The 121,896-nt window shown below is 40.7% G+C and overlaps 1 protein-coding gene across 1 annotated transcript; it reads left to right on the top strand.

Annotated features, from left to right (window-relative positions):
* The first annotated feature begins 14,802 nt into the window (after positions 1-14,802).
* ppp1r9ala (protein phosphatase 1 regulatory subunit 9A-like A) lies at positions 14,803-105,857 on the top strand. The gene is made up of 17 exons (XM_059966656.1): positions 14,803-16,986; positions 55,119-55,251; positions 56,327-56,447; positions 57,875-57,979; positions 61,817-61,955; positions 63,477-63,596; positions 66,260-66,489; positions 67,337-67,433; positions 67,523-67,670; positions 81,372-81,419; positions 81,617-81,768; positions 87,169-87,517; positions 91,347-91,428; positions 92,756-92,827; positions 93,032-93,230; positions 102,645-102,818; positions 103,775-105,857. Exons 1-17 carry the CDS (start codon positions 15,421-15,423, stop codon positions 103,943-103,945), a joined length of 3,906 nt encoding a protein of 1,301 aa, XP_059822639.1. The 5' UTR covers positions 14,803-15,420; the 3' UTR covers positions 103,946-105,857.
* The last annotated feature ends 16,039 nt before the right edge of the window (positions 105,858-121,896 follow it).

Here is a 121,896-nt window from a genome sequence, read left to right as displayed (position 1 = left end):
AACATTTAAGATACTTCTGGATGGGTACTTGAATGAGAAAAAGATAAAGGGATATGGAATTAATGCAAGGAAGTGGGAATAGTGTAATAGACCTGAAGGTCAGTGCGGGCATGGTAGGCAAAAAGGCCCACTTCTATGCTGTTCAGCTCTATGTCGCTGTAGCTCAATGAAAATATCCTTTAGAAAACAAAATCAATCAAAAAGATGATCAGAAACCAGAATCTACAAAAAAAGTCATCTTTTTGAAAATGTTCTTCCACCATTAAAAGTTATCAATGAGTCAACAACAACCATCAGAAAAAAAATCAATAAATACCCCCAAGAAGACTCTGAGCAGTCATAGCAAATCCCTGTGCAACTCACTGTTTGCAACTAAATAATTTTTTTAACTAAACATCAAACATAAGCATAATAATTCTAAATTCCAATAATTCCATTGTCATGCAGCCCTGACAGTGGCTCCTATGATAAAGCTAATTTCTGCTGGTCATATAGTACAAAGAGAATGATGGTTCAAAGTGCCTGGAATTACGTCAGATGACTAGGTAACTTCAGCTAAGAGACTGTTGAACAGCATGTCTTCACATATCTGTTTAAAAATGTATTTGCCTGTAAGCCTTTAATACAAATCTGCTGTTTCATCCATCTGTCCAAAGGAATGATTTGTTGCTACCTTGATATGTGAGCGCATATCATGAAAAATTGAACAGCAAAGAAATAAGTATCAAAAATTTATAGAAGTTGCTGTAAGTTATGCACCAGCAAAATAATTACCAATGCATAAATGGCAACCATTACAAAGCAATAAAAATCCATGTTAAAAGTTCTGGCATCGTGTTCTGTTTCTGTAAGTGAAACAGTTTCTTCCTGCAATAATTTTCATATCGTTCTAGAGCTATCATGTTAACTCTATTACAGATATAGTTTTCTCTGTTCTGACCAAGTCCGCCCTGCTTAATCTCTGTAGACTATAGGCCCAGATTTTATTTGGGTCTGATGGAGGTTTGATGTTGAACTATCAGCATTTACCCATATAAATCAAGAACTTCCTGGCTGGGCTGAATGGTGTTCTTCAGGTTTCATTTTGCTGTTGAGAGCGACATGGAGTCCAATGATGAAAGAGGAATGAGTTTCACAGCATTTACAATGAGGAATCTGTTCTTGGATCTTGTTGTAGATGTGAGGTCAATGGAGATTTGACAGCAACAAGGGAAAAGGTAAACACGAGAAATTCTGCAGATGCTGGAAATTTTGAGCAATACATACAAAATGCTAGAGGAACTCAGTATGTCAGTCAGCATCTATGGAGGTGAATAAACAGTCGACCTTTTGAGTTGAGACACGTCATCACGACTACAATAAGGCAAACATTCTTTTGATTATCTGTGTCTGTTATGTTTTCTTAAATTACAGTATTTGTTTTTACTTCAAAAAATATTGAACTATTTAATTTGAAGAAAAAACTTCTGAAGGTAGAAAGGATTTCAATCATGGTTTCATCTCTTTGTTCCATTTAATTTTTATATTCTGCTCGACATAACAAAATAAAGTTATGCAATTTCACTTTCACAGACATATAGTAACCAGAAATTCCATGAAGGTTTAAGTAACCTGTGCCATTTCTGTTTCATGCAAAATAAACATTTGTTACTCCTCGCAGTGAGTAAAAATAGGGAAACTACCCACACTGCAAAATAGTTTAGCTCTTTGAAAGCACTTGGTATCTGCAGGTGTGCTTATGAATAGTGTGCCTGTGAACTCTATTTTATTACAAGAGTCTATTGAGTGTAAACTAGATTTGTGTGACAAAGGAAGATTTAAAAATTTTAAATTGTTTCACAGTTACAAAGTTTTGATGCAACAACTTGAGTTTAAACTTTTAAAATATTACAAATTTGGTCACTGTTGTTATCTTTATGGGGTCATCAACAATAGGCATCTCACACCTGTTCTGTCAATCTCACTTATTAAGGGCAGCTCACAATGCTCAAAACCTGCTGGAAAATAAGAATTAAAAGCCTGGAGTGTTACCATAATATCTTGTCCAGAACAGGACTGAATATCTTCTCCAAACAAGCAGATGGTTAGACAAGCTTGACATATACTCTTAAGCTGCTTCATTTCATGGTAAGTGAACATAGCCGGCAACAGTCAATTACTTCAAAAGACTGCAGTATTATTTTCTGTAATAACACAAAGCAAGGTAGTTACCAGAATCAGTGGATGTCTGCCCAAACTAAAAAAAATAATTCCCAGCAAACCTCTGCAGTGATCTTTATCACAGTATCCTCTAAGCCTCAGTGCTTTGGAGCTTTGACTTTAACAAATTGGCTGGCTGCACAGCTTCTTATTTTAAAATCTAAGCCTCTATGTCCCTGTGATTCTGTCCCATTTCTGTCATGCTTCATAAATATAAAAAATGGCCAAAGGATTTTTAAGTTCAGTGATTGGGAGGTGCAATTCAATTACTGTGAGAAAATACAGTATCACTTACTATCATTTCAGTATTCTTTTTTAAAAAAAGAAAGTATTTGAAGCAGACTGTATGTAGATTGTGACAATGCTGTAGCCAGCCAGCTGATTCTCCTATCCATTAAGCTTCGTGCCCACAATGCTATGACCCTGCTTGATTTTATGCACATTATACACAAATGTAACTATCCTTCACCACAGTGCACTTTTCATGAGAAATAACCTGGAGACATAGTCATAAAGTTATTACAGCACAGGAAACAGGCCCTTTGGCCCAACTTGTCCATGCCAACCATTCCCTTACTGAGCTAGTCCCATTTGCCTATGCTTGGCCCATGACCCTCTGAACCTTTTCTGTCCATGCATCTGACCAAAGGTCTTTTATATGTTGCAGTTGTGCCACCTCTGCCACTTCCTCTGGAAGCTTGTTCCATATACCCACCATGCTCTGCGTAAAAATATTGTCTTTCAGGTCCCTTATAAATCTTTGCCCTCTTACTTTCGGTTCCCTTAACCTGGGGAAAAGACTCTGGCTGTTCACCTTGTCTATACCCCTCATAAATATCTGTATGGTCATCCCTGAGCTTCCTGTGCTCCAGGAAAAAGTGTTCATACTTATCCAACCTCTCCCTAAAATTCAAACCTTCCTGTCCAGGTAACATCCTCATGAATCCTTTTTGTACCCTTTCCAGTTTAATGACATCATTTCTGTTGCAAAATTACCAGAACTGTACATGGTATTCCAAACAGAACCTTACCAATGGCTTGTGCAACTGTAACATGACATCCCAACTTGTGTACCAATGTCCTGGCCAATAAAGGCAAATGTGCCAGACAGCTTCTTCACCATCCTACCTGTGTCGCCGCTTTCAAAGGACTATGTAACCCTAGGTCCTTCTGTTCTAAAACATTTCTCACGGTCCTATCAATTAGTGTGCAAGTCCTGCCCTGGCGTCTCTTACCAAAAATACAACACCTCCCTTTTATCTGAATTAAACTCTATCCGCCATTCTCTGTCCCACTGATTCAGTTGATCAAAATCTCAACAAACAGCACTAATCCATATGGTACACCATTGGTACGGGCCACCAATATGAAAAAAACCGCTACCATTACCTCTTGTTTCCTTCCATTAAGCCAATTTTGTATCCAATTGGCTAACTTGCCCTCTATCCCAAGTGATCTCACCTTCTGGAGCAGTTTACTACAGGGTACTTCGTCTTTGCCTTGCTAACGTCAATGCCGACGATGTCCACTGCATTCCCCTCATCTATCCTCTTGGTTACAACTTCAAAAAGCCCAGTTTAATTCATGACATATGGTTTCACATATGCAAAGTCATGCTGATTATCTCTAATCAGTCCTTGCTTTTGCAAGTGTCTCAGCATCCCCTCCAGTAACATGCCCACTAACTTGAGACTCACTAGTGTGTAGTTCCCAGATTTTCCCTTGAAGCCTTTCTTAAATAGAGGGAAAAAACTGGCCACTTTACAGCTTTCTGGCACCTTACCCATGGCTACTGATATGAATATCTCTGCTGGGGGTCCACAATTTCTTGCCTTGCTTTCCATAATGTCCTTGCTCTTGTGGAATGAAGTAACTGCAACTTACGTTGTCTTGACTCTTTTTAGTAAAATGTCTACTGAGTAAAGTGATTTAGTTTGTTATATTTTACACTATTTGACATAAGTTGTATGTCTGTTCCACCTCTGACCAGTATTATGAAAAAATGTTGCTTAAGGGTAACTTTTGTCAAGAATAATTATTAAACAATCCTGAAATATGGCAGTGAACCTTACCAGCACAACTAAATAACACGCTAATATTCATGAATTCTATCTCACTGGTTTAGATATAGTTATCGCCTGTTACTCCGCTGGCATTTAGGGCAGCAATGAAAGGTCCTCCATCTCTGTCTGTCCTTGGCCATCTTCTCTATTGTACCCCAGGTGTGGTTCAGTGTCCTCATTTCTGCCTCTACAGCATGGCACCAAGTTGTCTTTGGTCTCTTGCGTTGCCTCCTCCTATTCGGGGTATTCTGGCAGTGTTCATGGTTTCCTTCATTGTGCCAGTAGATTCCTCTTGGTTTTCACTTCTGTCAGTCATGCTTCTCCCGGGTGGAGACTCAGGAATATTGTCCCGCACAGATACAGGATTCTTCATTGCTGCTTCCATATCCGTAACAATTTTTTTTTGACCCACTCTGGGTTGTTAGTCCTGAGCTGATCCCCCGAGCTCTAAGCCCGAGGGACTGGTGGAGCAGTCTTAGTCTGGCCTGTTTGACATGGTGTGGTGAACTACATTTACCTATCTGGACACGGTCCCACCCCCCCCCCCCCCAGCTGACTGCTCCTGTGGCTCCTCCCACTGACCGTGGCTCCTCCCACGGACCCCGGTATAAAGGCGATTGGAGCCTGAGCCCCGGCCTCAGTCTCCAGGATGTAGTATGGTGGTCAATTGCTGCTGGTTCTTTCTTCCAGTCAATAAAAGCCGATATCTCACCTCACGTCTCGGAGAGTTATCGATGGTGCATCACATGGTTACCCTACCAAGAGTCAAACCACAAAGCCCTGACTCCAGCCAACACAGCTGTCTGGGTCATTGAGGCGTACAAGCCTCCAAACCCTACGACAAGGTTGTGGTCCGCTTGGAGGTGGTTTAGATATAATCAATGCTAAAATACATACAGAGCATCTTTATGTCCAAAATTCTTCAGAGGAATGAAAACTGTTACGAAGTCCCTATCTTTAAATACTAAATAAGTTATATGCATAATTTGGCACATTCAACATTGTTCAAATGAAATAAGCTAACATGATTATGAAGCTGCTACGTGACCAACAATTATACTTTGGAAATGTTTTCCCCATCAAAATTATGTGTCTAGAATCCCATGTGATGAATTTCATGGAATAAAATCAGAAGCATTCACTTAACAGAGTGATTCAGAGTGACTCTTTTGTAAATCTTCCAAACAATCACGATCTTCAGTCCATCGTACAGAAATACTACCAACACTTATATCATCAAAAGAATAAAATAATCCTCTCAAATATTGCATTAAATGAAGGAGCATATTTATAATACAACACAGTATTCCAGAAAGAGTTAGCAAATAATTGTAAATGAATAACATAAATTCTATTTGCTATATTAATTATTGATTGTTTTTTCAGATAATGTAAACTGAAACAAAAAGAATTACCCAATATATTTTACTGCCAACAAAATACTTTCAGAACATTGTCAGTTCTGTAATGCAGGAAGGATGGCAGCCACTTTGCACACAGCAATTTCCAACAAATCACAATGTTATATTAAGCAGATAATCTGTTTGAGACTTACTAATTGAGCCATAAACTGATCAGCCAGATTAACGAGAATAACCCCCTTGGTCTTTTTCAAAATAGAGCTACTTTATCATTAATATCCATATAAGAACTGACAGGGGGACCTGGCCATCCAAAAAATCATCACTCCCTCAGTACCACACTTTGTATTAGCCCAGACTTCCTGGGACATCTCTCAAGTGGAATCTGCTACTTCTAAGACAGAGGCAACAGTCCTCCACTAAACAATGACCACCAGTAACTACAAATTGCCTGGATTTTGCCAGTAATTCCACACAGTACTGAGAGGATTCTGCTAGTAATTCCAGTAACTCCACTAATCTGTAATCTGATGGTTCAGAAATCTCAATAGCTCAGTGTATGGCATGTCCATTAATACAGAGTGTTTTCACAAGCTGAACCTCACTGGTTTTACTTCCTGCTCCATTTAAACTTACTGAGACTCAGTTTCCTGCTCCTTTGAAGAAGCAGTGAAAAAATGATTGTAATATTGATGTTAACAAAAGTGAATTAAAATTTTTGTGTATTAATTGGATTAAAGCCCAATAGTCCATGATATCTGCTACTCCAGCACTACCAAAGTTCAGCAGGTATAGTACTGGATTATTTGAAGTATGGCAAATTTGGGTCAGTAGAAAGAATACTTCAGTCTCAAACTTACCGGCCAAACTCCGCCAATGGTTTCCATGTGGGACTTCACATGCTATTCAATGAACAAACAGCAGCCTGCTGCAATTCTTTGATACTGATACTGGGATCTTTTCTCAAATCCTGTATTTCATCTAAATTTCAATTACTTTGCTGCAAAAAAAGATACATTAAGTTAACTAAATTAATTATTTGTGCTTATTCTAATGTTTGTAGGTAAGAGTTGTGAAGTATCATTGAAAATAAAGAATTTTTAAAATCTTCAGTTATTCTTTAATATTACTGAATATCACAAGAAAATTTGTTAAAAAATGTTAGATTTGCTTTGTCATCTACCATAGATTATCATGAGTTTTTTGGGTGGGGCTAAATCTGCTATGACTGATATCACTTCACTTGCTTTAGACATTTTCAGCCAATAAGACCAGCCATTTGTATCCAGTCCTGGCAAATTCATACTATGAAGAACATGAGTAGTATGTTTATGCAATGGGTCCTACCTCACATAATGCAGTGCAACTAAGTTCTTATCATTAGCCATACATAGTTTTGCATAAAATGTGCATGTTCCAATTTCTTCTGTTTCATAAGAGAACAAGGAGTATTGTTTTAAAGATAAAAATACCAAAATCTTTCATAATGGTGCATAAAATCTTCCATAAAGAACTGAAGAGCTTTCTATAATCCCCTGGGCTTTCTAGTTCAACTTCTTTTCATTTCTTTTGAACTCACTGGAGATGTCAGTGTTATATTTAGGAGCAAACTTATAGGTAATTTCATTCTAAAAAAGAAACCATAACTTTTACTTTGAAAGCAAGTCTTAGAAAGTAGGTCAGCAAGATGTCATTTGACATTATCATTTTAAGCAGGAATCTGCACGTTGGGTGGTTCCAATGACTGAAACAAATACTACAGTATTGCCTTGCTGTGTTCTTCATTCTCAAACCATACTGAGCAGGAAAAAAATCATATCTCCTTGCGGTCATTCCAAAGAACTGTATCAGATATAGTTAATAAAAGATGAAAAAGGTCAGTGAAATTAAAACAGATAATATCATTAGTTATTGTCTAGGTTATTTATAAGCTGTAGTTTCATAGCAGCATTCTCATTTGTGAGTTAGAAATTTGTGATTCAAGATTACAGGAAGGTAATTCAGGTTCATTGCATTGAAATACTGGAGAAGTGACTGGATTAAATAAGAAAAGGTAAGTTTTCACTGTATCTTACTTAGCTAGGACCGAACCATCCTCACTTAAGTAGTTTATATGGATGTTATCATATTACCGTTTGTAAGTTTTGTTATATAGTTTTATTTACTTATTGAGCTATCATGCGGAACAAACCTTTCCAGCCCCTTGAGCCACGTGCCCAACAATCCCCAATTTAATCCTAGCCTAATCATGGGACAACTTACAGTGGCCAATTAACCTACTCACTGGTACGTCTTTGGACTGAGGGAAGAAACTGGAGCACCTGGAGGAAACCCACACAGTCATGGGAAGAACGTGCAAACTCCTTACAAGCAGTGGCGGAAATTGAACCTGGGTTTCCTGTATTGTGAAGCATTGTGCTGGCCACTATGCTACCGAGTAATCAGCAAGTGTTTCCATTTTGCTTCAGCAACTAAGCTTCTAAAACACACCATTGACTCCAAACAACTTTGGAACATTCAGATGTGATGAAGGGTTTTATGCATGTTCTTTAATACCTTCACGACAAAAGAGGAGGGACAAATGTCAAGTTTGTTTAATGTATTTTATATTCCTCATTAGTGGCATTATTAGTGACAGCCAGATAGGTGCCAAATACATTATCAAGCAAATTCACAGAACAGTACAACTGTCCAGCGGTGGCTTCAAAACTTCCACTCAACACTTGCAGGCTATAGTGTACAGGTTAATCAACCTCCACATTTCCAATTCATAACTGAATAAATTCGAAGAAAGGCAATCATTTTCATAAAGTCTTTTCCCCTAACTTGTATCATGTTCATTACATTTGAAATTGTGCAATACAGCATTTTTTGTATTTCATTAATATAATTTATTTCATTTACTGGATAATCTGAATCTTTTGAGTAAAGAAATCATTTTAATCAATGTAAAAAGATTCTAGATTGCAATTCAAAGTTGCTTAATGGAAACTGTATACAGTTGTGAAGAGAAAAGTACTTTTGAAAAACAAATCTGACTTAGTACTTACAACTGAAATGGAGAAGTGGAGGTTATAAAAATGAATATCAAAAAAATGCAAGTGTTGGAAATCTAAAATAAAAATAAAAAGCTGGAAACACTTAGCATGTCAGAAAATTATGGGAGAGTTCAGCAAGTCAGGCAGCATCTATGGAAATGAATAAATAGTCAACATTTCAAGCCAAGATCCTTCTTCAGGAGTTTAATATTTCAGACCAATGATCCCTCATCATAACTGTGAAGCAGAGATTTTGAAAAATTGCAGAGAAGTTAGAAATAGAATGAATTGGATAAAAGATGTATCTGTTACACACACTCACTCTCTCTCTCTCTCTCAACAAACAGTGGCAAGATGAAGCTGAAGCAATCTGTACCATCTGGGATCCTTGGGGACTAATATTTACCTCCATATGTCTCATAAACCATGTGTACTGTAATTAGTAGATCATTTTAGATATAATGCATGCATTATTCATTGTAGAAGCATAGATCAATAAAGAAAGTATTGCAATTTTTCTGAAAATTGTACCATTAGCTGTATCGCATGTGTTGTATGATGCATTACCAATATTTTATCATTGATAATTATTTGCCCTTTTAAACTTTTTCTTCTCTTTCTTCCCACATCTCAATTGCTTGATTTCCATTCTTCACCCATTTTCATTAGCTATGTACAATTGGCAAAATCAAAAAGTCCAGGCCTATAAAATATAAATTCACACATCAGGCTTTTTTCCAGGGCTGAAATAGCTAACATGAGGGGCATAGTTTTAAGGTGCTAGGAAGCAGGTACAGAGGGCTTGTCAAGTTTTTTTACACAGAGAGTGGTGGGTGTGTGGAATGCACAATGGTAGAGGCAGATACAATAGGGTCTTTTAAGAGACTCATAGATAGGTACATGGAGCTTAGAAAATTAGAGGGCTATGTGGTAGGGTAATTCTAGGCAGTTTCTAGAGTAGGTTACATGGCCGAAGGGCCTGCAGTTATCAAGTAATGGCTGGAAACACTGGATAGAGCAAAGGCTCTGGAACACACAATATTTTAGCTGCGGTACCGGACATGTGTTCCAGAACTAGGTTCACCTCATGCCCAGCTGTCCTGGCTCAATTGACATCTAATAATCATGCAGAAAATTGTCCAGGTGTGTCTTAATCAATCATGCTAATCTCCCAGTCTAATCTCAATCAAAGTAATAGGGACTGGTAGCGCCAGAGAGAGTGCAGAAGAAATTCATCAGGGTATTGCCCAGAATGGAGGACTTCACTAATAAGCAGACATTCGGTAGGCTGTGTTTATTCTTTCAGCAAATAGGAGACTGATCTTATTGTAAATTTATGAGAAGCATACATACGGTGAATAGTCAAGAGTCTTTTTGCTAGAGTGAGTGAGTTCAAAATTATGGAGCAAAGGTTCAAGGTGAGAGGGGAAAGAAATCGGAGGGTACATTTTTCACCCTGAGGGTGATGGTTATAGGGAATGAGCTGCCAGAGGAAGTGTAGAGGCAGATACAATTACAGCATGTAAAAGGCATTTGAACATATTCTTACATAGGAATGAATTAGAAGGATTTAGCCTAAAGGATTGGGATAGTCTTCACCATCAGCATGGTCAAGTTGGACCAAAGGACCTGCTCCTCTGTGCTGTACAACTCTATGACTCTCTGTCAATGGCACTTACTCACCAATAACCTATTCACTGATTCCCAGCTTGAGTTTCACCACGACATGATGTCATCATACCCCTGGTTCAAATATAGACCAAACAGCAGAAATCCAGAGGAGTCGAGACTAATTGCTATTCACATCAAGGCACCCTGGTAAAAGTGGAGAATGGACATCAAAAGGAAGACATTTGGAATCATACATTGCACGACAAAAGATGGAAATAGGTATCAGAGATCGATCACCGCAGCACCAATCAGTGCTGGAGTTTCTCAAGGCCGTAGCCGAAGCACATTCAACTGCTTTTATCCGTGACCTTCCTTCCACCATAAAGGCCAAAATGAGGATGTTCACTAAAGTGCTCGACAACATCCTGGCTGCAGGGTATGGCATCTACAAAATTACACAGAGACAGCAGGTGCCTGAGAACACTGTCACTTACAGGTTCCTCTCCAGTCCACACACAATTCTGGCTTAAAGAGATATCGCCAATGCTTTGTTATTATTGAATCTAAATACCGGAACACCTGTTCTTAAAGCACTTAGAAGTTGCTTTCACTAGAAGAACTGCACGTTCAAGAAGGCAGCTCACCACTACTTTCTCATGGGCAATTTTAAGACCATAAGACATAGGAACAGAATTAAGCCATTCTGCCTATTGAGTCTGCCCTGCCATTTGATCATGGTGATTTATTTTCCCTCTCAACCCCATTCTCCTGCTTCCTCCCCATAACCTTTGATGTTCTTAATAATTAAGTGCCTGTCAACCTGCACTTTAAATATTCTCAGTGACTTGGCCTCCACAGCCATCTGTGACAATGGATTCCACAGATTCACCACACTCTGACTAAAGAAGTTCTTCCTCGTCTCTTTATCATCCTAACCTCCTCCTTATATTCTGAGGCTGTACACTCTGATCCTAGACTATCCCAATTTGAAAACATCCTCTCCACATCTACTCTATCTAAGCCTTTTAATATTTGGTAGGTTTCAATCAGATCTAAACACTCACACTTCTAAAATCCCATGAGTGGTGGCCTAGCAAGTGAAAACCAGACCCTGGAATAAATTAAAGAATGGTAACTTAGGTGGTGAACATAACATGCAAAACGACATGTGGATTTACTCTGTATTTTGGATACAAATCATGCCTTTCGTCGTAAGTGTCAACCACCAATATATTTAATCTTATTGCTTCCACATCTAAGTTTGTGCTTATATTCACCTTGACAGTATTGTGTTTATTTCTGCCCCTAGACATGTACTGGCTATGATATAATCAATTGTCTGTCAGGGATCATACTCTTTCAGTGAGAACTCTGAACTGTATAAGTTTGAATATTCAGTATTACCAAAATGTTATAAATTGTTTGCTAATATTTGTGAAGTGCACAGATTGACAAAATATTGCCATTATAAAATCTTCTGTTAAGCCCAAGATAGATGAAAGGCATATCAACTTGAACTGTTAAGTTTGTTTTCCTCTCCATAGATGCTGCCTGGCTTGCAGAGTAGTTCCAGAATTTTCAGTTTTGTAATATTTGTTATGATTTAACAACAATGAATTGATGTAATCTCATATCTCTAAAACAGAGAAACAAAAGTGGCAATTTATTACTATCTGTTGATTTCATTTTAAGCATGTTCTTAACACATTTGCATTTCAATATAAAAGGACAATGAGAAATTATTATGTTTCTCCAATTTTGAGTACCAGGTTTTTTGTGTATTCAGTTTCATCAAATGCCTAACATTGAATTCTCATACACTTTCTTTCGGTGGTCTGACTGGCTCTACGGCTTGCGATGAGCTAGCGGCACTGAATTGAATACTCCTGGACTCTTCTTCTTCTGAGGTTTTATGGCAGTTGGCAAACAGCTTTAAGGTGCAACTACTGCTGGACACCCGGTTTGACGTTTGATATTCTATGTGTTGTTTGCTCGCTTTTCTCGCTTGTTCAGTGTTTTATGCTTTTTTTTGTTTGTGGCTGCCTGTGGGAGGACAAATTTCAGAATTGTATTCTGTATACATACTCTGATAATAAACGTACTTTGAATTTTTCTAATAGGCTGAATTAGATTCCTCTCTTTTAGACAACTGTGATGGTTTTAATCTTTGCTGATGTCCCAGATTGGATAGCACAGTCCCTGCCACTCTGTTAGGCTGGCATTGGTTCTTGGGAAAATGTTGGGAATCTACAAAAGATGTCCATCAAGATACTTGGAAAACAATAGTATGATTGAGCAGAGTCATCATGGGTTTATGAAAGTAAAATCTATTGTATTCCTTTGGGGATGTATCTAATAGATTTAATGAAAGGGGAGCAATGGTTGTAGCTGATGAAGGACCTTCAACCATAGAAAGTACCCATGTTTCTCTTTCCACAGATGCTGCCCAACATGTTTAACATTTCCAGGTTTTTCTGTATTTATTGCAAATACCCAACAGCTGCAGCTTTATTTTAACTTTTAGTGTTTGTGGCTGGGATCAATAATAGCAATTTCATGTTTGGTAAGCTCAGAAATGTGGAAATCTGAATAGTGATAAGAGTACAAAGCCTTCAAGGGGAGATGAACAAGCTAATTGTGTGACATCAGCACGGCAGCCAGAAGACAATGTGGAAAACTGCGAAGTTCCCACCTCACTGTAAATAAAACAGAAATGTTGAGTAATTTTTCAATGGAAAGAGTCTGGGAAATATTGATGTTCAAGAGAAGCCGCATGAGATAGAACTGGCAATTAGTAACATTGATAGCATGTTACCGTTATTGCAAGGAGAACGCACACAAGAGTAAGCGTGTCTTACTGCACTTGCAGAGCCTTCGTAAGACCATCTCTGGTGTGTTGTGTACAATTTTGGTGTCTTTCCTAAGGAAACATAATTACTAAAGAGGAGGTGCAATGATCTATCTTGATATTTGCAGGGGCCTGTCACACAACTCAGGAGGCTTGTACTCAGTTTTAAAGCATGAGAGATAACCAAATTGCAACAGAAAATTCTTGCAGGACTCAACAAGGTAGAGGCAGAAGAAATGCTCCCTCGGATAAGGAGACTAAAACTAGGTAGGTACCATTATAAAATAAAGGTCAGGTCATTGTGACTGAGGTAAGTAGGGTTTCTTCTCACTCAAAGGCTAGCGAACCTTTATAACCATATGTTCCAAATTCACTGATTACATTCAAAACAAAAATGGTAAATTTCTAGGTATTAAATTAATCAACAGATTTGGGAACAGAGCATTAAGGTAGATCAGCCAATATCACTAATAAATGACAGTGCAGGCTTGAGGATGAATGGCCTGTATCTGTTCTCTTATTCAAAATAAATTAGCAGTAGAATTGCAACTATTACTTGCAATTTCAAAATTATTTTGCATTTCTTGTTGATTTGGGGTACATTAAAGGCATATCTTGATTATTTCAATCAGGGACGACTATCTTCATTTTGAAGAACGGTTCACCCTACCATGCTCTCGACACAGAAGCTTTCTGACATCGTAAAAGCGTCCAGTATGTTCTGCCTTTAAAAATAACCTGCCCTTTATAATTAGGTCATTAATACCTAGGGGAGGTGGCACAAAAAATAAATTGCTCACTCATCCCTCAAGGAAATTTTAAAATATATACACAAGCTGCACTGATTAAATTTCACGTTATCAAGAATCATCCTGTTACAAGACAGACTTTAAACCAGTACTGTGGTTCGTCAGCATGTTAATTTAGCATGACCAGAGAGCTAACATTTTTTGTAAGTTCTCAAAATGATGGTGCTGTGACTCGTCATCCCTGTCTATTTAATTACATTTAACAGTAAGATTGGCAAAACAAAATGCATTGAATTTTCCTCAATTTTTGTTTTAATGACGTTGTCGTTAAATCTCTCAAGGCACCGTTTTCATTATACTAGTTTTTGTCACCACAGTTCCTACCCAAACTGTCGAATACCCACCCAGAAGAGCTCATTGCTCCCTTCCACATTGGCGGCAAACTTGGGTCTCTGGTTCCTTACATATTACACACATTCGATGAGGGAAAAAATGAGGGGGCACTTTACAAACAAATGTTTTTAAAAATTCCTCACTATTAACTGTATTAGCTCTTTTAAAAGAAGCATCGTGCCAAATTTATTGATTTGCCACAGTTAGTTTCGCCTAACTTCGGGGAAAAAAGTATTAGAATCGAAACTGTCCTAACAAAAGTAGCGGAAAGATCTTCAGAAGTACTGATCTGAAAGCACTTCCATTCATTCTGTTCCTCGGGTGAAGTCCTACCGAAATCTCGGCAAATTATCCAAGAAGACATGAGCGCGTCGAACCGGTCCGGCCACGTCTGCCTCGGCAAGTTCGTGTGAGTGTGTGTATGTTTTCTAACGCCGTTCGACACCTTTGTCGCCCGAGCGAAGTGCAATCGCGAAAGCCAGGCGGGTGAGCGCAGGGCTGGGCTCACGGCCGCGGGAGTGCGCGCTCCCGCCCCGCAAGTTGGGAGGAGGACGCGCTCATGGCGATGGCCCGCAGTTAGGGAGCAGCAAGGAGGGGAACGGCACGGGAAAGTGCAGACCGACTCCCTACCGGTACCGGAGGCTTTGGGGGTCGTGCTCACTCCTCACCTTCCCTTCCCTTCCCCCTCTCCCTGTGGGAAAGTGGGCGGGAGGAAGACGGAGCAGACGGGTTCCTTCCCTGAAGCGCCGACGGGAGTTTCGAGCGAAGTCGAAGCCCAAGCCCGGGGCGGACTCCCCGGAGCGGGTGGTCTCCCGGCCGCGGCCGAGCGCACCCATGTGGCTGGCGCGGGAGAGCCGGGCCAGGCCGGGCCGGGCCAACGGCCGCCGCTCAGTCTGCCGTCCAGGCCGCCGTGTCGCGCCAACACACTCCTAACAACGCCCTAAAAGTTGCCGCTCGATCATTGTGACTCCTCTCGGCTCATTTTCCTTTCTGCAGATGGAGAGTCTCGACCCGCCCAAGTAACCGCCGAGGGTTCAGCCCAGAAGTGGCCTTTCACGTTTTGTCCTGTGGCGAAGGAGCCGTCGGTCACCTCCCGGGGCGGCCACCCAGACTTGGCTAACAGTTGCCTTCGCCTCGGAGTGGTCGAACTGATCTAATATGATGAAAGCTGAAGGTAAAGGAGAAAGGACGTTCAGGAGCGCATCGCCCCACAGGAATGCGTACAAGGCGGACTTTCAGGCTCTGAGGTGTACTTTTGATGGAAGCCATCAGGATAATAATTCTAAAATGGGTGTCCAAAGATCAAATCGAGAAACTGAACATAGGGACGATTTGCGGGGAAGACATTTTGGTAATCGTGTGCACAAAATAAAAAATATGTTGCTACAAATGGGTAACCCCGCAGATGACGAGACTGAAATGAATGAAACCGGCAAGGCTGATTTGCGCCCACTTTCTCCGCTGAAACAACCAAGTGGAGCTGTCTGTAGTAGCGTCCAGAAGTCATGTCATAAAATGCCTACTAGTTCTGACAGAAAGCACAGTGAAGATGGAGATTTGGATAAAACGAGTATGGCTGAAAAATTCACCGAAACGAGAAAACTTTTCGAGCGACAAATTGGGGAAAAAGTGTTTGATAAAACCTCTCAAAAAAGCGAGCATAGAGGTTCAACGAGTAATTATTCTTCAGAAGGTAAAAGGAGCAGCTCATCGTCTTCAGAAAGCGGAGTCAGGAAAGTTAAGAGTGATTTAAATACCACAGCTCTGTCCAGCAGCAGTTCGAGAGAGAATCAGAAAACCGCTGGCGATATAAAACATAATCAGCCTCGTTCGTCACTAAACGCCGGGCCAATTTCGCGACGATTAGAAAGCTTTCTCGCGGATAGCGACAGCGATGAAGCAAACAAAGACAACAAAACAAACTGTGGTGCGAGAGAATATCGGATTACTGGAGGGCACCAAAAGTCACCCAGCACTTCATTTACTAGTAAAGGCGCACCCCCTGCAGGAGATGATGTGAAATGGTCGTCTTCGATTTCAGTGAATATATCCACGACAAAAAGCAAAGATCCGAAAGAGGCAATAATAGACGATTGTAAGACTAGTTTCAAGACGCAAAATGCAGACGGGTCTGGTGAAGATTCCGAGGCATATACATTTCATAAAAGTACTGTTGCAACCAGTACTTCATTCAACAATGAATTGGACAACGATGTTTCAAATCTACCTCCAAGCAAGATGGGAGTAGTTCGAGCTGAGTTGGTGGAAGTTCAGAATGAATCTTCAGAGAGTGAAATTGAATTCGATAGCGTTTTTGATGGGAGGGAGATGGGGCAACTTCAGAGTGTTAGCCAAGAGATGGGGCAGAAAAGTGAAGTTTCGAAAAGCAAGGAAGATGAAGAGCTGACGTTTGATGATATAACAAGTAAATCAAATGATAGTGTTGGAGAAGAGGAGGATGAGGATACAGAGAATACTGAAGAGGAAGACAGAATTAGTGGAAAGGTATTCTTGGGATCAGCGGTTTGTGGGATTGAGAATGCTGCATTTGTGGATGATAAAGATACTGAGGGGTCTTTCCAAGAAGAAAGCAAAAGCAAGTGTGATGATGAAGAAGAGGTTGACTATATCCTTGATGATGACTATGAGGAAATATCTGGACTTTCTGAAGAAGAAGAGCCAAAGTTACACAGAAAGGTTTATTTCTCCACAGCCCCAATCAAGGTAGGATTTTGGAATTTCTTAAGTCACTTAATATTGATACAGAGTTCCTAAAGCCCTTAAAAGATATATTCCTTTTTATAGTCCCAAACATTGGATATATCTTTCTTCTGAATGAGTCTTCTAATTCACAACAAAAAAGACAAGAAAGTAAGAAGTTAACATAGTATTTTCAGGTATCTTGAAAATTATTTAATTTGAAGATATTTCATTTTAAACATAAAAACAGATTACAGTAAACAGTCAGGAAGTCTGGCTACACATTTACATTGTGATTGATGACCTTGCAATAACTCATTTTGCTTTTGGATCTCTACACAATTCAGTTATTAATCACTGTTTATCACCACTCAGTTTCTTAAAATTTGCTGGAAAAAAGCTTCCTCAATAGAAGTATTACTTGAAGTAAGTGAAAATGCATGACTGTAAAACGTGGACTGAAATGTAGATATTTTACATTAATTTTCAATATTGTAACAGTGATTCTGCTTCACACTAAAACGATACTTTGTCATGACTTTCCATGTAGAATATCACATGAGGCAGACTAAACTTTAAAATTGTTTTCTACGTCAAGCATTCTCCACAGTAAAACTGTAAAGGATTGTTGCTACTGAGCATCTGGCTTAAAAAAAAGCTTCATTGATCAAGTTCTGCTCATTTAGCTTGTGATTTAGTATATTCAAAATCTTTCCAATCCACAACATTTGGCTTCTAAATCAAAATCCCTACAGTCTTTATTGATGGGAAGATGGTTAGTGCAGTCTGTAAATGTGATTTTTGAGATATTCAGCTGAATATTTCACTGAAATTTTTGTGACTTATCAGCAAAATCTTTTTATTAATATGGTAATAATGTATCTAAAATGACATTTGGCAGCATATATTTTGGTCAAAACTATTATTTTAATTTCTGTTTTTAAAATATAATTATTCTTCTAGTGTATAATAATGGTCTTGCAGCAAGGTTGAATAGTCCACAGCTAACGTGATGTACAAAATTTCTGTGCAGTCAAGTGTTTAATTTTGTTTTAATAATGGGCTACTGTTATATGTTAATAATATTATATAATTTTATGGTATTTAAATAGCAATATTACAAGGAGGTGCCACTTTTTAGAGCCCAGTGTCATATTGTTTGAAAAAAATTTTTTATTTAAACTTTTCTGTAACAAGATTCTCACATTTTTATGTAGCTAGCTGAAAATACCTTTCTATAATTGGCAAATGACAGAGTTTGTAAGCGAAACTGTCAATAATAAGCATTAATTTGACATCAGACATTTTCATAGGTGCAATTTGCTTAGCACTCTGAAGGGGGAGGGGAGGCAGCCATCATAAAAAATGTTGGTTATGCAAATGAGTAAGTTGGGATTTAACCCTTTGTAAGAAATATGACCCTTTTAAAAATTTGAATACCTCGTTGGGTATAGCATATAGCAGTCAAATGTCTGCAAGGGAGTTTTCTGCCATCATCCTGATAGCGGTGTACACATTGGGCCAGTGTTGGATGGGCACTGGAGGAGATGGGCATCGTGATCAACAGTTATGAAAGAGTGCATCCTGCTGCTTCCTCGTTTCTTGTGGGGGATTTCAACCAGGCCAGCTTGAAGAAGTCTCTAAACAAGTACCAGCAACATTTCATCTGTGGAGCCAGAAGAGCCAACACACTTGACCACTGTTAATACCACCATCAAGAATGTTTCCTGGGCCATCCTACACCTGCACTTTGCAAAGTACGATCACCTAGCTGTACTTCTACTCCCCAAGTATAGGCAGAGACTAAAGAGTGCAGTACCAGTGCCGAGAACCAAGATGTATGGACAGGGAGATGGAGGACGCTCACAGTGAGTTGGTGGACTAGACAGTATTCAGGGAATAAATCTGAATAAATACATCACTGTTGTCACTGGCTTCATCAGGACCTATGTGGATGAGAGTGTGCCTTTGAGAACATACCAGACTTACCCAAACCGTAGTGTGGGACCCTTGGCTGCAGTACCTCCTTCCCAGTTGTAGCAATGAGAAGTGTGCATGGCCTGGATGGTGCAGCCACTGATGATGGAGTGTGCTTTTTAATGGCAACACTCTTTGTAAATGTGCTGGATGGTGGACGGCTTTGATGGACTGGGCTGTACCTACCACTTCCTGTAGACTTTTCTGTTCTTGGGCATTGGTGTTTCCTTACCAGACTGATGCCATCAGTCAGGATACACTCTACTGTGCATCTTTAGATGTTTGTCACAGTTTTAGATGACATGCATAGTTCTCAGAAGAAATGCAGTAGGCAATGCAACAAAGAGTGCACAGCTTGCATAGAAGGGAGTGTGCATTTCTGCACCATAAACTACCCTCTCAGAGTTGTGCTACTTGTGGAAGAATTGAGTCAATGTAACATTTTCTTATATACTTATATAATTTGAGTAGAATGAGCATTTTGGATTATATAAGTGGTCTTCAGTGAGTTTTCCAGAGTTTTATTAAATGTCTTGGCACCAGTGGTGAACCTTAATGAAGGACATGGCATATTGTTGCTTGTTTTATCTATTTCAACATTATTTCTACATATTTTTCTGCCTCTTGGAGCTCAAAATGAATTGTGTTGAGACGTGCAATCTCAATCAGAAATCAGCATCAAATTTATTACCACTGATGTGTACTGACATTTTTGTTTTGAGGCAGCAATACAGCGCAGGGCATTAAAATCACTGTAAGTTACGAAATAGATAAAATGTTCAAAAGATGAATGGTGAGGTAGTGTTCATGGGCTTAGAAATTATATGACTGAGGGGAAGAAGCTATTCTTCAAAAGTGGAGTGTGGGTATTCAAGCTCCTGTTTCTCCTCCCTGATAGTAAAATGAACAGGGCATCTCCAGATGGTGAGTGTCTTTAATGAGGCCACCCTGAGGCACTCATTAAAGATGTCCTCGATGGTAGGAGGAATTGTGCCATTGATGGAACTGGCTGAGTTTCTGCAGCCGCTTTTGATACTGTGCAACAGAGATTCCATACTGACCTGTGATGCAGCCAGTCAGAATGCTCTCCTCTGTATATTGAAAGACATGCCTATATTTATAAAAGCTAGATAGTTTAGTAACTTTGGTCCAGTTCTTTGAAAACATAGTTGGACCTTGTATAACCAAATGCAAGATTTCTGGGGAGTTATAGAAATAGTTTAAAGTCACTTCCAGATTGTAGCCTGTGAAGTTGTGCTGCATTATTGAACTCAATATCTGAACTCAATTTCAGAGTGCAATACTTGTGAACAGCGAAGGGAGACAAGTTATCATAATTTCTTCAAAATCCAGACAATAACAATTGTGTAATTTTTATCCTAGTCACAAAGCAAATAGGATAGAAGCAATGCTCTCCTTGTTGCTAAATACATTATCATTTATTTATTTAGATTGTACTTCAGTTTTCTCCATACCATTTCCTGTGGTCCACCGAGATGAGCCATAGTATTGTATAAAGCCATGGAGTTATGCAGCCTAGAAATGGGCCCTTCGGGCCACCATGTGCTTGCCAACAAGTACATGTACTTCTCAGTTTCCAATAACTTCCCTGCTACTCAGTTTATAGCCTTTAAGCTCTGGTGATACAAGTACTTATCTAAAATTATGAGTGTACCTGCGTCAGACATCTACTTAGGCAGTATATTCCACATTCCAGCCACCCTCTGATGATAAAATTTTTCTCAGATTTCCTCTAAATTTCTCACTCTTTGCCTTAAATTTATGCATTTTTAATAGTAAATGTTCTTACTATCAACATTAATAATTCTTGCAAGAACATTGCATATCATAATTAAATTTCATCTGTTATCATTTGAATTTTGAGCAGATTTGTTGTGCCATAATAGACCTTGTAAATTTCTGCAGATGTATGGTGCAGAGCATTCCGACTGGTTGCATCACGGCTTGTTATGGCTCACAAGAGGCTGCAGGGTGTTGTGGACTTGGCCAGTTCCATCACAGGCACTGTTTATTATAGTAAATCTTTTGGTTTTGCACTGTAATACTGCTGCAAAACAACAACATTTCACAGCATTTGTCTGTAGTAATAAACTTGATTCTGATTCTATAGTCAGCAACTATCGTCCAACAACAATTCTTGTGCTAAGCTTCCAACCACACTGCCTTACCAAAAACTTGAAGCACATTGTACTGGCAAGATTTTCCAATAACAAAACTATGCCAGTTATGTTTGGTTGACCACGCCTTTCCAAATTAAGATTTATTCCATCCCTTAAAGTTTTGTTTCAATAATTTCCCTGCCACTGATGTCAGACTCACTAGCTTGTATTTGATTGGCTTGTCCCTGCTTCTTTGGTAGAATAAAGAAAGGCACAGAGATCAGCCATTTAGTAAATATTTGCTGCCATCCAGTCGGCTAGCACCACATCTGTAGCCAGTAAAAATGTGAAAAATTCTCAAGCCTCAGCAATCTTCTCCCTTGCTTCCTATGTCAGCCTGCGAGTCATCAAACCTTCATGAATTATCCAACTTTAAGTCTGCTAAATGATCCAAGATCTTTTTAGTCATATTATATTCCATAATTTCACCGGCCCCCTTCCTGAATTCTTCAGCTTTATTGTCCTTCTCCTTAGTAAATTGAAACGAGTTGTAGGTCCTTCATCTGACTGAGTTTACAGATTACCCTTCGCTCCATGCAGGGGTTGCCATATTTGTACCTAATTGGCCCTAAAATCCCTTGGAATTTTTCCTGAATTTTGTATGCAAATACTATTTTATCTCCCCTCTTTTCCCTCCTTTACACTACTACTTTGCTTTGCATTCTCCTGAAGAGCTTCCCCGATTCCAGTTGTGTGTACCAACCTTTTGGTTTCTTTTTAATCCAGCCCCCTTATGCCTTCGCATCATTGGATTTGCTGCTCAATGTTTCATCCTTATGAGAACACGTTGCCCAGAACTCTCATTACTTCCATTTTCCCACTCGCCAAATATAGACTAAACTGTAAATATTTGCTCCCAAGTCTACTTTTGCCAGGTCTTGTATCATGATGTGAAAACTGTATTTTTCACAACACTGCCATCCTTATCCCAATCCATAATTACCCTAGAGCTGACACAGCTATAGTCACTATCAACAAAATGTTCTCCTCTGACGTTTCAAATACTTCTGCTATCTTCCCAAAGATTATGTATACTGTTATTCCTTCAGTAGGGATACATACAGTAGCTAAGGGCTTAAGTTCTCTTGAACTCATCAGAATTCCATCCTCCCCTTTCTATGGCTTACACACTTAACAATTCTAGTTAATATAATGGAATTTGAAATCTCCAAATCCCCTTCTACTGCAATGCTATTATTCATGCATCTTACTATGATTTATCTGCACGTCCCTCCTCTGCCTCCTGATTATTAGGAGGCCAAGGTAGATCTCTGGCAAATTGATTGCTCTCTTTGGGTTCCCATTGTGGTCTCATTTGAAATGTCTGTTGGAAATCTTCAAGGAAATAAAAAGCAGGATAGACAGAAGGATCAGTGGATGTTGTTTACTTGGATTTTCGGAAAGCCTTTGACAAGGTGCTGAACATCAGGCTGCTAAACAAGATAAGAGCTGATGGTATTACGGGGGGATACTGGCATGGATAGAAGATTTGCTGACTGACAGGAGGCAAAGACTGGGAATAAAGAGGGCACTTTCTGGTTGAGCGCAGGAGACTAGGGGTGTTTTGCAGGGTATTGGGACAGCTTCTTTTAATGTTATATGTCAGTGATTTGGATGATGGAATTGAAGGCTTTATGACCAAGTTTGGAGTTTGATGTTCTTGTGATTGCATTTTTGATTGTTTTTTTGTGCTGGGAGAGGGGTATCTAGGGGCAGTTGTTCTTGTTGCATTTCGTGTAGGGGAGGGGTTTTGAGGGTTGATGATCATGTTGCCGTTCTTTCTTCTTGGTTTTGTGGCTATCCAGAGAAGAAGAATCTCAAAGTTGAACACTGCATGCATACTATGGTAATAAACGAATCTTTGGTACAACGCTGGGTGGAAGGACAAAGAAGTGACAGATGGAAAACAGTGTAGGGAAGTGTGTGGTAATGCACTTTGGAAAGAATGAAGGCATACACTATTTTCTAAACGGGGAACAAATTCAGAAATCAGAAGCGCAGGATTGGGAGTCCTGGTGCGGGATTCCATAAAGGTTAACTTGCAGGCTGAGTAGGTGTTAAGGAAGGCAAATGCAATATTAGTGTTCATTCCAGGAAGACTAGAATATGAAAGCAAGGAAGTTATGCTGAGATTTTATAAGGCACTGGTTAGACTGCACTTGGAATATCATGAGCGGTTTTGGGCCCTTATCTCAGAAAGAATGTGCTGGCATTGGAGAGGGTCTAGAGCAGGGGTCGGCAACCCGCGGCTCCGGAGCCGCATGAGGCTCTTTCATCTCTGTGCTGCGGCTCCCCGTGGCTTTGGAAAATAAATGATGAGTATTTAATTAAAATGTATTTTGTGTTAGTTTATTAGTTTTTGAAATGTAATTCGAAATTTGAAGATTATGGTGATCTTGTATAATCTAAATAAAATGTTGTGGCGACCCCATTTCCTGGCACATCCGAACCGGCTCACAATTAGCCACCGTTCCGGCTAAGGGAGATCGCCTACGGGGGGTTTGTGAGTATGTGTCTTTTGGAGCATCCGGGCCTCGGGGGGCGGGTTGAGGGAGGCTTTAAAGCAAGGCTGTTTAGTTCGAATAAAGTTATCTTTGACTGCAGTTTACCGACTCCGTGTCGTTATTTTAGCGCTGCGTGTAGCACACCGCTACAACATGTTTTTTTATTTCTGTTGATATACGTCACCACAGCCAATGCCTGACACCCACCAGTATGCAATTTCTTTTAATTTTTCGGTCCAAGGTAGGCTAACTATGGAGTAACCTTCAACCCAACGTCTTTTTTTCGGAGTTCAAAATGTTTTTGTTGCATGCAGAAATGTAATTTCATTTTCTCTGCAGGAGTTCATCAATTTCATAAATGCAACACATTATAGTTTGTTTATACATAGCATAAAAGCAAAAAAAAAACGTATGCAGTGTTATTTCATTTTAAATGTCAAACGGGTTTTGTGGCTCCCAGTGTTTTCTTTTCTGTGGGAAACGGGTCCATATGGCTCTTTCAGTGGTAAAGGTTGCCGACCCCTGGTCTAGAGGAAGTTCCCAGGAATTAAAGAGTTAATGTATGAAGGGTGATTGATGGCTCTGGGCCTGCACTTGCTGGAGTTTAGATGAATGAGGGGTGATCTCATTGAAACCAATCAAATATTGAAAGACCTAGATGGAGTGGGTGTGGAGAGTATAAAAACCATAGTAATTGTTCATGTGGTGTTTGGCAAAAAGAGGAATTAGTTCACTCTTTTAACGTGATAAAATGTATGAGAATTCAATGTTAGGTGTTTGAGGATCAGATGAAACTAAATACACAAAAAACCTGGTACTCAAGATTGGAGAAACTTGATAATTTCTCATTGTCCGTTTACTTTGAAATGCAAACATGTTTAAGAATATGCGTAAGAAGAAATCAACAGAGAGTTGGAACTGTCTGGAACTATTCAACAAGTCAGGCAGCATCTGTGGAAAGAACAACAGATTTAAGTTCTCAAGTTGATGCCTTTCACCAGAACTGTTCAGTCTATCTTGGACTTAACAGAAGATGATAAGGACAATATTTTGTCAAGCTGTGCACTCACAAATATTAGGTAATAAGATATAGGAACAGAAGTAGGCCATTTAGCCCATTGAGTCTGCTCCACTATTTCATCATGGCTAATCCTATTTTCCTCTCGGCCCCAATCTCCTGCCATCTTCCTGTATCCCTCCATACCCTGACTAATCAAGAATCTTATCAGCCTCTGCCTTAAATATACTGTACGTAAAGACTTGGTCTCCACAGCTGCCTGTGGCAAATAATTCCACAGATTCACCACTCTCTAGCTAAACAAAAAAAATTCCTCCTTATCACCATTCTAAAAGGATGCTCCTCTGTTCTGAGGCTGTGTCTTCTGGTCTTGGATATTTCCACCATAGGATACATCCTCTCCACACCCACTCTATCGAGGTCTTTCTCCATTCCAAGGATTTCAATGTGGTAACCCTTCGTTCTTTGAATTCCGGTTAATACAGGCCCAGAGCCATCAAATGCTCTTCATGTGACAAGCCATTCAATCTCAGAATCATTTTTGTTAACCCTCTCCAGTTTTTGCATATCCTTTCTAAGATAGGGTCCCTAAACTGCTCACAATATTCCGTGAGGCCTCACCACTGCTTTATAAAGTCTCAACGTTACACCCTTGCTTTTGTATTCTAGTCCTCTTGAAATGAATTCTAGCATCACATTTGCCTTCCTCACCACAGACTCAACCTGCAAATTAACCTTTAGCGACTCCCAGATCTTTTCGTGCCTCGGTTTTTTGTATTTTCTTTCCATTTAGAAAATCGTCGACCCTTTCATTTTTTTTTACCAAGGAAAATGGTCATACACTTCCTGGTGCTGTATTCCACCCATTAGCAAAAAGTTTTAAAATATTTTGGTAAAGTCCATGCTGCTATTAAGACCGAATGTTCACTTCTCACTGAAAGGTTGTGATCCCTAACAGACAATTGATTCTGTCATAGCCAATTTGTGTCTAGAAGCAGAAATTTTTCAAAAAACTATTACAAAGTGAATATAAGCCCAAACTTAAATATTAAAAACAATACAATAAAATGTAATAGAGGTTGACACTTACAAGGATAATTTCAATCCAAAATTCATTGTGAACCCGTCTGTGGTTTTATGCACCACTTTGTTCTGCCATGTTCACTTGGTTACACCTCCGAAGTTATCATTTTTTAGTAGACTTTTAGGGTCACTGTTTATCAGGCATTCATGAGGAACATTTGATAGCTCTAGGCCTGTACTCACTGGAGTTTAGCCGAATGAGGGGAGATCTCATTGAAACTGACCAATGAAAAGCCTAGATAGAGTGGTGTTTTTTTTATAAAGTGCAATCGTGAACAACAGCCAGATCAGAAATGCTGATCAAGTCAACTAGTTCCCAAAGAGAACTCTGAAAGGCCAATCAGATGGTTCACTGCTGCTCAGGCAATAGAACATAAAAAAAATCATACGTACAATTAAGAAACATTAAAAAATTGTAGAAATGCTGGAGTCATGTTGATCATGATGAAGTCTACTGGAGAGAGACATTTATACACATGCTGTCCTCCATAATTCAGAGAGATTGAATGGTGAAGAGGATGTTTTTATAGTAGAAAGATCTGGGACCAGAGGGCACAGCCTCAGAACACAATGACCTCCCTTTAGAACAAATATAAGGAGGAATTTGTTTAGCCAAGGTGGTGAACCTGTTAAATTCATTACCACGGACCATTGGGTATATTTAAAGAAGAGGTTGATAGGTTTTTGATATGTAAGGGAGTCAAGAGTTGTGTGGAGAAGGCAGAGCGATGGAATTGAGGAGGATAATAAATCAGCCGTGATGGAATGGCAAAGCAGTTTCGATGGGCTAGATGATCTTGTTTTATTTGTTTAGAGATACAGCACTGAATAGGCCCTTCGGCCCTTCAAGCAGTGCTGCCCAACAACCCATGATTTAACCCTAACCTAATCACGGGACAATTTAACCTACTAATCAGTTAATTTACTAACCGGTATGTCTTTGGACTGTAGGTAGAAACTCACGTGCATGCGGGACAAACATACAGATTTGCTTACAGAGGTCTCCAGAATTGAATGCCATACTCTGATGTCCTAAGCTGTTGTAACATCACACTAACCACTACACTACCATGGTTCCAAATTTCTTATGGTCCTCTAGAATATCCTCCTCCATTTTTCAGTAATGAGTCTTTAATGAAAATTAGCAATGTCTTTCAATCCTCAGTGTAGCTATCCTAACATGACACTGTCATTCCTTTTGGATCAGGACTCATTTTCTAAGGCCCCCTTCCAGATTCCTCTTTCCTGGGAAATGAACTGCAGAATGCACATTAAATATATGGACATTACACTTAAGGTTTATAGAACAAAATAAAGGTGCATTCTATTGAGTATGGGAAATGGTTGGATTGAGGACTGTAATCTTAAGTACACAATTTTTCTGTCCTCTCAGACAATTCTGTGCAGAGTAATATAGCAGGTTATACAGTAAAACTCTGACATGCTCTTGACTTTGGTTGTGAGTCATCAAAGTCTCACAACTAGCTGGTTTTATAGATCATTGGGTATTACTCCTTTTAAGAGGCAAACACATTTTAATTCCCTTTTTCTAGATGTTAAATAGTTCTACAGTAAGAACCCACTGTGTGAGAGTATCAGTGTCCTGGTGAGTTGAAAGGAAGAGCAACAAATGAGCCTGATGCCAAACCATCAGCATTTCCAAATAGTCGGACAAAAGATTATTGGAGTTCCACTGAAATTATAAAATTGGAACTAATTAGCTTCTGGTCATAAATGGGAGCTATTCTTCAGTTCTAAATGTAAATGGAAAGCACTAATCCAGTTGAAGTTAGAAGGGCAGTTTTGTAAACGGGTGTGTCATCTCTAGAAAGCATGGTGTTCAGTCAGTGCATTGGCTTATTGTTGCTTAATAGGCTTCAAGTTTCAAGTCCAAGGAAACTTGCAGACCAGATGGAGACATCACTTAGCATATTAATAAGTTGGAAGGTTTATGTACTCAAAAAATGAGCTTCACTGCATTAATTGTGAGTATCTGGGGAATGTCTCTCCAAGAATCTTTTAGATCATTTCATTTGTGTAAAAAGGGATTCTGAAAGAATATTATATATGTCTGAAGTTATTGGCAGAAAAAGGGTATAAATGTGGACAGCCAGTTAAGAATGGGGTAAGGAACATCAAAAGACATGGAATAAACACAGGGTGAACTAGAGTCCATTCTTCTAGCTTTGATTTCTGCAACAGATGGCTGGTTCATCTGCTTATTGGCATGTCTTTTTAGTTTACTGTACTTGTGTTTAGGAAATCCTTTGTGTTTTAGAAATGGTTTGTAATTCAGATATGATTTTTATTAAGGTAGAAAATCCTCAGTTTTAAATGTGTTTTAAGAATGCAGTTTGGATTTAAATGTGTGTGATTAAAAATAAATGAACTGTTTTAAACTATTTTGTTAGCTGGAAGTATCTTCTCCTTGGGAGGGAAAAGAGAACCCCTCGCCTTTGAAGGTTGGGTAGTTACAGTATAATCTCCCTTTAGTGAAGATACTCATTGCTATTTGTATCCAAAGGGTCTTAGTGGCTTTGCTTAAGTTTAGAACTTCACGGTCGGCAAACCCAATACCATCATAAAGCTCTTGCCCACATTGTGGGACACACTTCCAAAAATATTGGTAATTTTGAGCAAAGGATGTTGCAAAACAAAGAATATTTACTTCAATGTATGGCATTAATTTCTGGCAGTCACTAGACATGCTCATTTCATGGAAGTAGATGAAGGGAAGTGCTGAAACGCTTCATTAAAAACATTTAAATTGCATCATTAAATTATAGATACTGTTTAACCTTGGTAGCTATCATTTCTTTTCCCTCTGTTTACATTGCTTAGTACATTGTGGTTCTTTGCTCCATTCCAGTTTTGGTTTGTGGTGTCTGGTGCAGAAGCAGATGGATCTGGGATTGGGTGAACAGATGCCAAGTCCAAGCCCTGGCTGAGAGAGAGATCTGAGTTTTAGAACATAGAAATCTACAGCACGTTACAGGCCTGGTGACCTACAATGTTGTGCCAACCATGTAACCTACTCTCGAAAATGCCTATAATTACCCTAGTGCATGGCCCTCTATCTTTCTAAGCTCCATGTACCTATCCAGGAGTCTCTTAAATGACCCTATTGTATCTGCCTCTACCAATGTCACTGGCAATGCATTCCACCACTCTCTGTGTGAAAAACTTACCTCTGACATCCTCCCCCCCCCCCCCCCCATACCTACTTCCAAGCACCTTAAAACTATACCCCCTCATGTTAGCTATTTCAGCCCTGGGTAAAAGCTTCCGGCTATCCATACAATCAGTGCCTCTCGTCACCTTATACACCTCTATCAGGTGTATTGCTCCATTGCTCCAAGGAGAAAAGGCCAAGTTCACTCAACTTATTCTCATAAGGCATGCTCTCCAATCCAGGCAACATCCTTATAGAACTCCTCTGCACTCTCTCTATAGTATCCACATCCTTCCTGTAGTGAGGTGACCAGAACTGAACACATCACACATTACTCCAAGTGGAGTATAACTAAGGTCATATATAGCTGTAACGTTACTGCACGGCTCTTGAACACAATCCCACAGTTGATGAAGGCCAGCACACCATACACTCCCTTAACAGCACTGTCAACCTGAGCAGCAGCTTTAAGTGTCCTATGGATGTGGACCCCAAAATCTCTCTGATCCTCCACATTGCCAAGAGCCTTACTGTTAATATTATATTCTATCTTCAAATTTGACCTACTGAAATGAGTCACTTAACACCTATCAGTGTTGAACTCTATCTGCCACTTCTCATCCCAGTTCTGCATCCTATCGATGTCTCTGTAACTTCTAACCTCACGCTGTAACCCTCTAGACTATCCACAACACCCCCAACTTCTGTGTCATCAGCTAACTTACTAACCCACCCTCCTACTTCCTTATCCAGCTCATTTATAAAAATCACAAAGAGGAGTGGGTCCAGAACAGATCCCTGCGCAACACCAAAGGCCTTCATGAACACAGGCCTTCATGCAGAATACAAACCATCTACAACCACCCTTTGCCTTCTGTGGGCAAGCCAATTCTGGACCCACAAAGCAAGGTATCCTTGGATCCCATGCCTCCTTATTATCTGAATGAGCCTTGCATAGGGAACCTAATCTAATCTAATGCCTTTCTGAAATCCATATACACTACATCCACTGCTCTACCTTCATCAATGTGATTTGAATGGAATCGGGCTCATGACTTGCCCTTGACAAAGCCACGCTGACTATCCCTAATCAGATTTTGGCCCTCCAAATGCTCATAAATACAGCCTCTCAGGATCTTCTCCAACAACTTGCCCACTACTGAAGTAAGACTCATTGGTGTATTATTTCCTGGGTTATTTCTATTTCCTTGATTGAAGAAGGGAACAACATTTGCAACCCTCCAATCCTCTGGTTCTTTGTCCATCCCTATTGATGATGCAAAGATCATTACCAGAGGCTCAGCAATCTCCTCCCTCACTTCCCACAATATCCTAGTGTATATCTCGTCTGAACCCAGCGACTTGTCTAAATTAATGCTTTTCAAAAGCTCCAGCACATCTTCTTTGATGTCTATATGCACAAGCATTTCAGTCCACTGTAGTCATCCCACAATAGTCAATGTACTTTTCCCTGGTGAATATTGAAGTAAAATATTCATTAAGTACCTCCGCTACCTCCTCCGACTCCATGCACGCATTTCCATTATGGCTTCTGATTGGTCTTTTTCTCACATGGGTCATCATCTTGTAGAATGTCTTGGGGTTTTACTTAATCCTGCTGACCAAGGCCTTCGCATGGCCCCTTCTATCTCTCCTAATTTCATTCTTAACCTCCTTCCTGGCAACCTTGTTATTTCCTAGATCTCTATCAGAACCTAGTTTCTTGAACCTTTCTAGAGTTTTTCTTCTTACTAGATTTTCTACATCTTTTGTACACCAAGGTTTTTTTTCTGTACCATCCTTTCCCTGCCTCAGTGGAACCTTGTTGCTTGTTGGTTGTGGCCCGGTTGGAGTCTAGCAGTGTCAAAATGTGAAAGTGGATTTGGTGATCTGACCCATTGCCCTAAATGTTGCAGAAAATGCAAAATCTGCAGTGCCACTATTTAGATAGGTCTTTACTTATCTAAATATTAAAACAATAGTGCTGATGCTGGAATTTAAAATAAAAATAGGAAGTGCTGAAAATATAATGCATCTATGGGAAGAGAAGCAATTAATGTTTCTGGTTGAAATGCTTCGTGAGAATGTTGACATTCTGATAAAGGATCTTAAATCTGAAATGTTAACTTTATTTCTCTTTACATAAATGTGACCTGACTGCTGAATATTTCCTTACTTGCGTTGAATTTGAAAAATAGAAATCGTGTTGGAGGAAGAGGTGAACCTTGGTATATACAAATCTATTTTTGAGCTCTGATTATTAATATGTTTCTCAGTGGCAAGTTTTTTCTGTCTTAATAAATTTTGTTGATTATGAGTACTTTTTAAAAATGAATCAGGCAGCAAATTGAAACTAAAATACACTAAGGTGTAATTTTCCACCATGCATCTTATCTACATACTTATAAAAATTATTAAATCATTCCTTTGTCTATTTCTCATTTCTGATAAAGAGTCTTCAATTTGAAACAATAACTGTTTTTCCACAGATGCTAACAGGCAGTGATTTCCTTGCAGTTCCAAAATAGTGTTCAGAATTCAATAGGAAGAAGTACAGTTGACGTTTCGGGCCAAGACCCTTTGTCAGGACTAACTGAAAGAAAAGATAGTAAGAGATATGAAAGAGGAAGGGGGAAATCCGAAATGACAGGAGAAGACAGGAGGGGGAGGGGTGAAGCTAAGAGCTGGAAAGGTGATTGACAAAAGGGATACACAGCTGGAGAAGGGAAAGGATCATGGGACAAGAGGCCTAGGAAGAAAGGGAGAGGGGAGCACCAGAGGGAGATGGAGAACAGGCAAGGAGTGATTGTGAGAGGGGCAGAGAGAGAAATATAAGGGGGGATTAAAAATAATATTATTCCCCCCTCTTTTTTTCCTCTCTGCCCCTCTCACAATCACTCCTTGCCTGTTCTCCATCTCTCTCTGGTGCTCCCCTCCCCCTTTCTTTCTCCCTAGGCTTCTCAGCCCATGGTACTTTCCTTTCTCCAGCTGTGTATCCCTTTTGCCAATCACTTTTCCAGCCTTTAGCTTTATCCTTCCCCTCCTGTCTTCTTTCATTTCAGATTTCCCCCTCCCCCTCCCACTTTCATATCTCTTACTATTGTTACGTATACAGGCAACAATAAATATATGAGTTTCGCAAGGGTTCTTATAACAAACAACACATTTATTAAACATTGAAAACAAACCCCCAAAAGTAAACAAACACTAATGTAACCGGAAATCAGCTGCTGTGCAGCAGCTTAAACAGTTCTTAAAGCGATGTTGCAAAAACAGTTCTTTAAAGTAGTATTGTCATAAGTTCGAAATGCTCTCAGCCCATTTAAGGGAGAGACTTTTTTTAGATGATTTAAATTCTCTTTCACTTCACTTTCATTTTGCTTCGATCACCGACGTCGAACTTCCCACGAAGAATTTACGAAACGAAACGGCTTAAAGGCACTGACCTTTCCTTTATCACACTGTCCTCAATCTTCTGCTATCCCGCAGAGATTAACACGAGAACAATCAATGAATTCCTTCTGAATACGGATTAAACAAAGGTCGAACCCGTTTCACCATTGAAAATCGATTCTCCTCGATCTTTAACTCCCAAACTCTGATCTTCACTCTCCACTGATACTCAACTAGCAGTATTGTAAAGAAACTGCTGGCAATGACCTTTTAAACTTTAGGCATTAGATAAAAACTTCATCCTTCAACTAAACTGCGTCATCACATTAAATCACGCAATGGCATGAAGTCAACATGGCAAATCCAGCCACGAACTGCCCCTCCTCACAGGATGGGGTCTTCCTTTTATAACCTGTAAAAAAAACCTGTCACATGATCTCTACTGGCAGGAAAATGACATCACTCCACCATGACAAGACCATTACCTCAAGTCCAGTATAGCTTCAACCCCAGTCACGTGACAAGGGTACCACTGTCATGTCACGAGTACGTAACACTATCTTTTCTTTCAGTTAGTCCTGATGAAGGGTCTTGGCCCGAAATGTTGACTGTGTTTCTTCCTATAGATGCTGCCTGCCCTGCTGCGTTCCACCAGCATTTTGTGTGTGTTGCTTGAATTTCCAGCATCTGCAGATTTCCTCGTGTTTGCATTCAGAATTCAATGCTCGTGATGGGCTCCCCTCCGCAATGGAGAATTCAAACACAGATTGCGTGACTGCGGAGCATCTGCATTCAGTCTTTAAGCCATTTTAATTTTCCATTTCACATTCATTCTGACCTGCCTATCCATGGCTTCTTGTGCTGTGATAATGAGACCCAATGCAAGCTTGAAGAATGGCATTTTATCTTCTATCTGGCCACATTGCAGCTTTTGAGACTGAATATTGAGTTCAGTAACTTCAAGTAACTAACTTTCCCTATTTTGTATTAGAAATGACTAATTCTGTTTTCTGTCTGGAATTATGATTTATTTTACTTCTCCACTAGCATGGCCTGATATATTGGTTATTCCCTACATCTTTGCATTTTGCAGCTTTCATGTTCCTTTACATTCTCTCTGAAACTACTTCAATTTACAAGTTTTCATAAATTTTGATTGTATTCTCTCTGTAAACTAGATAACTTCAATATCTATGGAAAAGGGTGGCCTGGCACTCACCTGATAAGTACTAGACAGACAGACATACTTTATTGATCCCGAGGGAAATTGGGTTTCATTACAGCCGCACCAACCAAGAGTAGAGTAGAAATATAGCAAAATTAAACCAAAAATAATTAAATGATAATAAGTAAATTATGCCAAGTGGAAATAAGTCCAGGACCAACCTATTGGCTCAGAGTGTCTGACACTCCGCGGGAGGAGTTGTAAAGTTTGATGGCCACAGGCAGGAATGACTTCCTATGATGCTCAGTGTTGCATCTCGGTGGAATGAGTCTCTGACTGAATGTACTCCTGTGCCTAACCAGTACATTATGGAGAGGATGAGAGTCATGGTCCAAGATGGCATGCAACTTGGACAGCATCCTCTTTTCAGACACCACCGTCAGAGAGTCCAGTTCCACCCCCACAACATCACTGGCCTTGCTTGTTGATTCTGTTGGTGTCTGCTACCCTCAGCCTGCTGCCCCAGCACACAACAGCAAACATGATAGCACTGGCCACCACAGTCTTGTAGAACATCCTCAGCATCGTCTGGCAGATGTTAAAAGATCTCAGTCTCCTCGGGTAATAGAGACGCCTCTGACCCTTCTTGTAGACAGCCTCATTGACCAGTCCAGTTTATTGTCAGTTCGTATCCCCAGGTACTTGTAATCCTCCACCATGTCCACACTGACCCTTTAGATGGAAACAGGGGTCACCAGTGCCTTGGCCCTCCTCAGGTCCATCACCACCAGCTCCTTAGTCTTTTTCACATTAAGCCGCAGATGATTCTGCTCACACCATGTGACAAAGTTTCCCACCATTGCCATGTACTCAGCTTCATTTCCCTTGCTGATGCAAACAACTATGGCAGAGTCATCAGAAAACTTCTGAAGATGGCAAGACTCTGTGCAGTAGTTGAAGTCGGAGGTGTAGATGATGAAGAGAAAGGGAGACAAGACAGTCCCCTGTGGAACCCCAGAGCTGCTGACCACTCTGTATGACACACAGTGTTGCAAGTGCACATACTGTAGTCTGCCAGTCTGGTAATCAATAATCCATGACACCAGGTAAGCATCCATCTGCATCACTGTCAGCTTCTCACCCAGCAGAGTAGGGCGGATGGTGTTGAACGCACTGGAGAAGTCAAAAAACATGACCCTCACAGTGCTCGCCAGCTTGTCCAGGTGGGCATAGACACGGTTCAGCAGGTAGATGATGACCTCCTCAACTCCTAGTCGGGCCTTGTAGGCGAACTGGAAGGGGTCTAAGTGTGGCCTAACCATAGGCCAGAGCTGCTCCAGAGCAAGTCTCTCCAGGGTCTTCATGATGTGGGAGGCAATGGCACCGGTCTGTAGTCATTGGAGCCACTGAGGTGTGGCATCTTCGGTACAGGGATGAGGCAGGACGTCTTCCACAGCACAGGAACGCTCTGGAGACTTAGGCTCAGGTTGAAGACATGGTGAAGTACCCCACATAGTTGGGGGGCATGGGCTTTGAGTACCCTGGGGCTGACACCATCCAGGCCTGCAGCCTTACTTGAGTGGAGACGTTTCAGCTGTCTTCTCACCTGTTCAGCTGTGAAGCCTGCCGTGGTGTGGTATCAGGTGGTGGAGGGGTGTAGTCATGAGAGCAGGGTAGAGAGCTGTGAGGAGGGGTAGGAGGGGAGAGTGGAGTATGTGTTGGTTGGGGACTGACACCTGATGAATCATGTGGGGGATGGGCAGGGGCCACAGTGTCAAATCTTTTGAAGAACAGGTTAAGTTTGTTGGCCCTGTCCACACTGCCTTCAGCTCCTCTGTTGCTAGTTTCGGGGCAAGACCTCCTTTTGGACTGTTCCTGATGAAGGGTCTCAGCCTGAAACGTCAACTGTTTACTCTTTTACATAGATGTTGTCTGGCCTGCTGAATTCCTCCAGCATTCTGTGTGTGTTGCTTTGTTTATTTTGGTCTATTTATACTGTTACGTACCCCGTAACTGGGTAACTTACCAGCAAAGATAGAGAGGTCCGTTGAAGTCTGATGGTACTATTTTAACAGTATTTAATGGTAAAAATACATAAAAATAATATCAATGCAAACATACAGATACTATACGTCATCAATACTAGATCAAAAGGTGCAGGTATAATAATAATCAATAAGAAATAGCTCTATTGTTGTCTAGGGGGATAATGTATTGTCCGATGGAAATATAAAAGTCACTCAAGTTCATTCAGGCTGCAGCTTTTGATTGGAGAGAGAGAGATGGATTTTTAGAACTTGCCAGTTTTTCCTTTTATGATGTCGATCCTTCGAAATGTTGTTGGTGGTGGTTTCTCCTTTTAGCTAAAGCCGTTCTTCCATGGTAAGGCCCACCAATTCCGAGGCAAATGGAAAAGGACGCACGCGGGCCCCTCACCGGCTGTCGCTGTTAAACACCGTCACGGGATTTCTAGCGGTTCTCCTGGTGCATCTAAAGGGGTTGTTCCCCAGACCCTCTTTTATCCTTACTCACAGGGTCTCAGATGTCAATCAGGTTGGGATGGTGCCATCCCTCAACCAGCCCACTTTGGTCATTCCCTGAGGGCTTCAATGAATAGTACAGTACTCAATACACAATTCCGTCTCCCAGAGACAATGGCCGTTATCCGTGGCTTTGTCTTTCGGAGGCCCAGGACACATTCCAAACCTTGAGGATCCTGTGTGTCTCTCTCTCATTTCCTGGGTCCCGGACCCGAATTGATAGCGATCTTGCGGTTCTCAAAAAGGAGGGGGCTACTTTGTACCCTTCGGCCCCTCAGAGTTGTGGCACATTCATAACACCCCCTTTCTTCAAAGCGTTTTCACCAGCGGTGAAAACGAAGTAGTACAGAGTCTTATAGGATTTTAGAATCTAACACAATACAAAAGTTTTTTTTCTACAGAGCAATACAGTTATACATTCAATTCAGCATCTAAACAGTTAACAATTACAGGGTCACTTCCTTTAATATTTTAACATCTTGTACCTTACTAAAGCCTTGTAGCATCAGACTTCAATTTAATAACCACTTATCTTTATTTCTTTCCTTCAGCAAACAAGTTGTGATCTTAGCTTACATGTATACTACAAAAGTTCATGCAAATACTAATCTTTATGTTACTCTCAAACTTAACAGTCAAGCTTCCATGGGGGTTGTCTTGATTATTCACATGCTTTGTCGAAATCCCTTAAAACCGGCTTCTGCTATTTAAAAATGGCATCCCATTAACCCTTGCCTCTTTTCCAGTTAATTCCTATTTGGTGAGCTTGTGCACCCTGGCGAAATAGGCTTTCGCCCGCTCCTTTCATAGGAGTTATTTTATCAACAATGTGTTCCAAACTTAGACCATTTTCCGAATTTCCACACAATTCTTTAATTTTACGCAAGTTGCTAGTTTTCTCTTCAGGACCCTTCAGGCTATTAGTTCTCAATGCCAGTGATCCCTCTTTGTTCAAACAGCATTTCGAATTCTGCGGTTTCACACCACACTCTAGAATAACAATAGTGTATGGGGGCCCTTTACCTTCCAACTCAACCTGTAATTGATTCACAGGTACAGTGGTACCAAGCCATTGTCTCTGTAGTCTGGTTGCTGCTTCTGACATCAGTCCAGACTTTAAATTTTCTTCATTCAATTTGGGAACTACACTTTTCACTTTTCCTTCAATAATAATATTCACCTCACCACCTTTTATCTCCTCACTAACTTTTAACGCACCTTCGAGCACAAACAACTGGGAACTCTCACTTCCCACTATTACCAAAGTTAACCCTTTCTTCACTGAACCAAGTCCATCAGACCCATAAGGACTGCATTCCTTTTCAACTGAATCAAATACCTCAGACTTTTTCTGAGCTCCATTACTAGGTTCAGTACCACGTGCATCCACATCTTGGACACACTCAAATGGGACATTTGCCTCTTCCAGGCTTTCAATACCCATACCCTTTTCAAATTCTAAATTCCCCTGATCCTCCCAACTACTCTCTGGGCAACTCCTTTCCGGAGTAAACTCAACCCCGCGGGCTGAAACAACCTCATCTGCCAACCCAGCAGACTTCTTCAAGGTAATGGCATCCTTTTCATCTAGGACTGCCCTCATTTCATTATCCGGAACACCTTTAGAATTTTCAACTTCTTCAAACAGTTCTGCCAAACCAGACAGATCATCCCTGTCCAACTCTGGACCTTTTAACAGCTTTATCTGTTTCTCATCTTTATTTCGTGCCTCTACAACTTTTCTCCTCGCTAAATGCAGGTCTACCTCCTTTCCCTTACTCTCTTTCACTTTACTACTCTTCGTTTTACCACCCTCTAAACCCTCGTGGTCCAGGGTCGGTAAAAACGTCTTGGCCAAATCGATACTGGCCGGATTTAAACTGCTGTCGTTCTCAGCCGCCTTTCTCGACATGCTGCGAGTGATCGCGCATGCAGGATAGATCTTGGAATCTAGGGGCGGGACCTCAACACTCACAGGCTGGCTTGTCAGCTTCATTGCTGACCAAACCTTACCACCAGCTAAATTGTTACCAAGAAGGATGTCCGTGTCAGTTCTCGGGAATTCTGATCGCACCCCCATTTCAGCTGGTCCAGATACCAGCTCACAATTTATAATGATCCTTTGCAAGGACACAGTTTCTGTCCCTTTTCCTATTCCTTTCAAAGCTACCATTCCTGTATTGCGACCAAAATCCAGCACCTTACTGCTAATCAATGACAGTTCAGCACCCGTGTCTCTCCAGATCCGCACGGGAACTGGAGGGTCTCCCTCTCTCACAGACACGGTTCTGTTTGACATACAAGTCTCAGACCCTTTTTGTACTCTGTCTACCCGGGGCTCTCTTGTCGATTTACTGATCACCACGGCACATCCTATAGGGACTACTGCTTTCCATTTTCCTGTCTCCTTCCTTGGAGCAAAGCACCTAGATGCAATATGTCCCCCCTTTCTACAATTAAAACAAGTCAAGCCCGGAAATCTCTGGCCATCTTGCCTCTCCTCCTCAATCTTACCACTAGCTCCTGGTGGGACCTCTGCCTCAGCCGGCGGGCTTTCTCTATCGTTTCCACGGTCTCTCTGGTAACTTTTATTCGAGGAAAACTTTGTCTTGTGGGTTAGGGCATATTCATCTGCGAACCTAGCAAATTCTGAGATGGACTTATTCGGCTTCTCATTCAAATACATCCGGATATCCTTCGAAACACAACCTTTAAATTCCTCAATCAGAATTAACTCCCTGAGATGCCAAAAATCTTCGTCCACTATTTCTGCTGCACACCAACGATCCAAGAGCTCACCCTTCTCATAGGCAAACTCGGTTTGATTCCACCCTTTCTTAAAATTTCTGAACTTTTGTCTATAAGCTTCAGGTACCAATTCGTAAGTCTGAAGAATGGCCTCCTTTACTTTTTCATAATTCTCCGCCTCTTCCTCCTCCGTGGACAACGCCACATATGCCCGTTGTGCCTTCCCTTTTAACACACTTTGTAACAACGCCACCCACTGCTCTTTGGGCCACTTCTGATTCACTGCCACCTTTTCAAAATGCAAGAAATAACTATCAACATCCGTTTCCTCAAACGGAGGTACTAACTTCAACTCCCGACTAACATTAAACCGCTCCTCTCGGTCTGACCCTTGAACTCTTTGCTCTTGCCTTAACTTCTCCATGTCCAAGTCATGTTGCCTCTGTTTCTCTTTCTCGGCTCTCTCCCTCTCTTTTTCAGCAGCTTCCAGCTGTTTTAACTGAATTTCATGCTCCCTTTGTTTCTCAGCTCTGTCCTGCTCCCTTTTCACCTCTAACTTCTTTAGCTGGAGCGCATGCTCCCTTTGCTTCTCGGCTCTTTGTTGCTCTTTTTCCTTGTCGGCTCTTTCTTTCTCTTTCTCAGCTGCTTCCAGCTGCTTTAATTTAATTTCATGTTCCAACCTTAATTTCTCCAACTCTAACTGAGCCGTCCCACTAGCTGGTACCTTTTCAGGGATATTTTCCAATACCTCAGCTGAAAACACATTCTTCACAATATAATACTGAGTTATGGCCCTCCGCACCTCCCGCTTTTTCATCAACAACCTCACCTCTGCGAGGCTTAGTCCTTTAGCAATATTTATTAATTCCGACTTGGTGGCCGCCTCTAGCGCCTCCAGAGTCGGGTTTTCTGTAAATTCATCCATGTCCATCTTTGCTGGTTTCCCATCTAGCTACCCGCATAACCAGATCCAAGTTTGGACTTGCAAGCCCGATTCACTGGCCCCCCAATTTGGTATCAGATCCCGAGACGAGAACCCCAAGTTGTTACGTACCCCGTAACTGGGTAACTTACCAGCAAAGATAGAGAGGTCCGTTGAAGTCTGATGGTACTATTTTAACAGTATTTATTGGTAAAAATACACAAAAATAATATCAATGCAAACATACAGATACTATACATCAATACTAGATCAGAAGGTGCGGGTATAATAATAATCAATAAGAAATAGCTCTATTGTTATCTAGGGGGATAATGTATTGTCCGATGGAAATATAAAAGTCACTGAAGTTCATTCAGGCTGCAGCTTTTGGTTGGAGAGAGAGACGGATTTTTAGAACTTGCCAGTTTTTCCTTTTTATGATGTCGATCCTTTGAAATGTCTTTGGTGGGGGTTTCTCCTTTTAGCTAAAGCCGTTCTTCCGTGGTAAGGCCCACCAATTCTGAGGCAAATGGAAAACGACGCACGCGGGCCCCCCACCGGCTGTCGCTATTAAACACTGTCACGGGATTTCTAGCGGTTCTCCTGGTGCATCTAAAGGGGTTGTTCCCCAGACCCTCTTTTATCCTTACTCACGGGGTCTCAGATGTCAATCAGGTTGGGATGGTGCCATCCCTCAACCAGCCCACTTTGGTCATTCCCTGAGGGCTTCAGTGAATAGTACAGTACTCAATACACAATTCCATCTCCCAGAGACAGTGGCTGTTATCCGTGGCTTTGTCTTTCAGAGGCCCAGGACACATTCCAAACCTTGAGGATCCTGCGTGTCTCTCTCTCATTTCCTGGGTCCCAGACCTGAATTGATAGCGATCTTGCGGTTCTCAAAAAGGAGGGGGCTACTTTGTACCCTTCGGCCCCTCAGAGTTGTGGCACATTTGTAACAATACCTCTGTGCACAAGCAGTATAATGCTAGCTCTGCTATATGTTGTATTTATACACACATTTCTCTTAAAGCTATCTTTTAAAGATAAATCAATAGATGTGATAATGTTAACTGGTTCATTGGAAAGTGATGGTGGGTAGCTGCATTGTCTTGGTTGTTACCCAGACAAGGCCCTCGTGCCGTGAAGACGCCAGCATAGGAGACACCAGAATTGGCTGTGTACATCTGAATTTTGTACTGGGTTGGGGGCTGCCCTCCATTGTTTGCTTAGTGGAAAAACAAGCTGAACCAGGGTAACTCAGGGACTTGGGCTATATTTATTTTCTCTCTTTGTGACTACGTTTTTCTGAAATTATAACGATATGTAATAACAAATACTTTATTGATCCTGAATGTGAAATTCTTTTGTTACTGTAGTAACATTTTAAACACACTTAGCAGTGTGTAGATTTACTAATAATAAAGTACAGGTTAATAATATACACAATAGTAATTTACCACTGTGCAATAATAAAGAATGAAATAATAAAACAGTTTATTGTACTATGATGTGTGTTCTCCTGTCACACAGAAATGAACTATATGTGCTGTTGGTAATGTGTTTTGTACCTTGGCCCTGGAAAATGCTGTTTCATTTGGCTATATTTATTTATAGTTGAATGATAATTAAACTTGAAACATGGATTTATCTATTAGTTGAACTTTCTGGCTCAAAGTGAACAAATTAAATGGTTTCAACATACACAACGTCCTGAAAAATGTCTCGTTTTTACTGTGTACTGTACCAGCAGTTATGGTTGAAATGACAATAAAAAGTGACTTGAATTGACTTAAAAATGCTGGAGGATCTCGGCCCGAAGCGTAACTGTACTCTTTTCTATGGATGCTGCCTGGCCTGCTGAGTTCCTCCAGCAATTTTTGTTGTGTGTGTTGCTTGGATTTCCATCATCTCCAAATTTTCTCTTATTTAGTCTCATTGCTAAATATAAGCAATTGTTGCTATAGAGCTTTGCCTATTGTTTCCTCATTTTAATCTTACTGTAATCATTTTCACCTTTGTTTTGATCTTTCCTGGATTAGACACTCATTCAGCCTCCTTCTTCATAATTCATCTGTTTCTCACTTAATCCTGTATTTTATCAGTCAACAGTCCTGATACTGCTATTTGCTAAGGTTCTGGTTGGCCTGTTGCCCTCATTGCACCACAATCAGCAATATTCCTGCTTTGAATATTTTCTATACCCTATTAAAATTATTTTGTTAGATGTGACCTTAAGACTTTAAAATGAGGAACACAATGTATGTCATAGAAACTTAAAACATGAATGCAACTATTATAGTTTAATATATTACTATTTCATAAATTTGCCCTGTTACTGTCAAAAATCCAAGCCAGTGCTGTTGAAAGGTCTCGGCCCACAACTTCAACCCTTTACATTTTTTTGTAGATGCTGCCTGATCTGCTGACTTCCTCCAGCATTTTGTGTGTGTTACCCAATTCATTTAAAAAAAATTTTTGAGATAAAGCACGGAATGAGTACCTCCAACCCTTTAAGCCCTGCTGCCCAGCAATCCCCGATTTAAACCTAGCCTGATCATGGGATAATTTACAATGACCTGTGTACATACATCTACTGATGCCTCTGGACACATCTTTGGTAATGTTCCTGGAATCATCGGGTGTTTCGGGTTTTTCAACATCATACATCCTCCTCCAGGTGACCCAGCCGGGGCTGATCAGACCTCAGTTTGTCCAGATGGCTAACTACTTATGACTTCATGGCTCTCCTCTTTTGAGCCACAGTCATCTTGAGGCCCTCTCTGCCACATCGGTGGTACTGCGGATGGCTCTTCTCTTCCTCTCTCCCGCAATGCCCAAATTGCTGAAGACTCTGGCTAAAGAATGGGCTGCGAATCCCCTACATCCAACCTCCACTGGGAGACACCTCACTCTCCATCCAGCCTGCTGGCAGTTGCTGACCAGTCCTGTGTACTTGGAGAACTTCCTTTCAAAGTCCTCTTCCAAGCGATCTTCCCATGGGACTGTCGGCTCCAGCAACACCACTTGCTCTCAGACACAAGACACCACTCAGACACAAGGACAATGTCTGGTCGCAAGGTGGTGGCTGCAATGTGGTTGGGGAACCAGCTGCCTTTCGAGGTTCATTGACAGCTGCCGGTCCTTACAGAGGTCAGGATGCCTGCAGATGTTCTTTTGGTGGGTATTGGCTGCTCCCCAGCTCTGACAAAGGCAATGGCCTGCTTATAGAGGGTTGGGACCACTTCGTCCACTCAACTCCTGCGCTGATGGCTTCAGTGATGGTCTTCAGGACCTGATCATGCCTCCATTGGTACCGTCCTTCACCAAGTGCCCTTGTGCAGCTGCTGAGGATGTGCTCCAGGGCTCCTCACTTGGAACACAGTGGGTAAGATGACTCTGCTTTGTCCCATATCTGCAGGTTTGATGGGCTTAGAAGAATGAGAAATTGAATGCAGTGTGGCTGGGCTTTCCAAAACTTCGCCCAGGTCACTTTCCTGTCAACCACATTCTCCCATCTTGCCCAAGCCCCATTTTGTTCATTCCTATCGCCTTGCAGGTTCTTGTATTCTCCACTGCTGCTCTCACCTTCTCCTGATCTAGGCGGCGCCTTTCCTTCCCTCTGCTGGTGTCCATTTGGGGAGTTAGAAAAGATCCTAGCCCAGCTTGGCCTCGTGTGACCACTCCCACCAGCCTCCTGTGATGCAGCCTTTCTTCTGCTTCCTGAACAGCTTCCTCTGCCCTCCACTTCCTGCCGGTCCTCATTTGGATCCCTGCTCCAGCCACTTTCAGATTACTTGAGTACTGGTACTGCACCATTTCTCTGGCTTGTTACCTTGAATTCCTGCTCCAAGGATTTGAAGGGCAGTTGAGTTTGTTGTGGTGTTCATAGAGTGTGATGCTGGCAGCCCCAGCCATCTCCTGAGGTTCTTGCTGACCCTCCTCTCTAAGGTTTCGACTGTCGAGATTGGAACTGCATAGACGAGGAGGGGCCACAGGATTTTGGGAAGGATGCCATGCTGATACACTCAGGCTTTGAACTTCCCAGATAGGCCAGACTTGTCCACGGATTTCAGCCAGCCATCCAACTTGGTGCAGGTTGCCTGAATGGATGCTGCGTCCCTTAGAGGACTGTCAAAAACCTTACCTAAGCTCTTGACTGGCTTTTCTGTGATGGTTGGGATGGCTGTGCCTGTGATGCTGAATCGGAACTAGTTCTCCACCTTCCCTTTCCTCAGCACCATTGATCTTGATTTGGCTGGTTTGAAACGCATCCGGGCCCACTCCACCAGCTTTTCGAGCCCCTGCAGAATCCACCGGCAGCCGGTGACTGTGAGGTCATCCATGAGTGCCCTGATGGGTGGTTGCCGTTGAGCGGAATTCATTCTGGGCCCTCTACTCTCTGGTTCAGTAGACTTAGTGAACATGTCCATGGCTAGGGAGAACAGTGTCACTGAGATAGTGCACCCTGTGATGATGCCGATCTCCACCTTGTGCCAGCTTGATGTAATTGCTCCTGAAGATACCCTCATCCTGAAGTTGCTGTAATAATCAGCGATATGGTCTCTGATTCTGCTGGGGACATGATGTTTGGTCAGTGTGAGCTGCACCAGTTTGTGCGGACTGGAGCCATACACATTTGCCAGGTCGAGCCATGATACTGACAGGTTGCCCCTGTTCTCTCTGGCCTCCCTGATGAGCTGTGTCACCATACCAGTGTGCTCCAGACAGCCTGGCCTCCCTGAAATGCCACCCTTCTGGACTGATGTATCAATATAGGTGTTCTTTGCTAGGTAGGTGCACAGCCGATAGGAAACGGTGCTGAAGAAGATCTTTGCCTCAACACACAGCAGGGAGATGATGCAGAACTGGTCTATCTAGGTGGCGGTTTCCTCCTTCGGGATACACACCCCTTCAGCCTCTCTCCACTGTTCTAGGATCTACCCCCTTCTCCAGAAGACTCACAGGATCTTCCACAGGTGCAGCAGGAGATTAGGGCAGTTCTTGTACACTTTGTACAAAGTGCTGCTTGGTCCTGGAGCTGAGCTTGCCCTTGCTTTGCCGACGACCTCTCTGACTTCCATTAGCTGCAGCTCTGACATGTTGAACTGCACATCCAGTTCAGGGGGGTCTATTAGGATGTGGCACTCTCCCAACTCCTGCTTTCAGGATCACTGTATATCTTCTTCAGATGTTGGTCCATGTCTTCCTGCGAACAGGCCAGTTTCCCACTGCGCTTCTGTCCCAGCAACTCCTTGGTGAACTTGAAGGGGTTGGTGATAAAGGCAGTGCGTTTTTGGGCCCTTTCACAACACCATTTCTGATGCCATTCAGCGGAGGACCCTGATCTTCTTTCATAGTGTACACATCAGCTGGGACAAGCTGATGCGCTTCTCTTCTCCTGCCTCCTTGTACTGGGACTTCAGCGCTTTCATCTCCTGCCTGCCGTTATGGATCCTCAACACTCTTTGGTCCTGTGAGTAAGCTACCACCAGTATGGCTTTGGACTGTGGGGGGAAACCCACGCAGTCATGGGGAGAGCATACAAACTTCTTAATTACAACAGCTGGAAATGAACCTACGTCACTGGTACTCTAAAGTGTTGTGCTATCCACTACACTAAAGTTCAAATTAAATGTATTAATTGTATTTAACACAAATATGTCACCATAATTTATTATCACCGGCATGTGAAGTGAAATTTGTTAATTTAGCAGCAGCATAATCCAGCAGAGAGAGAAAATAAATAATAAATAAAATAAAACATAATAAATAAACAAGTAAATCAATTACGTATTTGAATAGATTTTTTTAAATGTGCAAAAGCAGAAATACTGTATTTTTTAAAAAATGAGGTAGTGTCCAAAGCTTCAATGTCCATTTAGGAATCGGATAGCAGATTAAGCAATTCATAACTCTCCGGATATAATATTACAGGATAAACAAGCAAGAAAGACTTACTTAACAGATAAAGCCATTCCAAGCACACAATATACAGAAATTAATAAATGAAAAACACCAGAAATATGTTGAATTAAACAAGGAAATAGAAAGACTATGGAACATGAGCAGGATATTCATTGTTCCAATAGTAGTATCTATAACTGCTATCACCCCAAAGTCACCACACAATAGCTTTAAACAATTAGGCTTATACAGCAATATTTATGTAAACCTTCAGAAAGCCGCGGTACTGAACAAGCAGTTCTTAGCGATTGAGAAATTAATGTACAAAGTTTGTACTTGGCCATGCCTTTGTGACAGGTTTTCCCATCTTAAGCTGAGAAAAAATTATTAAATAAGTAATAAATATCAAAAACATGAGATGAAGAGTCCTTGAAAATAAATCTATAGGTTACGGGAGAAGTTTGGTGATGGAGCAGGTGAAGTTGAATGAAGTTATCCCCTCTGGTTCAAGAGCCTGATGGTTGAAGAATAAATTTGTGCCATGGAAAGAATAATTTGCCTTTTCATTTCTATAATGACTTTGGAAGATTTTTCTAATTAGTCCCACTTTCCTGCCAATAACCCTGCAAATCTGACTGACAATTTCAGTTTACTTGTTAAGCTAAGAAACTAAACTTGGTTAATCTTCTGAAGGGCTTACCCAAGTGTTCACTTGTTCTGAGAATTTATTCTGCATATATTTTTAGCCATCATCCTGCTGTTATTGCTTCACATGGTCCTAATCATTGAGCATTTCACCTCTTCCATTACCAATCCCTTTATATATTTATAAAAGCAATTGCATTCAACTTAATATTGCCACCTTTAATAGAGGGCATTGCTGTGGTCATGCTTTCAGCCACTGTTGTCCCACACTGACATTTACTCCTTATTTTTCCACTTCTTTTTTAAAACCCTTCTTTATCTAAGCTTTGGGTTACTATTTCTTGTCTGTTTTTTGAAACATTTTGAACATTAGGATGCTTTTAAACATTATATGAACTAATGTTTTTGGTCTTTCTGGTGGGTTGAAAGAGTTGCCACCTTGTATTTTCCTCTGATTTGAGATGAGTTATATTCTTAAAAAATCTTCACTGAGTGGTGATTTTGTTCAAATTTTCCTGATTTTGTGTTGTTTAAAACCTACCAGGTGGCTAAATGTTATTCTGAGGAAGCAACATGGTGGGGGGGGGGGGGGTGAAGGTCTTGCTAGTGATTGAGCTTTTGGTGTATGTGCATTTGTTGTATGTTACTTAAACCTTTCTAATTATTGGTGCGAGTAATTTGCATCTTGTATTATCAGAGTGCTGCAAAATCCAGAACACAGGGGCCTGGGACCACAGGTCAATAATTCCTTGAATGTGGCACCACAGGTAGATAGGGTCATAAAGAACTGTAGTGTAGCTCTTAGTTCTGTCATTTTACTGTGCCAGTGATTCATATTGCTGTCTGTGAGGAGTTTGTACATTTTCCTCATGACCCGCGTGGGTTTTCTTTGAGTGCTCCAGTTTCCCACCACATTCAAAAGATACAATTAGGGTTAGTGAGTTGTGGACACGCTATGATGGCATTGGAAGCATGGTGGCACTTGCAGGCTGCCACCAGGAGAATCTCGGACTGTGACGGTTGCTGATGCAAAATGATAGTTTCACTGTATGCTTTGTTTCTACAAACTCCATTTCCAGAAAAGTTGGGATATTTTCCAAAATGCAATAAAAACAAAAATCGGTGATATGTTAATTCACGCAAACCTTTATTTAACTGACAGAAGTACAAAGAAAAGATTTTCAATAGTTTTACTGACTAACTTAATTGTATTTTGTAAATATACATAAATTTAGAATTTGATGGCTGCAACACACTCAACAAAAATTGAGACAGAGTTAAAATAAGATTGAAAAGTGCACAGAATATTCAACTAACACCAGTTTGGAAGACTCCACATTAAGCAGGCTAATTGGTAGCAGGTGAGCTGTCATGACTGGGTATAAAAGTAGCGTCCATCAAAGGCTCAGTCTTTGCAAGCAAGGATGGGTCGTGGCTCACCCCTTTGTGCCAAAATTCATGAGAGAATTGTTAGTCAGTTCAAAAGGAACATTTCCCAATGCAAGATTGCAGAGAATTTAGGTCTTTCCACATCTACAGTACATAATATTGTGAAAAGATTCAGAGAATTCAGAGACATCTCAGTGCATAAAGGGCATGGTCGGAAACCACTGTTGAATGCGCGTGACCTTCGAGCCCTCAGGCGGCACTGCCTAAGAAACCGTCATGCTACTGTGACAATTATAGCCACCTGGGCTCAGGAGTACTTTGGAAAACCATTGTCACTTAACACAGTCCATCGCTGCATCCAGAAATGCAACTTGAAACTGTATTACGCAAGGAGGAAGCCATACATCAACTCTATGCAGAAACGCCGGTGAGTTCTCTGGGCCCGAGCTCATCTCAGATGGACCGGAAGACTGTGGAACCATGTGCTGTGGTCAGATGAGTCCACATTTCAGCTAGTTTTTGGAAAAAACGGGCATCGAGTTCTCCATGCCAAAGATGAAAATGACCATCCTGATTGTTATCAGAGAAAGGTGCAAAAGTCAGCATCTGTGATGGTATGGGGGTGCATCAGTGCCCACGGCATGGGTGAGTTGCATGTATGTGAAGGTAGCATTGACTCCAAGGCGTATGTTAGGATTTTAGAGAGACATATGTTGCCATCAAGGTGACGTCTCTTCCCGGGACGTCCATGCTTATTTCAGGAGGACAATGCCAGACCACATTCTGCACGGGCTACAGCAGCGTGGCTTTGTACACACGTGCGTGTGCTTGACTGGCCTGCTGCCAGTCCAGATCTATCTTCTATTGAAAATGTATGGCGCATCATGAAGAGGAGAATCAGACAATGGAGACCATGGACTGTTGAGCAGCTGAAGTCTTATATCAAGCAAGAATGGACAAAATTTCCAATTGCAAATCTACTACAATTAGTTTCCTCAGTTCCAAAACGATTATAAAGTGTTATTAAAAGGAAAGGTGATGTAACACAATGGTAAACATACCTCTGTCCCAACTTTTGTTGAGTGTGTTGCAGCCATCAAATTCTAAATTTGTGTATATTTACAAAATACAATTAAGTTGGTCAGTAAAACTATTGAAAATCTTTTCTTTGTACTTTTGTCAGTTAGATAAAGGTTCACGTGAATTAACATATCACCGATTTTTGTTTTTATTGCATTTTGGAAAATATCCCAACTTTTCTGGAAATGGGGTTTGTATCTGCATGTGAGAAATAAAAATAATCTTTTGTTATGTTGTCCTATATAAATCAGGGCATTGAGTACAGAAATTGGGATGTTGTGTTGAAGTTTTATGAGACATCGGTGAAGCTAAATTCAGAGTAATGTGTATAGTTCTGGTCACCTACTGACAGGAAAGATATGAAAGAGTGTAGAGAAAATTTACATGATTTTGTCAGGAATTGAGGATCTGAGTTACAGGAATAACAGGTTGAATAGGTTAGGATTTTATTTCTGGAAGTGCAGGAGAATGAGAGGAGATCTTATAGAGGATATAAAATTATGATGGGTTTAGATTGGATCAATGTGTGCAGGCTTTTCACTCTGATGTTGGGTGAGACCAAAACTAGAGATCATAGGTGTGGGTTGTAAGGTGAAATATTTAAGGGGAATCTGAAGTTGAATGACGTCTCTCAGAGTGTTGTGTGAATGTGGAATGAGCTGCCAGCGGTAGTGGTGAATGTAACATTTAAGGTCAGTTTGGAGAGGCACATGGATGAAAGGTATGGAGGACTATGGTCTGTGGTGCAGTAAACGGGTATAGGCTGTGACATGGACAAAGTGCATAGAAATTAGTAAAGGTACATCTGATTGCTTGAAAATTATTTTCTGTCAATTAAAAGTTTTTTTTAACTATAGTGTAAGTTTACTAAGTATTTGTTCTGATGCACAGTGTTACGTACTCGTGACACGTGACAGTGGTACCCTTGTCACATGACTGGGGTTGAAGCTATATTGGACTCGAGGTAATGGTCTTGTGATGGTGGAGTGACGTCATTTTCCTGCCAGTAGAGGTCATGTGACAGGTTTTTTTTACAGGGTATAAAAGGAGGACCCCTCTCTGTGAGGAGGGGCAGTTCGTGGCTGGATTTGCCATGTTGACTTCATGCCACTGCGTGATTTAATGTTATGACACAGTTTAATTGAAAGATGAAGTTTTATCTAATGCCTAAAGTTTAAAAGGTCATTGCCAGCAGTTTCTTTACAATACTGCTAGTTAAGAATCAGTGGAGAGTGAAGATTGGAGTTCGGGAGATAGAAGACCGAGGAGAATCGATTTCGACGGTGAAACGGGTTCGACCTTGTTTGATCCTTATTCGGAAGGAATTCGTTGACTGTTCTCGTGTTAATCCCTGCGAAATAGTAGAAAGGATTGAGAACAGTGTTTTAAAGGAAAGGTCAGTGCCTTTAAACCGTTTCGTTACATAAATTCTTCGTGGGAAAAAGTTCGATTTGGGAACCGAAGCAATACGACGTGAAAGAGAATTCAAATCGTCTTAAAAAGTCTCTCCCTTAAATGGACTGTGAGCATTTTGAACTTTTGGCAGTACTGCTTTAGAGAACTGTTTTTGCAACATCGCTTTAAGAACTGGTTAAGCTTCATTGCTTTAAGAACTGTTTAAGCTGCCACACAGCAGCTGATTTCCGGTTACGTTAGTGATTTGTTTACTTTTGTGGGGTTTGTTTTCAGTGTTTAATAAACGTGTTATTTGTTATAAAAACCCTTGCCTAACTCATATATTTATTGTTGCCTGAATCCGTAACAACAGTTAAAACAAATATAAAATTGAGTGACTGATCTTACCTAAGCGATTTATGTATCTCAGAGTTTCCCACTTAATGACTTCTTTTACAGAGCATTATTTTGTGCTGTAGTCATTTATTTCAGTTTTTTTCCTTCTTTTGGTGTACAATTGTAAGAAATTTTTCAACTTCAGCCTGAATAAGACTTAGTTTTCCATTATAAATGATAGTTACACCTACTGCATTTTAGATACAAAAGAGCATTGTTCAAATTGAGTTTCCGTGGTAACCATTTAAGAAAGTTGAAAGGACTTTGTATCTAGGTCACACCACCTCCTAATACCCCCAAGCATGCCTTTTTCTGGTATAGGCTTTTAAAGTAATTTTCAGTATAATGTACGTAATAAATCCATCTGGTATACTGTAACTTCTGGATGGAGTTGAAGCATTATTTACTATGTGCTGATAAGTAAAGTTTACTCAACGTGACATTACATGGGCTGACTGCAGTCATTGATGCCGTTAATCTTGGGAGACTGTTAACATGCTCCATATTTGAATGCCCAAAAAAATTCACCTCCATCATATGTTTGCTTCTTGATGGCATACAAGCTATGACCCTAATCAATGATTCTTCAACTGATCTAGTCTCAGTGCAGAGTTGTCAGAAGAGGCTGCATTACTGTCTTGACTCTTTTCAATCCTAATCACTGCAGTGCAATACTAACCTCCAGCATGCTTTCTACCATTGTAGGAACTCCGGGATCAGTAGGAAAGTATTCAGCCAACCCACGTTGTTTCTAAACCAGAGCCAAGTTGTCTGCATTTACAGTAAACAGCAGCACTTGTGACTGCGTGCTGAGCTCCAAGTCAAATGGACTCATTTGCCAAGATGTGATGGAGGATTGGTTGAATTGTAGGCATCTGAGTGAAACTAAAATGCCATCTCAGTAAATCCTGAAAGCTATGGAGTGCCAGACCATCTACTGAGAGCAATAGAGTCCAGCTATACCAAGACCTTGGCGAAAGTTTTATTACCAGACGGAGTAACAGCAGTGTTTGAGCTCCTAGCTGGTGTTCTGCAAGGAGACACTCTGGCACCCTACAGCTTTATAATCGTCCTTGATTACACTCTACGCTAAGCTACCAAAGATCATGACAAGCTTGGTTTTACCATAAAACCAGGACAAACCAAAAGGGTCAGACCAGTTACGCTCACAGATCTTGATTTTGCAGATGACATAGTCCTGCTCTCTGACTAGATGGAGGAAGCGCAGCAACTACTGACAAAAGTGGAAATTGAGTGCAATAAAGTTGGACTTCATCTGAATGCTAAAAAGACAGAGTACATGGCATTCAACTGCAACAAAGGTACTCTCAAGACTGTAAAGAATGATACCATTAAGAAAGTCTTAGACTTCAAGTACCTGGGGTCAAGAATGATGAGTTTGGAGAAGGACATAAAGATACGGAAGGCACTGGCATGGAGGGCTATGAATGACATGAAGGAAATCTGGAGGTTGAACCTGACCAGAGGGCTCAAAAAGAGGATCTTCATAGCAGTCATAGAGTCCATTCTCACATACGGATGAGCGACGTGGACACTCACCAAGACCATGTGGAAGTCACTAGATGGTTGCTGTACACGAATGCTCCGGATGATTCTTGACGTGAGTTGACAACAGCACATGACAAACGTCGAGCTCTATGACAACCTACCGATGCTCACCACTAAAATCGAGGCGAGAAGAATGCAACTAGTGGGGCACTGTCCACACCCTCCCAAGACTATGGTCAACACGCTCCTAGAAGATAGCGGCGCAGCTAATGTAGATGAACTGAACATACTGATGAGGCAGAAGAAGGAGTGGAGAGTCCGTCATCATGCCCGACGCCAGCCCCCTAGGCCTGACTTGACATAGTAGTAGATATTTAATATCTTAAGGATCTTCCAGAAAGCCATTGAGGGAAAATATGAAGTAAGGGATCCTAATTGATGTCCTGAAATAAAAATGTGAACATATCTAAACACCTAAGACACACATATACCGGTAGCACACCCCTTTGGAGCATGCTGCTTGTATAGTGCAAATTCCATCTTCTATTCTTTGACCCACTTCCTCAGTTGATGTAGATCTTGTTGTAATCTTAGATAACCCTCTTCACTGACCTCTATATAAATTTATTAACCATTATCACTTTATCGTCATCAAATCTAAATCCTGCATCTCTCCATTCAGTGGCTCTGTATCAGTTCAAAAAGTTGGTTGATACCACTTGGGAGTGTGCAGTAAATGCTAGCAATTATGAGAGGCATTGATTGTGTGGGTAGTCAGAGGCTTTTCCCAGGGCTGAAATAGCTAACATGAGAGGGCATAGTTTTAACTTGCTTGGAAGTAGGTACAGAGATGTCAGAGGTAAGTTTTTTACGCAGAGAGTGGTGAGTGTGTGGAATGGGCTGCCAGCGGCGGCGGTGGAGGCGGAAACGATAGAGTCTTATAAGAAACTCCTGGATGGTTACATGGAGCTTAGAAAAACAGAGGGCTATGGGGAAAGCCTAGATAGTTCCAAGGTAGGGACATGTTCGGCACAGCTTTGTGGGCTGAAGGGCCTGTATTGTGCTGTAGGTTTTCTATGTAATTTTCACATCCCACAGAATGAACTGATAAGAAAATAGGTCTGAAAATGTATTTCCAGAGGAGAATTTTGCACAACTCAACTGAAAATTCAGAACCTCAATTCGAGCCATACAGCAAAGTACAGCATTAATACTGCATTGAAACAGTCCAACTGTTTATCCTGACCAAGGCGTCTGTCTGAACGAGTCCCACTTGCTTGCTTTTTCTCTAGCCCTTTTCTATCCATGTAGCTTAATGTGTTTTAAGCATTTGTAATTGTACCTGTCTCTACAGCTTTCTGTGGCATCTCATTCCATGTACCTACCACTCTCTGTGTGGGGAAAAAATGGTCCTCTGGTACCTTTTGAATATTTCCCCTCTCACTTTAAATTTGTGCCTTCCTGTTTTAAATAACGCTACCCTGAGAAAAAGACTTTGACCATCCACTTTATCTACTCCCATCATGATTTTATATACCTCTATAAGGTCAACATTCAATCTCTCTGACCCAGGACCTATGAAGCCTCTTATAACTCAAGCCTGCATAACTGGAATTCTTGTGAACCTTTGCTATATCTGTTAGTTTAACAAGCTCTTTGTTATGGCAGGATGACCAGAAGTGCACACAAACTCCCAAGTATGGTCTCACCAGCGACTTGTACAACTGTAAGGTAGTCTTGCTCCCATACCCAATGTTCTGACTCATGAAGGTAAACATTCCATCAACGTAATCTTCACCAACATACACTAGGTGCTGGAGGAACTCAGCAGGTCAGACAGCATCCATAGAGGGGAAATAACTGTCTACCAGTATAGCCAGATTTTTATTTAATTTGGATTGAAACCCCTCAAGGAATGACCTTGTGAGAATATACATTTTTGAACCTGAAAGATGACATTTTTCATTTATATTTTATATAAAAACTAAATAATCACAATATTCATGCAAATTACCATTTTGTCAAATAGCCTGTAATGTTTAAACATTTTATATCTTTGTCACGCCAATTGTACTCTTCACCAGAATGGTGAATTAATTTCATGTGATATAAGTAGTGGTATATATTTTTAGTCTTATTTTTCCAGATCTTTTCATTCCTAACATCTGAACTTCTGATAACTGAACTACCAAATCCTTCTGCTCTTCCACGGTACCTGGCCTTTAGCCATGCAAGTGGGACTTTGTATGTGCTAATATTAATACAGTTTGCCACTTTTCCCTATTTTGCCATTTTTATTGGTATTGATTTGAAATTTGTTTTGGATGAGAGGGTCAAGGGAAGTATTGTCCAAATCTGCAAACAATCTTGCTATGGGAAGCACTATTAATAGTCATCATAACTAACTACTGCTCCTATTTCTGAATTTTATGCAAATTTGATCACCTCTCTCCCAGTCCTTTATCCATATAAAACAGAATCAGACCAGAATAATATACGCTAAGCATTTTATTCTAAACATCTTAAAGATGTTAGTAAATATCTTTAAAGCATACTGTTATTGATATACAGTATAATACTTGTGTCATGTTATATTTTATCTTGGATTGTTTAGTTATTTTTCTAAAAAAAAATCACCTACCAATAGGGTACTGGCAGCAGCTGCCTTATGAGTTGACAGACAAACCAAGTCCTGTGGTCTCTCTTGCCGCCTTCTATTAAATAAGATGGAAACTATTATTTTTCTTTCCTTCAGCTGCACAGCTCTCTCCAGCCCAAGAGTTCTCTATGGTAACTAGCTCAGTGGTGATTGCTGGTTAGATTGAATAAGTGGATCACTGAAATTGAAATTTGAGAAAGGACTGCTAACATTTAATTACTTTTGCAATGCAGTCACCTTTGCATAAGGTAATGCATTAGACAATACCCACAGAATATGGACAGCAACTGAAAGGAGTGAAATAGTCATTTTGACAGTGGGATGTAGACTTGCAAATTGTGAAATATCGTCAAGTAATTTATTAGGCAGATAGGTTTTTGTACAGAGATTGAATTTTTCCTTTTTGAATGAGCCAAACTGAAATTAGTTGATTTGAAAATAAAGGACTTGTAATTCAACCTTTTTTTTTTGCAGGTTTATAGTACCTATTCAAATGATGACTATGATAGGCGAAATGAGGAAGTTGACCCTGTGGCAGCTTCAGCAGAATACGAATTGGAGAAGAGGGTGGAAAAAATGGATGTTTTTCCAGTTGAAATTGAGAAAGGTGAGATTTAAAGTGCCATCTTCCTCAACTATCAATTTGTTTCAAAAACATCAGATATATTTAGTGTGCATCAAATAATGAAACTATGTAATCTGACACTTCGGAAAGATATTTCAATTCTTTCCAACAGCTGCATTCTAGTGGCATAACTTTTAGCTATCAAAATGCTTCATTGTAGAATTGATTTTCTAAATCTTTAACTTCCCTATATTTCTCCTCATCCTCAGAATATTCCTTGTTACTACTTTCTTTAACATGGTCACAAATTAGATTGCTGAGTCCCCATTCTCAAGTTACTGCTTGACATTTCAATTTAACCATTTCATTGCACACACCATTTTGAAATACCTGGGGATACGAATGGACAATAAACTGGACTGGTCAAAGAACTCAGAGGCTGTCTACAAGAAGGGACAGAGCTGTCACTATTTCCTAAAGAGACTGAGGTCCTTTAACATCTGTCGGATGATGCTGAGGATGTTCTAAGAGGCTGTGGTGGCCAGTGCTATCATGTTTGCTGTTATGTGCTGGGCAGCAGGCTGAGGGTAGCAGACACCAAAAGAACCAACAAACTTATTCGAAAGCCCAGTGATGTTGAGGGGGTGGAACTGGACACTCTGACAGTGGTGTCTGAAAAGAGGATGCTGTCCAAGTTGCATGCCATCTTGGTCAATAACTCCCATCCTCTCCATAATGTACTGGTTAGGCACAGGAGTACATTCAGCCAGAGACTCATTCCACCAAGATGCAACACTGAGTGTCATAGGAAATCATTCCTGCCTGTGGCCATCAAACTTTACAACTCCTTCCTCAGAGTGTCAGACACCCTGTGCCAATAGGCTGGCCCTGGACTTATTTCCACTTGGCATGATTAACTTATTATTTAATTATTTATGGTTTTATATTGCTATGTTTCTTTCACTATTCTTGGTTGGTGCGGCTGTAACAAAACCCAGTTTCCCTCAGGATCAATGAAGTCTGTTTGTCTGTATATTTCACTACAATAGGCGATAAATGAACATAATCATTGCTTAACAACAAATTAATTTTGTGTAAAAATGCATTTAAAATTTAGGTGAAGGTGGACTTGGAATTAGCATTATTGGAATGGGTGTTGGTGCAGATCAAGGACTTGAAAAATTGGGAATTTTTGTGAAGACTATCACTGAGGGTGGAGCAGCATATAAAGATAAACGGTAGGACATTAACCAATTAATTTATCTTCTTTACAATTTGGTGTATCGACATTTAAGTTGATCCAGTTACAGTCTTTTGTGTTCTAGCTATTTTTGAGAAATTAAGAATGAAATATTCTGTACTTGCAATAGAAGCATGAGTTCAACATTTATATGGAAATGTTTATTTTTTGATTAATTAATTTTTTGATTTTTTGATTAATATAGTACCACTATATTTCCATAAACTTTTGATCTTAGCATTGCAAATTTTTTTAAAATGGGTTGAATCCACCGAGTAATAGGTCCTTCCAGCCTCTTTGAGCTGCTCTTCCCAGCAACCCCCGGTTTAACCCTAGCTTAGTCACGGTACAATTTATAATGACCAGTTAACCTGCTAACTGGTACATCTTTGGATTGTCAGAGGAAACCCATGCTGTCACAGGGAGAACGTACAAACTCCTTCTAGTTAGTAGTGGGATGTTCTGAAATAAGGCTACAAAGCTTGTATAGTGTAACATATTTTGAATAACGTACTATAATATGTGTGGTAATGAAAATCATCAATCTAAAATATCTTCAAAGCTGTTTATTGCTCTCTGGTCATCCACTTGCTAAATCTGTGGTTACTTCGAGCAGGTGCACCAGTATACATGTCCACAAAGAAGCTAACTTGATCAGGAAGGCTCTGAGTGCTTATTAATCTCACACAAGTGGTTTGTTAACAATTGTGAGATTGGAGATGTTCAAGAACTGATAAAAATGAATGATTTGCTTACAAAATATTTTCAAATTGAAGTTTATTTAAAAAAATTATAACATCTTAAAGTGATAGAAGACACCTAAAACAAACAGATCTAAATTAACGTGGCTTAATCAGGGAAATATAATTACCTGTAACTTGGCTATCTTCTGTGCAGTATTCACCTCCATCAGGAAGTGTGGAGTCACTGCATCTGCAGAAGGTCTAACCTGCATTGTTTGTTCAAATTGTCACCATTTTGTCTGAAATTTTTAGATCATTTGGCTTATTATTGAATTCAAACCAGTATTTTTCTAACATTAACAAATTAACATTAAAAAAAGTTATCATTTATAGTTCTTAAATTTCAGTAGTTGCACATTAATTCAAAACTGTTCTTGTCATTTCTGGTATTCTGTCATTAACAGGCATTTTAATGACAAATATATTTGTTGGTTTTCTTGTGACTCTGACTTAAGCATGATCTATTTTAAAGCAGCATTGTAATCTGTGTGTCTAAAACTTTAGAATGACTTAAGAAATAAAAGACCTTAATTATCTTAATTAGCTTAATTATCTGAGAAAATCAGTCTCATTTTAATAAATCAAATAATAATTTGCCTTGTTACTGTATTTTGCTGCTTGAACTTCAAGATAAAACATATTGAATCATAGGGTTGTACTTGTATTCTTCGTTTTATTGCAGAATCCAGGTAAATGATCAGATAGTTGAAGTGGATGGTGTCAGTTTGGTTGGTGTTACACAAATGTTTGCAGCCACTGTTCTAAAGAACACCAAAGGCTTGGTCAGGTAAGTAGTTGTAATAAGTCAAGTCATACAAATGAGCTGATGGGCTTGCATCAGTTTGTTAAAGTTAGAGTATGAATGCCATGAGTATTTTCATACCACAAGCATTGATCTTGTTTCAATATTAATTGGACTAATTTTGTTACTTACACTTTAAGAGAAGGTAGCACAATGATTATGTTCCTGCAGTTGTAGGACCTGGACTATATGGACTGAGTTCATGTTCAGTACTTTAGTCTGGAACAATAAGCTAGTATCAATGATGATAACCAAACTGTAACTGGTTTTTCTAGTTTAATAGTGTCCTTAAGGGAGTCAGATTTCCTTTTCCAAACTTGTATGGTTCATATAACCTTAGACCAAAACTAGTTCATATCTGCTTTCTTAAATTTTCCAGCAAAACATGCAGCAATTCTGTCTACAGATTTATCTATGCACCTCCAGATATTTTATTTTGGTGAATTTGGTAGTGTTCATGACTGTTGTAGAAAGATAGTCAGAACTGGTCATTGCTGAGCACTTGTGTGAGCTGTATTGTACATGTACCTATTTGCCTATGCCCAAATTCACTATCAGTGAAATTGCAAATAGATACACAGATAAATAAGTGAGTAGCTGTAAGAAATGATTTCACTAATATCCTAGTATTGAATTGTTATCATGCAAAGACAACATTTGCCCTTCATCCTAGCAGTTACTTAAGACACTGGAGTCGTGGTCCCTAATTGTGATGGCTTTCCTTTTTATCCAGTGCCCCTTGATATGAGATTTTTGAATTTGGCTCATTCATTTATGTGTGAATCAATGTTGTCATAAAATCTGAAACTAAATTAACTTGGTGAAACAAGTGAGCAGAGTATGGGTCAAATAAAAACAAACTGTAAATACTGGTAATCTGAAAAAAAACGAAGTACTGGAAATACTTAATGGCTCAGGCAGGATCTGGCAGAGAAAAACAGATTTAAGTTTTCAAATTCATGACCTTTTGGTAGTTTTACTGATACTGCTCTCTGCAGTTATTATCATGAAAGGAAAGCTTATGGAGAGATCGTTGGGCAGATAGGATGTTTGTCAGAATAGAATGATAGAACATTCTCCACTTGATGGAACGAGCTGTAGTTAAAAAACTGAACACACTTAATTAGCACTTATTCCGCAGCTTTCAACCTTCACTCCTGTCAGCATTGCCACAGTATGTCTACAATGTGTACCATCTAGAATGTGTACTACAGCAAATGGCCAGTCTTCCAGTGCAGATTCAGATTAATTTATATATGCCAGGATGCACTGAAATTCATTGCTTACTTGAAATACACAGATTTAAACAGTATTTGTGGTAAAACTGCAATCAGTAAGAATAACTCCATCACAATTATCTTCAACGCTACGGCCCCACAAGACAAAGTGCTTAGGCCCCTGTTTTAGTCTCTAAACACTCAAGACTACATTGGCAGATTCAGCTCTAACTCCGTTTACAAGCTCGCAGATGATACCAGGTAGTGAGCGGAAACTCAAATAACAATAAGTCAGAGTATAGGAAGGAGAGCCTAGTGGCATTGTGCCATGACAACAACTTTTCCCTCAATGTCAGCAAAACAGAAGAGCTGATCATTGACTTCAGGAAGGGGAGCAGTGCTTGTGCACCTTTTTACATCAGTGGTGCTGAGGTCAAGAGAATTGAGAACTTCAGGTTCCTGGGTGTGACCTTCACCAATAGCACTATCCTGGCCCAACCACAAAGATGCCATGGCCAAGAAAGTGCAACAACGACTCTACTTTCTAGGGAGGTTAAATAAATTTAGCATATCCCCTTTGGCCCTCACCAATTTTTAATCATTGCACTGTAGAAAGTATCCTATCCGGATGCATCATGATTTGGTATGGCAATTGCTCCACCTAAGACAGCAGGAAACTACAGAGAATTGTGGACCAGTTCAGCACATCATGGAACCCAGCCTCCTCTCCATAGACTCTGTACATTTCTTGCCGTCTCAGTAAAGCAGCCAACTTAATTAAAAACCCCTCCAACTCCCAACATTTTCTCTTTTCCCCTTCCTCCACTTCCATCGAGCTGAAGATACAAAGTTTGAAAAATGTACCACAGTTATAGGACTATTGGCAGTCCCCTAGTACGATAAGATGGACTCATGACTTCAAAATCTACCTCTGTGGTCTTCACCTTTTTGTCTACTTATACTGTACTGCACTTTCTCTCTAACTGTAAGACTTTATTTTGCAATGTTATTGTTTTCTCTTGTATTACAATGCACTGTTGTAATGAAATGATCTATGTGGAAGGTACAGAAATCAAAGTATTCACTGTACCTTGCTCCATGTGACACTAATAAACCAACTTATCAAATACAGTGACAAGTGCAGAAAATCAGAATGATGCAGACATAATCATGCATTCTGAAGTAGTGCAAAAAGGAATGCAAAAAACATACAACCTCTATCACCTGAAAGCACAAGGGCAGATGGCACAAGGCAGAAATACCACCTGCAAGTTGTTCTCTTAGTCATTTGGAAACATAAGGCCTTTTCCTCATCATGGTTGTATCTAGTTGTCCTGAACCTCCATCTTTCAAAGCTCTATAGGAGTATCTTTACACTGAATTGCAATGTTTCCAGTCAGAGACAGGCAAGAAATGCTGGTCTTGCCAGTTGCTCACATCATAAAATGTGACAGTTGCGGTGTAGTAATGCATATCATTGTGCTGTACCCCTAAGGAGAAGTATATTTAAATATATTCAACCCAGATAAGTGTGAGGAGGTACATTTTGGTAGGTCAAATATGATGGCAGAATACAGTATTAATGGTAAGACTCTTGGCAGTGTGGAGGATCGGAGGGATCTTGGGGTCTAAATCCATAGGACTCTCAAAACTGCTGCGCAAGTTGACTCTGTGGTTACGTAAGTATATGATGCATTGGCCTTCATCAATCATGGGATTGAGTTTAGGAGCCAAGAGGTAATGTTGCAGCTATATAGGACCCTGGTTAGACACCACTTGAAGTCCTGTGCTCAATTCTGGTTGCCTCAAAACAGGAAGGATGTGGAAACCATAGAAAGGATGCAGAGGAGATTTACAAGGATGTTGCCTGGATTGGGGAGCATGCCTTATGAGAATAGGTTGAGTAAACTTGGCCATTTCTCCTTGAAGCAACAGAGGATGAGAGCTGACCTGATAACAGGTGTATAAAATGATGAGAGGCATTGATCATGTGGATAGTCAGAAGCATTTTCCCAGGGCTGAAATGGCTAGCACGAGCGGGCACAATTTTAAGGTGCCTGCAAACAGATACAAAGGAGATGTCAGTGGTAAGTTTTTTCACTCAGAGAGTGGTGAGTGCATGGAACGGGCTGCCAGTGACAGTGGTGGAGGCAGATATGATAGGGTCTTTTAAGAGACTCCTGGACAGGTACATTGAGCTTAGAAAAATGGAGGGTAACCCTTGGTAATTTCTAAGGTAAGGACATCTTCAGCACAGCTTTGTGGGTCGAAGGGCCTGTATTCTGCTGTAGGTTTTCTATGTTTCTATATGCAGAAAACATTAGAAATGCTCAGCAGAACGGTTGGCATCTGTGGAGAAGGACATTTCGGTTTTAATGGACGGATGTTGACCTAAGACGTTAACTCTGATGCCACTGATGCTGCCAGAACTGAAGAGCATTTCCAGAATCTTCTGTCTCAGTTCTGGTTTCCAGCAACTGAAGCAATTTGATTTTTGTTGAAGAGTACATTTATGAATGTGACTTGAAAGAAAATCAAACATATAAAGTACTGTTTGTGTAAATAAAAAAATAAAAGCAGAAATGTGTGTAAAAAAAATTCATAGATTCCTTATTGGACGAGAAAAACCTGGACAGCAGAGTGAGGTTGCTCGGCTTATCAGTGAAACGTTAGAACAAGAAAGATGCCAGGAGGCATTTCTTGAGCAGCACCGTAATCGGTATAGTGGAAGCGATATTGAGCAGGTAAGAGGAATTACCACTTTGGTGATAAGCATGTGATAATGAATTTAGTTAAGAGATAAAGGCAAGAAAATGTTTGTGTGAATGATAAAGAGGCCGCTTAACCATAGCCTCATTATAGTAGAGAAATTAAATGGAGCTCAACAGAAGGGTATATGGAAAGGGGATTTTAATCTGCAAAGAGTTAGGGAAGCAGAAGAAGCCGTAGGTAGGAGTTCATAGCATTTTAAAGGTAGTTTCTCAGAACAGCATGTTCCGGGGCCAAGCAGAGAGCAGGCTATTCTGGAATTGTGCAACAAGACGGGATTCATTAGTGACCTAACTGTGAATGTATCCCTCAATAGCAATGATTGTATTAATTTTGACAGAGTGAAAAGGAGTCCAAGGTTCATTTTAAATTTAAATAAGGGCAATTATGCAGTCATGAATGCAGAGCTAGTTAAAGTAAACTCAAATTAGGTAACACACACAAAATGCTGATGGAACACAGCAGGCCAGGCAGCATCTATAACGAGAAGCACTGTAGACGTTTCGGGCCGAGACCCTTTGTCAGGACAAACTGAAGGGAAAGATAGTAAGAGATTTGAAAGTAGTGGGGGGAAGGGGAAATGCGAAATGATAGGAGAAGACTGGAGGGAGTGGGATGAAGCTAAGAGCTGGAAAGGTGATTGACGAAAGTGATACAGAGCTGGAGAAGGGAAAGGATCATGGGGAAGGTACTCAAGGTTATCTTTCGGAATACTCTCAGATTTCAACAAGGAAGAGATTTCAAAAGTATAATATTTGTGCTTAATAAATTATAATGTATCCCATTTTAACTTTATTTTTGTAAAGAAAAACATATAATTACACAATGATATGTTGCAGGTCAAAAGATTGAACAGAATGTAAATAACAGTAATGAATATCTAAAAGATCAATAAGAAAGGAAAGAATTGGAGTAGAGAAAAACTAACCCAAAATAATGAATATAGATACTAGAATGTCAGTAGATACTTCATGAAAAACAAATTAACAGTATGTGTTGGTCCTAAAGAAAGTAAGTCTGGAAAATAATAGCAGATAAATTAATTAAGTACATTGTTTCAGTCTTTATTATAAGGGAATACAGATAAAAATACAGCAATAGCTGACAATTAGGATTTGGAAGGGAGGAAGAAGATTGGGGAAAATTGCAATCAGCAGGGAAGTGGGGCTCTGAAAATTGATGGAGCTATGGATGACGAGTCTTCATCCTGGGATATTATGGATATGAATTATAAATATAAAGTTAAAGCTGCAAGTTTTGTGCGCCCAAATGATAGCCCAATGCTTGATCTTCAGCATGTTCAGGCAAATACAATATTATCAGTAAAAGTAATTTTTTAAAAAACTTAAATACTAGTTTACTTTATGATGGATGTTTAAGTTGTGTTGGGACAAAGGGCAAGAATACTTAGTGTGGAACGTGGTCTGATTATGAACATGAAAAGATATTTTCTGAACCTGCTGTGTATCACATCAGTTTAATTTACTTTTTCCAAGTCTGAAGAATTTCCTGAAGATGAAACTATGGGACTAGCTGACGTTTCTAATTTATCTGCAAATGATAATCTGTGTTTACGAAGTGATTTGGATTCCCAACTTGCTCTTAAGCTAAAAGAGGTAACTTCGTTGTATTTTGTGTATACTAAATTTCATATGTTCACAGTTAAACTGATACATTGGTTTTTCCTCAGCATGCTGCTGCTGCAAATGATTCAAAGTCGAAGTTGAGTTTATTGTCACATGTATTTACAAGTGTAATGAAAAATTTACACACAGCTGCATCATCAACACGTTGCATTGGAATAGGTTTATAAATCATAGTAAATGTGCATAAAGTAAAATACATCAAGTATTTTGTGTTTTGCTTTGACAAGTTCATATATCTGTTTAATGTGCTTTTCAAAAATTGGCATGATTAGATATGTGTATTGTCTTTGTGCTTTTAGAGACCTGATTAACATTTTTATCTCACTGTTTCTGCCTCCCTTTTAAAGCTATATAATTGAATTTTGTGTTTCCCCACAGTTGAGAGCTAAAGTTGAATTTTGTGATCTAAACATGGACATCATATTTCATTTCTTGACGTACAAACAAGCTGGATCAACTCAGCAGGTCAGGCAGCATCCATTGACTGCTCATTTCAACAGGTACTGCCCGACCTGAGTTGATCCAGCTTGTTTGTACGTCTTGATTTGGCCACAGCATCTGCAGTGTACTTTGTGTTTAATATTTAATTTCTTAAGATGTATTTTTTGCCTGTTAATGAATGGAAAAGTACAGTATCTTTCTTTTAGCTGCTCAAGGCTCTGATTAAATATTTCAAAATGACCTGAAACTAAACTAGAGGGACAAATTTTCAGCAACTTTACAGAAAAGAAATCATCCTCTCTGTTATTTGTATTAACGAACAAAATTGATATAGCTCAATGTGTGAGTGAGGAAAAGAAGTAATGTTGGCAATGCTGTACACTTTATAGCTTTTGAGAAATCTGCTTAAATTTTTGAAAATGAAAGTATGCACTGGGAAAAGGGAAGGAAGCATACCTTTGACTTCAGCTTTCGTTGCAGATATAAATAATTTAGGAAAGGTCATGACTGTCACTTAGACCATGTGCTTCTGAAAGTCAAAAGAAGGGGACAAACATTATCTTATTTTAATTGAATGTTAAAGAATATTGAATTTTTAACAGCAGAGGCTTTTTGTGGAAACAGATTGTGTATCAAGATGTCTGAGGATGATTAAGGCTCTCGGCTCTAGGTTCTGGCCACTGGTCTTTGAGGGGAGATAATGGTGATATGTTGAATGAGGAAAATTGTAGCTGGGCACTAGTGAAGGTTAGGAGAAATGATAGTCCTGGGGATGAGGTAGTTTGGTAAAGTGAGATAGGAAATGGAAAGGTCACAATGGGAATGAGTGTTGAGGGGAATTGTAAATGATTGGGAAAGATTTTAAAAGCCTCCATACCAGGCCGCGATGCAACCAGTCAGAATACATTTATAGACGTTTGCAAGTGTCTTTGGTGACATATCAAAATTTCCTCAAACTCTTAATAGAATATAGCTGCTGGCATGCCTCCTTCATGATTGTATCAGTTTGGTCAGCCCAGGAAAGACCCTCAAAGAAGTTGATAGCGAGGAACATAGAGCTGCTTACTCTTTTCCCCACTGATCCCTCAATGAGGACTGGTGCATATTCTTCCAAATCCTCCTTACTGAAGTCCACTATCAATTTCTTAGTATTACTGATAATGAGTATGAGATTGTTGTTACAACACCACTCAACCAACTGATCTGTCTTACTCTTGCACTCCTCTTCATTGCCATCAAGATTTTACTAACATCAGTCTTGTCATCTATGAATTTATGGAGTTGGAACTGTACTTAGCCACGCAGTTATGAGCGTAGAAATTAGAGCATTGGGCAAAGTGCTTGCCTTGATTGTCAGTCAGGATGAGATCTTATCTATGTCCCATATCCCAACGAGGAATTAGAGGATCCAGTTGCAGAGGGAGGTACGGACGTAAAATTGATGGAGAACTAAGATCTAGACTTGCAGGAGTGGAGAGAATACAGAGAGGGAAGGGAATGATCATTTGGAGAGTTGGAAAACATAACTAGGAACTTGAAAATTTAAAAATTAAACCATAGTCTAGCCATAATTTTGTCTTAAATGTAGTTGTTGTGTTTCTTTAAATTATGCACACTAGATTTTTTATTTTTAAATATTGTTACTCATTTTGTTTGACAAAAGTACTAGTGGGGCTTTTAGTCTAAATGGTGTGTGAACGTGCTCCAAATGGTTGTAGGTCATTAGTCAGGGTAAGGTGAGAGAATGACATTTCTACCATCACTACAAAACAAGCAGTTTTGTTAGTAGCCTGCATATGTGAAGTAGAGATACAATTTCATGAAAGCCTGTTATCTGAGTCCAGTGTTGCAAGAATACTTGTATTATCATGGTCACATGTGGAAATACTCAGCTCAGCTTAAAATAAAATCAAAATTACCTGGAGGAGACAGATACTCATGGAAGAAAATGCTATCATTATATCATTATTGATTGTTCAAGTTCTTCAGAGATCAATAAGTGGCAGAGTCAGGATTCAAAATTTTTCTAACTTATATATCCACTCCCAAATTCATTTTATGCATAAGATACAGCAAAGGTCTGAATTGTGTGGATTTTTCAATTAGTTAGGAATGAAAAAATTACGTGCTTGTATAGATTGTTCCATTGTTCCTCATTTCCATTTGCTGAGATTGTCCTTTATTCCCACTAGCTGAAAATCGCTGAAGCAGAGAAGATTGAGTGGGAAAATGCAAAGAAAAAGCTTCAGCAGAGTGTTGAAGAGAACAAGGAGAAATATGAAAAAGTGGAAAAATATTGGTTAGAGGCACAAAACCTTTGCAAATCACTGAATGAGCAATTAAAAGAGACCCAGTCTCAGTACGATGCATTAGAGAAGAAATACAACAAGGCCAAGAAACTGATAAAGGAATATCAACAAAAGTAAGCTTTTCATTCACTTGAACAATGAAGTAGCAAAGCTTGTAAACTTTATTAATAAACTAATTGTGGAACTTTTATGCCAGGTTTATTGCATTGTATTTCAATCTTCCTCCAACACTCCTTCCCTTCTCCCCCCCCCCCCCCCCACACCACCACACACACCACTTTAACCTCTGGTAATTTCATTCTCTAATTTGATTTAAGTTCAGATTGAGCAAACTGATCGCTAACTACCAGTTCTACGTTGAACTGCTAGTAACAGCAATATGCAGATCAGTACATTCCAGACATCTACGTCTCTGCAGTGAAGCATGAAGTTGGAAATGTGCTGCATGTTAAAACACACAAGCATATGACCTCATGCTTCACTCCTGAACATATTGAATTCAATACCTTTCCATAGTTTGCTGATTAGAGAGCTGACTACACTGAATTTCTGGCTTCCACAGCCTTGCATCCAGCACAGCCCCATCAAGTGATGTCAGTGTCTATGGGAACTTTTTAATTGGAGACTGAAAAGATTTTGACAGTTTACTAAACCAAATCAAAGAGCTGGTGAAAAATATTGATTAACATGTTTTAAAGGTCTGGATGAAGTAATTGGTTAGGCACATGTACAAGGATCATAATTAAAATTCTTTGAGGAACACAATCATTGAGCCTTAAAGTATATGGCTATTGATTAATAATGTGGAATGTAAGTTAGATATTGTGGGTTTTCAATTAAATTTTCTTTACTTCTGCCAGTTTAGTGATTATTCTGTGCTTGGAGTAATTATAACTATTGCATTTCTTCGCAATAGTTACATGAATTTTCTACAAAATCTCAATTTTCTTTCTCTTTTAGAGAGATTGAATTTATTAGAAAGGAAGAGGATCACAAGAAAATTCTGGAAGATCAAGAAAAAGAACATGCAAAAGAGCTGAAGGATTTGCATGAGAAGGTTAGAGTACAATTAAAATAGTTACTCTTTGTGAACAAAGCACTTCAGTTTATGGAAGGAAATGTTAAATTCGCTTTTGTATCCTTCAGATTCAAGAGCTAGAAAATGAACTGCATTCTACTCGACAGACATCTACCTTGCTCAGCTGCAATGAACTGGACAAAGTAAAACCAGTGTTCGAAAATCGAGGGCAATTTGAAGAAATTTGCACTGAAGAAAATGATGTGATAAACCTAAGTAAGTCAAAAACATGAAAAAATAAAAGTATGTTTTTGATGTCCTAATTTCTGCGTAGCACATTGAGATTAAATTGTATAAATGAAACTTTATATGTGACAAATTTTATGCTATATTAGAGAAATTTACCTTTTTTATGATGCAAGTTTAATTCATGAAAAGATATCACAAGGCCTTAATTTGCTGCACTCTACAAACTGTAAAGTTTGAAAGTGTAGTTCATTGATGTAGTGTGTGAACTTGGATTGAAAGATGCCTTGGTATGTGCATAGTGTAGCGGTGTGCTACACACAGCGCTGAAAATAATGACATGGAGTCGATAAACTGCAGTTACAGAAAGATTTTATTCGAACTTCGCGGCCTCACTTTAAAGCCTTCCTGATCCCGCCCTCCCTGGGCGCGGATGCTGTAGGGGGTCACGTATTCACAGTCCTGTCCCGCGCGCGGATGTTGTAGGGGGCACGTATTCACAGTCCCGCGCGGGCTTTTCCCCTTGCTGGTGAAGCAGACTTGGTGCCCTTTTAGGACTAGCCTTTATGCCGGCGCGCTGGCTATTTGTGAGCCGATTCGAGTGCGCTAGGAAGTGGGTCACCACATAACCCCCCTCCCCCCCCCCCAGAACCAGTGATACACCCCCCAATGTCCACAGTCTGGGCCGGACCCTGTTTGGGAGGTCTACCTCTGCGCCGCGGTGCCGGAAACTCGACCGGTTGCACCACGTCCACATGGGCCGGTTTGAGTCGGTCCACCGTGAAAACCTCCTCTCTCCCCCCAACGTCCAGCACGAACGTGGACCCGTTGTTCCTGATCACTGTAAACGGCCCCTCGTAGGGCCGCTGTAGTGGTGGCCAATGTCCGCCCCTTCGTACAAACACAAACTTACAGTTCTGCAGGTCGGGTTCTGCCCATGCTGCAAAGTGGGTATGGGGGCCAGGTTGCCGAGCCTCTCGCGTAGTCTGCCCAGGACTGCTGCAGGTTCTTCCTCGTGCCCCCTTGGGGCTGGTATGAACTCCCTGGGGACAACCAGGGGTGCACCGTACACCAACTCAGCTGATGAGGTGTGCAGATCGTCTTTGGGCGCCGTGCGGATGCCGAGCAGGACCCAGGGAAGCTCATCCACCCAGTTAGGCCCTTTCAGGCGGGCCATGAGAGCCGACTTCAGGTGACGGTGGAAACGCTGCACCAGGCCGTTCGACTGTGGGTGGTAGGCAGTTGTGTGGTGCAGCTATGTCCCCAAAAGGCTTCTTTCGTTTTAATGAAAGCAGTGGTGGACTCCTCGTCCCAGGTAATGTCCTTGCCCGTACCCGACATCAGGGCGAACAGGGGGCGCATGATTCGGGCAGCTGAAGGGAGGAAGTGGTGGTAGAAATTTACCACACCCACGAATTCCTGAAGGCCTTTGATTGTGGTGGGTCGGGGGAAATGGCGGACTGCGTCTACCTTAGCGGGCAGAGGGGCTGCCCCGTCTGTAGTGATCCTGTGGCCCAGGAAGTCGATGGTGTCAAGCCTGAACTGGCATTTGGCCAGGTTGATTGTCAGGCCGTATTCACTCAGTTGGGCGTAGAGTTGACGGAGATGGGACAGATGCTCCTGATGACTGCTGCTGGCTATGAGGATGTTGTCCAAATAGATGAAAGCAAAGTCCAGGTCGCGTCCCACCATGTCCATTAACCGCTGAAATGTCTGTGCGGCATTCTTCAGGCCGAACGGCATGCGGAGGAACTCGAAAAGGCCGAACAGGGTGATGAGTGCCATTTTGGGGAAGTCGTCTGGATGCATCGGGATTTGATGGTATCCCCGGACGAGGTCTACCTTGGAGAAGATCCGCGCGCTGTGCAGGTTTGCTGCAAAGTCCTGAATGTGCGGCACAGGGTAACGGTCCGGTGTTGTAGCCTTGTTCAGCCTGCGGTAGTCGCCGCATGTTCTCCAGCCCCCTGTCGCTTTGGGCACCATGTGCAAGGGGGAGGCCCATGGGCTGTCGGACCGCCCTATGATCCCCAATTCCTCCATCCTCTTGAACTCCTCCTTCGCCAGTCGGAGCTTGTCCAGGGGGAGCCTTCGTGCGCGGGCGTGGAGGGGTGGTCCCTGGGTCGGGCTGTGGTGCTGTACGCCGTGTCTGAGCATGGCTGCCGTGAACTGCGGTGCCAGAACCGATGGGAAATCCACCAGGACTCTGGTGAAGTCATTGTTGGACAGCGTGATGGAGTCCAGGTGTGGGGCTGGCAACTGGGCTTCAACCCAGGGAGAACGTCTGAAAGGTCTCGGCGTGGACCAGTCTCTGCCTCGGCAGGTCGACCAGTAGGCTGTGAGACCGCAAAAAATCCACACTCAGAAGTGGTTGGGCTATGGCGGCCAGTGTGAAATCCCATGTGAACCGGCTGGAGCCGAACTGTGGCTGCACCATATGGGTGCCGTAGGTCCTTACTGTGCTGCCGTTCGCTGCCCTCAGGGTGGGACCCGGTGCCCTGTTGCGGGTGTTGTAACTCGACGGAGGTAAGACGCTGATCTCGGCACCGGTGTCGACCAAAAAACGGCGTCCCGACCGCTGGTCCCACACATACAGGAGGCTATCCCGATGGCCAGCCGCCATAGCCATCAGCGGCGGCTGGCCCTGACGTTCCCCGGGAACTTGCAGGGTGGTCGACAGCGGTGGGCTTCTGCGCCCCACCGCTGGTGGTAGAAGCACCATTGTTCGTTGGTCTCCTCACCCCTGCCTCTGGGGTTAGCGGGCTCTGTGGCCGGGCCCGGTCTGGTTTGCTGCTGGGAGCGTGGCCTGGTGATCTGTGCGATGGACGCCCCACTCACCTTCTTGGCATGCCACAGCAAGTCCACCCGGGCTGCCAGCTTCTGGGGGTCGCTGAAATCCACATCGGACAGCAGCAGGCATGTCCTCGGGCAGCTGCTCCAGGAATGCCTGCTCAAACATGAGGCAGGGCTTATGTCCTCCAGCCAGAGACAACATTTCATTCATTAAAGCCAATGGAGGTCTGTCTCATAAACCATCCAGGTGCAGTAAGCAGGTAGCCCGCTCGCGCTGTGAGAGTCCGAAAGTCCTAATGAGCAGGGCTTTGAATTCTGTGTATTTGCCGTCCACTGGGGGAGATTGTATGAACTCCTCAACCTGGGCCGCTGTGTCCCGGTCGAGGGAGCTCACTACGTAGTAGTAACGTGTGTCCTCTGAGGTTATCTGCCGAACGTGGAATTGAGCTTCTGCTTGCTGGAACCATAGGTGAGGTCGCAGCGTCCAGAAGCTTGGCAGTTTCAACGAAACTGCATGAACAGATGTGGTGTCGGTCATCTTCGGCCCAAATATTGTTTGGGCCGTCGGGGTCACCAATTGTAGCGGTGTGCTTCACACAGCACTGAAAATAATGACACGGAGTCGATAAACTGCAGTTACAAAAAGATTTTATTCGAACTTCGTGGCCTCGCTTTAAAGCCTTCCTGATCCCGCCCTCCCCGGGCGCGGATGCTGTAGGGGGCACGTATTCACAGTCCTGTCCCGCACGCGGATGCTGTAGGGGGCACGTATTCACAGTCCCGCGCGGGCTTTTCCCCTTGCTGGTGAAGCAGACCTGGCGCCCTTTTGGGACTGGCCTTTATGCTGGCGCGCTGGCTATTTGTGAGCCGGTTCGAGTGCACTAGGAAGTGGGTCGCCACAATAGACCTTTATGCAGTCATTATCCCCAAAAGTAATGTGGAATGTTTGTGAAGAACTCCAACAAAAAGAAAGATTTAGTTTGATGTTTTAAAGCTCTTCTTTGTCTAACACTAGGTCACATTGGCTATGATATTGTGCATCAATATTTTGCAGTCTCATCCAATTTAAATAATAATTTGATTTTTCATTTTCTTCCAGAATAGATTTTTCACATTTCTTACAGTATACAGTGTGTATAAAAAGTATTCACTTCCCACAGAAATTTTTATGTTTTATTATTTTACAACATTGAATCACAGTAGATTTTATTTGGCCTTTTTGACACTGATCAACAGAAAAAGACTCATGTCAAAGTGAAAACAGATCTCTACAAAGTGATCTATATTAATTACAATTAAACACAAAATCCTAATGATTTTCAAACATTCCAGCACATCATCTTTCTTAACATCAACATGTTCTAACATAATCAGATCATTTCGCCCAATGAATCTACTCTGCCATTTCATCATGGCCGGTCCATTTCCCTTTCAGCCTCAGTCTTGAGCCTTCCCCCTGTAACCCTTCATGTCCTGGTTAATCAAGAATCTATCAACCTCTGCCTTAAATATACGCAATGTTTTGGCCTCCAAAGCCGCTTGTGGCAAAGAATTCCACAGATCCACAATTAGCAGGCTAAAGAAATTCCTTCTCATCTCCATTCAAAAAAGATGCCTTTCTCTTCTCTCCGGACTCCCCCACCATAGAAAATGTTAGCCCAATTCTCATCCCACCTCCCATATAATATTAGCAGATACTGCAATACACCCAGACACTTAGTTTAGGATCAGAATCAGGTTTATTACCACCGGCATGTGTCATGAAATTTCTTTGACCAAAAGACACCAGCGTCGGTCACACCTGTCAATAGCCATGCTCTCCTAACATTTGGTCAAGGTGCCTCTGACTGGTGAATACTGAAGTAAAGTATTCATTAGGGATCTCCCCTAACTCCTTCAACTCCATACACTTGTTTCTTCTTCTGTCCCTATCCAACACTCAAATGTGTAAAATATTGTGGGGTTTTCCTTAATCCTACACATCAAGGCCTTCTCATGTTTTCCTCTTGCTCTGCTAAATCCATTGTTAAATTCCCTCCCCTCCTGACTACCTTGCAACTCTTTAAGCCCTATCTAATCCTTGCTTCCTAAACCTTGAGTAGCTTTCTTTCTTCCTCTTGACTAAATGTTCCACATCTCTCCTGAACTACGGTTCCTTCACCCTACTGTCCCTTTCCTGCCTCAATGGAACAAACCTATCCAAAATCAAGTCAAGTCACTTTTATTGTCATTTCGACCATAACTGCTGGTACAGTACATAATAAAACTGAGATAACGTTTTTCAGGACCATGGTGTTACATGACACAGTACAAAAACTAGACTGAACTACGTAAAAAATAACAGAGAAAACTACACTAGACTACAGACCTACACAGGACTGCGTAAAGTGCACAAAACAGTGCAGGTTTTACAATAAATAATAAACAGGACAATAGGCCAAGGTGTCAGTCCAGGCTCTGCGTATTGAGGAGTCTGATAGCTTGGGGGAAGAAACTGTTACAGAGGACCAGTGAACCCGAATGCTTCGGAGCCTTTTCCCAGACAGCAGGAGAGAGAAGAGATTGTATGAGGGGCGCATGGGGTCCTTCATAATGCTGTCTCCTTTGCTGATGCAGCATGTAGTGTAGATGTCCGTGATGGCGGGAAGAGGGACCCTGATGATCTTTTCAGCTGACCTCACTATCCGCTGCAGGGTCTTGCGATCCAAGATGGTGCAATTTCCGAACCAAGCAGTGATGCAGCTGCTCAGGATGCACTCAGTACAATCCCTGTAGAATGTGATGAGGAGTGGGGTTGGGAGATGGACTTTCCTCAGCCTTTGCAGAAAGTAGAGACGCTGCTGGGCTTTCTTTGCTGTGGAGCTGGTGTTGAGGGACCAGGTGAGATTCTCCACCAGGTGAACACCAAGAAATTTGGTGCTCTTAACGATCTCAACCGAGGAGGCGTCGATGTTCAGCGGGGAGAGGTCGCACTGTTCCCTCCTGAAGTCAACAACCATCTCTTTTGTTTCGTTCACATTCAGAGATAGGTTGTTGGCTCTGCACCAGTCTGTTAGCCACTGCACCTCCGCTCTGTAAGCTGACTCATCGTTCTTGCTGATGAGACCCACCACGCTTGTGTCATCGGCGAACTTGATGATGTGGTTTGAGCTGTGTGTTGCAGCACAGTCATGGGTCAGCAGAGTGAACAGCAGTGAACTGAGCACACAGCCCTGGGGGGCCCCTGTGCTCAGTGCGATGGTGTTGGAGATGCTGCTCCCGATCCGGACTGACTGAGTCTCCCAGTCAGGAAGTATAGTATCCAGTTGCAGAGGGAGGTGTTCAGGCCCAGTAGGCTCAGTTCCCATGCAAGTGCCCCCTAAAGAACCTCCACATTTCTGTTGTGCATGTCCGTGAGTCCATCTAATTTACACTTACAAGTTCCTGCATCATAATTCCTCCTCCCTCAATTAAATACTTCCCTATACCATCGGCTCCTAACCATATCCAAGGCTATGGTACAGGTCAGAGAGTTGTGATTGCTATCTCCAAAATGCTCACACCCCTAGAGATCTGTCACCTGACAGATCAGTTTTTATTTATTGAGATACAGCGTGGAGTAGGCCCTTCCGGCCCTTTGAGTCGCAGATGCCAACAATCCTCCAATTTCATTCTAGCCTTATCAAAGGATAATTTATAATGACCAATTAACCTGCCAACCAGTATGTTTTTGGACTGTGGGAGGAAACTGGAAAACACAGAGAAAGCCCACAAGGTCACAGGGAGAACGTATAAACTCCTTAACAGGCAGCGACGAGAATTGAACCCGTTTGCTGGTACTGGAAACTGCTATGCTACTGTGCTTAGTCTAGTACCAGATCTAGTATAGCCTCTTCTCAAGGCCTGTCTACATATTGTGTCAGAAATCCTTCATGGATACACCTAACCTAACAGTATCTGCCCAATCTGAACCTTTTGCACCAAAGAGGTGCTAATGAATATTAGGGAATTAGAAACTTCTCATGACTTGGCATGTTGGAGGTTCCAATTCATGAATGCCCTGATTTTACTATTGATCAATTCCTGAATCTTTTTGATCATTTTAATAATGTTATCCTTGTTCTTGCAGTGGAGAAGCCAAGAATCTGTTTACAGTGAGATGATAATTATGGTTGGCATTTGACATTCTTGATGGTGTGGGCATTTCATGCCTTCTGTTGTTCAGATTCAATAGCTTGTTTGTGCAGCAGTGTCAAAGAACAAACTACTTTGTGTCTTTGAGAACTTCATTGTTTGCTTACTTGCAGCTGCTGTTCTGGGGTTCGGATGATGAAAGTGAAACTGAATGAGGTAGTGATCAGTAAGACTTATGGAATGGCTGATCCAGGTGTACTTGCTATCTTCCTCAGATGCTTATGCTTGGATCTTGTGTTTATCCCCTCTTGAAACAAGCTGTTGATTTTGAAAAAAATGTTCAAATGGATGCTGCTGCAGTTTGTTCTCTCTTCCTCCTGGTCTCGACATCTTTTTTTCAGAGAATTATAGACTAAAAGAGCATGGAGAGACCAATCCCAGTTACTAATGCCACTTCTTTGGTAGATCTTTAAAACTGTCCTACTCTGTCATTCTTTGTGATTGATGCTGATTGCCTCTTATGTCCCAACTTAAATTATCTTGTTCTGTCACAAAGTTTGTCACTTTTGGAAATGGTGGCAAATAAGAGGGTAGTTAGGGAAGGGGTAGGACCACACAGAGACAAAAGGAATTGGGCAAGGTCGTTCATGTGCACCACATACAGTGCTTTGTAAAGGTATTCTGCTCCTAGCCCTTTGTTCACATGAGTAAGTATTGCTACCTGGGAATTACAACTGATTTTGATCAAATTTACTGAGAATATTTATTTGTGAATCACATGCTACTTTTTTCATGGTAGAACCTAGAAACCAGGGAAAATTGTAAAGTATGGAAAAACTAAAAATCCAAAAACTGGAATATTAGCAGTTCAAACTTATTCATTCCCCTTTGCTCAGTACTTCGTTGAACCACCTCTTGTAGCTCTTACAGCTAGTAGTCTTTTTTGAAAAGTGTCTTTTAGCTTTGTACAACGTGATGGAGCAAGGTTTGCCCATTCCTCCTTGAAAAATTGCTCATGCTGTGCCAGGTTAGTTGGGGAGCAGCAATGAACAGCAGTCGAGATGTTCGATCAGATTAAGGTCAGGGCTTTGACTGGGCATCGGTTTTCTTCATTTGAAGCCCCTCCATGGTTGCTCTGGCAGTGTGCTTTGAGTCATCTTATTGAAAGACAAACTTCAAAGTTCAAAGTAAATTTATTGTCAAAGTACATGTTTGTCACCATGTACAACCCCAAGATTCATTTTCCTGTGGGCATACTCAAAAAGTCCAATAACCGTAATAAAATCAGTGAACTTGGGCATTCAGCCAGTGTGCAGAAGACAACAAACTGTGCAAATGTGAAAAGAAAGCAATAATAATTAATAAATAAGTGATAAATGTTGAGAACATGAGATGAAGATTCCTTGAAAGTGAGTCCATAGGTTGTAGGAACATTTCAGTGATGAGGCAAGTGAAGTTATTCCCTTTGGTTCGAGAGCCTAATGGCTGGGGGATAATAACTATTACGTATTGAACCTGGTGGTGTGAGTCCTGAGGCTCCTGTACCACCTTCCTGATTGCAGTAGAGAGAAGAGAGCATGTCCTAGGAGATGGGAGACCCTGATGATGGATGCACTTTCTTGTGACAGTGTTTTGTGTAGTTGTACTCAATGGTGATGGACATTCAAGGGCATTGAAGTTTCCGTCCCAGGCTGACATTTATAGAAGTTTGTCAAAGTTTTTGCTATCATGCAGTATCTTCACAAGCTCCTAAGGAAGTAGAAGAGCTGCCGTACACTTAGGTGCTGACCTTCTCCCCAATTTTTGCTTTCTAGTTGAGGCAAGCAGATCTTTCTGTACTTAGCAACATTCATCTTTTCAACAATCCTGACTAGATTTCCAGTCCCTGCTGCTGAAGAGCATTCCCATAGCATGTTGCTACCTCCACCATACTTTACAGTAGGGATGATGTTACCTGGCTGATCTGCATTATTAGATTTATACCTCATGTACTGCTTATTGTTGGGGCCAAAAAGTTCCATTTTAGTCAAATCCAACAACAAGCATTTATAGGTAAGGATTTGTCATTTTTTCAGCCAGGGCTTCTTCCTTGCCACTTTTCCACCCTTTTTGTGCAAGGTCTTAGAGATCGTGGAGCCATGAACTTCATCTCCAGTTGCAGCCGCTGACTTCTACAGCTCACTCAGAGTGACTGTTGGCGTCACAGTAGCCTCTCTTACAAATGCCAGACTTCTTCAACAACTACGTTTATAGGGGCGACCTGACCTAGGCAGTGCTGCTGTGGTATTGTCTCCATTTTTTCACAATGGACTGCATCAAGCTCCAAGGTACATATGTTCAGTGCCTTTGAGATGGTCCTGTATTCTTCCCCAGATTTGTGCTTCTCTATTATAATTTCCCTAACTTGTCTTAGAAACTTAGAAACATAGAAAACCTACAGCACAAACCTACAACCCTTCAGCCCACAAAGCTATGCCAGACATGTCCTTACCTTAGAACTACCTAGGCTTACCCATAGCCCTATTTTTCCAAGCTCCATGTAGCCATCCAGGAGCCTCTTAAAAAACCCTATCATTTCTGCCTCTACCACCACCGCCGGCAGCCAATTCCATGCACTCGAATGATCTTTTGTCTTCATTTTGGTTTGGTCTGTTGAAAATCTACCATACCTTCAGAGAGAGGGAGTATCTATTCTTATGAATTCATTGAAAATAGGTGATCCTCCAATTTTCTACATAAACAAATTGTATGGGTTGATAAGGTAATGTATTTTACCTGAGGGAAGTTATCATAGTAATTACAAAGTGGATGAATACTTCTTCAAAATCATAACTTTCAGTTTTTAACTTTGAGTAAATTGTTGACAGGTTTTGGGATTTTTCTTTTGATTTGACATGATGCACAGTGTTTTGTAGATTAGCTCAAAAATAATACTTAATATATTTTAAATTTAGAAAATGGGACCGTAAAATGTGAAGATAGTCTGAGGGCTGAATACTTTTTCAAGGCAGTCCAAGCATTCATCAAAGAGAAGGATGCACAGGGAGGTTAAGGCGGGGTATTGTTAATGTTCTAGGGCATGTTGATATCCAAAAGGAGATTGTGTTGGGTCTCTTGAAGCTGATGGGATCTATTTCAGGTCATTGAGGGAAACATGAGAAGAGATTGTTGGCACTTTGATCGTGGTCTTTGTATTTCTTTAGCCACAAGCAGGCCTCTGAGGGCTGAACAATAGCCAATATTGTTCCATTGTTTAAGAATGGTAATAGGAGTAATCCAGCAAGTTTTATATCAGTGGTGGGGCAATTATTGGGCAAGATTGTTTAAGATAGGATTTACCCACATCTAGAAAAGCATGGCATTAAAGATAGTAACATAGTTTTGTGTAGGGGAGATGATTTTTTTTCAATCTGTTTGAGGCTTTTTAGAAAGTGTCAAAGGTAATTGATGAAGGTAAGGCAGTGAATGTTATCTACATGTAAAATATTTGACAGGGTTCCCTCACTGTCGGCTGAACTTCTGGTTTAAGATGGCACTACCAAAGACTTGCAACAGCTTACCGGTAGTTCGAAAGCAAAGAGATTTGATTAAAACCATTATTAATAACATTTTTAAAGTAAATTATTGTAAATTATCACTGGAAGCAATGAAGAAGCAAGTGAAGGCAAAGTGAATTCGCAGGATGTGCCCAGGTGGTGTGCTGTAAAATCAACACGCTTGGAGTTGGAGTGCTGGTCAGAGTGGATGATTCATTCAGAGGAGAGAAGGTAGGACAGAGGAGTTCCGATAACTGTCCAACTAAGCTGGGTACGAGGATGGATTGCTCTAAACACCGAGCCAAATTGAAGAGGTCAAGAATGGCTTCTTCGGCAGTGAAATCCAGATCCAAAGCAAATTGATGGATGGCTTGTTCAAGGCCCAGAGTGACTGGCTGCAGTGAGGCCTGAGTCCTAATGCAAGGTGCAATCTGTGGTTCGCAGCCCATAGAGACGGGAAAGGCAGGGAGGATCATTCTGGTGAGGTTGGATCGTTCTGGGCACTGAGCCGATTTGGAGAGGTCGAGAACAGCTCCTTCAGCAGCAAAATCTAGGCTCTGGTTTGCTGGCAGCAGGGCCCAGATCCTAGTACGAATTTTGGAAACTTAAATGCTGGCCCTGATAGTCTGGGGCTTTCTCTCTCCATGATGCTAAGGCTTTTGGACAGCTCCTGGCTGCTGTGCTTCATCTGCAACTTTATGGCAATTTGCTCCACTAATATGATGAACTGAATACCAAGGGTTTGGGACTACACCGAGCTGCTCTGGGGACTTGGATCTAAGGACTCAATTTGGTTCAGAATGCTGTTGTTGTTGCTCGCTTCTATTGTCTATATGATTTTTTTTTCTCTTTCTCGGGGGCGGGGTTGGGACTTTATTTTTTAATTGGGCCCTTTAAGGTTCCTTGCTTTGCAACTGTAAATCTCAAGGTTGTATAATTTATACATTCTTAGATATAAATGCACTTTGAAACTTTGATCCAAAAGATAAAGGTACAGGTAATCTAATGTCGTACTGCGTCCCACTTGATCTGTGATCAGGTCTGTTTTGCGGAGATCATTGCTGAGACCTGTGCTGTCTGTGATGTATATAAATGATTCGAATAGAAGATGAAGGTAGGCTAATTAGGTGACATGAAAATTGGTGGATTTGTGAAAACTGTGAAAGGCTGTCTAATGATACTGCACCATATCCATCAGTTGGAAATATGGGCAGAGAAATAGCAGATGGAGTTTATTCAGGACAAATGAGGGGTGTTACTCTTTGGGAGGTCATAAATAAGGAGAAAGTTACAATAAATGGCGGGATCTTTAGGAGCATTGATATATAGAGGCGTCCTGAGGTACAAGTCCATAGCTCCCAGAAAACAGCAGTGGATAGGATGGAAAAGAAGGCGTACAGTATACGAGGAAATCTGCAGATGCTGGAAATTCAAACAACAACACACACAAAATGCTGGTGGAACACAGCAGGCCAGACAGCATCTATAGGAGAAGCACTGTCTGACCGAAGGGTCTCGGCCCGAAACGTCGACAGTACTTTTCCTATAGATGCTGCCTAGCCTGCTGTGTTCCACCAGCATTTTGTGTGTATTGTACAGTATACTTGTCTTCATTGGTTGGGGCATTGAGTAAAGGTAGGGAAATCATATTAATCTGTATGAATCATGTGGACCATTGTGTACAGTTATGAAGGAAGGATATGGAGGCTTTGTCAAGGATGCATAAGAGGTTGACCAGGATATTGCCTGAATTTAGAGAGTATTAGCTATAAGGGGCACACTTGGCTTTGGAAGGTGAGGGGGAGCCTGATAGAGGGGAGCCTCATAATGTTATGAGAGATAGAGGTAGGATAGGTAGTCAAAGTCTTTTCCTTAGGATGGAAAAATAAAATAACAGAGGGCAATCACTTTAACATGAGAGGGAGAAAGTTTAAAGAACTGTTGGAGACAATTTTTTTTACAGTGTTAGTAGCCTGAAACACATTGTGAAGGGAGGAGGTAGAAGTAGATATGACAGTAGCAGTTAAGAGGCATTTAGGTGGGCATAAGACAGGCAGGGAATGAATGAGTACAGATCATGGGCAAGCAAATAGGGTTGGTGTAATTTGGCATTGCAGTTGGCACAGACATCATCGGCCAATGGTTTGTTCCTGTGCTGTACTGTTCTATATAATTACCCAGATAGGAACGATTATTAAATGATGGCCTGCACCGCAAAGTCAAGTACCTTTGGTAGAATGTAAATAAAAACACTGTGCATTCATGACTAAAGCTGCAATGATTTGGCTAATTTGCAAAGTGAAAATTTTCACAAGGCAAAAGTTAAGCACCACTGTATGGTGAACGTGATTAAGTAGATGCTGTATTCTAACTAAAGGTTTTCCATCACAATACAAAGATCATTGCTGTTGCTTCAGTTTGGCTACCTGCTGACGCATCCTATGTGAAGATATTTGTGCAAGATATCAATATCCTCGTGTTTGACATTGTTGTAAATATTCTTTTATCTTAGTCAAGTGGTTGTAGGTTCAAGTCGCTCTCCGAAGACTGGAGAACAGAAGTCTGGACTGACACAGCATTGCCTTTCAAGTGAACTTTCAAATTAATGCCTTTCTTCTCAGAATATTTTTTTAAATTACCAGAGTTATTTCAAAATAAAATGGTGAAATCGTCACTGATCCCCTGAGTAATAGTTATCTTTCACTCATCTTCATTCAAAGGTCTTTATCATATTGCTATTTGTAGGACCTTACTCTTATTTTCTACATTACGATTAATACTATATTTCAAGCATATGTTATTAGTTGTGAAGCACATTGAAATGTCACAAAAGTTGCTATAGTAAAAATATAATTTTTTTCTTCTGTCTTGCTGTAGAATTCATTTGGAGGAACTATTGCATTTCAGCAGTTGAGACCAATTTACTCTGGTAGTGGAAAAAGGAAATGGATAGTCCAAGTTATAAGAATTACTTTTGTAATAAGTATAGGTGCATAAAGTATCTGTTTCTCTTCTTTTATTTTCCTTTTACAGAGTTTGTTTTTGGACCATCTCCGATAGTAAAAGAATGTGTAGAAACATGTATAAATTTATTGTTCTCAAAATGTTGGAATTTATCAGTAAAAGGAAGAGAGCACTTTTTTAACTTTTGACTTCAAATTCGTATTAGCATCTTTGCAGATCTAACAGTTTGGACAAATGGACAATGATCTCCAGCAATAAGATATTCATAACTGAACAGTAAAATTTTTATAAATGTCTTCACTAAAATACATTTCCTTTATTTTTATAGCTCCAAAACCTGAGGAGTATAAATATAGCAGCACTTCAAAGATCTGTGGTAAGTTGGTATACCAAGACATTTTAAATGAGTTTGACGGAAATATTATGAATTATAGTAATGATAACAATTGTGAGGGACTTCTAAAGTTGACTATATTTATGTCTGATGACAAAAGTATCCTTCTACATCCTATCAAAAGAATAGTTACTTGACTGAATTTAAAATTTATACTTTTCTCTATTTTAACATTTCAGAATTTGATGAGGCTGTTCCGAAAACCAAGCGATTAGATACAAGTTCACACAAAGCAAGAGCACAGCTTGCCTTGAAAGTTAAAAGGCAGCCTCCTTCTAGATTAAAACTAAAGGAATATCTTGGAGCTGGTGATGAGAGTGAAATAATACAGGTAAAGGCAATGTAATCTTATCATTTGATTAATTTTCTAAGCCACTTTTCTGAGTCCTGTTCACTTTTGCAACACAGTTGCTTCTGTTTTCCAACTAGTTTACAAACAGTTCTCAGGATTAGAACGCCGTCATACAATTAAGGAGTTATATAGTTTTGCTTTAGAAAATGCAATGGCTTCTGCTTTTACAAAACCCTTGGCAAAGTACAGTCGGCCCTCCTTATCCGCGAGGGATTGGTTCTGAGACCCCCCCCCCCACCCCCACGGATACCAAAAAACGTGGATGCTCAAGTCCCTTATTTAAACTGTCTCAGTGCAGTGGTCTTTAGGACCCAGCGGAACCCCGGACTTTATTTAACTTGTCTCAGTGCAGTGGACATTAGGACCTGGCGGTGAAGCTCTGAATCTGCAGTATTTCTGTTCACGAAACTAATCACGATCACGATTGAAAATAAGGTGGAAGTAATAAAGTGATTGGAAAGAGATGAAACGCCATCGGTCATTGGAAAAGCATTAGGCTACAGTCGGTCAACGATCGGAACAATTTTAATGGAGCATGTGAAAGGCTCTGCCCCAATGAAAGCTACAATTATTACTGAACAATGCAGTGGTTTAATTATTCAAATACCAATGTTTCTTAAGTGTTTCATATGCATAGAAAGGTAAAATATGTACTATATACTAAGAAAAACGTTTGACTAACTGAAGCTAAATAACACTGGATGTACCTGTTCCGACTTCAAATCCGACTTAAAGACGGACTCAGGAATGGAACTCATTCATAACCTGGGGATTGCCTGATTTTAAAGTCATTCTAGATTACTTATAATACCTAATACAATGCAATGTAAATAGTTGTTATACTGTATTGTTTAGGGAATAATGACAAGAAAAAGTAGTCTGTACATCATATATGTCAAACTCAAGGCCCGCGGGCCAAATCCGGCCCACGGTGGAATTATCTTTGGCCCGCGAGATAATATCTAATTACTATTAAAGCTGGCCCCAGTAATCGAAGCACCTATGGGGTATGATATGGCTAATGCTGAGTTTATTCAGGTACCAGGTTTTCAGGGTTTTTAGTGTTTATTCGGTTTCCCTGGTTTATTTCCTGAATATCATTAATGAATAATTTTTTTTTCTATTAGAGCTGGCCCGCCGGTATATTGCATGCACCACTAATACTACAAATCCCACAATGCACTGCCAGTGCATTGCTCGCGCTTGCCTTACTCTCTCATCAGCATCCTTATGATGCTAGTCATGTGTGGTCAACTTTCAGCTATCCCTCACCCCAAAAATGGCTGAACGAAAGGTGGACTTTGAAAACAGGGGTTTTCAAGGCAGGTGGGAGGCAGAGTGTATGTTCGCAGATATAAAGGGCAAACCTGTTTGTCTTGTGTGCGGAGACGGTGTGGCTGTAATTAAAGAATATAACGTAAGACGACACTATGAAACGAAACACCACGACAAATACAAGCATCTGGACAAGAAACAGAAGAGTGGATTGGTGGGCAAGATGCGGGAGGAAAACGGCGCAGGTGAGCTGACAGTTTATCACTGCATCATACACCAGGAATCGTTGTGTGGCAAAGCCTTGAAAATGGAACATATAATGAGCACCATAACAGGAGCAGTTAACTTCGTTAGAGCCAAAGGTTTAAATCACCGCGAGTTCAAGTAGTTTCTGGAGGAGTTGGGTTCAGAATATAATGATTTGCCCTATCACACAGAGGTGCGATGGTTAAGCCAAGGAAAAGTGCTGAAAAGATGTTTCGAGTTGCGTGAGGAGATCTGTCAGTTCATGGAAAGCAAGGGGAAAGACACAACAGAGCTCCGGGATAAAAAGTTGCTTTGTGAGATGGTGTTTCTGTGTGACATCACGAGCCATTTCAGTGCGCTCAACCTGCAGCTTCAATGACGGGGTCGTGTGATCACAGACATGTACGCTGCAGTGAGGGCTTTTAAAACCAAGCTGCGCCTGCGGGAGACGCAGATGCAGCAAGAAAACTTGAGCCATTTTCCGTGTTGCCAAACTATGAAAGAGCATGTTTCTACTGCAGTGTTCCCACGTGCAAAGTTTGCTGAAAAACTTAGCATACTTGGTGCTGACTTCACACGGCGATTTGCCAACTTTGAAGCCCAAAAAAGCAGGTTTGAACTGCTCAGTAATCCATTTGCAGCTGACGTGGAAAGCGCACCAACCAACATACAAATGGAGCCGATTGAACTCCAATGTAGTGACACACTCAAGGCAAAGTATGACTCGGTGTGCGCTGCACAGTTTCTACATTTCATTCCCAACACAATGTCCCAGCTGCGTACCCAAGCTGCTCAAATGCTCTCTATGTTTGGCAGCACGTATCTGTGTGAACAACTGTTCTCTTTGATGAAGATAAACAAAACATCACACAGGAGTCGTCTTTCTGATGAACACCTTCACTCAATTCTGAGGATTTCCTCAGCTCAGAGCCTGACTCCAAACATTGATGAACTTGCATCCAAGATGAGATGCCAAGTATCTGGCTTAGACTAGTGTGAATCACAGAGTGTTGGCCTGTGGAAAAATGTTTTAATTAGAAATTACTCCGGAAAAGCTGCAGATAAAGCCGTAAGAAATAAATGCAACTGATTTTTTATTTATTTAATGTTCAATGTTGTTTTTGTAGGCAGTATCCTAAGCTTTGTTAGTTCCAGGTTAATATGTGTAATAAATTCATTTCAATAAGTTTTGCAATAAACGCTGAACCAGTCCGGCCCTCGACTTGTACCGATTTTTAAATTTTGGCCCACTGTGTATTTGAGTTTGATACCCCTGCGTGTACATGCTCAAACAACAAGTGCTGGAGGGAGAACTTCCGGGTTTTCCTGATCTGTGGTTAGTTGAATCCATGGATAAGGAGGGCCGACTGTATATCATGGCCTAGTATGGCTTTGTGTCAAGAATTTTCTTACTAATTTTCAAGTAATTAATATTTATCAGTGTACTCTGCTATGTGGAACTAGACATAGTCTGAAGTATAGATTCAGGGCTATGCTTTCTCCCTTGTGTTGTGCCATAACATAGATTTTAATGTCCACTTTGTAAAAGGGTGCCCAAAGCAGACTAATTAGCACAAGCCTTGATACTTTCATGGTTTCTTCCCAAATTTAATTATATATCTTCAATTGTCTGCATTCTTATTTCATCTTGTTCACCATAAATATTAATTCTGCAATAACTCTCCCGTTGCATATACATTCATTTATTTTTCAATGACTTAGCAAAACTACACCACAAACAATGCTTCTTCCAGCATTTCAGTGCTGGCCTGGCCAAGCTGTGTAAATCTGTGCCTTTTTTTAAGGTTTTGTATTCAAATCAGAATCATGTATACACAAAGAACAAAAGAAAATCCCAAATTGACATTCTTGCTGTGGCATATAACTTTCCACATTTCTTTGTTGTCATCAACTTCCTTTATCCTAACCGTGTTTTTCTAGACAAGCTCCCTAAGCTTCTAACCTGAATAAAAACAGAAAATGCTCAGGGTAGTGAGTGAGCTGGGAAGAGCCCTTGGAGGTGGAAAAAGAATTACTATTTCATCAATATTTAATCAGAACATACTATCTATGTTTTTATAACAACAAAATATTTCATCAAGGCTATGTGAAAATCTTACGAAAACTGCAGTTAATTGTGTCAAGAGGAACTAGGTGTTACTTGTGTGTATGTGGGCTGAGTTTGCTCATGCTAGTTCTGGAGCAAGGAAATGATGAAACAGAGTTCTAGTGTTGCTGCATTTTAAATCACTTTCGGCTGATAGAAATAAACAAAAAATCAGAATGGGTTACTAGCTCAAATTTCTCAAACAACATGAAAAGCATATTGAAGTATACGCAACTGGTTCAAATATATTTTCTCTAATATGTCTTCTAATTACAGTAAATGATTGCTTAAAAATTGCCTTGGATAAAATGCTAAGAAAAATGCTGCATCCTAAACTTTCTGAAAAATATTTGGAACTTACTATTAGGATATTTCTATATATGAAAACCTATTCAGTTATTAAAAATAACAGTCTTTAAAAGCTAAAATATCTAATTAGTGAATTGCTGAAAATTTGTGTCATTATTTTGTACGCCTGATGATTAATTTATTTGTGTGCTCATTGTATTGAACCTCTAAGTTTTGAAACCCAGAATTTATCCACCTTTTCTTTTGTTGAAGTGATACAATTTTTCCTCTTGATCACCATGGTTCTGACAATCATGTAGTTCTTCCTGCACTTCCAGCAGCTTTCTAGGCAAGAGAACAATTGAGAAGCTTACTTATATAACAAAGCAGAAGCAAATCTGGCTTATTGGGAGTTTCCATGAAATTTTCTCAAGCACTTTTGTAATGCCATACTTTGCGGTTTACGTGGAATCTCAATGGCATGTCTATCATTGTAAGCTTTATGCAGAACTTAAAAATTTTTTCTATGACATTTTCCAAAAAAGTGTATACACTGTCCGCACAGAACTTCCATGTTATTCCTATTACACCAGTGCTCCTGCAGTCTTGAAACTTTCACTATATGAATTTCATGTGTTTTCAAAAACGCATAAAAGCTTTTCATTTTGTATTCAGCTGTCCATCAGCTCTTCTTGATAATGGATTTGTGAAGCTCCAATGAATCATATTTTAGATCACATGTTCATCATTTCTAATACTATTCAACATACAAAATTGTCTTAAAACTCTAATATAAGCTTTACAGTATGGGGTATTTCCTTTCATCATTAAGTAATTGTTAGATGTAACCAAAAATTAGTACTGACCAATAATTTCTCTCAATGCTATTTCACAAACATTTTGTTTTTGAAGTATATTTTGAATGTTCATATTCTCATCTTAAAGGTATTGGTATGTTATTACTTGCTAGTGAAGCCAGTGAAAGCAGGTAAAATTTTACACTTTGATTGTTGTAGGTCAACATCTTATCACTGGAGATTCTATCATTGTCCCCAATTTAAAGGAGCTTTGAGGTTATTAATGTTAACAAATGATCCATTTATTAAATTGAAATTTTCAGAGCTAAAAGTTACAAACATTATATTAATATTTCCTATTCACTTCCATTCACCTCCTGCGTGCCTCAGCCAGAGTTCATTTATAGTCTTGGATAGAAGCAACTGTTAATTTTTGGGTCCCATATTTTTTTAAATGTGCTTGATCTCCGTAAAGAGAAACTGATTTTGAAAGCCATATTTTAAACTATTTTCATTGTCAATATGATACATCTGGGTTTTTTCTTACTTGAATAAGCCACCTTATGCAGAGAGGCATAACTTTCTTCCATATTTGATTGATTTACCAAATGTTATGTATACTCTGCCCATGTTAACAATTTGATATTCTTTTTCCTCAATTTTCAGAATAATGAGGAGGAAGAGAATAATGAAGAATTTCTGCAAGCGGAAGCATCGTGTGTTCGAAGTAGCTTGAGTTCAATACAAGCTATTGAAAATGCGTCTGTTCCTTTGCCTGAGACATCTACGAAAGATGAGGGGGTAGAAGAAAAGTCTGATGTGGCGAGCACAATCAGTTTGCACGATCACAGTCCTTCTGCGTCACCATGTTCCTCGCCAGTTCATAAGACAGCCGAGAGTAGCACTAGCTCAAAGCAGTCTCTTACCAAAGTATCAGCACCATCAAGTTCTCCTTCATCATTTCTTACAAAGATAAGGAAACGAGAAATAAAAGGAAAAAAGAAAGAGAGCGGAGGTAAATGTAGTTTAATTACTATATATCTGAAATATTCATATCAAAACTTTATTAACGGTTCTGTGAGTGTCTTCAGTAACTCTGAATAGTAAAAACAGAAGGTGTTTGAAAGTGCATTCAATGGAGTTGATGCTTCAGGTACATGACCTTTAAACAGGAAGGTCATTGACCTGAAATGTTAATTCTGTTTTTCTCTTCATATATATTTAGAGAAATTGCAAATCTGAATTTAGTGTTGTGCAAAGAATCAGATTTGCTTAGGGAGCTAAAGATAAAGGAACCCTTCAGAGACAGTGTTCATAATATAATAGAATTCACACTGCAACTTGAGAGGGAGAAGGTAAGATTGGCTGTGTTGATGACCAGTGGTGTTCTGCAAGTGACTTTAGTTATACCATCACCCAAGAAAAACACAAGATAGCCTCAATGACTAAGGCTCAGTTGCACCTACATCTACAGTGATGAAGTGTTTTGAGAGGCTAGTGGTGAAGTATATCAGCTTCTGCCTTAGAGACAACTTGGATGCACTCCAATTTGCCTACCAGAGCAACAGGTTCATAGCAGATAACATCTCATTGGCTCTTCACTCAACCCTGGACAGCAAAGATGCATACATCAGGATGCTCCTTATTGATTACAGCTCAGCATTTAAACCCATCATCTCTTCAAATCTAATCAATAAGCTCCAAAATCTTGACCTCAAGAGCATAAGACCATCTAAGTTTGACAATGCAAAAGTGTGTATGGAACAAGAGGAGATAGCAGAGGTACTTAATGAGTACTTTGCTTCAGTATTCATGACAGAAAAGGATCTTGGCAATTGTAGGGATGACTACAGTGGACTGAAAAGCTTGAGTATGTAGATATTAAGGAAGAGGATGTGCTGGAGCTTTTGGAAAGCATCCAGTCAAGTTGGGTAAGTCACCGGGACTGGATGAGATGTACCCCTGATTACCGTGGGAGGTGAGGGAGGAGATTGCTGAGCTTCCAGCGATGATCTTTGCATCATCAGTGGGGACGGGAGAGGTTCCAGAGGACTGGAGGGTTGTACATGTTGTTCCCTTATTCAAGAAAAGGAGTAAAGATAGCCCAGGAAATTATAGACCAGTGAGTCTTTCTTCAGTGGTTGGTAAGTTGATGGAGAAGATCCTGAGAGGCATGATTTGTGAATGTTTGGAGAGGCATAATATGATTAGGCATGGCTTTGTCAAAGGCAAGTTGAGCTTTATGAGCCTGATTGAAATTTTTGAGGATGTGACTAAACACATTGATGAAGGTAGAGCGGTAGATGTAGTGTATATGGATTTCAGCAAGGCATTTGATAAGGCTTATTGAGAAAGTAAGGAGGCATGGGATCCAAGGGGACATTGCTTTGTGGATCCAGAACTGGCTTGCCCACAGAAGGCAAAGAGTGGTTGTAGATGGGTTGGTAACCAGTGGAGTGCCACAGGGATTTGTTCTGGGACCGCTACTCTTCGGGATTTTTATAAATGACTTAGATGAGGAAGTGGAGGGATAGGTTAGTAAATTTTCTGATGATACAAAGGTTAGGGTTGTTGTGGATATTGTAGATGGCTATCAGAGGTTACAGCAGGACATGATAGGATGCAGAACTGGGCTGAGAAGTGGCAGATGGAGTTCAACCCAGATAAGTGTGAAGTGGTTCATTTTGGTAGGTCAAGTATGATGGCAGAATATAGTCTTAATGGTAAGGGCTCTTGGCAGTGTGGAGGGTCAGCGGGATCTTGGGATCCAAGTCCATAGGACATTCAAAGCTGCTGTAGAGGTTGACTCAGTGGTTAAGAAGACATAGAGTACATTGGCCTTCATCAATCATGAGATTGAGTTTATTAGCTGAGTGGTAATGTTGCAGCTATATAGGACCTTGGTCAGACCCCACTTGGAGTACTGTGCTCAGTTCTGGTCACCTCACTATAGGAAAGATGTGGAAACCGTAGAAAGGATGCAGAGGAGATTTACAAGGATGTTGCTTGGATTGGGGAGAATGCCTTACGAGAATAAGTTGAGTGAACGTGGCCTTTTCTCCTTGGAGTGACAGAGGATGAGAGGTGACCTGATAGAGGTGTATAAGATGATGAGAGGCATTGATCGTGTAGATAGTCAGAGGCTTTTTCCCAGGGCTGAAATGGTTAGTACGAGAGGGCTCAATTTTAAGGTGCTTGGAATTAGGTACAGAGGAGATGTCAGGGTTAAGTTTTTTTTACGCAGAGAGTGGTGAGTGCGTGGAATGGGCTGCCGGTGATGGTGGTGGAGGCGAATACGATAGGGTCTTTTAAGAGACTCCTGGATAAGTACATGGAGCTTAGGAAAATAGAGGGCTATGGGCAACCCTAGGTATTTTCTAAGGTAAGGTCATGTTCCAGCACAACTTTGTGGACTGAAGGGCCTGTATTGTGCTGTAGGTTTTCTATGTTCAATACCTCCTTGTGCAGTTAGATTCTGGATTTCCTCACTTGCAGACCCCAGTCAGTTCGGATTAGCAACAACATCTCCTGTGCGATCTTGATCAACGCAGGTGCACCAAGGGCAGTGTGCTTAGCATCTTGCCGTACTTGCTTTACACCTATGATTGTGGCTAAGCACAGCTCCAATGCCATATTCAGGTTTGCTGATGGACACCACTGTTGTGGGCCTTATCAAAGGTGAGGGTGAATCAGCATACAGGAAGGAGATTGAAAATCTTTTAGAGTGGTGTCACAACAGCAACCTCTCACTCAATGTCAGCAAGACCATGGAACAGATTGTAGACTACAGGAGAGGGAAACAAGAGGTGCATGATTCAGTGATCTTTCGAGGATCAGAGGTGGAGAAGGTTAGCAACTTTAAATTCCTTGGTGTTACTATTTCAGAGGACCTAGCACGTAAGCGCAATTGCAAAGAAAGCACAGCAGAACCTCTACTTAGGAGTCTGTGGAGATTTGACATGACATCTAAAACTTTGATGAACGGTTATTATGTAGTGGAGAGCGTATTGATTGGCTGCATAATGACCTACTATGGAAACATCAATACCTTTGAACAGAAAATCCTACCAAAGGTAGTGGATTCAGCCAGAACATCATGTGTAAAGCCCTCCCAACCATTGAGCACATCTATGTGAAACACTGTTGTAGGAAAGCAGCATCCATCATCAGAGATCCCCACCACGCAGGCCATGCTCTTTTCTTGCTGCTGCCATCAGGAAAAAGATACTTCCTGGTGTGTATCCTCAGGACTCACACCACCAGGTTCAAGAACAGTTACTACCCCACAACCATCAGGTTCTTGAACACTCACTGGCCCCTCTATTGAGATGTTCCCACAACCAATGATCTCACTTCAAGGACTCTTTATCTTGTTATCTCATGTTCTCATTATTTATATTTGCATTTGCACTGTTTTTTGTCTTTCATTGATCCTATTATAGTTAATATTCGATAGATTTATTTGAGTATGCCCGCAGGAAGATGAACCTCGGGGTTGTATATGGTGACATATATCTACTTTACCAAAAAAAAATTACTTTGAAAATCTATTTAATCTGTGTTGTTTAATTCAGTGTTAAACCCTAAGGCTAGGGGCACAATTAGGCATTCAGCCCATTGAGTCTGCTCTGCCATTCTGTGATGACTGATTTATTACCTTGATATCAATGTATGTTCATATATTGTTCTACTGTATGGAAGTTTTAAATCAGAAGATGGTTTGAGCCATCTTTTCAAATTGTGCTTAGGTTTTCCTTTGTGTCGTATGCACTAGATATATTGATAACTTCTTAAAAGCAAAGTTATAAATCGGCAAATATAATTACAGTATTTCATATTGGCAGGAGGCAAGAAAGGTGAAGACGAGCCAGTCAATGGAAGTGAAAATTTATCAGGAAAATCCAAGAGAAGATTTGCTGATTTTGGGTATGTTTTTCATTGCCTTGAAAATATTTCTCATTTTTCCCTTGTGGCTATTGAATTAAGTATCCACATAGTACTGCAGTAAAACTTGAATAATCCACTATACTGTTGTTCGGAAGTCGCAATGGATCAGCATCTAGTTCTGTTTCCTGTGCTCCATGGTTCACCATGGTCTTTGTTCTCACTCACCCAATAAACACACTCGGGCATCATTTTCTGCACTACTTTTGAAGTCAACTGTACTCCATTTCCCATGCTCCTTTTAAGATCACTGGGTGCTTTTACTCATGCTTGCATTATACTTATTTATTTTACTTACTACTGTGAAACATCTCTTAATCCATAAGAGTCAAGGATTAACTATATTCACTATTTACATATATCAGGAAATTCATGTAGCGTTTTAGTAAAAGTGTGTTAGAGTCTGAGGAATATCCAAGCATGTAGAAATTTACTAGCCTAGCACTACTGAATGCCCAAGAGTATTGGATTATCAGAGTTTTGCCAAACCTTTCAAACTTTGTGTCTCATGAACATTCAGAGCTTATGGGATAATATTGACAATCCTGAGTCTGTGCATCAGGAGCACAACAGACCACCTCCCCAGTTACCAGACTCACCATCCTGTAGGGAACTGCCTGCCTCATCTGCATAAGATTTGCAGTTCCTAAATTTACCTCACATCAAAATGCACAAACCACACTGGAAATAAATTAACCTCGATCCTGAGAAACTGCTTGTGGTTGCACCCGTGACGCATCGGGTAGTGTTTTTGGCCATTTCCGTTTTTTACAAGGCTAGGTTGCTAGCTCGATGCTCAACCCAGCACAGATGGAAAGTGTGCAAAGAACCTACGGAATTCAAACCTGGGAACAGATGCCTCGAAGTCTGGTGCTGATGCCATTACACCACCAAATTTGAGGCTTAATAACAACTTGTTCAACAGTGATTGTGAAGAGTATTTAGTTAATTAGATTTGGGAATCAGCATTGTATTCTCATCTGTGACAGAAAATTAAATCTGCTGAAATCCTACAGTATTTAGGGTGTTACACTAAATCTGACTGTTTTTCTTCTCAGTAGTATAAACAGTTAATCTTGTTTTCTCCTGTGATCTAAACTAAACAAATAGCAATGTAAAAGCATATTTTCAATTGAATATAATTTCAGGTACCAGAAACTAAAAGTCAAGTAATATTTATTTTAAAGTAAATGATATTTCAGAAGTCAATTTTAATTGTTTTAGGTCATATCTGTTGGTCAGCAGTATTGGAGATATATAATGATATTTTTTCCTTTTCTTCCTCATCTCTCTTTAACTTGAATAAAAGTGGATTAAGAAAATCTGGTGGAAAAGGCAAGAGATTAGATAAGGAAGACCAAAGCACTTCAGTTGGTAACAGGTACTGTATCTTGCTACAAATTAAACTTGCTAATCTTTCAGATATGAGACCTTGACACAGCTGATGTTTAAATTTATGTAAAAATTGTAAGTATATAATATATGTTCATAGTTTCAATAATTTTGATTGGAGCTGCTTGTTTTTCTCATCCTGTTATTTGGATCTTGAATATGATGATTATTAACCATTGTTTTTGTTTGTCAGGGGATCAAAAGAATTGCTTGAAAGGTCAGGTGGTAACCTTTCAGCCGCAGATTCAATTTCGTCCATTCCAACTTGCATGCCTTTTTCTTGGTTTGGGGATAGTCGTAAAGAAGCTGCAACTTCCGACAACAGCATTCCATCACCTTCAAGTTCGCATGACATTTCTAGTGAACAGGATAAAGAAAAGTCTAAAGTTATAGTAAGTTGGAAAAGAAAATTGATATTTGTCCCTTTCTTGCAGTGAAAATAAAGTCATCTTCAAAGAGTCTTCTAATACAAGTTGGTAGCTGAATAATTTAACAACTGTTAGTCCCGGTGTTGTTACAGTTGGTTTTACTGTTGTACTTAGCAATGAAAGGAATTTAAGGCTCTGAAAAAGATTATAGTTATCCATAATTACTGTTTACTGTGGTGACCGAGAATATCAGTTATTGGTTTGTGCTTAGCTGCTTCACCAAACTAACTGTGGTAGTAATTCTCAGCATAAGAGCAAAAGTTTTCCAAGATTAGATTTATTTTTTAAAAAACACGGGTAAATTTCTTTTTGTGATTTTTGACATGTAAAAGGTGAAAAATATTTAAATTAACTATTACAAATAAGATGTCCTGAATATTCGTGTGCTAATTGCTAAATATACTTAATTACTGCTGTATTAAATGGGGATTTGTCAACTAGAATGTATATATAATAAACTAAGGTTAAGTAAATTAAGCAATGATCCATTGCCATAAACCAGAATGCAATGGCAGTGGTCGGTTTTTTGATGCATGAATCTCACTGCATTTAACTTTTAAATAAAAAACCCTGGGCTATATTAGATGAAATCTCCCCAGTGGTATCATTCTCATTCAACCCAAGTATTGAATCTAGCAGGAAGATTCAAAAGTTAAAAAAACAAATGATTACTGTTTCTTGTAAATTCTCCTTGCATGCATATCATAGGCAATTTAATTCTGTTTAATGTCCTGTGGGCATTTCATATCTAAAGTCTAGTTCTCAAAGTCCCAGCTTTGTTTCTTGGTTTCTAACACTTTTTGCAAGATTCCCTGGGGGGAAGAAGAATTGATGACAATTTAATTGGATGGCTCATTGTTTCACTCATTTGCTTTCCTAGACTAGCAATTATCCTAAATTAGAAGTGACTGAAAACTCACCCACTATACTGGGCAGTCCATTATCCACAGTGCCTCACTGTCCTCAGTCCAACTTCATTTGTGACATTGCTGTTTCCTGCCGCCAGCTGTTCTAAACGATTGGGTGCTCTGGGAAGAATTATGGCCAAGACATGAATGTTCTCCCATGTTGTACAGTGATGTACAATCCTTAAGAGTAACTACAAATTAAAGCTGCCATTGGCATTGAGTAAAATAGACCTGGACCACAGAGAATAGGGAAGTATGAAGTTGTCTAAAATGAGAGGCCAGTACCTAAGAATTGTGATAAAATTGGAGAGATCGGAGATCAAATGCCAGCATTAAACTGTGAGGAGAAAAATGCTAGATAATAGCAGTAGAATGCAAAACAATAATAGATTCTCGAATTCAGATGAGTTTGGCAGTATGTTCTAGAAATGTGTGGTGCCATGAGATGAAGGAAAAAGAACCAGAGCCTGGAGGCTTAAAGGGTCTTAAAAAAACAAGTATCTGTGGATAACATTGCTGATGATATAAAACTTCCCTTATGAAACCCTTGAGCTTTAACAAGTGACAAGTACAAGATGTTAGCATTTTGCTTGCTGTTGTTCAAGTACACCATTCTTCGAAAAAGATTTGGTGTGAGCTTGGGAATAATTTACTGATTTTTCTGAAATGATTCTGTGGTCATAAGCTAGTAACAAATGTGCAGTTTCTTCTCTATAATCCACTCTGATATTTAATTAGTTAACATATAGGACTTGATTGTACTGAAAATGAAGCATTATTAAATTGTTATCAGGCTGATTATTGTTGAATTGTTTGAAACGTAGTTGTTGAAAATGATGGAATGCATTTCTTCCTTTGTCCACAGAAGTCCACATTTAACTACTTCAAAGCTGGGTTCTCTCTGCTTAGCTGTTGCTTGTAAATCAATCAAACAGTAGTTCTAGCTGATGTTCTATTGTTTATCCACACAGATGAGCATACCACTGATAGTATGTAGAAAGAAAGACTCATAAATACACAGCACAGAAGTAGATCCTCCAGCCTACAACGTCAAATGCCAAACAAGCATTTACACTAATCCACACAAAATGCTGGTGGAACACAGCAGGCCGGGCAGCATCTATAAAGAGAAGCACTGTCAACGTTTCGGGCCGAGACCCTTCGTCAGGACTTGAAGCCTGTAAGGTCGATAGTGCTTCTCCTTATAGATGCTGCCTGGCCTGCTGTGTTCCACCAGCATTTTATGTGTGTTGTTTGAATTTCCAGCATCTGCAGATTTCTTCGTATTTACACTAATCCAATATTAATCCCATTCTTTATTCTCCCCAGGTTCCCGTCAGTTGTCTCAGAATCCACCCAATCAGGACTGATCTAATTAAATGATACAACTTTTCAGGGCCTCTTTATCCCAAAGGCCTGGATACTTAAGGAGGGTATTGCAAAATGGTTATCTAATCTGAGTTTAATTTCTCAATATAGGAGAGCATATTTGTGAACACTAAATGTAGCAGAGTAGATTGGAAGAAGTGGAAATCAGTTGCTGCTTCACCTGGGAAGACTGGGGTCCCTAGGTGGTAGAAAGGAAAACAAAAGTGAAGATAAGTGTTGAGTCTCCTGTACTGGAATGAAAGTGCTCTAAGAAGGGGAGGGGTTAGTTTGGAAGGATGGAAATACATACGTACAGGAGGTACCGAATAAAGTGCTCACTGAGCGTATGTTCATGGTCTTCTGCTGCTTTCGCCTATCCACTTCAAGGTTTGACTTGTTGAGTAAAGATGCATGTATCAGGGTGCTCTTTATTGATTACAGCTGAGCATTTATGGCATTTTCAGAAGGCATTCGATAAGGTGCCACATAGGAGATTGGTGAGTAAAATCAGAGCTCATGGCATTGGGGGCAGGGTTTCAACATGGATAGAAAACTGGTTGGCAGATAGAAAGCAAAGGGTAGCAGTGAATGGGTGTTTCTCGGACTGGCTGGAGGTGACTAGTGGGGTACCACAGGGCTCTGTATTGGGACCACAGCTCTTTACGATTTATGTCAACGATTTAGATGAGGGCATTGAAAACTATATCAGCAAGTTTGCTGACGATACTAAACTGGGTGGCAGTGTGACATGCGCAGAGGACGTTAGGAGAATACAGGGAGACTTGGATAGGCTGGGTGAGTGGGCAGATACTTGGCAGATGTCATTCAATGTGAATAAATGTGAAGTTATCCACTTTGGAAGCAGGAACAAGAGGGCAGAGTATTGTCTGAACGGTGTAGAGTTAGGTAAGGGGGAAATGCAAAGAGACCTAGGAGTCCTAGTTCATCAGTCAATGAAGGTGAATGAGCAAGTGCAACAGGCAGTGAAGAGGGCAAATGGAATGTTGGCCTTTATTACAAGGGGAATTGAGTACAAGAGCAAGGATGTCCTTTTGCATTTGTACAGGGCCCTGGTGAGACCACACCTGGAATATTGTGTACAGTTTTGGTCTCCAGGTTTAAGGAAGGACATTCTGGCAATTGAGAAAGTGCAGCGTGGATTCACTAGGTTGATTCCTGGGATGGCAGGGCTGTCTTAAGCAGAGAGATTGGAGAGATTGGGCTTGTACACACTGGAATTGAGGAGATTGAGAGGGGATCTGATTGAAACGTTTAAGATAATTAAAGGATTTGATAGGATTGAGGCAGGAAATATGTTCCAGATGTTGGGAGAGTCCAGTACCAGAGGGCATGGGTTGAGAATAAGAGGACAGTTCTTTAAAACAGAGTTGAGGAAAAACTTCTTCTCCCAGTGAGTTGTGGAGGTGTGGAATGCACTGCCTCAGAAGACGGTGGAGGCCAATTCTCTGGATGCTTTCAAGAAGGAGCTAGATAGATATCTGATGGACAGGGGAATCAAGGGATATGGGGACAAGGCAGGGACTGGGTATTGATAGTGAATGATCAGCCATGATCTCAGAATGGCGGTGCAGACTCGAGGGGCCGAATGGTCTACTTCTGCACCTGTTGTCTATTTAATACCATCATCCCCTTAAAACTCTAAAACCTGGACTTTGATGCCTCCTTGTGCATTTAGATCCTGGATTTCCTCTCTTGCAGACCCCAGTCAATTCAGATTGCAACAACATCTCCTCCATGACCTCCATCAACACAGGTGCACCACAGGGCTGTGTGCTTAGCCCCCTGCTCTACTCACTTTACACCTGTGACTGTGGCTAAGCCCAGCTCCATTGCCTTATTCAAGTTTGCTGATAACACTACTGTTGTGGGCCATATCAAAGATGGTGATGAATCAGCGAAAAGGAGGGAGATTGACAATTTGGCTGATTGGTGACATAACAACAACCTCTCACTCACTGTCAGTAATGCCAAGAAACTGGTAGTTGACTCCAGGAGAGGGAAACCAGAGGTCCATAAGCCAGATCTCATCAGAGTATCAGAGGTGAAGAGGGTAACTTAAAATTCATGGGTGTTTCTATCTCATAAGATATGTCCTAGATGCATCAAAGGACTGAATGTAATTGCATAAAAAGCGCAACAGCGCTTCTGCTTCTTTAGGAGTCTGTGGAGTTTTGGCATCCCATCAAAAATTTTGATGATCTTTTTTAGATGTGTCGTTGAGAGTGCATTGACTGGCTGCATCACAGCATGGTTTGGGAACACCAATACCTTTGAACAGAATATCCTACAAAAGCTAGCCCAGTATTTTATGGATAAAGCCCTCCCAACCATTGAGCCTAACTACATGAAACACTAAAGTAGGAAAGCAGCATCCATCATCAAAGGTCCTCACCATCCAGGCCATGCTCTTTTCTCACAGCAGTCATCAGGTAGAAGGCACAAGAGCCTCAGGCTTCATACCACCAGCTCCAAGAATGGTTACTACCCCTCAACCATCAGGTTCTAGAACACAAGGAGACAACTACACTCATCTCTTGAGATGCTCCCACAACCACTGTTATAACTTTAAAGGCTCTTTATCTGGTTATTTCGTGCTCACGTTATTTATTGCTATTTATTTATATTTGTGTTTGCACATTGTGTTGCTTTCTGTGCTCTACTTGATCTTTGTACTTTGTGCACTTAGAAATGTTCTTCTGCACACTCCTATTGTAATGCATAGTTATTTGAATTACTGTTGCCTTGATATTTTGAACCAGCCTGGTCATTCCGCTCTGACCTCTCTCATTAACAATGCTTTTTCACCCATAGAACTGTCACTCACTGGGATTTTTTTTTTTTGCACCGTTCTTTGTAAACTCTGAGACTATTGTGCTTAAAAATCCCAGGAGATTGGCAGTTTCTGAGATACTCAAACCACCTGGTCTGGCACCAGCATGGTCAAGGGCCCTTAGATTACATTTCTTCCCCATTCTGATGTTTGGTATGAACAACAACTGAACCTCTTGAACATATCTGCATGTTTTTATGCATTGAGTTGCTGCCACATGATCGGCTGATCAGATATTTGCATTAATGAGCAGGCATACCTAATAAAGTGGCCAGTGAATATTGTATTATTGAGCTGCTGTACCTAATAAAGTGGCCAATGAATGTATGTCTGGTGGTGGAATGTTTTTGGAGCTACTTGAAACTATTTCTAACATTCCCTGTTTTTATATAAAATTAAGTAAATTTGGTGTACAAACATCTGTTTGCGGATCATAAACTTCCTAAAATACACCAGCAGTTGCATCCAGGAACCTGTTCATGAGTTTTGAAGCAGCTTAGAGCTGACTCAAGTTCCACAAGTCAACTCATTTCAATAGAGACTATAGAAAGAATGCAAGAATAAATGTTACTTTCAAGAATCTTTAGTAAATGTAATTTTTTTAATATTATCTTTATTTTTTTAAATTCTTCTAAATGTCAGAACATTAGGAATTATTCCCAAAGATTGACAGCCTTGACATGAGAAAGATGGAGAGATAACTTTACCATCAGTAACACCAGTCCTCCCAGCCAGCTTCTTCACATTGAGTAGCAGAGTAATTCACACTATGATACTGGCACAGCACAATACCACACCAGGAAAAAATGGGCTTTTGTGCCAACCTCCTTGGACCCACTTCCTGGCATAGTAGAATGCAGCAATGGGGAGGTAATAGAACCGGACAAGGTGGTGATGGGCAGATGAGGCCAACCTCTGTCTTCCCCCTCCTCATTTTCATATATTGACCATCCTTTGTCTCTGGACACTGATTGACCATATAAGTTCTTCCAGCAGTTTATTTTTGCTCTTTAGATGTATTTCTCATAAATGGGATGGAATACAAACTATTTGGAAGATCATGGTGAATATAAATAACCCAATCTGACTGAAAAAGATTAGAGACTCCTAGTCTCTCTGGTCTTCTCTGGTAAACATTCTTCTTTAACCAAAAAAATGATCAGCTTGCCATTTTTTTGTGACCTCTTAATCCTTGCGAAAATACTACAACACTTGCATTTGCAAGTTTATCGTTATCCAATTAAGTAGAAGAAAGTTAATTGGTTATGATGTGATAAAGCACTACATAGTTGCACTTTTTTCTGACTGTGTCTGTGTTAACTAAACACTTTGTGCTTTGGAATTGAATCTGCATGTCTTCAGATTTCCACTTCTGATGTTAGCAATACCATGATGTGCTCCCGTTTCTTTGGGAGGTTACCTCAATGAGAGAATTACACACAAGTGATAAATTACTGTCCTCCAGCAATGTTTACTATTTTCTTTTTTATTGGAAGTAATGTTCAGAAATCTGCTGGCAGAGCGGAAGGCTTTGAGTACATTTTCCTCCCTGATGGTAGTAACGAGAAGAAAACATGTCCCAGATGTTTTGTGTCTTAATGGTGGTTGTTGGCTTCTTGAGGCACTCACTGCCTTTTGGAGATGCCCTTCATGACAGGGAGGGATGTACCCATAATAGAGCTGGTTGAGTCCACAACCCTCTGTAGCCTCGCTCAATCCTGTGCATTATACCGACTATCTTGCTGGCAAACGTGCAATCTCTGATGAATAAAATTGATGACCAGGGTGCTAAATCACAGAGACATTAGGACGCATGTATCCTTCGTTTCATGGAATCCTGCTTAACCCCTTCTGTACCAGATGCAGCAATTCAGATCGATGGGTTTACTGTACACTGTCAGCATAGATCTTTAGAGGCTCTCAAAAGCAGAGGTGGAGGAGTATGCCTCATGCTCAACTCCCCTTGGTGCACAAATATATTAGTTCTGTCCCAATTCCGCTCACCAGACCTGGAATATCTCGCAGTTAAGTGCTGTCCATTTTACCAACCATGGGAGGCTTCTGTGATCATTTTGGTAGCAGTATAAGTTCCGCCTCAGGCCAATGTTAATCGGGCTTTAGATGATCAGAGCAATGGGATCAATATGCACAAAACAGCGCGCCCTAATGCCTTCACCTCCATTTTGGGGGATTTTAACCAGGCCAGTCTGAAAAAGTCATAAAACAATTACCATCATCAGATCACTTTCAATACCAGAAGAAACAACACAATGGACCATTGTTATACCACCATCAAGAATGCTATTCCACACCCTTACTTCGGGAAGTCTGATTACCTGGCTGTACTTCTACTCCCTGAGTATAGGCAGAGAGTGAAGACTGCAGCACCAGTAGGGAGGACCAAGAAGGTATGGACAAGGGAATCACAGAAGCGCTTACAGGACTGCTTTGAATCAGTAGTCTGGACTGTATTCAGGGATTCATCTTCGAATCTGGATGGGTATGCTGCAGTTGTTACTGACTTCATTAAAACCTGTGTGGATGAGTGTGTGCTTTCAAAGACTTGCTGTACATTCCCGAACCAAAAGCTGTGAATGAACCAGGATATACGTTGTCTGCTGAAGGCTAGATCTGTGGCATCCAAGTCTGGTGATCCAGGTTTGTACCAGAAAACAAGGTATGACTTGAGAGGGCTGTTTCAAGGGTGAAGAGACAATCTTGAATGAGGTTGGAGGTGACATCAGGTGTATGCCAACTCTGGCAGGGTTTGCAAGATTTTACTTCCTACATAGCGAAACCCTATAGCATGAATGGCAGTGATGCTTCACTACAAGATGAACTCAATGCACTCTATGCCCTCTTTGAAAGGGAGAGTATAACTACAGCTGTGAAGATCCCTGCTGCACCCGGTGAACCTGTGATCTCTGTCTCAGGAACCGATGTTAGGCTGTCTTTAAAGAGGGTGAACCTTTGCAAGGCGGAAGGCCCCAATTGAATACCTGATAAGGCTCTGAAAACTTGTGCCAGCCAACTGGCGGGAGTATTCAAGGACATTATCAAACTCTGCTGTGGGTGGAAGTTCCCATTTGCTTTAAAAAGGCAACAATTAAGAAGAATAATGTGAGCTACCATAATGTCTTTTGCCCAGTATCACTCATGTCTACAGTGATGAAATGCTTTGAGACGTTGGTCATGACTAGACTGAACTCCTGCCTCAGCAAGGACCTGGACCGACTGCAATTTGCCTACCGGGACAATAGATCAACAGCAGATGCAATCTCAATGGCTCTTCATATGGCCTTAGACCACCTTGACAATACAAAAGTTGTTGTTTGACACCACTCATCCAACCAACTTATCAATATCCCAAAACATTCCATCACAGAAGACTTGAATGCTACTAGGGATTGTTGCTGAGACACCTTGCCCTGCTCTTCTTGGTCATCGATATGATTGATAACCATTTGAAATAAGTGGGAACCTCCTACTGCAGAGAGGATGAAGCTGTCCTTGAGCATTCCAACCAGTTGGTGTGCACAGGTTTCACTACCATGCTAGGTATACCATCGAGGCCTGATACCTTCTTGATTGATGAACTGGTGTAAGAATGCTGTGAGGATTTGCGTAGGTGTAGCATTATTTTCCCTTTAAAAGAGTGCATAAAAGGCTTTGAACTTATCAGAGCATGAAGCATCACAGCCATTTTTGCTGTTAGGTTTTGCCTTATAGGTAATGGCATGCAAAGCCTGCCACAACTGTTATGCTATTAGTATCTCTAATCTCACATGGAATTACCTTTTCGCTCTCACAATTACCTTCCATACATTGTACCTGGACTTCTTGTAGGGTTTTGGATCTAGCCTCAGAAGACTACAAATATCCTGGTTCATCCACAGTTTATGGTTTGGGTATGTTCAGAATGTTCTCGAAGGCACACGTTCATCGACATAGGTCTTATGAAATAGCTTACTGAAATATAGTAATTTGTAGCTATTTTTTTAAAAGGAGTAAGGAATCCCTTGTACGTCTTCCCCATGGAATACATGAGTTTTCCCCAGGTGTCTCCATGAAGATGTGTGAAGAGAATTGCTGTGGATCTGAACCTGGCAGCTGATAACGAATGAAATGTGTTCCATTCCCCACTTAATTGCTGAACTTCCAAAACTTTGTAAATGACAAAACCTAGAACAGGCACTATTCTTATGTATATGCAAAACCAGTGATATTTTTCTCTTTTGCCTTTCCAAACAGGTTCTTGATTCAACAGGGAAAAGTCAATGTGAAATTCAAACTGTTCCTGAGTGGACAACCCAACAAGTCTGTCACTGGCTGAAGGAAATTAATTTAGAGCAATACACAGCAGAATTTTTTTCTAAAAATGTTGATGGTGAACAATTAATGCAACTAGATAGCGGTAGACTTAAGGTATGTATGACTTGTTGCAGTGGCCAATTATTACATTTGAGCAAGCATGATGTAGGATTGTAATAGAGCAATGAGTTTAAAAAGCTCAGTGCTTCCAATCTCTCAAAAGAGAGCAAGACTGAGCTCTTCAGATATTTATGCTGGAAAATCATCAAGGACATCATTAGAATTGGGCTGATATAAAATATTCTGATACTGACACTAAAATGTTACATAGAGTGCCATCTTACAAATGGTTCTGGAGTTGGGGTAGGGTATACCTCATCTCGCCATGTGATGTGAATATGGTAACTACAAAACCTGCTTTCCTTTCCACAGCATTTTCCCACGCAATAATGAGTAGCTGAAATGTTTGAAAGATGTCTAGATGAGTATTTTGAATTGCCTAGGCATTGAAGGGTGCAAATTAAATGTTGCAAAATGGGATTAGTATGGCTAATCCATTAACATGGATGGCATGTTTGTGGTGGGCTAAATGTCCTGTTCCTGTGCTGTATGGCTGGTAACAGATGTTCTGTGATATTATCGTGCCAGAAGAATAAAAACACTCTCTGTCTGGAGCAGATTTATTTATGATAATTTCAATTTAATATATTACATTTGCTGTTCATAATATGGTGGTCTCCACCTTGGGTATACCACAGACTGGGTCACTGCTTCAGTGAACTCCTCTATTCCATCTACAAGCATGACACTAACCTTCCTGCTGGCTGTCATGTTAATTCTTTTCACTCCCATTTTGATCTTCAGTCCTCAACCTCCTAAGCTATTCTATCAAAGTTCAACAAGATGCACCTCATCTTTGAGCCTCTTGGCCTCATACAATCTGAAAACTCTATTTACTGGAGTCATTAATGGAATTTTAGGGCATTCGGTTTTTAATGTTATGTTTAGATTGTGCAGTAGAAGATGGTCAAATCAGAATACATGTATTTTGTTATATTTTAATTTTGCAGGCTTTGGGCGTTACCAATCAAAATGATCGTGCCACGATTAAGAAAAAGCTTAAGGAAATTAGGAAAACACATGAGAAAATAGAGAAACAAAGAGAGAAGAATCAAAAAAAAGAGAAAGATCAACAGAAAAAAACTGGTACACATGCCACATCTGTAGAAACAATGTGTTAAATAGGACTAAGTGCAATTGAGAACAAATATTGTAGATAGTTGTCCTATTTCAGTGTTGCAGTGTGTTGAATGCATCACAAACTTGTTGATTCACATATGTAGAGTAACTCAAATGTATGTTAGATTAACAATTTATATTAGAGAAATTTATGGTACATTTTCTGGTTTGTTTCATGGAGTAGGTAATTTTCTGTATATAATGTTCATACATTTTTGTAGGTTTATAATTCTATGCAGTCTTAATTAGCTATGGCCTTAATAATAGATGAAATTAATATTTTATTAAAACTTAAGCACACTATTAAAATTTAATCAAATACTTGTTAAAGGGTGTTGTAAAGTATCTTGAATTTCCTAATGTGATCCAAACTACATTGCAAGGGAAATGACACTACTCAAGTCAATTATCTACAGAGTTGTAGAGAATAAGGTACAAAGATGGAACACTTAAATGTTATGCCTGTGGCATTAATTGATCCATTGTTTAATATGCATTTCCACAAAGGCGTGAAAAGAGCAATAGCTTTCTGTATTTACAGTGCAAACTACATAACTATAACTTTATAATTCTGTACTTTATAAAACCATTGCACAGAAGGGATGCCACTGTTTTGTCTTATGCCCTTTAATCTTCTCTATTGAGCTCATTGGTGATCATTTTTTATTCAAAGTATAAATGATGATCAGGAATGATTATAAGAATATCCCATTGATCTAATATAGAATTCACGTAGACCATGCTTTGACACTGTCGTTATCCTTTAAGTTTTTGGAAGGTTAATTATTATCTTTCTCACTTACAAGTCTTTAATTGTGTGTGTGTAGCTATGTTATTTCAATGGTTCTCTGATTTCAGTTTCTACACTTTACTGATCTTTTGATGAAAATTTTCCTATCTTGTGTTACCCTGAAATTTCATATTTGCCAATGTAACAAGAGTTTTTGTTTCTTTATTTCATTGGGCTGAACATTAGGATTTTAGAAATAGAGCATGGATTACGTTACCTTCATTTTCTCTCCACAGTCCGTCGAAAGATAAATTACAGTGGATATAAGGGTAAAACATAACAATGATTATCGGCTTGCATCCATCTGCTGCCATTCTGGTCAGTTTTCACATGGACTTCTAATATCTCAATGGTGTCCATCTTATTTCTGGTCCTGACATGTCATCATGTTTTTCTTTCTTTCCTATCCATTTAGCACAAGTAATAATTTGATATTCCAAGCTAATACATTGGATTCCCTTACCTTTGATTAGAAATTATTTTAAATGATTTAAGTAGAGAATGTGTTATGTAATTTATATTTTTTCCAATTTTATATTTTGAATAAAATTAGAAAAAATGTTTTGAAGTTTTACTTTATGAATAAACTATACAAATAGACAGTACTTTGAAGGTCATTAAAATTCCTCTGTGAAATATTTTCTCTAGATTTTCACTTGCTTGCATTTTCTGAAGTGAAAACTGAAAACAGAGCCATTGTATTACTAATCATTAAAAATCTAGTCTAACTTCTTGTTACGTGGTGTGCACTCTTTTTCAGTGCATCTTACTGCCAACATCTAGAACCAGGAATCAACTTTCAGTTGCAATTACAGCAGTATTTACTGGTTTTCTATTCTGCAGACTTGTGTTTGTATTCCTCAATGTTAATATTTGTTCCTGTCATCTCTAAAGGATAATTTTAGTGATAAAAGGAAAGGGAAAATTGGCTTTTCCATTTATGTAACCACAGAATAAAGATGAATAATTATTTAAATAACATCAGTAGGATGTATTTCCTTGAGGACAGTTCATTCCTTGATAGTCAACTGATAGTTACCTTCTGTTCCCTAATGATTTGAATGTATATGTGTTTTCCCATTCTTTCTACTAATAAAAACTGGAAAATACTCAGTTTAACATTTCTCAGTGGTATCCCTTTAGTTATTTATTCTATCTGGGTCCAATTTCCAGTAACCCTTACCTCCTGTGTTCCTCTGTATTTTCCTCCTCTTGATTCACTTCAGATCTTACTATTTTTGTCTCCTTTCCAATATTGACTGCCATACACCCGTTTTCATTCCTCTCCCTCTCCATCCACCCACTACCCACACATTTTACACTCCCCAGTCTGCTTTTATCTGATCTTCCCCTCTCCCCTAATGGTTCCCAGTATCATCTAATGTTTCCAGCACTCTCAGCCTTATGTTTCCACCTATCACTTTCTAGCACTTGTCTCTCCCTTCACCCTCCACACCCCTGCCTGCCCATATTTGCCCAATTCTTTGTTTGCTTCCATCTGTCACTCAATTGCCTCTCTTTCCGAACCCTCCCAAACCTTGCTCCTTCTGCCTATCATCCTTCACATCTCCTCAGTGCACCAATCTCTTTGGTCCTTGACACACTCCACCTTTTTATATTGGCTATCTGTCCTCTCTGCCCCCAATTCTGAAGTAGAGCTTCAAAATCAACAATTCTTCTCCCATATCAGATGTTGTCCAGGCCACTGAATTCCTCTAGTAATTTGTACTTAGCTTTAGATTCTAGCATCTGCAGTCCCTTGTGTCTCCTCTAAGTGGAATTTGTTTAGATTTTGTTTACAGTTTTTGGAATACATGTGGTTTCACTCCTACCCCTTTAATTTGAAATATAATAGCATCAGTGTCTTGATTTGCCTACCAGCAACAATGGGGCGGGAGGGAGTGAAGGATGTAGGAAGACAAGACCTTGGATGGTGAGAATTTTGAAATCAAGCCGTTGCTGGTATAGTCAAGCTTAAGGAAAGCAGGAAAACTTAAGTTGATGGCTAAAGAATATATTTATGGAATATGAAAGTTAAAAATGGGCTTAAAAGACATTGAAATAATTGGATCAAAGGAGAACAAGAAATATGGAAAATTATGGCTAGTAATTGAAGTTACCGAGATAGGGATAGGTAGCCTAAGTAATGATTTAGTGAACATGAGCCAGATGCCTTACTTGGGATCAAATACACCAAAGTAATTAAATATCCTGTTTCAGTCGTGAACCATAGCTAGGAAGGGGAATGGATTAGCATTTGTAAAAGAGTGGTTAATAGATTTACATGATCTTGCTGTAAAACCTTTTGAAATAAAATACAATTTGAAATAAAAAGAACATAAATTTCAGCTTCTTTTCTGAACTAATGGATTGTTGCTGTTTGTAACTTATTGCACTGTTTTATAGTCATTCCTTTTTCAAACAACATTAACTTCCTGATAACAAAGAATTTTGTTATGCAGATGCTGCCATTGATGTATAAAAATTGTAGTGGTATATACTGCCATCCAGTGGCTGTGATTTGCTGCAGTTACTTTGTATATGGTTAGAGGAAGTTCAAAAAAAGTTTCTCTAGGCTAGTTACTCAGATGAAAGAGCTGATCTTTCACAACAGCTGAAGAATTCGGTCTATATTCTTTAAAGTTTAGAAGAATCGGGAGTTGGGGATTGGGAGTGTTGTGGAGTTTAGATCACTGGGGATATTTGATGAAAAACTGGATAGATTTTTGAAAGATTGGGTAATTGACACAGAAGAGTCGATCTGGGGCAGATCAGCCATGATCATATTGAATAGTAGGCAGTCTTGATGCCTCACTGCCTACCTCTTCTATTTCCTTATGGTGTTCTGTCAAATTTGCTCTTACATGGTGATTTTTTGCACAAAATTGCAAATAATTCTGACACTAAATTTGATTTGTTTAGAAACATTATTTTTAAATTGAATATTACTTTGCAGTTTCTGAATTTTTGCTGGTCTGTATGATGAGACCATTTAGGCTGAAGACTGCCAATGGCAGACAATCAATCTAACTTTTCCAGGTAGGCCGTTGAAAATTGTGCTGATGCAACTTTCTCAATCCTCACACTAAGCTGTTCACAACCTCAAGCATAACTTGCATAAAGGGTCACTTTGCTGCCTCACAAGAATCCCAAATCAGAGGAATTCAGCCAGAATCCTATGCTATTAAGATAGTTTATCTTTGCTAATTAAAAATAAATTACATATACTGGAAATAGTAAGTGGTATGCAAAGACGGGGAAACATAATTAATGGTTCCAGACTTGTTCTGTCCACGTGCCATCTGACTTGAGTATTTTTGAATTTTTCATTGCTGAAAATTGGATGGCATGAACATGAAATCCAAGGTGGCTTGCACAGTCTCCACATCAGCATTATTCTGATGACTAAGTGAAACCCTGGGAATGAATGGTATGATTTGAACTTGGGATGGGGAAGGAAGGGAGGGGTGCACAGGACTAACTGTTATTTATTTATAATATAGAGATGGAGCAAGGAAACAGGTTCTTCAGCCCACTGATTTCACACAGATCATGAAACACCCATTTATAGTTCGACATAACTGTTTCTCCCTCGACTCCACACCTTCTCCCCTCCCCTGCTTTGCTTCATCTACCCATCATCCTTCATCCCTCTTCGTTTCACCAATCACTTACTTGTTTCACCAATCTCTTTATTTTCCTTCTCCCTGTCTACTTTCCCTCTTAGTCTTGACCTGAAATCCTACTACTGTTCGATACACTAGGCTCACTATACTGTGGCCGATTAACCTGCTAGAACATTTCCTCCCATGTCTCAAAAACCACCAAGTCCTTTAGAAGATCGCGACGTCGCAGGATGCCTGAGAGAGGTCTAAGCACTCACAAGAGAACGGACAAACTGCAGCAGAGCTCTGCTGGACAAGATGGTACCGGTGAACCACAGCGATGTGTTGCGGGCTGCTCGCAAATCTTCTAACTATACTTTGTCTGAATTACCCTCACTGCAGCCTGTAATTTCCCTTTAAGGAACATACTTTTTGAACCTGCGATGTCACGATCTTCAAAAGGACTTGGCTGATTTAACGCTCATGGAGGAGAGGGAGACTGAGACACTGAGGAATGAAACTCCCTCTACCCAACATCTTGCTGTAAATCACAGTCCCTGGAGAAAAAGACTGAAGATCTAGGGCAAGATCGCTGTATTGGCAGGAAAATGAGTTGCTGTGTTGTGTGTTTCATGGGGACATGGCTCACTCCAAACCAGATACGTTAGTGAGACCCCAAGGGCTTCTCAATACTCCAGATGGCCCTGACTGCAGATTTGGAGAAGGCAAAAGGTGAGGGTCTGTGTTTCATGATAAACTCGTGGTGCCTGGACAGAGCGGACTTGTTGCACTCTTGTTTACTTCGAGCTGGAACATCTGATGATCAGGTGCTAACTCTTCTACTTAGCAAGAGAATCCTCCTCCATGATTCCAATCGCAATTTACATACGCCAAAGGCAGATGTTAACAAAGCACTTGCTGTATTAAATGCAGTGATTAACAAATAAGAAGCAGCCTACCCCCACACATTTAAAATCATCATCAGGGACCTCAATCAGGCTTATTTGAAGAAATCTCTGCTGACTTATCATCACCATTTAATATTTTTTATTTTTCCCTTTCGGGGTTCTTTTGAAGACCCTGACCTGGAATTACACACAGGCTTCGGTTCTTTGCGGGAATGGGACCTGTTCTCGGGGTTCCACGACTGGCCGTTATCCGACAAGCCAAGGGTTTGTCCTGAGAGTCTCGATCGCGTTCAGAAGCCTAAGATCTCGGGGCTCTGGAGACGGGCAGATCGAGGATTGGTGTCACGGCATGAGACTCGTGTGTCGTCGGCGAGGCCAGAAAATCTTTTGCCGTGGGCCCGAAGACCCGAGGTCTTTGCGATCTTCGGACCCAGAGCTCGAAAAAAGCGACGAAACGTACTTTTAAAATCGTAAACCAGCGGGTTATTGTTATGTCTCCTGCTCGCTGTGAAAATGGGGGACACCTCCTTCTCGCTTGCCAGGGAGAGAGAGTTGAATGTCGGATGAAATGCTAAGCCTTTGGGGTAACTTTAGTCTGTGTCTTTGCTATTGCTTAGCATATGCTAGGGCTCAGTGATGGTATTGATGCGCATTTTTTTTGCTGGTGGGGGGAGGTGGGATCGTTGCGTTTAACTGCCGTTCTTTGGGGCACTTCTGGGTTTTCGTGGATGTTTGCAAAGAAAAAGCATTTCAGGATGTACAGTATACAAGTGATTTCAAAATTTCAGTGGAAATCTTATCTTCACCGGCCGCCTTTCTGACTTTTAGACTCCGAATTGCACTTTCCATGTCTGACATCAATATTTTAGGTTGCTTAGTCATTTGAGTTAATTCTGGTAAATCTTCAATCCTGCTATCTTCAAATAATTTCGAGATGTACACAACCCACCTGTCCATGATCTCTTCTTTTTCATAGCATGGATTAGCATTACTGTTTTTGATACACCCAGTTGATGGCACGGCCCTCTTTAATTTTGTCATATCCTTTACCTTTTGGTGAAGGCCTCTATATTCATAACTTCGTACATACTGCTCAATTTCTTCGCACTGTTCATTCATCCAGTTCTCTTTCACTTCCTTCCATTTTCTTTGAATCAAGCGGTGTAGGGCTTTGTATCGTTCATTATCCCGATGTTTTACCTTTCTTCAGTTAACTTTCTCAGTTCATCGGTGAACCAAGGGTTATGTCTTTTGCTCTTTTCCGCAACTTCTGTCACTGTTGTTTAAAACTCTTCCGAGATGTTCTCCACTGCCATGTTGCTACCATTGTCATCTAAGACTGAAAATATATTCTCCATTTCGACCAAATATATGATTTTTTTTTTGCTTCATCCCTAATGAGCAAATCAAAGTCTATTTTGTTTCATGGTTTGGCCTTTCTCAGATTCTTCAAACACACACTCGTGTCCAATACCACAGGGTTGTGATCTGTCTAACAGTCAGCACCGGAGTACGTTTTCACCTGCTTCACTCCATTCCTGAACCGAATGGGTATTAAAATGTAGTCAATTTGTTTTTTTACTGAACCATCAGGACTGGTCCATGTGTACAGTCCCCGTTTTGGCAGACTGCACCAGGTGTTCGCAATCATTAGTTTGTTAGCTTTTGCAAATTCAACCAGTCTTTCTCCACGGTCGTTTCTTTCCCCAAGCCCAAAGGGTCCCACAGTCAAAACTTCTCTTGCGCTGCCAACTTTGACATCAAAATCACTAAGAATCACAATTTTGAGTCTTTTTCATTAGCTTTTCAACCCCTCCATACACCATATCAACTTCGTCATCGTCAGAGACGATGGTTGGCATATAGATTTGTATGACGCTAATGTCAAATGGTTTAGCCGAAATTTTAATCATCATCACTCTTTCATTAATGGATACACTGCCTTTGATAGTCCTTGCTGTTTCCTTGTTTACCAAGATTCCATCTCCTCTCTGTTCATCTCATTTCACAGAGTTCGAGTGTGTTTAACTTAAGTCTTTTCATTTCCATAACCACATTTTCTAGTTTTCCTCATATAAGAAGAGATCTAATATTCCACGTAGCTATCCTGACACGCGGTTTTCGCTTGATGAGGACCCTGGTAGCCTCATTCCTACCGCTGCCGGACGCGACTCCACTAATGTTATTCATGGCTCCGTTGATGTTGTTGTTTTGACCCTTTATTGAGACTGACATATTGGGAAATCATGTACTTGGCAGGTTACAGCAGTGGTTTGCCTTTTCCTTCTGACAGGTGAGTTTAAACAGGTCATCACCTCTCTTAGTAGATCATCAGCTTGCAAAGCAACCATTGTCTTCCAAGGTCGTAGCTTGTCCACCTTCCCCACCAGTCTCCTGCTGGGTCCGCCGTTGACCATCGCTCGTAACCCCGAGCAGGGGACCCTTACCAGGTGCTACCAGCCGGGTCAGCTGGACCTGGGGCGCTTCGCCGCGCCATGCTCCGGGCCGAGTGTTGCGACGGCCGGCGGCTGTGGCGGGGACACCGGGGATGGACCTGCACACAGGCAAAGGCCAAAAAGCAAGGCTGCAGAGATGAGAGAACAAAGAAATGATTGCGAGAGGCTGACGAGCAGCTTGGGATTGCTTATAGACTGGGCCGTGTTCAAGAGCTCGTCAGGATCTGAACAAGTACACCACGGTTGTCATGGACATTATAAAAACAGTAGTTCAGGATGTCCCCACAAAAATCATTCAGCGTCTTTCCCCAACCAGAAGCCCTGGATGAAACCTGAGGTCTGCAATCTTCTGAGGGCCAGATCAGTGGCATTCAGGTCTGGCGACCAGGTCCAGGTACAATCTCCAAAAAGAGCATCTCACATACAAACTCTCAATTCCAGACCAAACATGAAAAACTGAAGAACTTTCAACAGCTGCGGCAGCGCTTGAATGCCATCACCAATGACAGTGAAACCAAGTGACATAGGTGACTCATTCCCAAATGAGCTCAATGCCTTTTATGTTTGCTTTGACCATCAAAACTTGGAGGCACCTTCAGAATCTCCCTCAGTTTCCGATGGTCAAAAGGAACATAAAAGACATTTAATTCATCTGAGAGTGTGCCACCTATGTCTCTTGATTTCACTGTCGGAGACGACATTCTTCAGAAGGGTGAATCTGCAGACAGGATACCTGGCAGAGTGCTGAAGACCGATCATGTGTTCACCAATACCTTTAACTCTTCACTTGGGCAGTCTGAGGTGCCCACCTGCTTCAAGCCAGCTTCATTTTTCCGATGTCTAATAAGAAACTGGGAACCTGCCTCGATGACCATCCTTCAGTAGTACTTGTCCACTGTGATGAAGTCTTTGAGAGGTTGGTGATGAAACATCAACTCCCACCTGCAAAGTAACTTGGATCTGTTCGAAATTTGTGTTCTAAATCAACAGCAGATAACATTTAATTTGCTCTTCACTCAATCCTGGAATATCAGGAGAGCAAAGATGCATACATCAGGATGTTCTTCATTGGCTACAGCTTGGCATTCAATATTACCTCAGTTCTTCCTTGTGCACCTGGATCCTTGATTTCCTTACTTGCAGACCCCATTCAGTTCAGATTGTCAACATTTTCTTCACAATTTCCATCAGCAGAGGTGCACCACAAGGCTGTGTGCTTAGCCCCCTGCTCTAAACTTATGACTGTGAGGCTAAGTACAGCTCCAATGTTGCATGTAAATTAACTGATAACAGCATTGTAGTTGGCCAAATCAAATGTGACAAATCAGCAGATAGGTGGGAGTTGGAAAATCTAGCTGAATGGTGCAACAACAGCAACCTCTCACTCAATGTCAGCAAGACCAAGAAGATGACTATTGACTTCAGGAGGAGGAAACCAGAGGTCCATGAGCCAGTCCTAATTTGGGGTTCAGAGGCAGAGAGGATCAGCAACTTTAAATTCCTCTGTGTTAATCATTTCAGAGGATCTGTCCTGGGTCCAGCATATAAGTGCCAAAATGAAGGAAGCACCATGGTGCCCCTACTTTCATAGAAGTTTAGGAAGGTTCAGCATGTCACCTAAAACTTTGACAAACGTCTATAGATGTAGAGAGTATATTGACCGGTGGCTTCATGGTCTTTTGTACAGAAACACCAATACTCTTGTGTGGAAAGGCCTATAAAAAGTAGTGGATACAACCCAATCCATCATGGATAAAGCCTTCTCCACATTGAGCACATCTACACCATTACTTACTCACAGTTTGAACACGGGTGAGTGGGATGATGCAATTGTCTCATGACCATAAGGTGATGTTATGTCACGTGATGGCATGTTCCAAACAATATTTAAAACCAAAGCCCGCAGTCTGTGACGCAGTTCTCATTTTTATTTTTGTGCAGCGCTGTTGCTGGTCAGAGGTGTGGAGGCTCCATCGGTTTTGTTTGTTGCACATTTATTTTTCCCTTACAGTCCAGTATCAGAGAGTGAAGGCTTTACCGGAGTTATCCAAGTTTAAAGGATTGGATAAAGTTAATGTTGTTCAGCGTCTTGGGAATGATCGACCCTTTTGAATCTTCGTTGGGGAATTGTGGCATGCACATTTAAGTTAAACCCCTGCAAGGTCTGGAAGGTTTGTGCAGTGACCACCCTCCAGTCAAAAGGTCAGACCCTTTTATTTCCTCGTGATTTCTTTGGACAAGGCATCTCTTGGCTGTGTTCGGCAGACTCATCGGTACTTTGAAGGAATTGTTTCAGTGAAGTCTCTCCTTAATGACTGTATAAATCACACAGACTTTTAAATTTACCACTTTAAGTCTGTGCTTGGATGAGAACACATTAACAGTTTCTACGTTTGACTGTTTGTTAGTTATTGCTGCCTAACTGTTAACTTTTGGTTAAGTTAGTCGTTTGTTTATTTTTCGATGTTTTTGAGCAGAGGTCTCAGGATTTGTTTATAAACCCTGTCTCAGTTTCATATCGATTGCTGTTGGTTTATAACAACACAAAGCAGGAAAGCAGCATCCATTATCAAGGACCCCCACCATACAGTCCATGCTCTCTTCTCACTGCTGCCATCAGGAAGAAGGTACAGGAGCCTCAGGACCAAGACAACCAAGTTTAGGAAGACTTATTACCCCTCAGCCATCAGGCTCTTGAGCCAGAGGGGATAACTTCACTTGCTCCATCACTGAACTGTTCCCGTGGCCTACAGACTCACTTTCAAGACTCTTCATCTCAGCATTCTTGATGTTTATTGCTTTTTATTTGTGCGCAGTTTGTTGTTTTTTGCACATGGGTTGTTTGTCCTTTTTATTTCTTGTATTTACTGTGATTACCCACAAAAAATGAATCTCAGGTTTGCAAATAGTGATATAGATGTACTCGGATAATAAATTTATTTTGAACTTGCCCAGGTCGCCAATGCTGTGAGGCCATTGTTCCATTAGTTTGCCACCATGTAGCACATAAGCTATTCTGCCTGCTGTTGGACATCTTCTGCTGTCAGGTGAATGGAAAACTACTCTGCTAACCTAGCCTCCAGGATGGTAGATCTGAGGCTCTGGCAAGTCTCAAGTGTGTGCACAGTAACATGGGGTCAGGACTGTTTGTACTTGGGGTCATTCTAAAGTGATAAGCAAACCACTAAATACAGACAGGAACACACAGCTCAATGCAAACTGTCCTTCCACTTCAGGGAACTGAAGGTGTTACAAAGGCACTAAGTTGTTCAGAGTAAGCAGCATCTGCACAAAGCAAAATAGTTAACGCTTCAGGTCAAAGACCGTTTGTCAGATTTGGAGAGTGAAGGAAGATACAGAATGGGTGGGGGTCAAGGAGAATATCTGATATGTTGAAACCAGGGTTGCCATGGGGATATGCTATTCCTGAAGTAATCTGCTTCATAGGTTAGTTGGGCCAACTAGAAAGAAAACAAATCAAAGTAAAAATAACCTGCAGATTAGAAAACCCGCTGTGCTGGTGGAGGGAGAAAATCTGACCAGTACTCCAGATATTTACAGCAGAACATTAAACTGGAGGAAATGCAAGTGACGCACTGCTTTGCCTAGAACAGCTGTTGAGGTCTGGTTTGTCAGGAAGAGGTAAAAGAGCTAGTATTGTATTCACTGTATTTTCATGAGAAGTGAAGGGAAGTAGTTGGTTGAGATGGAAGAAAGAAAGGAATAATCCCTTTGGAATGCCAAAAGACAAGGAAATGGATGTCTGATGGTGGAATTTAGTTGAAAGTGGGGCTATTCCTGCTATCTCTAAAGCTCTTCATTTTACAGCCTGTCCTTTCCTTTTGTGTTCTTTCTCTCTAAATTCAGCTAACCATCAACAGGCTATCTCTACGGTAACCATGGCCTCATCCTAGGACAGATATCCCATGCACCTCTCACCCACAATCTCCACAACTTAAACCTAACTGGTTTTCCTATCTTTCATTCCAAAGAAAGTTTTGATTTATCACTGTGTCTCCGGTATTTTCCATTTGCTTATTTCCAGCATCAGCTGTTTCTCGATTTTCAAGAGTTACAAATACTTAATGTGATTACTGAACAAAATGCACAATTTAATGCACGCTAGTTGCCAGTGTTTTTACCTCTAACACAAAGTACAGATAAAGTATTTAAATTCTGAAGTCTGTCTTGCAGCTGTGACCAATGCTAATGATATTAAATATGGCTAAATGAATGTTTGCTCTTCCCTCAGCTTTGGTACTGTTACATATCTTGTGACTGTCTTATGACCATGATGTAATTGAGTATCTGGTGAGCATGATGTAATGGTCTTGTGATGGTGGGGTGATGTAATTTCACGCCAGTGTGAGGTCACGTGATGACAGGTTCCAACAGGTATAAAACGGGAAAGCCTGCTGTGACGCAGGAGTTTTGGTGTTGAGTTGTCACTTGTCAGTTACTCCATTATGCTGCGTATTTGTCTCATTGACACAGTTTCGTTTTAAAGTGGAGTTTTACTTTCTACTGTAAGGTACAGAATTGTTGTGCCGGCAGTTTCACCAATCGCTGCCAGTTGTTTGATGTATCTTTGATTTAATTTTAAAGTCTAAGTATTGGAGAGTGAAGACTTTACCGAAGTACAGGAACCCGAAGGATCGAGTAAAGTTGGTGTTGTTGGCAGTTTACTCAGGATTAACCTTATTGAATCTTCGTTCAGGAAATAGTGACCTGCATCTGAGATAATCCCTACCTGTAAGAGCAGAAAGGGTTGTGCAGTGTTGATTTGCCAAGAAAAAGGTTAGTTCCTTTAAGCTGTTTTTATTTCCTTCGTCGTGAATCCTTTGGACAAAGCATATTTTGGCTGGGATCGGTAGTAACATCACATTGTCGAAGAATCCGTTACCTCAGGAAAGTCTCTCCTAATTGACTGTATAAATCACTTGGATTATATATGTACTACTTTAAGAACTATTCCGGAGTTGCCGTATAGCAGTTAAATTCCGGTTAAGTTAGTCATTTGTTTGCTTATCATTTTTGTTGAGCAGAGTTTAATAAATTGTTTATTTGTTTTTAAGACCCAACTGAATTCTGTATTTATTGTTGCCGGACATGTATTGTAACAGTACTCAGTTCACCTTGTTTATACTTAGTATTACTTATGCAGTAATTCCCAAAAAGATGTTACATCCAGTGTCCAGACAAAAAAATCCCACGTAAGGATGAATTTTGACAAACTTCTGTAGATGCACAGTGGAAAGTATCCTGACTGGCTGTATCACAGCCTGGTATGGAAACAGCAGTGTCCAAGAATGGAAACGCCTACAAAAAGTGGGTATAGCCCAGTCCTTTACAGGTAAAGTACTCCCGGCATTGACCACGTCAACAAGAAGTGCTGCCACAAAAAGTAGCATCTATCGTCGAGGACCCCCATGACAATGCTCTCTTCTCACTGCTGCCATTGGGAAGGAGATATAGGAGACTTAGGTCATCAGCAGTTGGTCCAGGAACAGTTATTTCCCTTCAGCCATATCAACCGACCTTCAACCATATGAGCGTGGATAACTCCACTCACCTCGGCACTGATCACTGAACATGACCTATGAACACACTTTCAAAGACTCTATAGCTCATAGTCTCAGTGTTATTTAGTATCATTATTATATGTTTCTGTACTTGCACAGTTTATTTTATTTTGCACATTGGTTGTTTGTTAGTCTTAGTGTTTTTTTAACTGATTCAACTTTCTTCTGTTGCAAGAAAATGAATCTCAGGGTAATTTAAAGTGATAATTGATGATAAGTCTGCTTTGAACTTTGATCAGATTATTATCATCAACAATGTAGATGGTACTGAAAACTGAATCAAGCAGCATTCAAATTTCTGTAATGATTTAATTTCATTCAAAGCATCAGCATATGCTCAGTGTAATCACTTGGGTTTTGAAATCCATGTAACGTGCAGCTTTTGAACTTGCAGTATAGATATTTTTATTCCCATATTCGCTATAAAGGATATTTAGGTATAACCTCTGAGCCAATAAAAAAAATGTTTCTGAAAGGTGTACCTTAACAGTGGCAACATTGGTGCTCTCAGAAGAGAGGATGCATAATTTGGACAAGTGCTGCATGGAATTTACCAAAGGAAGAGATGGCCAAACCTAACAAGACTTTGCCAAGCGGCATATTAGAACTTATTGCAGCTCGGTAAGAAGTTGGCGACAGCCCATGCAAAGATATGACGTGCATTCTAGGTTTCATTTTTAGTGCCTCTTTCACTGCAGGATTCTGTTGATTGGTAGTACAGGAAATGTTAAGTGCCTCCTGTGCCAAAGCCATCAAAATTTCCTCATATGATAACCCATTCATTCCTGGAATCATCCTTGTGAACCTCCTCTAAACCCTCTCCAATCCCAGCACATCTTTTCCTAGATAAGAAGCCCAAAACTATTCACAACACTCAAGGTGAGGCCTCACCAGTACCTTATAAAGCCTCAGCATCACATCCCTACACTTACAGTCTAGACCTCTTGAAATGAATGCTAACATTGTATTTGCCTTCCTCACTACGGACTCAACCTACAAGTTAACCTTCAGAGTGTTCTGCATAAAGGCTCCCAAGTCCCTTTGCATCTCAGAGTTTTGGATTTTCTCCCTGTTATATATAGTCTGCGCATTTATTTCTTCTAACGAAATGCATGACCATGCATTTTCCAACATTGTATTTCATTTGCCACTTTCTTGCCCTTTCTCCCAATCTAATTCCTTCTGCAGCCTACCTGTTTCCTCAACACTACCTGCCTCTCCACCGATCTTCATATCATCTGCAAACTTGACAACAAAGCCATCTATTCCATCATCTAAATCATTTATATACAGCATAAAAAGAAGTGGTCCCAACACTGACCCCCACGTAACACCACTAGTAGCACTGACCTTTGACAAGGTGCCACACATGAGGCTGCTTACCAAGTTAAAAGCCCATGGTATTACAAGAAAGTTCCTAACATGTTTAGAGCATTGGCTGATTGGTAACATGCTCTAAACATGTTAGGAACTTTCCTGTAATACCATGGGCTCTTAACTTGGTAAGCAGCCTCATGTGTGGCATCTTGTCAAAGGTCTTCTGAAAGTCCAAATATACAACATCCACTGTATCCTTTTTATCTATCCTACTTGTAATCTCCTCAAAGAATTCCAACAGGTTTGTCAGGCAAGGTTTTCACTTAAGGAAACCATACTGACTTTGTCCTATCTTGTCTTGTGTCACCATATACTCCATAACCTCATCTTTAACAATTGACTCCAACATCTTCCCAACCACTGAGGTCTGGCTAATTGATCTATAATTTCCTTTCTTAAAGAGTGGAGTGACATTTTCAATTTTCCAGTCCTCTGGCACCATGCCAGAGTCCAATGATTTTTGAAAGATCATTACTAATGCCTCCACAATCTCTACTGCTACCTCTTTCAGAACCCAAGGGTGCAGCTCATCTGGTCTGAGTGACTTATGTACCTTTAGGTCTTTCAGCTTTTTGAGCACCTTCTCTCTTAGAACAGTAACTGCACCCGTTCTCTTCCTTCACACACTACATCTGGCACACTGCTAGTGTCTTCTACAGTTAAGACTAACGCAAAATACTCATTTAGTTCATCTGCCATCTCCCTGTCCCCCGTTATTATTTCTCATGCTTCATTTTCTAGTGGTCCTATATCCACTCTCGTCTCTTTTATTTTTAAATACTTGAAAAAAAAGTTTGTATCCACCTTGATATTGTTTGCTAGCTTGCTTTCATATTTCATCTTTTCCCTCCTAATGATTATTTTAGTGCATTTTTAAGAGCTTCCCAATCCTCTATCTTGCTGCTAACTTTTTACTTTGTTGTATGCCCTCTCTTTTGCTCTTCTGTTAGCTTTGACTTCCCTTGTCACCCATGTTGTACTATTTTACCATCTGAATATTTCTTTGCTTTTGGAATACATCTATCCTGCACCTTCCTAATTTTTTCCTAGAAACTTACGCCATTGCTGGTCTGCTGTCATTTCTACCAGCACTTCCCTCCAATTTACTTTGGCCATGTACCATATAGCCTACATTATAATAAGGGACTACCTTATGTTGTTGAATACACTACTTGCTGCACGTGGACGTCTGGTCTAAAACATGGAAGAGTAATTGGTTTTGACAACATAGCATCGGAGCAGATAAAGCATTTTGGACAGCAAGCAAAGGAATGGCTCCTACAATTATGTGAAGAACGAAAGGATGACAGGAGAAAGGTGGGAAGATGTGTCTGGAGGCTGTGTAAGTGAGCGAGGTCCTGGGGTCATTCTTGAGGCAGAGGCAGAAATAAACAGGAGTTACAGCTGGAGTTAGTCACCCCTAAGAGTCAGGAGACAGATAGCTGAGTGACTGTCAGGCGAAGGAAGGGGAATAGACAGAATGAGCAGAGCACCCCTGTGGCCATTTCCATCAGTAATAAATATACCGTTTTGGATACTGTTGGTGAGGATGACCTACCAGGGACAACAGACAATAGGTGCAGGAGTAGGCCATTCAGCCCTTTGAGCCAGCACCATCATTCACTGTGATCATGGCTGATCATCCACAATCAGTACCCCGTTCCTGCCTTCTCCCCATATCCCTTGACTCCACTATCTTTAAGAGCTCTATCTAACCCTTTCTTGAAAGCATCCAGAGAATTGGCCTCCACTGCCTTCTGAAGCAGAGCATTCCATAGACTCACAACTCTCTGGGTGAAAAAGTTTTTCCTCAACTCCGCTCTAAATGGCCTATCTCTTACCTGTGGCCTCTGGTTCTGGACTCCCCCAACATCGGGAACATGTTTCCTGTGTTTAGTGTGTCCAATCCCTTAATAATCTTATATGTTTCAATCAGATCCCCTCTCATCCTTCTAAATTCCAGTGTATACAAGACAAGTAGCAGTGGTTGCGTCTCTGGCACGAAGGCTGGACCCTCAGTTCAGAAGAGATGGAAAGAAAAGAGGAGAGCAGTAGTGATAGGGGATTCGATAGTTAGGGGGACAGATAAGAGGTTCTGTGGAAGAGATCTAGAATCCCAGATGGTCTGCTGCCTCCCTGGTGCCAGGGTCCGTGATAACTCGGATCGAGTTCTCAGTATTCTGAAGAGGGAGAATGAGCAGCCAGATGTCGTGGTCCCTACGTGGACCAATGACGTGGATAGGAAGAAGGAAGAGGTCCTGCAAAGAGAATTTAGGGAGTTAAGTGCAAATTTGAAGGACAGGGCCTCCAGGGTTGCAATCTCAGGATTGCTACCCATGCCACGTGCTAGTGAGGCCAGCAACAGGAAGATAATGCAGCTAAATACGTGACTAAGGAGTTGGTGCAGGAGGGAGTGCTTCATGTTTCTGGACAATTGGGCCTTGTTCCAGGGAAGGTGGGATCTGTTCCGACTGGATGGGTTGCACCAGAACTGGAGGGGGACTAACATCCTTGCCGAAAGGTTTACTAGTGCTGCTCTGGGGGGGGGGGGGTTTAAACTAGATTTCTAGTGGGAGGGGAACCAGAATGTTAGAGCAGATAGTGAGGTGGAGGAGGATAAAGGTCACGCGAGAGCTGCAAGTATAGTGCATGGAGTAAAGCAAATTCTAGCATATAAAGAGGCTTTGAGGAAAGAAAACAGAATAAAGGGTGTTAAGGTGGAAGGACTAAAGTACGTGTACTTCAATGCAAGAAGCATCAGGAACAAAGGTGATGAACTGAGAGCTTGGATACATACTTGGAATTATGATGTAGTGACCATTACAGAGACTTGGCTGGCACCAGGGCAGGAATGGATTCTCAATATTCAAGGATTTCAGTGCTTTAAAAGGGATAGAGAGGGCAGAAAAGGGGAGGAGGGGTTGCATTACTGGTCGAGGATACTATTACAGCTACAGAAAGGGAGGATCCCTTTTGACTCAGTATGTAGCAGGATGTAGCAGGATCCTCTTTTGACTCAGTATGGGTAGAAGTCAGGAACAGAAAGGGAGCAGTTACTCTACTGGGGGTATTCTATAGGCCCCCTGGTAGCAGCAGGGATACCGAGGAGCAGATTGGGAAGCAGATTTTGGAAAGGTGCAAAAATAACAGGGTTGTTATCATGGGTGACTTTAACTTCCCTAATATTGATTGGCATTTGTTTAGTTCCAATGGTTTAGACAGGGCAGAGTTTGTC

This window comes from Hypanus sabinus, chromosome 4, assembly GCF_030144855.1.
Source record: "Hypanus sabinus isolate sHypSab1 chromosome 4, sHypSab1.hap1, whole genome shotgun sequence".
Lineage (NCBI taxonomy): Eukaryota > Metazoa > Chordata > Chondrichthyes > Myliobatiformes > Dasyatidae > Hypanus > Hypanus sabinus.
This window is presented reverse-complemented; position numbering and strand designations above follow the sequence as displayed.

Excerpts from the sequence above, each read along its gene's own strand:
- ppp1r9ala (XM_059966656.1), top strand. The coding sequence starts at position 15,421 with ATGATGAAAGCTGAAGGTAAAGGAGAAAGGACGTTCAGGAGCGCATCG. Across the intron at positions 67,671-81,371 it reads AAATGATGTGATAAACCTAA|CTCCAAAACCTGAGGAGTAT; the intron begins GTAAGTCAAAAA and ends TTATTTTTATAG. Across the intron at positions 102,819-103,774 it reads TAGATAGCGGTAGACTTAAG|GCTTTGGGCGTTACCAATCA; the intron begins GTATGTATGACT and ends TTAATTTTGCAG.